At 37.3% G+C, this 143,240-nt stretch overlaps 6 protein-coding genes and 2 long non-coding RNA genes across 21 annotated transcripts in view; 7 read left to right on the plus strand and 1 right to left on the minus strand.

Annotated features, from left to right (window-relative positions):
* LOC116321422 (nuclear GTPase SLIP-GC-like) overlaps positions 1 to 14,092 on the plus strand; it is a 15,732-nt gene extending 1,640 nt beyond the window's left edge. Inside the window, exons 2-24 of the mRNA XM_039611675.1 lie at positions 149 to 245; positions 1,654 to 1,735; positions 1,907 to 2,019; positions 4,413 to 4,454; positions 4,560 to 4,601; positions 4,985 to 5,009; positions 5,181 to 5,267; positions 5,585 to 5,672; positions 6,359 to 6,575; positions 6,697 to 6,918; positions 7,999 to 8,205; positions 8,298 to 8,473; positions 9,710 to 9,803; positions 9,886 to 9,973; positions 10,091 to 10,212; positions 10,423 to 10,596; positions 10,683 to 10,837; positions 10,966 to 11,083; positions 11,222 to 11,330; positions 11,436 to 11,566; positions 11,778 to 11,859; positions 12,037 to 12,118; positions 12,423 to 14,092. Coding sequence (XP_039467609.1) covers positions 1,669 to 1,735; positions 1,907 to 2,019; positions 4,413 to 4,454; positions 4,560 to 4,601; positions 4,985 to 5,009; positions 5,181 to 5,267; positions 5,585 to 5,672; positions 6,359 to 6,575; positions 6,697 to 6,918; positions 7,999 to 8,205; positions 8,298 to 8,473; positions 9,710 to 9,803; positions 9,886 to 9,973; positions 10,091 to 10,212; positions 10,423 to 10,596; positions 10,683 to 10,837; positions 10,966 to 11,083; positions 11,222 to 11,330; positions 11,436 to 11,566; positions 11,778 to 11,859; positions 12,037 to 12,118; positions 12,423 to 12,492 — 2,511 coding nt within the window. The 5' untranslated portion in view covers positions 149 to 245; positions 1,654 to 1,668 and the 3' untranslated portion in view covers positions 12,493 to 14,092. The remainder of the gene's footprint in view (positions 1 to 148; positions 246 to 1,653; positions 1,736 to 1,906; positions 2,020 to 4,412; positions 4,455 to 4,559; positions 4,602 to 4,984; positions 5,010 to 5,180; positions 5,268 to 5,584; positions 5,673 to 6,358; positions 6,576 to 6,696; positions 6,919 to 7,998; positions 8,206 to 8,297; positions 8,474 to 9,709; positions 9,804 to 9,885; positions 9,974 to 10,090; positions 10,213 to 10,422; positions 10,597 to 10,682; positions 10,838 to 10,965; positions 11,084 to 11,221; positions 11,331 to 11,435; positions 11,567 to 11,777; positions 11,860 to 12,036; positions 12,119 to 12,422) is intronic.
* A 7,314-nt stretch (positions 14,093 to 21,406) lies between these two features.
* LOC116321423 (nuclear GTPase SLIP-GC-like) lies at positions 21,407 to 80,991 on the plus strand. Of its 2 annotated transcripts, none has more exons than XM_039611688.1 (21): positions 21,407 to 21,675; positions 21,805 to 21,886; positions 21,995 to 22,107; positions 23,078 to 23,102; positions 27,919 to 28,005; positions 28,238 to 28,325; positions 31,008 to 31,221; positions 31,342 to 31,563; positions 32,436 to 32,642; positions 32,735 to 32,910; positions 34,014 to 34,107; positions 34,196 to 34,283; positions 34,424 to 34,545; positions 35,426 to 35,599; positions 35,682 to 35,836; positions 35,945 to 36,062; positions 36,191 to 36,299; positions 36,395 to 36,525; positions 36,718 to 36,799; positions 36,984 to 37,065; positions 79,696 to 80,991. In XM_039611688.1, exons 2-21 carry the CDS (start codon positions 21,820 to 21,822, stop codon positions 79,763 to 79,765), a joined length of 2,424 nt encoding a protein of 807 aa, XP_039467622.1. In that variant the 5' UTR covers positions 21,407 to 21,675; positions 21,805 to 21,819; the 3' UTR covers positions 79,766 to 80,991. The 2 variants fall into 2 exon arrangements, with proteins under 2 accessions (XP_039467622.1, XP_039467621.1); XM_039611687.1 differs by lacking the exon at positions 79,696 to 80,991 and adding an exon at positions 37,182 to 38,809.
* LOC120440072 (nuclear GTPase SLIP-GC-like) lies at positions 46,442 to 56,767 on the plus strand. The gene is made up of 22 exons (XM_039611674.1): positions 46,442 to 46,713; positions 46,849 to 46,936; positions 47,094 to 47,206; positions 47,539 to 47,580; positions 47,693 to 47,731; positions 48,141 to 48,165; positions 48,323 to 48,409; positions 48,724 to 48,811; positions 50,376 to 50,592; positions 50,713 to 50,928; positions 52,088 to 52,294; positions 52,387 to 52,562; positions 53,802 to 53,895; positions 53,978 to 54,065; positions 54,183 to 54,304; positions 54,517 to 54,693; positions 54,785 to 54,933; positions 55,030 to 55,147; positions 55,257 to 55,365; positions 55,452 to 55,582; positions 55,874 to 55,961; positions 56,047 to 56,767. Exons 2-22 carry the CDS (start codon positions 46,870 to 46,872, stop codon positions 56,244 to 56,246), a joined length of 2,553 nt encoding a protein of 850 aa, XP_039467608.1. The 5' UTR covers positions 46,442 to 46,713; positions 46,849 to 46,869; the 3' UTR covers positions 56,247 to 56,767.
* Positions 66,856 to 78,342, plus strand: LOC116313199 (nuclear GTPase SLIP-GC-like). 3 transcript variants are annotated; one of them, XM_039611699.1, is made up of 17 exons: positions 66,856 to 67,830; positions 67,966 to 68,047; positions 68,156 to 68,268; positions 68,542 to 68,580; positions 69,909 to 69,933; positions 70,092 to 70,178; positions 70,493 to 70,580; positions 71,392 to 71,608; positions 71,729 to 71,947; positions 75,156 to 75,362; positions 75,455 to 75,630; positions 76,642 to 76,735; positions 76,818 to 76,905; positions 77,023 to 77,144; positions 77,388 to 77,561; positions 77,643 to 77,807; positions 78,224 to 78,342. In XM_039611699.1, the coding sequence occupies exons 2-17, from the start codon at positions 67,981 to 67,983 to the stop codon at positions 78,227 to 78,229; spliced, it is 1,887 nt and encodes a 628-aa protein (XP_039467633.1). In that variant the 5' UTR covers positions 66,856 to 67,830; positions 67,966 to 67,980; the 3' UTR covers positions 78,230 to 78,342. The 3 variants fall into 3 exon arrangements, with proteins under 3 accessions (XP_039467633.1, XP_039467632.1, XP_039467634.1); XM_039611698.1 differs by having other exon boundaries at positions 77,643 to 78,342; XM_039611700.1 differs by lacking the exons at positions 66,856 to 67,830; positions 67,966 to 68,047; positions 68,156 to 68,268; positions 68,542 to 68,580 and adding an exon at positions 69,627 to 69,753 and having other exon boundaries at positions 77,643 to 78,341.
* Positions 80,992 to 83,935: 2,944 nt separating the features above from the next.
* On the plus strand, positions 83,936 to 113,069 carry LOC116313182 (nuclear GTPase SLIP-GC-like). Of its 7 annotated transcripts, none has more exons than XM_039611691.1 (25): positions 83,936 to 84,214; positions 85,407 to 85,488; positions 85,649 to 85,761; positions 86,078 to 86,116; positions 86,874 to 86,915; positions 87,017 to 87,058; positions 87,481 to 87,505; positions 87,648 to 87,719; positions 87,871 to 87,876; positions 87,992 to 88,079; positions 88,283 to 88,499; positions 88,641 to 88,838; positions 90,142 to 90,348; positions 90,886 to 91,052; positions 97,498 to 97,555; positions 97,634 to 97,721; positions 97,851 to 97,972; positions 98,186 to 98,362; positions 98,463 to 98,611; positions 98,702 to 98,819; positions 98,929 to 99,037; positions 99,125 to 99,255; positions 99,785 to 99,872; positions 111,535 to 111,621; positions 112,444 to 113,069. In XM_039611691.1, exons 2-24 carry the CDS (start codon positions 85,422 to 85,424, stop codon positions 111,612 to 111,614), a joined length of 2,403 nt encoding a protein of 800 aa, XP_039467625.1. In that variant the 5' UTR covers positions 83,936 to 84,214; positions 85,407 to 85,421; the 3' UTR covers positions 111,615 to 111,621; positions 112,444 to 113,069. The 7 variants fall into 7 exon arrangements, with proteins under 7 accessions (XP_039467625.1, XP_039467626.1, XP_039467623.1 ...); XM_039611692.1 differs by having other exon boundaries at positions 111,535 to 111,579; XM_039611689.1 differs by lacking the exons at positions 111,535 to 111,621; positions 112,444 to 113,069 and adding exons at positions 99,955 to 100,041; positions 100,910 to 102,380.
* Positions 113,070 to 115,456: 2,387 nt separating this feature from the next.
* Positions 115,457 to 116,205, plus strand: LOC120440077. The gene is made up of 2 exons (XR_005612953.1): positions 115,457 to 115,706; positions 115,842 to 116,205. It is a non-coding gene; the product is annotated as an uncharacterized LOC120440077 (long non-coding RNA).
* An 11,837-nt stretch (positions 116,206 to 128,042) lies between these two features.
* LOC116313211 (nuclear GTPase SLIP-GC-like) lies at positions 128,043 to 141,454 on the minus strand. 5 transcript variants are annotated; one of them, XM_039611702.1, is made up of 19 exons: positions 140,939 to 141,454; positions 140,469 to 140,581; positions 140,222 to 140,275; positions 138,087 to 138,111; positions 137,204 to 137,314; positions 136,940 to 137,027; positions 136,260 to 136,299; positions 134,389 to 134,561; positions 133,856 to 133,910; positions 133,678 to 133,765; positions 133,451 to 133,572; positions 132,542 to 132,718; positions 132,299 to 132,453; positions 132,045 to 132,162; positions 131,805 to 131,913; positions 130,454 to 130,584; positions 130,194 to 130,275; positions 130,037 to 130,106; positions 128,043 to 129,894 (listed from the first exon to the last, which is right to left on the minus strand). In XM_039611702.1, the coding sequence occupies exons 1-19, from the start codon at positions 141,003 to 141,005 to the stop codon at positions 129,885 to 129,887; spliced, it is 1,788 nt and encodes a 595-aa protein (XP_039467636.1). In that variant the 5' UTR covers positions 141,006 to 141,454; the 3' UTR covers positions 128,043 to 129,884. The 5 variants fall into 5 exon arrangements, with proteins under 5 accessions (XP_039467636.1, XP_039467637.1, XP_039467640.1 ...); XM_039611703.1 differs by having other exon boundaries at positions 128,043 to 129,918; XM_039611706.1 differs by having other exon boundaries at positions 128,043 to 129,915; positions 130,024 to 130,106.
* Positions 134,494 to 134,887, plus strand: LOC120440079. Its single transcript, XR_005612955.1, has 2 exons — positions 134,494 to 134,578; positions 134,673 to 134,887. It is a non-coding gene; the product is annotated as an uncharacterized LOC120440079 (long non-coding RNA).
* Positions 141,455 to 143,240: the final 1,786 nt, after the last annotated feature.

Consider the following 143,240-nt stretch of genomic DNA (forward strand, 5'->3'; position numbering starts at 1 on the left):
TTCTCTGTTCTCAGTTCTGCTTTACCCTGCATCCACTTTATTCATGTTGGATTGAACTTTCTATCATATGTATAGATGCAGTTGCAATTGTGCAGTCTGAGCCACACAGTTCCAGTTTATTCTTAACCTGTTTTTAATCTGTTTTCAGACTTTTTGCTTTCTTCCCGCCTGTTTCTTGTTTGTGTCTCACTGCTTACTTCACATCTCCCTCAGAAGCCCATTTCCCTCAATACTTTCAACAAAAGGTGAGCAGTTTGAACTTTTAATCTGAATTTAATATCAGTGTCTCTGATTATACAGGGAGTGCAGAATTATTAGGCAAGTTGTATTTTTGAGGAATAATTTTATTATTGAACAACAACCATGTTCTCAATGAACCCAAAAAACTCATTAATATCAAAGCTGAATGTTTTTGGAAGTAGTTTTAGTTTGTTTTAGTTTTAGCTATTTTAGGGGATATCTGTGTGTGCAGGTGACTATTACTGTGCATAATTATTAGGCAACATAACAAAAACAAATATATACCCATTTCAATTATTTATTTTTACCAGTGAAACCAATATAACATCTCCACATTCACAAATATACATTTCTGACATTCAAAAACAAAACAAAAACAAATCAGCGACCAATATAGCCACCTTTCTTTGCAAGGACACTCAAAAGCCTGCCATCCATGGATTCTGTCAGTGTTTTGATCTGTTCACCATCAACATTGCGTGCAGCAGCAACCACAGCCTCCCAGACACTGTTCAGAGAGGTGTACTGTTTTCCCTCCTTGTAAATCTCACATTTGATGATGGACCACAGGTTCTCAATGGGGTTCAGATCAGGTGAACAAGGAGGCCATGTCATTAGTTTTTCTTCTTTTGTACCCTTTCTTGCCAGCCACGCTGTGGAGTACTTGGACGCGTGTGATGGAGCATTGTCCTGCATGAAAATCATGTTTTTCTTGAAGGATGCAGACTTCTTCCTGTACCACTGCTTGAAGAAGGTGTCTTCCAGAAACTGGCAGTAGGACCTTTCTTACCTTGGCCATGTCTCTGAGTATTGCACACCTTGTGCTTTTGGGCACTCCGGTGATGTTGCAGCTCTGAAATATGGCCAAACTGGTGGCAAGTGGCATGTTGGCAGCTGCACGCTTGACTTTTCTCAGTTCATGGGCAGTTATTTTGCGCCTTGGTTTTTCCACACGCTTCTTGCGACCCTGTTGACTATTTTGAATGAAACGCTTGATTGTTCGATGATCACGCTTCAGAAGCTTTGCAATTTTAAGACTGCTGCATCCCTCTGCAAGATATCTCACTATTTTTGACTTTTCTGAGCCTGTCAAGTCCTTCTTTTGACCCATTTTGCCAAAGGAAAGGAAGTTGCCTAATAATTATGCACACCTGATATAGGGTGTTGATGTCATTAGACCACACCCCTTCTCATTACAGAGATGCACATCACCTAATATGCTTAATTGGTAGTAGGCTTTCCAGCCTATACAGCTTGGAGTAAGACAACATGCATGAAGAGGATGATGTGGACAAAATACTCATTTGCCTAATAATTCTGCACTCCCTGTATATCCATTAAAGGAGAGGTTGATCACAAATGTCTAATCTGTAAGCAGTACTGTCTGGTTAAATATTACATTTTATCTTACAGTTTCACTTCTTGGTCATGGATGATTTCGTAAGAAACAAACTGGTTGAATGGGGGCTAAGTGAGTTGGTGGAGAAATTTAAAGGTAAAGTATTAACGTGAATCCGTGACGGGTCCAGATATTGATCCTGATGTGATCTGTTAACTGTAAAACAGCTCATAGATCTGTGCCGATTGCTTTTTCACTCATTCAACAAGAATTTCTGAAGCAAACTGAGAATAAACTTCATCTCTGCAACTTTATTTTTAATTACAGATGAACAAATCGATGCAGAAAGTCTGCGTGTCCTTGATGATCGAGAAATTGATAATTTGATCCCAAAAGCTGGACCAAGAGTGAAATTCAAGAACAACCTCAAGCTGTTAAAGGTAATTAAGTTTTTCAACAACATTTTTATTTGAGTGTACAGAGGTGAATTTTTGTTAGAATTATCAGAATATTAAAAATGTACTGGCAGTAATAATATGTAGTGTAATTTTTGTTAATTCTTTACTAAAACGGAAATGTTTTTGTTGTGCTAGGAAGAAATAAACACAAATCAAGAAACAGTCATTTCTTTTCAGCTAAGTTACAAACTGTTATGTTTCCTTGAGATTTAGTATCTACAGAACTAATACAATTTTTAATACATGTTTAAGTGCTCAGTATTGTATTCGGCTTAATACTTTTTATCTGCATTGTAAACAGGAGCATGAAGAAGCAGCTGGTTTGGTTCAGGTCAGGATTATACTGAATCTCAGACTAATGAGCCAACTGCCTGAGACAAAAGCTAGGTTCACACTGCAGGCGAAAGCGCATCAAATCCGTCTTTTTTGACCCTATGCGACCCATATCCGATCGTGGTATGACGGTTTGAACAGCACAAATCCGATATTTTCAAATCCGACCCAGGTCACTTTCGTATGTGGTACTGAATCTCATACATATCTGATGTTTTAGAAAGCAACTGCTGTTTGAATGGTCATGTTGCATTAAATCCGTCTTTTACGTCACTGACACAAGACAGACGCCAACTATCAGCGCCGGAGAAGACAGACGAGAAAGCATGGCGGCGGAAAATGGAGACGGAGCGAGTCAATGGACAGAAATGGAGGTTTTGGACTTGATTAGCATATGGGGAGACAACAATCCCAATCCCACCACTCCTGGTTCCGACTCTGTGTCCATATATACCTCTGCACGGAGGTAGCAGCCACTGCTCCAAACAAGGCCATTGTTAAAGCACGGGCTCTCTTTTTTCCTCAGTGTCCTTCTTTCTCTAATTAATCTGTCAAAATTCTGTCGGTTACGACTGTGCAGAAATTGATAGACTGCTGCAGCAACACCTACTAGCTCTGTTGCCGCCATTTTTACTTCCGTAAACAGAGCGCGTTGTGTGTGACGTCTTCTTTTGCGTATGCGGGCCGCTTTGAGGGCCATGAACCGTTCATGCTAGAGCGCGTTAGCTGTCACATTTTATTTGTAACGTGAACAACCAGACAAAAAAAAAATCGGATTTGATCAAAAAATTGGAATTGAGCATTAAGACCTGCAGTGTGAACGTAGCCGAAGTAAAACTCCATTCTGTTGCCTATAGGGCAGGGGTGGGCAACTCCAGACCTCAAGGACCAGTGTCCTGCAGGTTTTAGATATCACCCTGGGTCAACACACCTGATTCAAATGATTAGTTCATTACCAGGCCTCTGGAGAACTACAAGACATGTTGAAGAGGTAATTTAGCCGTTTGAATCAGCTGTGTTGGATCAAGGACACAACTAAAACCTGAAGGACACAACTAAAACCTGAAGGACACTGGCCCTCGAGGCCTGGAGTTCCCCACGCCTGCTGTAGGGTTACATACGGATTCAAAATTAATTTTAGTGACCTCCCATTAAGGTAACCAGGTGTCATTACTGCCGACGTAAATTACAGTTTTACTTAGCCAGCAGTTTTAAATTTCCCTCAGTGTTGCCTGTTCTGGTCGTCTTTCCTGGTGTCTCTAGGTTCACATGTCTCAGAAGAGAATCACCAATTACCAGAGTTTGATGCCTGGCAGGTGTTTCGAAAAGTGGGGTAAAACAGTTAGACACATGAACGGGTTGGTGGTGTGCCAGGGGCTTCTGTTTAATACTATGCTTGCTCATCATCACCCAGTCATCTTGTTTCCCCAACTGCTCGGGGCAATCTGCCAGAGGGAGCTAACGGGGCCTACGCTACCTTTGGCTGCACAGGCTAAAGGGGCCTGGCTAGCTATGGGATTTTTAAGGGTGCAAAGTAGAGTCTCCAATTCTGTGATCCTGGCCTCCAGAGCTGCAAATAGGGTACATTTATTGCAAGTATCATTATTGCTAAAGGAGGCCGAGGAGTAACTAAACACAAAAGTAACAAAACTAATCTGACACAATGAGCAAGAAAGTGCAGGAGGTACAGGTGAAGGGGCCATGCTGCTAGTGAGTTGGCTACAGGCCAAGCTAAGCTAGCGAATCCCTGATGGCACAGTGAGTGAATACTGTGACTATAATTAGTGAGTGAATACACAGAGTGCATGAAGATTACACTATGAAATAAGTGTAATCTATACGTTTTTAATTAAATTGGCTACGCAGATAAGCTACACAAAAATACCACTGTGTGTTGGAACAAGAAGTGATAGTCTACAGCAGAGAGTGAACACCAAGTGACCCACTGGTGTTCGACAGTGTCTCACTGGCAGTAATTATTTGTAGAGTATTTTTATTAATTCTTAACTTATACCTAATTTGAACTGTTTTTACTGTTGTAGGAAGAACAAAACTCAAATCAGGAAACAGTCAATTCTGTTCAAGTAAGTAAATGTGAAGGGAAAAGGTTTTAAATGTCCATATGACAAATACAATTTTAATACATGTTTAAGAGCGTAATATAAAACACTGCTTTGCACTTTTATCAGCAGTGTGAACAGGAGCATGAAGAAGCAGCTGATGTGGTTCAGGTAAGGGTTATACTGAATTTCAGACATTTGGGGCAACTGCCTGAGACAAAGTAAAGCTCCATTCTCTGGTCTACAGAGACTGACAACTCGCTACAGAAACCAGTAAATGACTGAATCTAAAAACTTAATTCATAGGGGGTTGGAGAATATACATTTTGCCCTAGCTAGGGGGTTCGCCAACCGTCTCTGTAGGTCTTCGTGACTGGGACTTAATAGAATTGTCTCACAGATGTTTACTAAGAAGAAGGTAATTTATAATATATTCTTCATCAGTCTGCTCGTTGAAAACATGGAGAACTGTGTTAATGTCCGTAAAATGTTGTTAAAGAGCAATGCCAATGCAAATAGTGATAATTTCCTGTTTAACTCATATTCATCCTCAGGTCTTGCCATCCACAAGTGATACAGGTGAGACACATGCATCGTATTTATTGCATCTCATATTAGTCTGTGTTTTAAAGGCACCAATAGTTTTTGCAATTTGCATAACTTTACTAAGAATAAATTACAAACCTGAGAGAAACCCGTTTTTTTTTTTTTTTTTTTTGTTCTTATTTTTTGTTGTTTTTATCCAATCAGGAAAGAGAAAATCAGACGTTCAAAGTAACCCCAGCAGGTTGCAGTCACCAGCTAAGCAACAGCGTCTGTCAATGCCAGGATTTGAAGGTATTTATGTTTCTTTCTAAACAGTGTCACAGTTTAAGCCACTATAGGGTTAAATTTTTGTGCAGCACAATTTGTCCAACATGCCAGTTTCATCTTTGATGCTAGAAATTACTTTTTCTTTGGGCTGTTGTCAAAATTTAACAGTCAGCATGATGCATGGTATATTAGGGTTGATTGGTAAGTGGTCACATTATGCTCCTCATATACTCTAATTCACACAGGTTTGTTTTTTTTTTTTTTAAACATGAGATTTTACATTTTCTGGTTATTCTAGTCTATAATTCCTTCTAAATAGTTCTTTACTTTTTTCTCCACAGAATCAATCATACTGTCTGATGTGAAAAACACCATGACATTTGTACATGCCAGACTAAATGACCAAGACAAACTCAGTGCTTTCTTGAAGTGAGTATTAATTTTCTTTTTTAAAATTTTTTTTATAATGTATGGGCCTGGTTCCACTCCTGATCGCGTGACAGTTTCACAAACAGATCACAGAGAGTTTGTTTTTAAAGAAAGCAAAAATGCAGAAAATGTCTGTAAAACATCCTCAGAAGCTGCTAGTTATGTGTAATTACCAGATGGTGGTGTGAGACACCAGTGCCACACATCATGCCATCGTGCTGTCTGTACATGAACCCTTTTGGTTCAATAGTCACCAATTTGTTTCTTGTGTCAGTCTGTTTGACGTGTTGGTTCTTTGTTTAGTTAGTTTTACATGATACTTTTGACTTATAGCCGCACAATTATAGATGATGGAATGATTCAGTAGTAAACTAAAACTTTCCAAGTTAAGACCAACAAAGACTGATATTTTTAGGAAGTTTTGGTGACTTAGCTACATTTTTTTCCTGTTCCCCGTATCTACCAACTCTTGAGGGAAACATTTTCACTTTAGCTGACACAAAAAGGAAGGTGTGGATCAAAACAACATACAGTAAACAATTAGTGGAGCAAGTGTATAAAACTGAAATAACTAGTAGTAATTACTATTAAAAATAATATAACTCTCTTTTAAACCTTTTGAAGCATACTTAAAAATGTTTTCATGACTGAATCATTTAACGCATATTTAAAATCTTGTTCAACAGGAAAAAGATCAGTGATTTGGAGACAGACAAGAGGGAGCTGGTTGGTGTCTTTGGTAAAACCGGGGCTGGAAAGAGCTCTTTGATAAATGCCATCATCAAAGAGAAGAATCTTTTACCCTCAGGAAGTGTCAATGCCTGCACCTCAGTCATGACCAAAGTGGAAGCTAACACACGTAGCTCAAAGTATGAGGCAGAAATTGAGTTCATCACAAAGGAGGTAAAATGAATTCCCAAAGTTTGATTTGTTCTTGAAGCAAAATCATGTGTTACACTGCAGTTCTTGGAGCTTAAAGCTGGGTACATGCCTCCAATAAATGGCTTGTCATCTATTTTTGTAGGAGTGGAAAGATGAGTTGTGGTCATTTCGTCAGTTTCTTGACAATAATGAAAATCAGGAAAAGGAAGGCGATGATGATTATCGTGATGCTGTCGAAAAGCTGTCAGCGCTGTACAGAGAAGAATGGAAAGAGAAGTCCTCTGAAAACCTCATGGAGAACAAATATTTTAAAGAAATTCCAGAATTTCTCCAATCCAGGCGAAAGATATTGAGATGTGAATCAGTAAGACAAACTCTCATATTACTACTATAAGAGACAGGGGGACACAGGGGATGCTGGGAAGGGCACACAGCTGAAACTAGGACAACCTGGACACAAAAAGGGAACTGACCAAATAAACAAAAGACTACGAATTGGAAACATAACTCACTTCTGAAAACAGAATGCAGCATAGATTCAAAAGTCCAAAAAACACTGAAAACTGATCCAGTGATCGAAACAAAACAGATCTTACTGAGATCCCACAATGACATGTAGACGATCACATATCCAGAAAAAAAAAATCTGTTCTTGTAATAACTGTGGTTAAAAAGACCCAAGACTGGTCCAGGTCCGTTATGTAGAGAATGATTGTCTGTCTGTCTGTCTGTAAGAACCTTTACCTCTTCACACAACAGTGATCAGTTCCCTGTTCTAACCTACTCTTACGCCTTTTAGATCGCTCTGTAGAAATTCACTGCTGAGCAAAGTCAACAAAGATTAAATCAAAGTGGCCACAAACTTTAGTAAATCAGTGTCTGACAGTCGGTTGCATCAGGAATGGCATAAAGTGGTGTAAAACCCTGACAGTCAAAACATGCCAAGTTATCCGCTGTAGGGACCCCTTGCAAATAAAGGAGCAGTGGTTTATTAATATCTCAAAGTGGTTGAAAACTGTGCATAATGCCCACATGAAATAGTTTCTGCTAATAGTAATACTAACTGTTGAGACCAAGAGTGTACTTCGTGTTATTTAAATAAAGAATAAAAACTTTTAAATAATTCTTAAAAATCGATTTTCATTTTGGTTTTGAATGATAATTAGAGACTTTCTCAAAACTATCAAATGGTTGATTGTTCTAAAAAGGGTTTCACATGACCTGAATCTCCCCTCAGTCTTTATCCAGTATAACACAAGGGGAAGCTTATACATGACAGAATCTGATCATTTAAATCTAAAATTGAAAACTAATTACTAAACTTTTAGTGATCCAATTTCTTTAAGTAGTTTTTTTTTATGTCACCGAGTTTTTAATGGTCTTTCTAAAGCACTTGCACTGTAGGATTAAAATTAAACTGCACTGCTTTTATTATTTATTGCAGGCTAATGAACTTTCTGCAAAATTTGTCAAGTACACAAGAAGTGATTCAAAACAAGAAGAAGGTAATGAAGGAAAAAAGTGGTTTTGGCCACTAGTGAAGTGTGTGACTGTCAGGGTGCCAAACAAGCCTCTTCTCCAGCATGTCACACTTGTGGACCTTCCTGGAAATGGAGACTGTAACAAGAGCAGAGATCAGATGTGGAAAGGGGTAATTCACATTTACTGTTCTTTGCTTATACTGTGTTGTCTGTAAACAGTCATCTTTCTATTAAGCACTGAGACATGTTATTCTCCTTTCAGATAGTTGGAGATTGTTCTACTGTGTGGATTGTGACTGACATTAATCGAGCAGCAGCAGAGAAAGAGGCCTGGGAGATCCTGGAAAGTGTCAGCAGTCTGATTGGAAATGGTGGCGAATGTAGGCAAATTCACTTTATCTGCACCAAGTCTGATCTTCTTGATGATTCAGATGATCTGTAAGTACATTTTGAATGCTGATCAACTACAGGGTGTTTCCATTTAAGATCAAAACACAGAGTTGAGCCTTTTTTCTAATTAATACAGAACATTTGGGTCAAAAAGAGTCTCAGAGGCAGATCTAGTTTTATAAAGTGTACTGAAAATAGTGGACTGAGTAATAAACAGAGAATTCCCTGGCTGGTGGGGGAGAGTGGGACAGGCAGTAGAATTTTTAAGTTCTAGAGGAACAGCAAGAGAGAAGAGGGTGAGCAATAACAGGAGAGGAGGAGGAGGAAGAGATGTAACTGGCATCATGGCAGCTTTTATATATTTATTCTTTTTCATAAATGTATGCGCTCATAATCTATGAGATTATTGGAAATCATGCATATCCTGATCCTTACAGTCAAGTAATTCAACAATTTTATGTAAAATTGCATAAAGCAAAAATACCATTACACTGTCCTTCAGCAACAAAGTTAAAGTAGTTGCTGTGACAAAAAGAAACACTTGTATGTAAGCATGGCAGTGTGTGTTGATGTCACGATCCAAATAAAACATGCTGGCCTTTCTCAGAGTGCTTTAAGAATAAATGGTACCAGTCTCCCATATTTGCGAGTTTGTTTTTTAAACAGTCAAAATAAATACATTAAACAAATAAGATTATATTATGATTATAAATGACTGGACCTGCAAGGCAGACTCGCACAACTGAAGCTCAATAGGTTTATTCATAATGAAACAAATATATACAATGAACTGGTGAATTAGTGGAGAGCACCACCCTAAGGTGATGGTCTGGGAGAGAGTACTCAATGACTGGCTGGAAGGAAACAAAATCAAATGTTTTGAGAAATTGGGAGTTGTTCTTACTCGGTTTAGAAACACGGCTGAGAGGGAGTCTGTAGTGAACAGGTAAGTATTTTGGTGTGAGGCTCTGAAAATCGAGGTTAGCAAGTAGGAGAATGAGAGGATATTAACAAGACCAGACATTTAAAAATAGAAAGCAACAAATTGGAATACCAGCACCATCAGGCAGAGAAACATTGCCACAGCCAGTCTTTAAATACAATCTATGTGTTAACAATGAGTTGCAGGTGTGCAACAGTCAGGGAAAGCTCTGCTTGGTCAGAAGAGAGATTCCCACATTTTCACCTAAAGGCCAAGAATAAAACAAAACCACCCAGCCTGCCCCAGATTAATGATGGTGATGGTGATGATGGTAACAGTACATATTTGCACATTTCTTGTAGTTCACGAGCTGATATCCATGATCGAATAGTAATAAGAAACCTGCAAGCCAAGGATGGAGTAAGGAAAGAATTCAACAAGCGAAGCAAGATTAAGGTGAGTTTTATAGACTGACAGAAAATAATACAGACTCTCCACAGTTGCAAGGATGCTTTAAAATAAAATCATTTTTCCACAGAAACACTTCACTGATGACAGTTTCAAAGTGTTCACAGTGAGCTCCAAAGAGTTCCTAAAAGGGAAGCATCTAAGTCCAGAAGAAACTGGTAGGTGAAGTCTTGATGCACATGTTGTTTTAGTTTGCTCTGACTGAAAGAAGAATCATTTAATTTGAATCAAAGTATGTAATGTCAAACTGTGGCACTGAAATTTCTTCTTAACAGAAATAACCAAACTTCAGGGATTTTTGCAAGAGCTCAATGACTGTCACTCAGAGACAGTAAACTATGTGAGTGGAGCTTATGGGATTCTGTCTTTGATTCAAGGAGCCAACTCTGGAGGAGTGGTAAGGTCAAGTAAAAGATATTCTTACATGTTGGGATTTCTCAAATGTCTTTGTGTTTCTTATTATGTTTTTTTTAATGTATTAATTTATAGGTTATTAAGTGATCAATTGATTCATGTATTTTTGCCGTTCTGTTTTACTTACAGTAGAGTGACTTAAAGCCAAGTGAAGTATTTTTTTTATGGTTTTATTCCTTCAAATATTTTTCAGGATGATAAAAAAGGTGAGGTGTGTGAAGAACTTGAGAGAAACATGATCCTTCAACTTGCAAATATCAACAAAAAAACGGAAGAGACCTATACGGCCTTTGAAAAATGTCTTGATGATGGTGTTGAGAAATCCAAAGGTTCATACGGAGAAAAACTCAAGAGCTTCTTGTATCATGTATGTATTTTAAATCTAGTTGTAACAAAACAACAGGTTTTACAGGAGGATGTATTTAAATAATTCTGTTTTCTTTTTTATTTTAGGGAAAGAAGGGTGGTGCTTTTCACGGGGTACTGAAGTGTGTCGTTGAGAATGGTGGCATCCACAAACCAAAGAACGGGACCCTAATAAACCTTAACATGAAGTTGGCTTCATGTCTGACTGACAGCATTGATGAAGAATTCAGAAAGACCTTCCCGTAAGAAAAGACAAGTTCTAAACAGTCACATAATATTATCCACGATATGTAATTTATAACATATCACATTTTTAAAATATAAACTTGCCAACTCTGACATTAATAACCACAATGTTTACATGTTTTAGAAATGACTCAGAATGTGGAGCATTCAACGGAGTCATCAAGACTTTTACACTTAACACTGATCCTCTGATTGAAAAGTACAAAAATGCTGAACTGCAGCTCAGATTTCTCAAGACAGAGGTAAGAGATGAAACTTTCCTATACATCAATTCAAACAGTAAAGTACAGTAAAAGGAAAAAATGAAAAATTAGCATTAGCTATATAGCTTGAAGTAGTTTAAAACAATATTCATCCGTATTTCATGTTTTGTCTCTAAGGAAAAAAAAATGAAGGCAAAACTGAACAGAATCATCCGGGAACAGAAGAAAAGAGTCTACAGCAGTCTGACAGAGACAATTGAGAACATTATGGAAGAAGGCTACAAGAGTAAGAAATAAGATCAGAGATTCACAACTTGGCACTAAAACACATATTTATATTTATCATTATTCAGTAAGAGAAATCTGATTGGAGCTTTCTGTCTTATTATAGAGGCTGCAGAATTTAGAGGAACAGGCATGCTGTACAACATGAGGGAGACTATTAAGAACCATGTGCACTCAAAGAAGGACATGTTTGAGCAGGCAAAAAATACCATGTTGGAGAAGTTGCACAGTTTAATGGTTTGTCATGTTTTATGAAGAAATATTATGACCGTATTTTGTTATAGCTCACCTGAAGCCTTTTTCTGTGTTTAACTGGAATAGAGTTATACAAAAATGTATGTTTCCATTTATGTTTTAAATCCAGTCTGAGAAACTTCTAAATGTAATTGTATTTGACTTTAACACAATATTTTGATCTGTGATAAGTGAATGCAATTTTTCAAATTAGAGAGACATCCTGGAGACTCTGGAGGAAACTATGAAGGAAGCCTTTGAACTTTCATTCAAGACTGATGGGAGCTCACTCCCAGGTAAACAGGATAGTTGGCTGTAATTACACTGGTTCCAAGTGCCTGATACTGCTTCCGTCCTTTTCTCTTTATCTTTGCAATCTTGCATCTGATAACTTAGTCTATGTAACTATTAATCTATTTTTTTAAATTAACTTATAAATTACTGATTCACAAAAATTCAAATTTGTTTTTCAGATGTTTCAACAGAGCTTGGTATGGTGAAGAAATGTTATGATGAACTTGCAGCCACTCCAGATGATGAAGTGTCCCTTACTGGGTAACTCCTAATATGTTATCAATGGTATTACATTAAATATTTAAAATTTTACAAAAAATAAATATTTTTTGCTCTTAACAATGTAACATTTATGTTAAGTAAATATGCTGATCAGCCCAGATGCTGCAATGAGTCCATTTTAGGGGAATCTGCAATTCAACACATTTAAACTAATTATAGCAATTAGTATTCTTTAGTGTGAGGAGTTTTACAAGCAATATTAAGATTTTAAAATGTAGAAATTATATTACGTCCATTGGTTATTGTTTATTATCAAACCTTTGCTCTTTTTTTAATGTTTCAGATTTGCTGACCAGGTAGAAACTGCAGAAACCTGGACACAAACAGGTCTTCCCAGAGGAAGTATTGTTTAAAACAAAAAACCATCTGATTTGGTCTCAATCCTTTTCAGTTGTTTTTGTTTGGCCTCTTTAAAAGTTTTTTGGTGACATTTGACTTTGTGAATGTTATTATAAGTGATTCTGGATTTTTATTTCTGTAAGACATCTGTCTCTTTAAATGTTTTAAATCTTGAGGCTAGCAGAGACGTTTGAGGAAAAGCTGAAAGAGATTTACATTACATCACTCTACATATATTTCAATCTACTTTAATGCTTTTATTTTATGAGTTTAGTTATGGTTCATTCAAATGACAATGACAATTATATAGCACATTTCAGTACATGTAAAATCGGTCTACTTAACACAGAAAGTAAAAACATGGCAACACTTTATAATACAGCCAATGACTAACGCGTAATTTCCTTGTAAATAAATGGAATATCAATGTATTTCATCTAAAATTGCAATTAAAATTGTAATTGTATGTACCTACAAATATTTAAAGGTAACAAGTCATCCAGACCATTGTTTTAAGATTTTTAGTATTATAATCTAATGTCTCCTACAATTGATCTTGTAAACGTTGATTGGTCAGTTAGGGTAAGTAGCTCCATCTCCATGCAGCTACAGGACTAGTTTTATCCCTCTACATTGTGTCCATCTTTTCCTCCAATAAATGTTTAATTTCAGTAGTTCTTTTCATTATGGAATTAACTGTCTGATTATGAGATTTAAAGTAGTTTTTCATCTCAACCTTTCACACACAAATATGTGTTTCTGACAGGTTTTCATACATTAGAGCCACAGCAGAGGGTGTTTCTCTTAAAAACAATATCTGAATTAGGATTTGATGGATTTGTGTATGAAAAACACAACTAGTCATCGATTTATTTGTAAAAGTTAAAGTTTGTCTTTTTTTCCAAGGACACATTCACACTTCTTGTCATGCGCTTTTAATTGTTGCTTTCTTGTTCCCTACAATCTTTCTGACCTGTCATCTATGTTTATTCTTCACAAAAAATATTATTTATATGAACATTGTTTTGGCAGTAGTATCAGTGGACTCTGTTGTGATATTTTGACAACACTGTGTGCTGTTGACAGAATTTGAGTTTGTCTAAGGTGCACCTCTGTCAAACCTAACAGCCGTTGTTGTTGTTGCAGGTCTTTCCAAGTATTCTGCCATTTGAGTCCCCACAAAAGAACTGAGTGTATTTTGTATAAAAATATATTATCACATTATTTCTAAAAGCTTGTCTTACAATGTTAATCCCCAATTTACCTTAGAAATCAATTATACTTTTGTTTGGGGGTTTTTTTAAAGCACAAATATCCTGAAATGCCATGTCCAGTCATTTTTGTTCAAGTTCAGTTTTTAATATAAGCTATAAAAATTAAAAACAATTGTATACCCTTACTCATAATATTATAGCCAGATGTTATTTTAATTCTATAAATACATTTTCAATGCTTAGTCTTTGAAATAAGTCCCTGAATTGGCTGTAACCCCCATTACTCTTACTCTTAGGGGCATTGTTTTTTTGTTGTTATTTTTGTTTGTTTTCTTTTCTCTTTTAATGGAAATCAACTTTTTTTTTTAAAGAACCAGAATAAATATCAGTCTTTCATCAACCTTTTCTTCCATTTTTCTGAATGATTCACAGATGTGTTAAAGCATAGCATGTTCACCCTCTTATGGTTACTTACAGTATAAACTGATACTGCCTCACATAAGTAATAATGGCTAATTTAAAATGGGTATGCCAGAAACTGTTCGTATTATCCTGGAAGTTCAACCCCAACCTGTTTTTTCTGGGACTGATTGTGGTCAAAAACACTGTGTTAATTCAGCTCCTTCTGTACTCTGAGAAATAAAAAGGCAGTCTTCCAAGGAAATTAATTTTAGCACTGTGAATTCTACGGACAGTTTATCTCTTGCCGTCTCTGTGCACGATACTTCTGATTTGGTGGAAAAGAGGGACTGTTTTCCTTATGTCTCTTCCTTGGCTGGAGATAAAAGAACTGTTTCCTCAGAGGTTTTAAAAGTTGTTTCTCCTGAGCTGGGCACTGTTAACATTTCCATGAATGCTCAGCCCAAGACTAGTATTTCTGGTGAATTTTCACCCAAAGAGACGGTTTCTGCTCCTTCCGAGCCTGGATTTGTAGTTACATAAACTGTTCATTCTGAGGGGTTTCCTTCCAGCGTTGCTAATGAAAAGACCTGTGTTCATGCTACCAAGTCAGCTCATTTTAAAAAAAGAATGTGTTTCTGCGCCCCCTGATTCCACTGGGTTGAAACATTTTTTTGACCCTCTTTAACAACATTCCAACATAACATTATCATTGATTGGGGAGAATAAAATTAATTATTATTTTTTATGTGGTTCAGCCACAATTCTACTAAAACCTCATCCAATAATAGGTAAGCCAACTTTTGGACCATCTAGTTGTCTGTATGTCTGCTGCAGTACATGCATCAGAAAGTGCCAAACAGAGCCCTGGTGGAGTGAAGAGCTGTAAAGAGAAGCAGAGTGCTCTGTTTATATTCTAAAAATGTTTTAAGCTTGTTTCAAAGATTCTGTACAGCAGCTTTAAATGTTTTCCAAAAGCACACATACACTTACCTTATCAGTGTTTCTCAAACTTTTTACAGTCTGTACCACCTGAGAAAATGTCAGGCTCTCCCAAGTACCACTATGAAAGCATGAAACTCATAAATCTTACAACACAAACGTCCGATCTGTTACTAAAATGAAAAGTCACATAGGTTAAAATAAAAGAAAACAAATCTGCAGAGCCATAGTAGTATCTGCAGGAAAGATCTTTTCATACATTGTATACACTGGACCACAGGCAAAGTTGCCTCCATTTTTATAATTTTTTTTAATTAATATTTTGTACATTTGTACATTTCAAGGACTCTTCTGTGACCCAGGCACAGAGAGACTTGATGAATTTAAGAATCTTATGATTTAATAAAGAAATTTGCAGACTTGCACAGAGATGGTAAAATTATGATGACTGATAATGGAGACGAAGACAACAGACAACGAGGACAGGGAGGAACAGGGGTTTAAAAGAACCAAGGAGACAGTCAGAGAGAACTTGAGACAACCTGAGACATTTAGGGATGCAGGGACCGACAGAGACAGGGAAGAAGCCTCATCGTGACGAGTAAAGTTTCTTAACTGGCTGAGCAGCTCTCTGGGTGCTCAGCACCCCTAAAGCTCTGATCCTAGAATCGCCCCTGGGACAGATGGTTTGAAAGAAGAGTAAAAGATGCCATTTATGTCCACTGTGAGCGACCATCTTTGAACAGAGGCGCTGGCTTACGACACCAACTCTCTGCCATCTATAATCCAGTTTTGAGATCCCTTCCCAGACGTCTTAACGCCCACTCACATCCTGGGCCATCTGACCTCAGGAAATCACATGACAGGGTGGGGCTAGGTTTCACAATGAGCTCACCCGAAACCTTGTGACCTACACCCATTTTCACACCTTGGATTAGGTAGAGGATCATTAGGGGGTCCATTGAGAGAGCCGTCTAAGTGGAGTGCTGCTTTTGAAAGCCAGACTGAAAAGGGACAAAAATCTGTAATCTGCATAGTGAGGACCTGAACTGATTTTTCCAGTAATTTACTTATAAATGGCAATTTTGAAATAGGCCAATAATTACTAGTAGAGCTAGGATCTAGATTCTGTTTTGTTTTTTTTGTTTTTTAAAAAGAGGAGTTACTTCAGCATGTTTAAAGGATAGAGCACAACCTTGCCTCAGTGTACTGTTAATGATGGATAACAATGTGGGACTAATGATGGTGAGAGTCCCAGACAGGACAGAGAGAGGCAATATATCTAAAGAGCACGATGAGAATTTCATTTTACCTATTACTGTAATTAAGTCGTTGAGTGTGACTGGAGAAAAAGAAGTAAATGACCCAGGAAACTCAGGGCATCTTCATAAGGGGAGGCACTTGAGGAGATTTTGGATCTCAGGTCCATCACCTTATTTACAAAGTGACTGAGGAAAGTATTACAGTAACACGGCATGCTGGGTTGGAGGAGAAACAATACTGTTGATGGTGTCAGATAGAATTCTTGGGTTATTTTTATGACGGTTTATAAGATTTTAGTGAAATAAGAGGATCTAGCCTCGTTCACTGAGTCATTATATAAGTGAAGAAGTTATTTGAAGTGTTCATGATGGATAACCAGACCCGTGGACTTCCAGAGACGCTCTGCTTTTCAACAGGAGCGTCAAAGACCACAATCTGTATTCTTTAACCAGGGTGTGCGGGAACTAACAGAGCAATGTCTAGTTTTGAAAAGAGCAACCTGATTAAGAATGGCAAGACAGTGTTCATGAAAAGAATCAGTAAGGAGGTCAGAAGAGGTTTTAAAATTAAAAAGAGAAGAAAACAGATAAATGATAGAGTCATCAATAAAGCACCTGCGCCTAATAAATCCTTGGGAAGGAGACTTTGAGTTGACAGATACATTAAAAAAGACTGACTTATGGTCTCTAAAAACAATGTCATTTAAGTTGTCATGTCATGTACTCTGCCTCTCGCCTGACAACTGTAAAAGGCTCCGCCAAACCCGAATTGGATAAGCAGAAGAAAATGGATGGATTGGGATTTTTAAGCATGAATTCCTCCCAGGGATATTAAGGTTTTAATTGTGAGGGTCTAAACCAGGGGTAGGTAACTCCAGGCCTTGAGTGCCAGTGTCTTGCAGGTTTTAGATGTGTCCTTGATTCAACACAGCTGATTCAAATGGCTAAATGACCTCCTCAAAGTATCTTGAAGTTCTCCAGAGGCCTGGTGATGAACTAATCGTTTGATTCAGGTGTGTTGACCCAGGGTGATATCTAAAACCTGCAGGACACCGGCACTCGAGGCCTGGAGTTGCCCACCCCTGGTCTAAACCAAAAGGCCAGCACTATGTCCAAAAATGTTTTGATGTCTTTTTTCCTACTTTTGTTGTATTTGTTCATCATTTGTACACCCTAGTTATACAGGAAAGTATACAGCAGTGGGACTACAATGTTACTGATTTTAATTTTAGTGCCTTAAACCACAGGAATACCATGATATTCAGACTCTTTTCAGTTTTAAGGATTCAATTAATGTTTTTCCTTCTATTGCAGATTTTTTCCCTTGTAGTAAATTTGAATATTATAATTTAATGCCTTTAGTCATGTTACTTTTATTTTCATGATGTATTTCTCAGTTTTATCTTGAGACTTCGATAGCACATGACTTATGTATACCATTTACTTACATTTCTAACATCAATATTAATTTACTGTAATACAGTGTTTTTTTGGTTGTCATATGAGTAATAAAGCAGCAAGAAAAAGTAAGTCTCAGCTTCTACTTCAGCTATTATATCATATTGTTTCTGTTGTTTCTATTCTGTATTGATTCTATGCAGTAAGATGGAAACATGATTTTTTTTTTCAAACCCTGTTCTTGTTTTTTTCTGACACTAAAAATAAGCTGCCTGCCAAAAAGTATTTCGCAGCACCACAGCAGTTTTTAACATACAACAAAATTATCTATGAATTGTAAAGACTGAACCACAATCTATTTATCACCTGGAAGTCGAATGATTGGTGATCCTGCTTCCTGTAAAAGCGTTCTTGTCTCAGTGGCCTTACAGGTCATCTACAATCCTCCAGTCACATCTGTTATCAGCAGCTCTCTTCTATAATCTGTTAACTTTTATGACCAAAGTAACCTTTTATAACCCTTTGTGTAATATTAAAACAATACAGGTTTTTACATTTCCTGTTTCACAAAGGGTTAAAAAAAAAAGCATGTCCAGAATTTGGACTTTTTGAATCCAGAATATTACATTAAAGGAATTTAGTAGAAGCAAAGCGAAAGATGAATCAAGTAATAATAATAATCACTTAATAAAATCACTTATCTGATTAATCTAATGTAGATTCCTAATACTGATCTTGGGAGGAATGAGACAAAGGAGGATGGGCTCATCCAGGCCTGAAGATGCATTTATTTCTGTTCCCTGTCAATATAATCCAATAGCAAAGTAACTCTATAGTGTTCTCCAATTACTTTGAAATCGTAATCCAACATTGTACAAGAAGAGAAAAAAGCCAAAAAATTATCATTTGTAAGTTCATAGTGTTCAGCAGCACCTAATCCTTTGGCATTTTTTTGCTGTAATTTCCAACTCTGAACTTCCAAGTCTGGATTTACTGATCATGCAGGAAACTAGGAAGAATGCTAAGTGACCCCTTAGGAGCATTGATAACCATTTGGCTATATGCATGACTTCTACTCCCCCGCCCTTCTTCCTCTAACCAAATGTGGTAAGAAGAAGAAGGGCAGAAGATGGGCATCCCATCCTTTGTTTCTTTTGCGTGTGAATATACCTTCCTTCATACACTTCATGTATAATCATATATATTCTATTAATTACAAATGAATCTTGTGCATTTATCAATCACAACATACTTAATATAACTTCTTTCTTAATCATACACAGTAAACTCAGAGATTCTCACATCTCTCAGACTTCCACAATCTGACGCACACAGAGAGACACAAGGATGAGCAGCGTAGTCAAAAACACTCCCGCAATCTGGGTGAAAAAGTCAGGTATGACAATAATTTCATTACTCAAACTACATTTTCTCTTTCATCATATTGATTAGATTTAAACTTGATTAACTATTAGCAAATAACATCTAAGTAAACTTAGTTTTAACCATGTGCATTGCGATTTCCATAAAAAGACTGGATGTTAAATCCTTTTATTCCACTTTTAGACAGAGATGAACCGAGGGATCTCATTCTCTTTGGCACTTTAAGTCTGGAATGAAAATCATTAGTTTAAGTTCTTTTATCACATTACAAACTGCAGATATTTTATGTGTCTCTACAAATGTATGTTTTTATATGCTGTCCCTTTTTGTGTTTTATATTTAAATACATTAACATTAAAACGAGCACAGCAGGAAGGAAAAGAAGGCATGTTTGTGTGAAGCACAATCATTTTATGTAGAAGTACAACAGTGGTTCCCAAAGTGGGGGGTGCAGAACCATTGCGGGGCACGCTATGAATTAAAAAAAGAATGCTTGGACATTGCTAGCATAATGAACAGGTTTTTTGACAGGGCTCTCACAGAAATGCAAAGCAGAAATTGAAGCATCACCAAATACGCTTCTAAACCAACTTCCTTTCAAGCCAAAGACTAGAAAATATGATTAAGCATATCTTGCCTTTGGCTTCACCTGCTTGGTACTTGGTAACGGTGGTACCAAGTAGGGGTGGGTTTCAATATTCGTTTTTCCAACCGATTTATTAAACCCGGGTTTTTCGATTTTTAAATATCAATGTATTTTGCCAGAAATGCCATGATTTCAGGTTAAAGCTAAGAAAACTATATCAACAACCACCAAACAACTAAATCAGCAAATGAGAGCAAGTAAACGGATTCCACACAAAGATGTAAACACAAAGCGTGGACGAAATGCATGAGAATCAGTGAGATGTCTTCGGCTTTCTCACTTGACGCCACGTACACGCCATCAGTGCTGAACGACGACATCTCACAGCTTATGATGCTGCAGGATTTGTCACTCTTCACCTCTTCCTTACAGATGCATCTGGAGATCAGCACACCTAAGGCTGATCTGTGTGTGTGTGTGTGTGGGGGGTGTAGTGGAAAGCTGCTCTTCAGTAGTTTTCCACTACTCTCCTTCTCTTTGCCCTGGAGGGTTGCCCTCCCACAGGCTTGTAACTGTGGCCTCCAGTCCTGGGGGTAGGGGTGAGCTGTTCTTCTGCCCTGCACCCCAGCCCCCTCCCACACTGCAATCTACAGTCTCTCTAACTCCAATGTATACCAAGCAAGCTATTATCCTCAAAGAGCATCAGGTAATGTTCATATGTTGATTAATGGTTTTCTTCAGTTTTTGATTCACTGCAGAATATTTTTAAGGAAAAGCCAGGCCAGGAAAATCTCCTTCATGTTTTTCTGTTTTATCCTCAGTTACTTTAACACAAAGGCATCTGCGGTGTATATTGCATATGCTTAAACCTTTGATGAAGTATCAGTACTGATAAATGATCAAAATTATAATATTTCTGACTGTCTGAGGAAAAATTGAATCGAATTGGAATCCAACCAATTCTAGAAATCAGTGATGATAACCAGCCCTAGTGCCAAGGTAGGTATCCCCCTGCGTCGGAAGCCCGCAGTGGGCTGTCCAAATCATGGACAAACAGTATCCCACAGTTGTTTATGTTTTTAAACCCATTTTGAAGAGAGGCATTTTTTTAAATGTATTGGCAGCATAATGTTAAATATTCTTACACAGTTAAAAAAAAAAAACTACACGTACAATAAATTAAACCATAAAGATTGTTTTTTTCCTGTTATTAAAAGAGTTAGTACTCTATTGTATTGCAGCCTGTAATTTGTTTCAGTTTACTTGTATTTGTTTTATTGTTTACAAAAGTTTTGAGGTGCGAAATACACTGCAATGGAGTTTGAAAACAAAACATGGTTGTGTGTTGTTGGATGATGTGTTTGTGTTTTGGGGGTTATAAAACAAGGTAATAGATACAAGATAATAGATAATATGCAACTTAACAGTTGCATTTTATCTACTGGGGGATGGGTGTGGGTGGGCTGATGACTGTAACAGAAAAGAGTGGCAATTTATATTTTTATTAGTATTTTTGAGGATTAGAGATGGTATTTATTATTAAGCTTTTTTTTTCTTTTTTTTTAAAAAAAACAACAAAAAACAAAAACGTGTTTATCACCCAACATCGTTTCATCATTGAAAAAAAGGGCTTCGAGAAAAGCAGGAAGAGGTGTTTGTGCAGCGCAGATGGGAGTGGCTGGAAGAGCCGTAACACGGAGGGTGTTACCGCTCTTCCAGCCACTCCCATCTGCGCTGCACAAACACCTCCTCTTCCTGCTTTTCTCAGTTCTCCATTCTGCTTTTCCCTGCACCCGCGTTACTCATGTTGGATTTACATTTCTATTTTATGTATAGATGCAGTTGCAATTGTGCAGTCTGAGCCACACAGTTCCAGTTTGTTTTTAACCGTATCTGTTTGTGGACTTTGCTTTTTGCTCGATTTTTATTTTTCCCGCCTGTTTCCTGTTTGTGTCTCGCTGCTTACTTCACATCTCCCTCAGCAGCCTTTTCCTGCATTACTTCTAACAAAAGGTGAGCAGTTTGAACTTTTAATCTGAATTTAATATCAGTGATTATATATGCATTAAAGGAGAAGTTGATCACAAATCTCTAATCTGTAAAGCAGTACTGTCTGGTTAAATATTGCACTTTATCTTACAGTTTCATTTCTTGGTCATGGATGATTTCGTAAGAACCAAACTGGTTGAATGGGGGCTAAGTGACTGGGTGGAGAAATTTAAAGGTAAAGTTTTAACGTGAATCCCTGATGGGTACAGATATTGATTCTGATGTGATCTGTGAAGTAAGTTAAGAATAATCTTTATCTCTTCAACTTTATTTTTAATTACAGATCAAGAAATTGATAAAGAAAATATTTTTGATCTTGATGATCGAGAAATTGAGAATTTGATTACAAAAGCTGGACCAAGAATGAGATTCAAGAAGAACCTCAAGCTGTTAAAGGTAATTAAGTTCTTTGACAATCATTGCTATTTTAGTGAACAGAGGTGACTTTATCTGGATATTTAAAAATGCACTGGCAGTAATAATCAGTGATGGGAAAAACGGCGTTAAAAGCAACTCTTTTACTTTTTTTTCTGTAACTGGTAATCTAAGTAATTACTATTTCTATCGTTTTGTCTTGATGGATCAATCATGCAGGTAAGTAAATCTCCAAAAGTTGATTCTGTTCATCTGGACGTAGCGTTTTGTGGGAGAAACGTTTCGTCACTCATCCAAGTGACTTCTTCAGTTTCAGTTGACTGCAGTACATTTGCATAATGACTGAAACCAGTCCAGTGAATGAACAATGGGCTGGGAGGTCACTTCCTTAATGTTAATTATGCAAATTCTCATGACCATTGATCAACAGCCACTGACCAAAACCCACTGATCAATGGCCATGAGTACCATTCACAGAGAGTTGGGGAATGGCTGCAAACACAGCATTTTAAGATGCCGAAAGGTGTACCCTTAGGCCCCCTCCTCGATTCGGGTCAGAACAGAATCACCAATTACCAGAGTTTGATTCCCAGCGAGTGTTTTGCCAAGTGGGCAAAAACAGTTAGACGCATGAACAGGTTGGTGGTGTACCGGAGGCTTCTGTTTAAGACTATGCTTCCTCCTCACCATCACCCAGTCATCTTGTTTCCCCGACTGTTCGGGACAATTTGCCAGAGGGAGCTAGCCTTTGGCTGGACAGGCTAAAGGGGCCTGGCTAGCTATAGGAGTTTTAAAGGTGCGAAGCCAAGTCTCCAATTCTGTGATAAGGTAATTTATAATGTATTCTTCATCAGTCTGCTAGTTGAAAACATAACTGCATGTAAGTTTGTTGATTGTAAAACTTGTATGCTAGTGTCCTTCAAATTTTGTTAAAGAACAATGCCAAAGCAAATAGTAAATAATTTCCTGTATAACTCATATTCATCCTCAGGTCATGCCATCCACAAGTGATACAGGTGAGACATGCATCATATTTATTGCATCTCATATTATTCTGTGTTTGCATAAAATATTGGTGCCTTTCAATCTACATAACTTGGTGTTCGCTCGCTCTGCGGTATAGTATCACTTCCTGTTCCTGCTCAAACACAGTGGTGTTTCTGAGTAGCTTTTCTGCTTAGCAATTTAATTTAAATCTTTTGATACATCCCTTTTTCATAGTATAATCTTAACGTGCTTCATCTGAATCACCCTTTCTGTGTGCTCACTGCCTAATTTATAGCCAAAGTATTCACTCACTGTCTCTGTACTGTTTCGCTAGCTTAGCTTAGCTCGTAGCCGACTCGTTAGCACCATGGCTACTTCACCTGTCCCTCCTGCACTTTCCTGCTCATTGTGTCAGATGTTTAGTTACTCCTCGGCCTCCTTTAGCAGTAATGATACCTGTAACAAATGTAGCATATTTGCAGCTCTGGAGGCCAGGATTACTGAATTGGAGACTCGGCCGCACCCTTCATTCACCCGTAGCTAGCCAGGCCCCTGTAGCTGGTGCAGCCGAAGATAGCGTGAGGCCCGCTAGCTGTTCCCGGCAGACCCCAAGCAGCTGGGGAAAGAGGGCGGCTGGGTGACGGTGAGGAGGAAGCATAGTCTTAAACTGAAGCCCCAGGTACACCACCAACCTGTTCATGTGTCTAACCGTTTTTCCCCACTTGGCGACACACCCGCCGGGGGTCAAACTCTGGTAATTGGCGATTCTGTTCTCAGACATGTGAAGCTAGAGACACCGGCAACCATAATCAATTGCCTTCCAGGGGCCAGAGCAGGCGACATTGAAGGAAATTTAAAACTGCTGGCTAAGGGTAAGCGTAAATACAGTAAGATCATAATTCACGTCGGCAGTAATGACACCGGTTACGCCAATCGGAGGTCACTAAAATCAATATTGAATCGGTGTGTAACTTTGCCAAAACAATGTCGGACTCTGTAGTTTTCTCTGGTCCCTCCCCAATCAGACCAGGAGTGACATGTTTAGCCGCATGTTCTCCTTAAATTGCTGGCTGTCTGAGTGGTGTCCCAGAAACGATGTGGGCTTCATAGATAATTGGCAAACCTTCTGGAGGAAACCTGGTCTTGTTAGGAGAGCGGCATCCATCCCACTTTGGATGGAGCAGCTCTCATTTCTAGAAATATGGACCAATTTATTAAACTCCCAAAATATGACTATCCAGAGTTGGGACCAGGAAGCAGAGTTGCAGTCTTACACGCCTCTCTGCAGCTTCTCTCCTCCTGCTACCCCCAAAAACCCATCTCCATTGAGACTGTGTCAGCTCCCAAAATGACAAAAACAAACCAAAAACCAGCAACAAACAACTTAAACATAGAAAATCACAAAGAAAGAACAATACAGAATCCACATCTGAACCAAAGAGTAAAACAATGAAATGTGGATTATTAAATATTAGGTCTCTCTCCTCCAAGTCTCTGTTAGTACATGACTTAATAATTGATCAACAAATCGATTTACTCTGCCTTACAGAAACCTGGTTGCAGCAGGATGATTATGTTAGTTTAAATGAATCAACACCCCGAGTCATTCTAACTACCAGAAACCTCGAAGCACAGGCCGAGGGGCGGTGTGGCAGCAATTTTTCACACCAGCCTATTAATTAACGAAAGACCAAGACAGACTTTTAATTCATTTGAAAGCCTGATGCTTAGCCTTGTCCACCCCAGCTGTAAAACTCAGAAACCAGTCTTACTTGTTATCATCTATCGTCCACCTGGGCCTTACACAGAGTTTCTCTCTGATTTCTCAGACTTTTATCTGATTTAGTGCTCAGCTCAGATAAAATAATTATTGTGGGTGATTTTAACATCCATGTAGATGCTAAAAATGACAGCCTCAACATCGCATTTAATCTGTTATTAGACTCAATTGGCTTCTCTCAAAATGTAAAAGAACCCACCCACCACTTTAATCACACTCTAGATCTTGTTTTAACATATGGCATAGAAACTGAACATTTAACAGTGTTTCCTGAAAACCCTCTGCTGTCTGATCATTTCCTGATAACATTTACATTTACAATAATTGATTACACAGCAATGGAGAGTAGACTTTATCAAAGTAGATGTCTTTCTGAAAGTGCTGTAACTAAGTTTAAGAATATAATCCACCCACTGTTATCATCTTCAATGCCCTGTACCAACATAGAGCAGAGCAGCTATCTGAACGCTACTCCAACAGAGGTTGATTATCTTGTTAATAATTTTACCTTCTCACTACGTGCGACTCTGGATACTGTAGCTCCTGTGAAAACTAAGGCCTCAAATCCAAAGTCCCTGACTCCGTGGTATAATTCTCAAACACGTAGCCTAAAGCAGATAACCCGTAAGCTGGAGAGGAAATGGCGTGTCACAAATTTAGAGGATCATCATTTAGCCTGGAGAAATAGTTTGCTGCTTTATAAGAAAGCCCTCCCATAAAGCCAGAACATCTTACTATTCGTCACTGATTGAAGAAAATAGGAACAACCCCAGGTTTCTCTTCAGCACTGTAGCCAGGCTGACAAAAGTCAGAGCTCTACTGAGCCAACAATCCCTTTAACGTTAACTAGTAATGACTTCATGAACTTCTTCACAAATAAAATTTTTATCATTAGAGAAAAATTACCAATAATCATCCCACAGATGTAATATCGTCTACAGCTACTTTTAGTACCATCAATGTCAAGTTAGACTCTTTTCTCCAATTGATCTTTCTGAGTTAACTTCAATAATTAATTCCTCCAAACCATCAACGTGTCTTTTAGACCCCATTCCTACAAAACTGCTCAAAGAAGTCCTGCCATTAATTAATTCTTTGATCTTAAGTATGATCAACCTATCTCTAATAATCGGCTATGTACCACAGGCCTTCAAGCTGGCTGTAGTTAAACCTTTACTCAAAAAGCCATCTCTAGACCCAGCTGTCTTAGCTAATTACAGGCCAATCTCCAACCTTCCTTTCATATATCAAAAATCCTTGAAAGAGTAGTTGTCAAACAGCTAACAGATCATCTGCAGAGGAATGGCTTATTTGAAGAGTTTCAGTCAGGTTTCAGAGCTCATCACAGCACAGAAACAGCTTTAGTGAAGGTTACAAATGATCTTCTTATGGCCTCTGACAGTGGACTCATCTCTGTGCTTGTCCTGCTAGACCTTAGTGCTGCGTTTGATACTGTTGATCATAATATCCTATTAGAGCGATTAGAACATGCTGTAGGTATTACAGGTACTGCGCTGCAGTGGTTTGTATCATATCTATCTAATAGACTCCAATTTGTTCAAGTAAATGGAGAGTCCTCTTCAGACACTAAGGTCAATTATGGTGTTCCACAGGGTTCAGTGCTAGGACCAATTCTATTTACATTATACATGCTTCCCCTAGGCAGCATCATTAGAAGACATAGCATAAATTTTCACTGCTATGCAGATGACACGCAGCTCTATCTGTCCATGAAGCCAGGTAACACACACCAATTAGTTAAACTGCAGGAATGTCTTAAAGACATAAAGACCTGGATGGCCGCTAACTTTCTGCTTCTTAATTCAGATAAAACTGAGGTTATTGTACTCGGCCCTGAAAATCTTAGAAATATGGTATCTAACCAGATTCTTACTCTGGATGGCATTACCTTGGCCTCCAGTAACACTGTGAGGAACCTTGGAGTCATTTTTGACCAGGACATGTCCTTTAACGCACATATTAAACAAATATGTAAGACTGCTTTCTTCCATTTGCGCAACATCTCTAAAATTAGAAATATCCTGTCTCAGAGTGATGCTGAAAAACTAGTTCATGCCTTCATTACTTCCAGGCTGGACTACTGTAATTCTTTATTATCAGGATGTCCTAAAACTCCCTGAAAAGTCTTCAGCTAATCCAAAATGCTGCAGAAAGAGTACTGACAGGGACTAGGAAGAGAGAACATATTTCTCCTGTTTTGGCTTCCCTTCATTGGCTTCCTGTTAAATCCAGAATTGAATTCAAAATCCTGCTCCTCACATACAAGGTCTTAAATAATCAGGCCCCATCTTATCTTAATGACCTTGTGGTACCATATCACCCTATTAGAGCACTTCGCTCTCGCTCTGCAGGCCTACTTGTTGTTCCTAGAGTATTTAAAAGTAGAATGGGAGGAGAGCCTTCAGTTTTCAGGCCCCTCTTCTGTGGAACCAGCTTCCAGTTTGGATTAGGAGACAGACACTATCTCTACTTTCAAGATTAGGCTTAAAACTTTCCTTTTGCTAAAGCATATAGTTAGGGCTGGACCAGGTGACCCTGAATCCTCCCTTAGTTATGCTGCAATAGACGTAGGCTGCCGGGGATTCCCATGATGCATTGAGTTTTTCCTTTCCAGCCACTCACTATGTGTTAATAGACCTCTCTGCATCGAATCATATCTGTTATTAATTTCTGTCTCTCTTCCACAGCATGTCTTTCATCCTGTTTTCCTTCTTCACCCCAACCGGTCGCAGCAGATGGCCGCTCCTCCCTGAGCCTGGTTCTGCCGGAGGTTTCTTCCTGTTAAAGGGAGTTTTCCTTCCCACTGTCGCCAAAGTGCTTGCTCATAGGGGTCATATGATATGATTGTTGGGGTTTTCTCTGTATTTATTATTGTGCGATCTATTGTACAATATAAAGCGCCTTGAGGCGACTTTTGTTGTGATTTGGCGCTATATAAATAAAATTGAATTGAATTGAATTGAATAACTTCACTAAGAATAAATTACAATGCTGATAGAAACACATTTTTTGTTCTTATTTTTTTGTTGTTTTTATCCAATCAGGAAAGAGAAAATCAGACCTTCAAAGTGATGCCAGCAGGTTGCAGTCACCAGCTAAGCGACAGCGTCTGTCTCTGCCAGGATTTGCAGGTATTTACGTCTCTTTCTAAACAATGTCACAGTTTAAGCCACCATAGGGTTAAATTTCTGTGCAGCACAATCTGTCCAACATGCCAGTTTCATCTTTGATGCTAGAAATTACTTTTTCTTTGGCCTGTTGTCAAAATTTAACAGTCACATGATGCATGGTATATTAGTATATTTTCTGTTTATTCTAGTCTTTAATTTGTTTTAAATAGTTTTTTCCTTTCTTTGTCCACAGAATCAATCATACTGTCTGATGTGAAAAGCATCATGACATTTGTCCATGAAAGACTAAATGACCAAGACAAACTCAGTGCTTTCTTGAAGTGAGTATTAAGTTTTTTCATAATTTGTAATGTATGGGCCTGGTTCCACTCCTGATCGTGTGACAGTTTCACAAACAGATCACAGAGAGATTGTTTTTAAAGAAAGCAAAAATGCACAAAATATCTGTAAAACATCCTCAAAAGCTGCTAGTTATGTGTAATTGAGTCACACAGAGAAGATGGTCCCTTTTCAAGAGTCTTGACACGCGCAAAAATAAGCAGTATATTCACATGATCACAACAATTAAAATGATTCACTCCAAACAAACTTTATGGATGTCACACTCGTTACACCAAGATACAGTCACAGGAATGAGTAACTACATCGATGAGGATTTAGAATCTATGAACCTAAATGCACTAATTGCACGTCTTTGGACTGTTGGAGAAAGCCAAAGTACCTGGAGAGAACCGATGCAAACATGGAAAGACAACACTCACTCCCAAAGCGTAACATGTTACACTATGTGACAAATCGTCGGTATATTACGCTTCTGGCCACCCAACACATCCCTATAATACGAAATCAGAAAAATGAGAAAACATGAGAACTGTTTGGAATGAATTTACACATGTACATTTGTTTGACTTAAACCACTTTGGAAAACACCATCTAACATCGATAAAGTCCTGGTTAACGTTAGGTTTAGGGCTGGAATACATGGCCGGGACGTGTATTACCGCGGAAGCGTCATTCTGCATGGATCCATAACCCGGCGCGTAGCATAAGAACCCGGAAGGTCACTTTTCGCGTTCCTCAGGAACGCCTCGGGACTTGACAAGCCGTCACTATCTTACACCTTGGGAGTGAGAACGGGCTGGTAGAGAACACGTAAACTCAAAACAAAAAGGCCCCTAGCTAGATGGTGGTGTGAGATAACAGTGCCACCCATCATGCCATTGTGCTGCCTGTACATGAACCTTTTTAAATAGAGTAGAATAGAATAAAATAGAATAGAATTCAACTTTATTGTCATTGCACATGTCACAAGTACAAGGCAACGAAATGCAGTTTGCATCCATCCAGAAAGTACTTTAGCCATAATATAAATTTATTACAAAATATGGATCTATTATGTGTATGTTACAATGTACACGGTATGAATGTATTTTATGAATATGCTATAACTTTAAGTATGTACAGGCTGTAGTGAGTGTACAAGCTATGTACAGGCTATGAACAGGATTTAAATATGGTTAAAAATATGAAAACTATACAGAAATATGAAATATGAACTATACTGATTGTAGATATACAATTGTGAGTATTAATAAACAGTTGTAGAACTATAATTATTGTATTGTACAGAATGATTGTCTATACAGCATTTACAGTAGTGCAGTTCAGATCAGTGAGATATGTGGGTAATTTCTACAGTGGTTATATAAAGTTGGTGATTCAGTCCATGTTATTATTGTGTGTATGAGGGTAGAGTTGGCCTTGTTTGTTTTGTCCATTGTGTGTGTGTGTGTGTGTGTGTGTGTAGGTGGTTGTAGGTGTGTGTATGTTCAGTCCATGAGTTTAATGTGGGTCAGATGTCAGGAGTCTGACAGCTGTAGGGAAGAAGCTGTTCCACTACCTGATGGTCTTAGTCCTGTGGCTCCTGTAGCGCCTCCCACAGGGCAGGAGGTGAAGAGTCCATGTGTTGGTTGACTGGGGTCTTCGATGATTTTCCCAGCCCTTTTCAGACACCTTCCTGTAGATGTCTTGTATGGCAGGAAGTGGTGCTCCAGCAATGCGCTGGGCAGTTTTCACGACCCTCTGCAACGCCTTCGGTCCGAGGCAGAGCAGCTCCCGTACCAGACTGTTAAACGGTTAGTCAGGATGCTCTCGATGGTGCAGCGGTAGAGGCTCACCAGGATGTCTGAGGACAAGTGGTTCTTCCTCAGAGTCCTCAGGAAGAAGAGGCGCTGGTGAGCCTTCTTGACCAACTTGGAGCAGTTGGTCGTCCAGATGAGATCCCCGGAGATGTGGACTCCAAGGAACTTGAAGCTGCTCACATAATCCACAGTCGTCCCTTTAATGTAGATGGGTGGATGTGGGTCAGCATTCCTCCTGTAATCCACGATGAGCTCCTTGATCTTCTCGGTGTTAAGCAGCAGGTTGTTGGTGTCGCACCACTCAGCCAGATGATAGTTTGGTTCCATATTCACCAATTAGTTTCTTGTGTCAGTCTATTTGGTGTGTTGGTTCTTTGTCTAAGGAGCTTCGAAAGACTACGGTCTTTCCAGGTCATCAGACTAATAACTGAGAACCTTCACAGACATGTGTTGGTTCTTTGTTTAGCTATTTTACATTATACTTTTGACTTAACAGCAGTACAACTATAGATCACAGAATGATTTATTAGTAAAATAAAACTATCCAAGTTAAGACCAACAAAGACTGATATTTTGAGGAGGTTTTGGTAACCTAACTACATTTTTTGCTTTTCCTGTTATCTACCAACTCTTGGGGGAAACATTTTCACTTTAACTGACACAAAAAGGAAGATGCGGATCAAAACAACATACAGTCAACAATTAGTGGTGTATGTGTATAAAAGTAAAATATTTAGTGATATTTCATTTGATGATCACTACCATGATTATAACTCTCTTTGAAACTCTCTTTTTTAAAGCATGCATAAAAAAGTTTTCATGACTGAATCAATTAACTATATTTAAAATCTCGTTCATCAGGAAAAAGATCAGTGATTTGGAGACAGACAAGAGGGAGCTGGTTGGTGTCTTTGGTAAAACCGGGGCTGGAAAGAGCTCTTTGATAAATGCCATCATTGAAGAGAAGAATCTTTTACCCTCAGGAAGCATCAATGCATGCACCTCAGTCATGATAAAACTGGAAGCCAACACACACAACAAGTATGAAGCAGAAATTGAGTTCATCACAAAGGAGGTAAAATGAATTCCCAAAGTTTGATTTGTACTTAAAGCTAAATCATGTGTTACACTGCAGTTCTTGGAGCTTAAAGCTGGGTACATGCCTCAATAAATGGCTTGTCATCTATTTTTGTAGGAGTGGAAAGATGAGTTGTGGTCATTTCGTCAGTTTCTTGACAATAATGAAAATCAGGAAAAGGAAGATGATGATGATTATCGTGATGCTGTTGAAAAGCTGTCAGCACTGTATGGAGAAGAATGGAAAGAAAAGTCTTCTGAAAACCTCATGGAGAACAAATATTTCAAAGAAATTCCAGAATTTCTCCAATCCAGGCGGAAGATTTTGACATGCGAATCAGTAAGACAAACTCCTATTACTACTATAACAGACAGGGGGACACAGGGGATGCTGGGAAGGGCACACAGGTGAAACTAGGACAACCTGGACACAAAAAGGGAACTGACCAAATAAACAAAAGACTAAGAACTAAAGACATATCTCACTTCTGAAAATAGCATGCAGCATAGATTCAAAAGTCCAAAAAACAAAACACTGAAAACAGATCCAGTGATCGAAACAAAACAGATCTTACTGAGTTTCCACAATGATCTTTAGATGATCACATATCCGAAAAAATAAATCTGTTCTTGTAATAACTGTGGTTAACAAGACCCAAGACTGGTCCAGGTCCGTTATGTAGAGAATGATTGTTTTTATTTTAAATAATCGCAGTAAGAACCTTTTCCCTTATTACACAACAGTGATCAGTTCCCTATTTTAACCTACTCTTACACTTTAAACTGCGCCGTAGAAATTCACTGCTGAGCAAATTCAGCAAAGACTGAATCAAAGTGGCCACAAAGTAAATCAGTGTCTGACAGTCAGGTAAAGTGGACAACTGTGCAAAATGCTGACATGAAGTAGTTTCTGCTAATAGTAATTCTGGCTGTTGAGAACAAGAGTGTTCATAGCGTGATTTTAAATAGAGAATAAAAATTAAATAAATCATAAAAATCTATTTTCATTTTGGATTTGATTGATGTTTTTCTTGATCCAGTATAACACAAGGGACAGCTTGTACATGACACAATCTGATCATTTAAATCTAAAACTGAACACTAATTACTCAACTTTTTTTTATGTCACTGACTTTTTAATGATTTCTATAAAGCACTTTCTGTGAGGACTGAAATTAAACTGCACTGCTTTACTTTTATTATTTATTGCAGGCTAATGAACTCTCTGCACAATTTGTCAAGTACACAAGAAGTGAGTCAAAACAAGGAAAAGGCAATGAAGGAAAAAAGTGGTTTTGGCCACTAGTGAAGTGTGTGACTGTCAGGGTGCCAAACAATCCTCTTCTCCAGCATGTCACACTTGTGGACCTTCCTGGAAATGGAGACTGTAACAAGAGCAGAGATCAGATGTGGAAAGGGGTAATTAAAATTTACTGTTCTTTGCTTATACTGCGTTGTCTGTAAACAGTCATCTTTCTATTAAGCACTGAGACATGTTATTCTCCTTTCAGATAGTTGGAGATTGTTCTACTGTGTGGATTGTGACTGAAATTAACCGAGCAGCAGCAGAGAAAGAGGCCTGGGAGATCCTGGAAAGTGTCAGTAGTCTGATTGGAAATGGTGGCGAATGTCAGCAAATTCACTTTATCTGCACCAAGTCTGATCTTGTTGATGATTCAGATGATCTGTAAGTACATTTTGAATGCTGATCAGCTACAGGGTGTTTCCATGTAAGATCAATCCAGGCTAGAATGAAACACAGAGTTGAGCCTTTGTTTTTTTTAATAATACAGAACATTTGGGTCAAAGGGAGTCTCAGATGCAGATACAATTTTATAAAGTTTTGTGAATATGGTGGACTGAGTAATAAAGAGAGACTGAGTGGAATAGTGGAGAGTGGCAAAGGTAGTAGATTTTATTTAGTTGCAGAGGGACTTTTCATCCACACGTAAATGGCGTTTTGGATCACTGAAAACTGAGATTTTTATAAACTCCTGCCAGTGTGGAGATTTTTGAAAACACAGTTTTTGCATTTACCCGTGGACGAGGAATACGGGGAGTTAGTCACGCAACATCAAACATGACGCCACGCTGTGCGCCACGTCATTGTTTACATTTGATGAATTTTCAAAATGGGAGACAGAAACAAAATACTATCTGCATTTTTTTACACGCTTACATATACAGATGCAGTTATTGTCCTTCTACTTAGAAAGACAGAGGTGTCAGAGTAAAATACACAGACACTGTCACAACCCAAGTCCCAACACCAATGCCCTTTTCATTTTTTTATTAATTTAATTTTTTAAAATTAAATATATGTATGCATGCATTTTGTCCCTTCTTAGTTGTGAGTCTACACCAGCCGTATTTCAGAGAGCTGTGACTCATGATTATGAATCACTAAGACAAATGTAAAATTCTCAGTTTCTTTCTTTATTGAATAAACTCTGGCCAAAAGAGCTAGTGAGATAAAATCCAAAATACAGTTTTTAGTTATTAACATTTGAAATAATGAAGGCACTTGAAAAGAAAAGAGGAAATAATTCTAGTAAGTTAGGATTTGGCATGTTCTTGACAGCGTTTGACTTTGTTTTTGCGTTTACATGTGAACAGAGATATTTTTTAAAAAGTGCACATGTCGATGCGATTTTTAAAAGATGAAAAAATACCTTTGTACGTGGGGACGTAGCCCAGGAGTAAATCAAAACCACCCAGCCTGCCCCAGATTAATGATGGTGATGATAATAGTGATGATGGTAACAGTACATATATGCACATTTCTTGTAGTTCATCAGCTGATATCCATGATCGAATAGTTAAAAGAAACAGTCAAGCCATTGATGGAGTAAGGGAAGAATTCAACAAGCGAACCAAGATTAAGGTGAGTTTTATAGACTGACAGAAAATCTAATGTAAAGACTCTCCATAGTTGCAAGGATGCTTTAAAATTAAATCACCTTTTTCCCCAGAAACACTTCACTGATGACAGTTTCAAAGTGTTCACAGTGAGCTCCAAAGAGTTCCTAAAAGGGAAGCATCTAAGTCCAGAAGAAACTGGTAGGTGAAGTCTCCGTTTTGCTAACAGAATATAAACAGCTGAAATGCACATGTTGTTTTAGTTTGCTCTGACTGAAAGAAGAATTGTTTAATTTGAATTTAAGTAATGTCAAACTGGAACTGAAATTTCTTCTCAACAGAAATGCCTCAACTTCAGGGATTTTTGCAAGAGCTCAATGACTGTCACTCAGAGACAGTAAACTATGTGAATGGAGCTCGTGGGATTCTGTCTTTGATTCACGGAGCCAACTCCAGAGGAGTGGTAAGGTCAACTAATGCTGGGCATGCACTGCGATTTTTTTTTTTTTCAGTCGTGTTATTCCGCTTCTGCTCAAACTGTACGATTGAATCGCAGGAGTGAGAAGTTCGTAGGTCACGGTGCAGGGGCTCACACTATACGGCCTGATGCTCTGATGTGCTCACACTGTGCGTCCATAATACAAAATCTGTCTCTCCCTCTCTGTCTTCTACTCACACAGACACACACACCACCCCCATCAACATTACTAAATTGCTAATGAAAAACACAGCTGCAAATGAGCAGCAATGTCCATCCAACTATTTTCACAGTTGTTGTGGTCGTGATAGTTGTGCCTCCATCGCTTATGTCCAGATCACAGGCTGCACTGCTGTGCTGCTGCTCCACCTTTTCACTTCTGAAAGATGGAGCTGTGTGCGCAGTGTGAGAGGCTGCGTTGACACCCTCACAACGAGCGACAGGATTTCAAGCAGGTTTGATTTTCTTACGATCAAACGATTGATGATCAAGAGCTGGTCGTGAGGTATCAATCGCTTCTCGTTACCCCGTGTATACTACACGATGCATGACACACGATTAGGGGAAAACTCGGACCAATCCCCAAAACGGTCGCACGACTGAAAAATCGTCTCAAAATGGAGTGTATGCCCAACTTAAAAGATACAAATTCTCTTACATGTTGGGATTTCCCAATTTTTTCGAGTATCTTGTTTTTTTAATCTATTAATTTATAATTTATTAATTGATTCATTTATTTTTGCTGTTCTATTTTACTTCTCAGGTTCTTATTACAGGACAGTGACTTTTAAAATCAATTGATTTCATAAATCTATACGAAACAACAAGTTGTTTTTATGATTTTATTCCTTCAAATATTTTTCAGGATGATAAAAAAGCCGAGGTGTGCGCGGAACTTGAGAGAAACACGAACCTCCAACTTCGTAATGTCAACAAAGAAATGGAAGACACCTATACGGCTTTTGAAAAATATCTTGATGATGGCGTTGAGAAATCCAAACGTTCATATGGAGAAAAACTCAAGAACTTCTTGTATCGTGTATGTATTTTAAATATAGTTACAACAAAACAACATATTTTACATGAATATGTGGTTAAATAATTATTCTTTTCTGTTTTAGGGAAAGAAGGGTGGTGCTTTTCACAAGGTACTGAAGTGTGTTGTTAAGAATGGTGGCATCTACAAACCAAAGAAAGGGACCTTAATTAACCTTAATATGAAGTTGGCTTCCTGTCTGATTGACAGCATTGATGATGAATTCAGAAAGACCTTCCCGTAAGAAAAAACATGTTCTAAGCAGTCACATAATATTATCCAAGATAATTTATAACATATAAACTTGCCAATTCTGCCATTAATAACCACAATGTTTACACGTTTTAGAAATGACTCAGAACGTGGAGCATTCAATGGAGTCATCGATACATTTTCACTTAACACTGATTCTCTGTTTGAAAAGTACAAAAATGCTGAACTGCAGCTCAGATTTCTCAAGACAGAGGTAAGAGATGAAACTTTACTGTCTGAAATAATGGACAGTAAATGGAAAACATGAAAAATTAACCTTAGTTTTATGGCTTGATATGATTTCAAGTGATGTTCATCCGTATTTCATGTTTGTTCTCTAAGGAAGAAAAAATTAAGGCAAAACTGAACAGAACGATGCGGAAACAGAAGAAAAGAGTCTACAGCAGTCTGATAGAGACAATTGAAGACATTATGGAAGAAGGCTACAAGAGTAAGAAATAAGATCAGAGATTCACAAAAACACATATTTATATTTATCATTATTCAGTAAGAGAAATCTAATTGGAGCTTTCTATCTTATTGTAGAGGCTGCAGAATTTAGTGGAAAAGACACGCTGTACAACATGAGGGAGACTATTACAGACCACGTGCACTCAAAGGAGGACATGTTTGAGAGGGCAAAAAATACCATGTTGGAGAAATTGCACAGTTTGATGGTTTGTCTTATTTTATGAAAAAATGTGATGAACATATGAAGGCTTTTTCTATATTTAACTGGAATAGACTTACACAAAAATATGTTTCCATTTATGTTTTTATGCAGTATCTGAGAACCTTCTAAATGTAATTGTATTTGACTTTAACACAATATTTTGATCTGTGATAAGTAATAGCAATTTTTAAAATAGGAAAAAATCCTGAAGACTCTGGAGGAAACTATGAAGGAATCCATTGAACGTTCATTCACGACTGATGGGGGCTTACTCCCAGGTAAACAGGACAGTTTGCTCTATTTACATTTGATAAAGCTTCCTTCCTTTTCTCTTAATCTTTTCAATCTTTCACCTGATAGCACAGTCTATTTACTTATTTGTCTCTCTATTTTTAAAATTAACTCACTATTACGTGAGTCACTCTTGGGGGGAAAGAATTCAAAAAATGTTTTGTTTTTCAGATGTTTCGACAGAGCTTGAGATGGTGAAGAAACATTATGATAAACTTGTAGGCACTCCAGATGATGAAACATCACTAACTGGGTAAATCCTTATACGTCATCATCAGTATTACATAGAATATTTTACATTTAAAAGAAATATATATATATTTTTTGGTCCTTATTGCTCATTGTTAAACCTTTTTTTGGATGTTTCAGATTTGCTGACCAGGTAGAAACAGCAGAAACCTGGACACAAACAGGTTTTCCCAGAGGAAGTGCTGTTTAAAGCAAAAAACCATCTGATTTGGTCGCAATCATTTTCAGTTGTTTTTGTTTGGTCCCTTTAAAAGTTGTTTGGTGACATTTGACTTTTTTGTAAATGTCATTATAAGTGATTGTGGACTTTTATTTCTGTAAGACATTTATCTTTTAATGTTTTAAATCTTGAGGCTGACAAAGAAGTTTGAGGAAAAACTGAAAGGGATTCACATCACATCACTCTACATATATTTCAAATCTATTTTAATTGTTTTATTTTATGAGTTTAGTTATGGTTCATTCAGATGACAATGCAATGATATAGCACATTTCAGTACATGTAAAATCAGTGTATTTACCATTTTTTATCTTGTGTGTTAACACTTTATAATACAGCCCACAACTAAGGTGTAATTAAATGGAACATCAATGTATTTTATCTAAAATTACAATTAAAATTGTAATTATATTTACCTACAAATATTTAAAGGTAACAAGTCATCCAGACCATTGTTCCAAGATTTTTAGTATTAATGACTCCTAAAATTGATCTTGTAAACGTTGATTGGTCAGTTAGGGTAAGTAGCTCCATCTCCATGCAGCTACAGGACTAGTTTTTCCCTCTACATTGTGTCCATCTTTTCCTCCAATAAATGTTTAATTTCAGTAGTTCTTTTCATTATGGAATTAACTGTCTGATTATGAGATTTAAAGTAGTTTTTCATCTCAACCTTTCACACTCAAATATGTGTTTTTGACAGGTTTTCATACATTAGAGCCACAGCAGAGGGTGTTTCTCTTAAAAACAATATCTGAATTAGGATTAGATGGATTTGTGTATAAAAAACACAACTAGTCATACATTTATTTGTAAAACTTAAAGTTTCTGGGGGGGTTTCCAAGGACACATTCACACTTCTTGTCATGCTCTTTTAATTGTTGCTTTCTTGTTTCCTACAATCTTTCTGACCTGTCATCTATGTTTATTCTTCACAAAAAATTTAATTATATGAACATTGTTTTGGCAGTAGTATCAACTGACTCTTTTTTTTGATGTTTTGCACTGTTGACAGAATTTAAGTTTGTCTAAGGTGCACCTCTGTCTCACCTAACAGCCATTGTTGTTGTTGCAGGTCTTTCCAAGTACTCTGTGTCATTTGAGTCCCCACAAAAGAACTGAGTGTATTTTGTATAAAAATACACTATCACATTATTTCTAAAAAGTTGTCTTACATTGTTAATGCCAATTTACCTTAGAAATCAATTATATGTTTCAGGAAATATTCTTTTTTTCTCTCCTTTTTTTAGCACAAGTATCCTAAAATGCCATCATTTTTGTGCATTTTTGTTCCTCTTCATTATAGCCTTACTCATAATATTATAGCGAGATGTCATTTTAATTCTAATTTTCTAATGCTTAAAGTCTTTGAAGTAAGTCCCTGAATTCTCTTTACCCCCATTACTCCAACGGAAATCCTTATGAATATTTCTGAATGTGAATTGTTTTTTGTTGTTGTTTGTTTTCTTTTGTTTTTTAAAGGAAATCTAAAAAATTAAAACCAGAATAAATATCAGTCTTTCATCAACCTTTTCTTCCATTTTTCTGAATGATTCACAGATGTGTTAAAGCATAGCATGTCCACCCTCTTATGGTTACTTGCAGTATAAACAGCATCGCATGAATCAGTGATTCTTAACCATGGGGCTGCGAGCCACACCTTAAGGGCCGCAAAATACTTTTGGTTTTTGTTCCCTGTCCATGACAATCTCAGTCTCAATACAGCTTCACACCGTTTGGTGGGAGTTGTTTAAACAGCCTCAAAAAGCAAGAAGAAGACAGTCTGCCCACTGTTTGCAGTTAGCAAAATATATGGAGAAGTTCTTAAAATGCAAAAAGGAAGATAAAGGTGACAACCCCCTCCCAAAAGTCAAAATGTTTGCACAAGTACATCTTTGACTTCCTGAAGCATGGGTTTGTGAACAGAGGAAATGAGGCGGACCCAAGAGCCCAATGTGTGGAGTAATGCTATACATTGAAGCACTGAATTGATTTGGCCTGCCGCTGTATATATGCGCCATGAGATCATCGGAGGGGCTGCTGCAAAGAACACTAAAACGACACTGCGAGCCACTGTATCATGGACATGGCCTTAGACATACAGCATCAGCTTCTGGAAAGACTAAAAATACTATTTTTTTTCTCTTTACAACTAAATCAGTCCCTTTTTTCTTGTCTCTTTTGCTGTAGTAAAATTGAATTATTAATTATTTTTGTGTTATTAAGCTTGACTCGAGCCTTTCAATTTCTACTTGCAGTTTGATTTGTTTCATGAATTGTTGACCTGTTTGGCATTTTGTTTTATTTCCAGGTTCACATACAAGTAATAAATAAATGTCTTTGTGATTATTACATTGCATCATGTCATCATCATGTTTATTTGGCAAGGATTTAGCTGTTAAAATGAGGTAGAATTGATTTAGTTATTAAATATAAATCAAACCAAAAGCAAAATCAATTTATTCAATACAGTGTTAATATCTGAATGGGCCCTGGGCCACTTTGTAGTGAAAACATCAGGCCCTGAGATAAAAACAAACAAAAAAATAAAACGTAAGAACCCCTGACGTAAGTGATAATGGCTAATTTAAGCAAAAAACGTCTTCCTCGTTTTCCACAGTAGCAAGGTGGGCATAGTAATGAGCAGGTAGATCATTGATGTGATATGCCCATTTTGTGTGTATTTTTAATTTATTCAAAGTATGAGAGGTGGTGGATTTGATCTAGAAAACCTGTTTAGTTTGAAATATTAGTGAGGGCTCACTTGACCGTAGTCTTACAACAGACTGCCCACGGCTGTTGCATTTGACAGAGTAATGCAGCTGCTTCACTTAGGCTACTAGCAGGTTGCTGAGTAGACATCTGTGTAGCGGTTTGAAATGTACCAGTTTTTCCTTGTCAGGAAATAACTTCCTGTTCATCTGAAATGGCTTGGTTTTCAGTGGAGTTGTGTGAGAGTGTTTCAGTAATAATGTTCTTCACAGCACCTCATAGCATTTTTGACCCATGACAGAGATGTATTAAAATAAAATGAAAAAAAAAAATGTAATTTCAAATCAAACTTAACTTGAACAATAAACTTATTGCCATACATTTTACATTTGGTAAGTGGTCAGTAAGAACGCAATACATTGCTCATTTTGTATATCAGTTTGTTCATTTTGCTCATTTGCTCATTTTGTTATAATGGTTCCTAATTCCTGCTAAACACTTCTTTACTTTCACTCTGACAGAAGCTAGAATACTCTCTGACGTGAAAGGCATAAGGAACAAAGTCAAGCACCATATAAACGACAAAGAACAGCTTGGTGCTTTTATAAAGTGAGTATATAAACATTTAAGTAAGACCTTTTACTTTAGGGATAATTAAGCGTTATTTATACAGAGGACCAAATCTCTTTTTGTAAGACCATTCTGGTCAAAGGAAATCATACACATAAGATAATAACATATATATGGATCAGAGTGGTCTCTGGGTATGACATACAATGAAAAAGAAAAAATTGTTTCGACACAAATACAGAAAAATTAAGGAAACGGTCACATCACCTCTGATAGCTTGACTTAAAAAGAACTAAGCTATTGAAAGAAATCTGTGAAAATACTGTTGCACAGTGTAGTTTGGTTTACAGAAAAAGAAGCAGGACAAGGATTAGCTGAAGTGATTTAAAGATTAATGACAGGAAAAAATTAATTTGTCTTACGACTGTGTTCAGCTGACTCAGTGAAAGCTAACTCTAGCTGTGATGAAGATGTATTTTTTCTGTCTGTGAATAAAAGTCATTCATGACTGATTCTGTATTTGTAACAACAGCCTAGTGTCCAAGCTCAGCATAAAGCCAGCAGCTGTATTATCACAGCACATCATCATCATCTATAAGCCATACCAGGACAGACTATCAGAAGCTCATTGACAAGATTACTTACAACATGAAAACACACATAAATTTTAAAAAAGAAATAAAAACAGCAGGTCTGTGCTCTATTTCTGTCAGTGAGCGTTTCTAATGTTCGTAAGACATGAACACAACACTGTCAGAAACCCACCCAGCTTATTTACCATTACAACATGACAGCGGCACACACGAATAAATGAAACCTGTTCATTCATTATTTAGCTCATCACTTCAGCACAGCTGACACAACTGTTTAACCAAACGATGGACGTTAACTGTCATGAATCCGATAAACCTTTCAAACACAGCTGCATATTCATTCTGTAGGTTTACTCTTATTTCAAATAACCTTTTTCTTACCTGTGATTAATGAACACAGAGCTCTGAGATCTGATTTCATCTCTGGAAGTGGAAAGTTTTAAAAGTGACTCAAAACAGCGCCGGAAAACCATAGTGGACAAAAATATATTACATCTGTAGCGATTTAGCACTACCATAAAGAATGAATGGGAAACTGTTTAGATCCGTTTATCTAAGGTTATGGGTTCAAGTACAATATGGGACATGTTTCTCATTTTCCACTTTCAGCATGTTTGACAAAAGCAGTGCACAAAGTGCCACTTTCAGTATCCCTGCACTTCCTAGAAAATCACAAAGCGTTGTCCTTTTATACTTTAGAGAAAGGAGCAAATTTATCAGATTATCATCAAGTCTTTTATTATGTCACAGAGGTGGAATGTGTTAAAAAACATTTTGAGTACTCCAAATACTGTACTGGTCTTTGGTCAATTTACTGATATCCGATCATGCATAAAGGAAAACACACAAGACCCAGAACTTCTTAGGGAATGTATGAATTTATTCACAAATGTTTATATACAGTAGGAACAGGGAGCAAGTAAATACTTACAAGTGAAATACATGGGGTTACTTTTTCAGTGACTACAGGGCAAAATCAATTAAACCCAGTCAGAATAAAACACTGTTAATTAATTTGCATTTGAACTTAATTTCTCCGTAAATCTGAACAATAACACAGGCATTTACATTTACACAAGAAAGATATGTGCAAGATATGTATATGTTTACTAGCAGCTGCTAAACAACTGCTAACAGTGGTGAAAACAGCAGCACTACCAACATAAACGTTCAGGACATGCTCAAAAACTTGCCTGAATATTGTCCACAGTCTTTGGACAGAAGTAACTTATTGACTCATATCAGACTGACAGCTGAAGTAAACAGGCTGAATTTGTTATTGCCGAGCACAGACAAAGTATTTGAATAATATCACCACTTATAATTTGTGTTATTTTACCCTTTTTACGTCCGAGTGACCTCAAACATGTTAAAATAAAGTGTTTCCAAAAATGATTTTCTACACAAACAGTAACAGAAACAACAGATATTAAGATTTTCTATTCTAGGGTGAGAAGCTTTCAAGACTTTTTAAAGCAAATTTTAAGTACTGAGACTTGTACTGTTTGCCTGAGCAGCTGAGTGTTAAAAATCTCTGTGCTTATTATTACTGGATGTTTCAGATTTGCTCCACACAGTAACAGCAGAAACCTGATGACCCACTCAACATCTCTGAGGGAACACTGACCAAAAGCATGAGGTCTCTGGATATCACCACAGACATTTTTGTCAAGTTGTGTTTACTGCTGTCTTTGAATATTGCGTTTCACTTTTAATGAATTTAATGAAATTAGATTTTTTAGTCCTCACTGCAAGAAAGTCCTGGGTTTGAATCCAGTTTGAGGCCTTTCTGTGTGGACTTTGCATGTTCTTCCTGTGTCTGTGTGGGTGCTCTCTGTGTACTCCAACTTCTTCCCACAGGCCAAAACATGCATGGGGGTTAGGTTAATGGGTGATCTTGAAGCCATGCGACACAGCTATTCTAGTTATTATAGTATATATTTTATTTCAGTTTAGTTTCAGTAAGTTCCAAGACTGTTCTTGTTTTAATTGATTTTTTATTGTTTAAAAATGTTTAGTTTTAGTTCAGTTTTATTACTTTTATATATATTTCTTTAATTTTTGTTGTATTTAGTGTCAACCAAATGTCAATGTCAACCAAACAGAAAGCCAGTACAGGTATTACAATAGAAACGTTTCACTTTTTTAAAACAGTTGACCCACTTGTCTTGTACATGTCCAGTGTCTCAAACACATCCATCAATACCATGTCAGGCACATTGTAATAACATTTTTACCAAACCAACAAATACTAAAACTAAAACTATTTCCTCCATAAACTGATCTGTATTTCAAATTAGTTCATTAATTCATATCTGTTGTTTGTTGTTTTTATTTATTTAACTAAAATATTCATATCTAGTTTTAGTTTTTAGTTTAGTTTTAGTTGAGTGGAATAACCTTAGGAACCTGTTCAGGGTGTACTCTGCCTCTCGCCTGACAACAGGGAAAGACTCCAGCAACCCTGGATTGGATAAGCAGAAGAAAATGGATGGATGGAAATTTTTAAGTATTAATTCCTCCCAGGGGTATTAAGGTTTTAATTGTGAGGGTCTAAACCAAATGGCCAGCACTTTGTCCAAAAATGTTTTGCTGTCCCCCCCCCCTTTTGTCATATTTAAACATTATTTGTAGACCCTAGTTATACAGAAAATTAGATACAGCGGTAGAACTACAATATTACAGATTTTAATTTTAGTGCTAGTGGGAGGAATGAGAGAAATGAAGATGGGCTCATCCAGACCTGAAGATACATTTATCTCTGTTCCCTGTCAATATAATCCAATAGGAAGGTTGTAACTCTATAGTGTTCTCCAAATACTTTGAAATCGTAATCCAACATTGCACGAGAAGAGAAAAAACGTCCGAAATTATAATTTGTAAATTCATTGTGTTTGGTAGCACCTAATCCCTTTAATTTCCAACTGTGAACTCCCAAGTCAGGATTTACTGATCATGCTGGAAACTAGAAAAAGAATCCTAAATGCTCCTACGTGATCTCTTTTATAGCCCATTTGCACATATGCAAATGGGCTATAATGAATTTATCCCCCCCCCCACCCAATCCTCCCTTAGTTATGCTGCTGGGGGATTCCTTCCCACTGTTGCCAAGGTGCTTGCTCACAGGGGGTCATATGATTGTTGGGTTTTTCTCTGTATGTATTATTGTAGGGTTTTACAATACAGGGAGTGCAGAATTATTAGGCAAGTTGTATTTTTGAGGAATAATTTTATTATTGAACAACAACCATGTTCTCGATGAACCCAAAAAACTCATTAATATCAAAGCTGAATGTTTTTGGAAGTAATTTTTAGTTTGTTTTTAGTTTTAGCTATTTTAGGGGATATCTGTGTGCAGGTGACCATTACTGTGCATAATTATTAGGCAACATAACAAAAAAAAACAAATATATACCCATTTCAATTATTTATTTTACCAGTGAAACCAATGTAACATCTCCACATTCACAAATATACATTTCTGACATTCAAAAACAAAACAAAAAACAAATCAGCGACCAATATAGCCACCTTTCTTTGCAAGGACACTCAAAAGCCTGCCATCCATGGATTCTGTCAGTGTTTTGATCTGTTCACCATCAACATTGCGTGCAGCAGCAACCACAGCCTCCCAGACACTGTTCAGAGAGGTGTACTGTTTTCCTCCTTGTAAATCTCACATTTGATGATGGACCACAGGTTCTCAATGGGGTTCAGATCAGGTGAACAAGGAGGCCATGTCATTAGTTTTTCTTCTTTTATACCCTTTCTTGCCAGCCACGCTGTGGAGTACTTGGACGCGTGTGATGGAGCATTGTCCTGCATGAAAATCATGTTTTTCTTGAAGGATGCAGACTTCTTCCTGTACCACTGCTTGAAGAAGGTGTCTTCCAGAAACTGGCAGTAGGACTGGGAGTTGAGCTTGACTCCATCCTCAACCCGAAAAGGCCCCACAAGCTCATCTTTGATGATACCAGCCCAAACCAGTACTCCACCTCCACCTTGCTGGCGTCTGAGTCAGACTGGAGCTCTCTGCCCTTTACCAATCCAGCCACGGGCCCATCCATCTGGCCCATCAAGACTCACTCTCATTTCATCAGTCCATAAAACCTTAGAAAAATCAGTCTTGAGATATTTCTTGGCCCAGTCTTGACGTTTCAGCTTGTGTGTCTTGTTCAGTGGTGGTCGTCTTTCAGCCTTTCTTACCTTGGCCGTGTCTCTGAGTATTGCACACCTTGTGCTTTTGGGCACTCCAGTGATGTTGCAGCTCTGAAATATGGCCAAACTGGTGGCAAGTGGCATCTTGGCAGCTGCACGCTTGACTTTTCTCAGTTCATGGGCAGTTATTTTGTGCCTTGGTTTTTCCACACACTTCTTGCGACCCTGTTGACTATTTTGAATGAAACGCTTGATTGTTCGATGATCACGCTTCAGAAGCTTTGCAATTTTAAGACTGCTGCATCCTTCTGCAAGATATCTCACTATTTTTGACTTTTCTGAGCCTGTCAAGTCCTTCTTTTGACCCATTTTGCCAAAGGAAAGGAAGTTGCCTAATAATTATGCACACCTGATATAGGGTGTTGATGTCATTAGACCACACCCCTTCTCATTACAGAGATGCACATCACCTAATATGCTTAATTGGTAGTAGGCTTTCGAGCCTATACAGCTTGGAGTAAGACAACATGCATGAAGAGGATGATGTGGACAAAATACTCATTTGCCTAATAATTCTGCACTCCCTGTATAACGAGCCTTGAGGCCACTGTTGTTGTGATTTGGTGCTATATAAATAAAATTGAAAATGGAATAGTAATAATTAAGAATTTTTAAAAAAGTGTTCATCATCCAACATTGTTTCACGCCTTTATTATTCGTACACGGCCAGCATGTTGCAGCATCTAATTTCAATCTAAGAACCTTAATGTAGTTTGGCAACTTTTCCTAATGTTAGTGGCTCCATAATATAGTTATTTTTCTGTTTGCCTAAGAAGTGAAATAACCCTGGTTTGATCCTGATTAGCAGTACAAATTACTAATATATGAAGGTGTCTGTTGTGATGAGCTCTTGTGAAAAAGGGGAACAGCTGAAAGTATATTTTTCTTCTTTTTTTAATGTTTTTTTTCCCAGTGTACTTTAAGTATAGATGAAACTGTGTTTTTAACCTATAGTATTTGTAAACTTTAATCCCTTTGATTTATTTAAAAACAAACAAACAAAAAACTCCACTTCCTCTGAGGCAGGGTGTTACCTGCCTGCCAGCCACTCCCATCTGCGCTGCACAAACACCTCCTCTTCCTGGTTTTCTCAGTTCACCGTTCTGCTTTCCCCTGCACCCGCTTTACTCATGTTGGATTTACCTTTCTATTATATGTATAGATGCAGTTGCACCTGTGCAGTCTGAGCCACACAGTTCCAGTTTGTTTTTAACCGAATCTGTTTGTGGACTTTGCTTTTTGCTCGATTTTTATTTTTCCCGCCTGTTTCCTGTTTGTGTCTCGCTGCTTACTTCGCATCTCCCTCAGCAGCCTTTTCCTGCATTACTTCTAACAAAAGGTGAGCAGTTTGAACTTTTAATCTGAATTTAATATCAGTGTCTCTGATTATATATGCATTAAAGAAGAAGCTGGTCACAAATGTCTAATCTGTAAAGCAGTACTGTCTGGTTAAATATTACATTTTATATTTCAGTTTCAGTTTCATTTCTTGGTCATGGATGATTTCGTAAGAACCAAACTGCTTGAATGGGGGCTAAGTGAGTGGGTGGAGAAATTTAAAGGTAAAGTATTAACGTGAATCCCTGATGGGTACAGATATTGATCCTGATGTGATCTGTTAACTGTAAAACAGCTCATAGATTTTTCACTCATCTAACAAGAATTTCTGAAGCAAGTTGAAAATAAACTTTATCTCTGCAACTTTATTTTTAATTACAGATGAACAAATCGATGCTGAAAGTCTGTGTGATCTTGATGATCGAGAAATTGATAATTTGATCACAAAAGCTGGACCAAGAGTGAAATTCAAGAAGAACCTCAAGCTGTTGAAGGTAATTAAGTTTTTTTTAAACAATTATTGCTATTTCAGTGTACAGCGGTGAATTTTTGTTAGAACTATCTGGATATTAAAAAAAGTTACTTGCAGTAATATTATATAATGTAATTTTTGTTAACTCTTTACTAAGATGGATTTACAATGTTTTTACTGTTGTAGGAAGAACAAAATAAGCTACACAAAAATACCACTGTGTGTTGGAACCTCAGAGAGTGAACACCAAGTGACCCACTGGTGTTTGACAATGTCTCACTGGCAGTAATTATTTGTGGAGTAGTTTTATTAATTTTTAACTAACATAGATTTGAATTGTTTTGATTGTGGCAGGAAAAACGAAACTCAAATCAGGAAACAGTCATTTCTTTTCAAGTAAGTTTAAAACTGTTTTTTCCTTCAGATTTAATGTCCATATGACAAATACAATTTTAATACATTTTTAAGAGCTCAATATTCTACACGGCTTTGTACTTTTTATCAACAGTGTGAACAGGAGCATGAAGAAGCAGCTGATGTGGTTCAGGTAAGGGTTATACTGAATTTCAGACATTTAGGCCAACTACCTGAGACAAAGTAAAGCTCCATTCTCTGGTCTACAGAGACTGACCACTCTCTACAGAAACCAGTAAATGACTGAATCTAAAAACTTAATTCATAGGGGGTTGGAGAATATACATTTTGCCCCAGCTAGGGGGTTTGCCAACCGTCTCTGTAGGTCTTCGTGACTGGGACTTAATAGAATTGTCTCATAGATGTTTACTAAGAAGAAGGTAATTTATAATATATTTTTCATCAGTCTGCTGGTTGAAAACATAACTGCATATAAGTTTGTTGATTGTAAAACTTGTATGTTAGTGTCCTTTAAATGTTGTTAAAGAGCAATGCCAATGCAAATAGTGATAATTTCCTGTATAACTCATATTCATCCTCAGGTCTTGCCATCCACAAGTGATACAGGTGAGACACATGCATCGTATTTATTGCATCTCATATTAGTCTGTGTTTTAAAGACACCAATAGTTTTTGCAATATACATAACTTTACTAAGAATAAATTACAATGCTGAGAGAAACACATTTTTAGTTCTTGTTTTTTGTTGTTTTTATCCAATCAGGAAAGAGAAAATCAGACCTTCAAAGTAACCCCAGCAGGTTGCAGTCACCAGCTAAGCGACAGCGTCTGTCAATGCCAGGATTTGAAGGTATTTATGTTTCTTTCTAAACAGTGTCACAGTTTAAGCCACTATAGGGTTAAATTTCTTCGAAGCACAATTTGACCAACATGTCAGTTTCATCTTTGATGCTAGAAATTACTTTTTCTTTGGCCTGTTGTCAAAATTTAACAGTCACATGATGCATGATATAGTAAGTTTGATTGGTAAGTGGTCACATTATGCTCCTCATATACTCTAATTCACACAGGTTTGCTTTTTTTTTTTTTAAACATGAGATTTTACATTTTCTGGTTATTCTTGTCTATAAATCATAAATAGTTCTTTCCTTTCTTTGTCCACAGAATCAATCATACTGTCTGATGTGAAAAGCATCATGACATTTGTACATGAAAGACTAAATGACCAAGACAAACTCAGTGCTTTCTTGAAGTGAGTATTAAGTTTTTTTCATATTCTCTGATGTATGGGCCTGGTTCCACTCCTGATCGTGTGACAGTTTCACAAACTGATCAAAGAGAGATTGTTTTTAAAGAAAGCAAAAATGCAGAAAATGGCTGTAAAACATCCTCAGAAGCTGCTAGTTATGTGTAATTTAAACACACACAGAAGATGGTTATGGGCTCAAATTGTGGTCATAAATATTTTGTACTTGACACATACAAATCCTGATTTACAAGTACAAAACTGATTTACACATACAAAATATTTATGACCACAATTTGAGCCCATAGATGGTCCCTTTTCAAGAGTCTTGACTCACACAAAAATAAGCAGTATATTTAAATCACGACAATTAAAATGATTCAGTCCATACACACTTTATGGATGTCACACTATTTCCACCAAGATACAGTCACAGGAATGAGTAACTACATCGATGAGGATTTAGAATCACCAATTAACCTAAACGCGCTAATTGCACGTCTTTGGACTGTTGGAGAAAGCCGGAATACCTGGAGAGAACCGAGGCAAACATGGATGAGAGAGAGATGAGAGATGAAATAGACTTTATTTGTCAGTTGCAAGTCTTTTGCCCACAACCGAGATGACAGACCTTGCCGACCGTACATACAATACAAACATCACATTGGGGAGACAGGTCAGGCCAGGTAGCGAGGAAAAAAACATCAAAATATGTAACACAAAAGGATAATACAGGAATGCACAGATATCAACACACCATAACACAATAAACACAGACAAGCAACATGCGAAAGTGTTCCAGTGTGTACATCTGATCTGGGACCGCTGCAATCTTCGACTGCGCCTCCAACTGACCCGATGTCCACATCAGAGGGAAGGTAAGCGTTGGAGGTGGCGTTTGGTAGGGAGGGTGATGCGTTAGTGAGTGCTTATCAGTATCAGTATATGTATGTGTCTGCGTGTCCATAGTTCAGCTGAGACAGTGTCCTTCGCCCTGCCAGGCTAAGTAAACAGTCTTCCAGCCAACCCAGGTGGCCTTGTATGGAATGGGAAGGAACAGACTCAACACAGTCGTTATCAGGGAGTTTTTGTTCAGCTCCAGCCTTGAGCCCACAACTGGCGCCGAAGGGGTAGCCGCATTGGAGATAACACGTAAACTCAAAACAAAAAGTCCCCCAGCCAGATGGTGGTGTGAGAGAACTATGCCAAACATCATGCCACCGTGCTGCCTGTACATGAACCCTTTTGGTTCAGTATTCATCAATTTGTTTCTTGTGTCAGATTGTATAATGTGTTGGTTCTTTGTCCAGTTATTATTAAGTTATACTGCCGACATACAGCAGTACAAATATAGATGATGAAATAATTTAGTAGTAAAATAAAACTACATACAATAAACAATTAGTGGAACAAGTGTATAAAACTGAAATATGGTAAATATGTAGTAATAATTCATTGAATAATCACTACCATGATTATAACGCTCTTTTAAACTCTCACTTTTAAAGCATGCTTAAAAATGTTTTCATGACTGAATCAATTAACCCATGTTTAAAATATTGTTCAACAGGAAAAAGATCAGTGATTTGGAGACAGACAAGAGGGAGCTGGTTGGTGTCTTTGGTAAAACTGGGGCTGGAAAGAGCTCTTTGATAAATGCCATCATCAAAGAGAAGAATCTTTTACCCTCAGGAAGTGTCAATGCCTGCACCTCAGTCATGATCAAAGTGGAGGCTAACAGAGGTAGCTTAAAGTATGAGGCAGAAATTGAGTTCATCACAAAGGAGGTAAAATGAGTTCTGAAAGTTTGATTTTTACTTAAACCTATAACACGTGTTACACTGCAGTTCTTGGAGCTTAAGATTGGGTACATACCTCAATAAATGGCATGTCATCTATTTTTGTAGGAGTGGAACGAAGAGTTGTGGTCATTTCGTCAGTTTCTTGACAATAATAAAAATCAGGACAAGGAAGACGATGATTATCACGATGCTGTTGAAAAGCTGTCAGCACTGTATGGAGAAGACTGGAAAAAGTCCTTTGAAAACCTCATGGATCGCAAATATTTCAAAGAAATTCCAGAATTTCTCCAATCCAAGCGGAAGATTTTGACATGTGAATCAGTAAGACAAAAACTCTGATATTACTACTATAACAGACAGCCATGATAGACTACACCCTAGGGATGCTGGGAAGGACACACAGGTGAAACTAGGACAACCTGGACACAAAAGGGAACTGACCAAATAATCAGATTATGCTGAGATCTCATAATGCCATTTAGATGATCACATATCCAGAAAAAAAAAATCTCTTGTAATAACTGTGGTTAACAGATCCCAAGACTGGTCCATTATGTAGAGCAGTGTTTTCCAACCACTCTAATTAAATGGGTTACCAACTGCTAGTAATACAGAAGAAGAAGAAGAAGAAATTACACAATAGTCATGCTGTGAGTGAGACGATGCAGCACGTAATAACAACAGATAAATATTTGAAAAGAAAAAGTAGTCAATCTGACCTGGGTCCTGGAGAAAATTCCGACCCAGATGAAAGCCCTAGCATGAGGAGTGGTAGAAAGAAAGCTAAAAAGGTATATTGGAGACAAACCGAGCCAATTCCGCTATACCCGGTGCGCAGAAAAATTATCAATATGGTTTTTGGACATTTTTGTTTGGTGGTGTGCCGTGTGATTTTTCTAATGTGAAAAATGTGCCGTGGCTCCAAAAGGTTGTGAAACACTGATGCAGAGCATGATTTATTCATTTTTTACATCGCAGTACGTCTTCACACAACAGTGATCAGTTCCTTGTTTTAACCTACTTACCCTTTTTAAATCCCTCTGTAGAAATTCACTGCTGAGCAAAGTCAACAAAGATTAAATGAAAGTGGCCACAAACTTTAGTAAATCAGTGTCTGACAGTCGGTTGCATCAGGAATGGCATAAAGTGGTGTAAAACCCTGACAGTCAAAACATGCCAAGTTATCCACTGTAGTGACCTCTTGCAAGTAGTTTCTGCTAATAGTAATACTGGCTGTTGAGAACAAGAGTGTACTTAGTGTGATTTAAATAGAGAATAAAAAAATAAAAATCTATTTTCATTTTCGTTTTGAATAATAATTAGGCACGTTCTTGAAAAAAATCAAATGGTTGATTGTTCTAAAAAGGATTTCACATGACCTGATTTTTTTATGTCACTGACTTTTTAATGGTTTTTGTAAAGCACTATCTGCAAGGACTGAAATTAGACTCCACTGTTTTACTTTTAATATTTATTGCAGGCTAATGAACTCTCTGCAAAATGTGTCAAGTACACAAGAAGTGAGTCAAAACAAGGAGAAGGTAATGAAGGAAAAACATGGTTTTGGCCACTAGTGAAGTGTGTGACTGTCAGGGTGCCAAACAATCCTTTTCTCCAGCATGTCACACTTGTGGACCTTCCTGGAAATGGTGACTGTAACAAGAGCAGAGATCAGATGTGGAAAGGGGTAATTCACATTTACTGTTCTTTGCTTATACTGTGTTGTCTGTAAACAGTCATCTTTCTATTAAGCACTGAGACATGTTATTCTCCTTTCAGATAGTTGGAGATTGTTCTACTGTGTGGATTGTGACTGAAATTAACCGAGCAGCATCAGAGAAAGCAGCCTGGGGGATCCTGGAAAGTGTCAGTAGTCTGATTGGAAATGGTGGCGAATGTCAGCAAATTCACTTTATCTGCACCAAGTCTGATCTTGTTGATGATTCAGATGATCTGTAAGTACATTTTAAATGCTGATCAACTACAGGGTGTTTTCATGTAAGATCAATCCAGGCTAGACAAAGAATGAAGCACAGAGTTGAGCCTTTGTTGTAATTAATACAGAACATTTGGGTCAAAAGGAGTCTCAGATGCAGATACAATTTTATAAAGTTTTGTGAGGTGGACTGAGTAATAAAGAGAGAGGGAGGGGAACAGCGGAGAGTGGGAAAGGCAGTGGAATTATTTTGTTCTGGAGGGACAGCAAGAGAGAAGAGGGTGAGCAATAACAGGAGAGCAGGAGGAGAAAGAGATGCAAATGACATCATGGCAGCTTTAATGTATGTTGCACATAATCTATGAGATTATAGGAAATCATGTATATCCTGGTCCTTACAGTCGAGTAATTCAACTATTTTACACTGTAAAGCAAAGGTGCAATTACAGCAACAAAGTTAAAGTAGTTGCTGTGACAAAAAAACATTTGTATGTAAGCATGTCAGCGTGTGGTGACGTCACGATCCAAATAAAACATGCTGGCCTTTCTCCGAGTGCTTCAAGTATAAATGGTACCAATCTCCCATATTTGCGAGTTCATTTGTTTTTTAAACAGTCAAAATAAACAAATAAAGTCATTAACCCTTTAAGACCTACCGTAGAACCAAGTCCGCCAGAGCTTATCTTTATATTTTTACATGCTGTAGTGCCATTTTTAGGAGCTTTTCAAGTTGCTATACATCAATACAACCGTTATAGCCCAAATTTTAATAATATGTATGCATTAAGTCCATACTAACTACATAAATTGCAAGAAAGTACAATAAAGTACAAAAAAATTGAAAATCGCTTTTGTTTTTTTTTCCATATATTTCTTGTTAGGGAAATTTAAGGGGTTTATCCCTCAAAACTGTAAATACAAGAAGTTGCACAAAATAGTTTTCAACAACAGGAAAATTTATTTTGAGTGTCTTCATAGTTTTATTTTTGAGACGCACCAATTTTTATATACAGCAGGAAAAACGAAAATAAATATTGTAATCCAAATTTGCAAAAAAACAGCATGTGCATCAAAATAAAAATAAACAATGAGTTGCAGGTGTGCAACAGTCAGGCAAAGCTCTGCTTGGTCAGAAGGGAGATTCCCACATTTTCACCTAAAGGCCAAGAATAAATCAAAATCACCCAGCCTGCCCCAGATTATTGATGGTGATGATAATAGTGATGATGGTAACAGTACATATGCACATTTCTTGTAGTTCATCAGCTGATATCCATGATCAGATAATTAAAAGAAACATTCAAGCCAATGATGGAGTAAGGAAAGAATTCAACAAGAGAAGCAAGATTAATGTGAGTTTTATAGGCTGACAGAAAATAATACAGACTCTCCACAGTTGCAAGGATGCTTTAAAATAAAATCATTTTTCCGCAGAAACACTTCACTGATGACAGTTTCAAAGTGTTCACAGTGAGCTCCAAAGAGTTCCTAAAAGGGAACCATCTAAGTCCAGAAGAAACTGGTAGGTGAAGTCTTGATGGACATGTTGTTTTAGTTTGCTCTGACTGAAAGAGGAATTATGTAATTTGAATTTAAGTATGTAATGTCAAACTGTGGCACTGAAATTTCTTCTTAACAGAAATAACCAAACTTCAGGGATTTTTGCAAGAGCTCAATGACTGTCACTCAGAGACGGTAAACTATGTGAGTGGAGCTTATGGGATTCTGTCTTTGATTGAAGGTGCCAGGCGCAGAAAAGAGGTGAGGTCAAGTTATCTATGTGGAACAATATTTTAATGACAAATTTAAAACTTCAAATGTTTCCATAACTCTGACACCTAACAAAATTTTAGTTATCAAGATTTCTTGACAGGCACTGAGTGACAACATTTCAAAATGATGAATAAAAATAAAAAGTTGTATTTATGTTATTACTGATTTAATAGAAAATAAATATACTGTTTTAATTTCAGGGTGCTGGAAAAGCAGATGATGTATGTAAAGTCCTTGAGAAAAACATGACAGAACAACTTGATCAAGTGAAAAAAGCAGTTGAAAAAGCGATCAAGGATTTTGAACAGTGTCTTACAGAAGGGGTTAAAAATTCCAAAACCTCTGAAGAAAAACTGAAATCGTTTTTGGACCGTGATGTATGTATCTGAATTATAATTAACACCAAAGCAACAGATTTTGCACTTTATACGAGCATGTGTTTAGAAATGTTTTCCTGATTTGTTTCAGAAACAGCCTAGTTTTTTCAAGACACTAGAGGCTGTGGTTAGAAAAGACGGCATGCACAAAACAAAAAAAGGGGAACACATAAATCTCAACACAGTATTAGCTTCATGCTTGACTGACAGCATTGATGAAAAATTCAGAAAGACCTTCCCGTAAGAATAAACAAATATTAAACTGTATCATATTAGACTATACTTAAAATGATTAAAACAAACTTGTCAATACTGCCATCATGAAACATTTTTCAGAAATGATGTTAAAGGCGGATCTTTCAATGGAGTCATCAGTAGATTTTCACTTGACCCCAATTCACTGATTCAAAAATACCAAGATGTCAAACTGCAGCTGATATTTCTCCAGACAGAGGTACAAGATGAAACAATCCAGTTTATCAGTCCATTATAGCAGAACTGACCTATTCACTCTTCAAATAGTAAGTTTGTTTATTAACTGATCCATGTTTGATGCTTTTAAGGAGGATAAAATTAAGGCAAAACTCAACAAAATAATCCTAAAAGAGAAGAAAATCATCTACAACAGTCTAACAGAGGCAATTGAGAAAAACATGAAAAAGTGCTATGAAGGTAAGAAGATGGTCAACTTGCCACTATAATAAATCACAATTGTACATTAAAAAAATGTTTTGACAACGTTCATTTTCTTCTTGTAGATGCACGAAAAATTTCAGGAAAAGATGCACTGAAAAAAATGAGGAAGACTATTGAGACACATGTATCCTTAAATAGGAACATTTATGAGGATGCAAAAAAGATCATGATGAAGAAGATGAATATATTGATGGTTTGTCAAATTATAACATATACTGAGACCAAGTTGTGTTTTTTCTATATTTGAGTGCTTTTGCTCAGTCTGAACTTTCTCTAAACATTAGTGAGGCTGCTGTTAACATTTGTATTTTTCAGCATTACAAAGATTTAGTCTGCAATGATGAGCTGAACTGAAGAGCTTAAAGTATAAACTGGCCACAAGAACTCTAAACAAACATCTTCTCATTAATTCAGATGTTTCAGTTGTTTTGAACCTCAATATTTGACTCTGTGAAAAGTAATAAAAGCTCTGATGTTTAATTAGACGATCATCTGCAAGGAACTGAAGGAAACCATGGACCACTCCATTAAACTCTCACTCAAGGCATCAGCTTTGAGTGAGAGTCTCCCAGGTAAAGAAAATATAGGCTATGAAAGTAAATCATGTATGTTGAACAATGCCAAACACATGTTTTTATTTATTTGTTTGTTTTTCAGATGTTTCAAAGCATCTTGAAACTGTGCAGCAACATTACAATGAAGGTAAGTGTAGTCAAGAGGGAGAAGTGACATCACAGTACCCAGGTAAATATTTAAATGTTATTTCATGTCACAGGATTATTATTATTATTAACCGTTTTCTACTAAATTACTTTAACAGTTTCTATGAATTGTCAAAGAAATGGGGTACAATCTGACGACAATCCTAAGCACCTAAATATACAGTAACTTTTAATTTTTTTAGTGTTTAATGTCAATTATTGTCACAAGGGCGGAACAGACCAGCTGAATTCAGAATGAAAGTCACAGGTGTTATTTACAATAACACCTGGTGAAACTTTATACATGTGGGGGTAGGGATTTTCAGAGGTCCAGGGAAGGAAGGGAAGCAGGTCCAAAACACACACTCCACTCCTTCGTCCTCTTCAGACACTCACACTCTGCTCCACTTCACTGTACTTTGCCAGACTTCTGGGAAATAGGTCAGGGAATTCCAGGGAATCGATTTCCAAGAAATCACAATCAGAACAGGCTACAGAATCACACAGCCAGGGCTTTGCTAACTGAGGTTACTCAACAATCCAGCGAAGAGTATGTCTGTGTAGGTTCTCAGTCATCCAGGTCATCATAGTCTAAGGAGCTTGGAAAGAAAAGCTACTGGATTTCTTTAAGTTGCTTGAAGACGTTTCACCTCTCATCTGAGAAGCTTCTTCAGTTCTAAGGTCAAATGGTGGAGAGTCCCAGATTTAAGCCCTGTGGGAGTGTCCCCCCAAGAGGGACAATGGACCCCCTATGGATCCTCTACCTAATCACACGAGCCAAGGTGTGAAGACGGGTGTAAGTCACAATCAGCCAAGGTTTCGGGTGAGCTCATTGTGAAACCTAGCCCCACCCTATCATGTGATTTCCTGAGGTTACAAGGCCCAGGATGTGAGTGGGCGTTGAAGCGAGATCGATCAACTGCAGACCAGACAACAAACGACGGAGGCACCAGACAAATGCAATCAAACGATGAGTTTATTAACACAGGAGAAGAAACATCAGCATATGTCTTCCTCTGACAAAAATACATTGAATGCTGGTTTTATAGCATAGAAAATTAACGCCCACACATACACGTCAACACAGGTCAAAAATACATTGTTTACAGACATGAGCACATCTCGTACATCTTAATAACTATAAACAGTCATATAACTTCTCTTTTCTATAACACCTGCCTTTTAAGGTAATAAACTTCAAGCTTCGGGATCGTTAAGAGCTAATAATTGACCCTCGTCACCAATCACTAAGTAGACTGAATTGCAGCAAGTCTCAAAAAGAAGCAGAAGACACTTGGGCCTTCGCTCAGGCCTGCTACTAGATTTAATGTGTATTGTAAGCATGCATGCAATTAACCTGCTATGTTCTCATCTTCCCTCAACATGTATCACCTGGACACTCTCACCAGTGAAGCTTAAAACCCTCTTGGATGGAACATCAACTCTAAACAAGCACAGTTATGCATTGTGTATAGAATGAACTCAACCTGTGAATAGAAAGGTCAATGTGATGACAAACATATTCAATGCAATATGAACCCTGTAAGAAATATTACTGATAAAATAATACTGTAAAACATGTTATTAAAGCATGTATCATAAGGCAGGTTATATGGTAACAATAAAAGAATCTCTGAATCCCAACAGCGTTAAGGCGTCTGGGAAGGGATCTCAAAACTGGATTATAGAGGGCAGACAGTTGGTGTCCCAGATGCCTTAACGCACACTCACAGAGGTGAAACGTCTTCAAGCAACTTAAAGAAGTCTAGACGCTTTTCTTTCCAAGCTCCTTAGACTCAAGCGAAGAATTCCACTGAACCACCATCTTAAATAGTGGCTTAGGCAATCAGGCAGATCAGAGAGATTTGTGGCAGGTGGGTGATTACACCAGGTGCATGGGCCAAGGGCAGGAGCCCAGCTGAGCTCCGCCCAGGCAGACAGAGGAGGAACAGGGGAGAAAGAGAGAGACAAACAAAAACCAACATGTAGCCTGCAAACTAGGGCTACGTCCACACTAATGTGTTTTTGTTTGAAAACGCATAGATTTCTCTCCGTTTTGGCCTCCTGTCCACACTGAGATGGCGTTTTCGCTGAAGGAAAACGATCTCGAAAACGCATACATTTGAAAACGGTGCTTTTGCGTTACAGTGTGGACAGCGAAAACGGAGACTTTTTGAAAATGATGATTGGTCATATGATGCAGTCATGTCACCAATTAAACTAAGATAGCGGAGGGCATTATACAGCAGTTGTCTTGTTTGCTGTCAATTTTGACAGCCCTATTAAAGATTAATATCAGTTTGTACATGCTTCAGATAGCTTTTCTTCAAATTCTTTAATTCTCACTCGCTTTTGTAATTTTGTACTTTTGTGTTACTCGCAGCAACAACTCCACCTCATTGTTAGTCCATTTAAAAAACTTGGTGCTTTTCCTCAACATTTTGCCGCGACGTTTCAACGAGACGGAAAGTAAATAAACGGCAGACAGAAATGAGGCAGGTTGAATCGTCTTGCGTTTCACGCATGAGCAGTACTGGAACGTAAGTGTTCTCGGCCATTTCAATGTGGATGCACAACTCCGTGAAAACGACTGAAAACGCTTGTGTGGACGCGGTGCGTTTTCAGACAAAAACGCCGTTTTCAAATCTATCCGGGCTAGTGTGGACGTAGCCTAGGTCACCCCAGGAGACACAGAGACCATGACAATTACAAGTTTGTCATAATTTAAGATCAGAAATCGCCATGCTAAACTACATATGGCCATTTAAGAGCCGTCCTTTTCTATTTTCATCATCTCAGCTAAAAAAGAAACAAAAAACAAAAAAAAAACAGCTGGTTCTTATCTCACATTGTGCCAGGTAATTTTATGCACCAGTGCCCTAAAAATCCAGACTTCTCTCTGATAAAACGTTTGATTCTTACATTGGATGAAAGTTTTAAAGTGTTAAAGTATGACACCACATACTTTATCTACTTTAAAAGAAGTTTACTTGCAGCTGCTAAACAACTGCTAACGGTGGTGAAAACAGCAGCACTTCCAACATAAACGTTCAGGACATGCTCAAAAACCTCCCTGAATATTGTCCACAGTCTTTGGACAGAAGTGATTTATCGACTCATAATCGGACTGACAGCTTAGGTAAACATGCTGAATTTGTTATTGCTGAGCACAGATGAAGTATTTGAATAATATCACCACTTATAATTTGCGCTATTTTACCCTTTTTACATCCGAATCACCTCAAACATGTTAAAATAAAGTGTTTCCAAAAATGATTTTCTACACAAACAGTAACAGAAACAACAGATATTAAGATTTTCTATTCTAGGGTGAGGAGCTTTCAAGACTTTTTTAAGCAAATTTTAAGTACTGAGACTTGTACTGTTTGCCTGAGCAGCTGAGTGTTAAAAATCTCTGTGCTTATTATTACTGGATGTTTCAGATTTGCTCCACACAGTAACAGCAGAAACCTGATGACACACTCAACATCTCTGAGGGAACACTGACCAAAAGCATGAGGTCTCTGGATATCACCACAGACATTTTTGTCAAGTTGTGTTGCCTGCTGTCTTTGAATGTTGTGTTTGACTTTTAATGAATTTAATGAAATTAGATTTTTTAGTCCTCACTGCAAGAAAGTCCTGGGTTTGAATCCAGTTTGAGGCCTTTCTGTGTGGACTTTGCATGTTCTTGCTGTGTCTGCGTGGGTGCCCTCCTGGTACTCCAACTTCTTCCCACAGGCCAAAAACATGCATGGGGGTTACAGTGGGTTAAAAAAAGTATTTAGTCAGCCACCAAGTTCTCCCACTTAAAGAGATGAGAGAGGCCTGTAAGTTTCAGCTATGAGACATAAAATGAGAAAAAGAATCCAGAAAATTACGTTGTCTGATTTTTATAGAATTTATTTGCAAATTATGGTGGAAAATAAGTATTTGGTTAATAACAAAAGTTCATCTCAATACTTCGTTTTGTACCCTTTGTTGGCAATGACAGAGGTCAAACGTTGTCTCTTAGTCTTCACAAGGTTTTCACACACTGTTGCTGGTATTTTGGCCCATTCCTCCATTCACATCTCCTCTAGAGCAGTGATGTTTTGGGGCTGTCGCTGGGCAACAAAGATTCAAAGATTTTCTATGGGGTTGCGATCTGGAGACTGGCTAGGCCATTCCAATGCTTCTTACGAAGTCACTCCTTTACCCAGGCAGTGTGTTTGGGATCATTGTCATGCTGAAAGACCCAGCCACGTTTCATCTTCAATGCCATTGCTGATGGAAGGAGGTTTTCACTCAAAATCTCACGATACTTAGAGACAACGTTTGACCTCTGTCATTGCCAAGAAAGGATACAAAACTAAAAAAAAAAAAAATACATGGCCCCATTCATTCTTTCCTTTACACGGATCAGTCGTCCTGGTCCCTTTGCAGAAAAACAGCCCCAAAGCATGATGTTTTCACGCCCTTGCTTCACAGTAGGTATGGTGTTCTTTGGATGCAACTCAGCATTCTATCTTCTCCAAACATGACAAGTAGAGTTTTTACCAAAAAGTTCTATTTTGGTTTCATCTGACCATATGACATTCTCCCAATCCTCTTCTGGATTGGGAGAATGTCATTCACTGGGCCCCCCCGTGTGGTTTTGGGATTTTTGCTCACTGTTCTTGTGATCATTTTGACCCCACGGGAGATTATCAGTGGTCTTGTATGTCTTCCATTTTCTAGTAATTTCTCCCACAGTTGATTTCATCACACCAAGTCTTCCCAGCCTGGTGCAGGTCTACAATTATGTTTCTGGTGTCCTTGGACAGCTCTTTTGTCTTGGCCATAGTAGAGTTTGGAGTGTGACTGTTTGAGGTTGTGGGCAGGTGTCTTTTATACAGGTAACGACTTCAAACAGGTGCATTAATTAATACAGGTAATGAATGGACAGAGGACCCTCTTACAGAAGTTGTTACAGGTCTGTGAGAACCAGAAATCTTGCTTGTTTGTAGGTGACCAAATACTTATTTTCCACCATAATTTGCAAATAAATTCTTTAAAAATCAGACAGCGTGATTTTCTGGATTTGTTTTTCTCATTTTGTCTTTCATAGTTGAGGTATACCTATGATGAAAATTACAGGCCTCTCTCATCTTTTTAAGTGGGAGAACTTGCACAGTTGGTTGCTGACTAAATACTTTTTTGCCTCACTGTAGGTTAATTGGTGATCTTGAATACGGAAGTGCATGTAAGTAAGAATGATTGTGTTTCACTGTTAGCTGTACGACAAAATTATTATAGTTTTGTATTTTGTAATTCATTTTTATTTTATTTCATTTTGACTTTTTGTTTTTATTTCTGTTTAGTTTCAGTAAGTTCCAAGACTGTTCTTGTTTCAATTATTTTTTATTGTTTGAAAATGTTTAGTTTTAGTTCAGTTTTATTAGTTTTATAATTTTTTTAATTATTGTTGTATTTAGTGCAAATGTCAGAGGCAAAATTGAGGAAAACCAGTGCAGGTATTACCATAGAAACATTTCACTTTTTGAAAACAGTTGACCCACTTGTCCAGTGTCTCAAACACGTCCATCAATGCCATGTCAGGCACATTGTAATAACATTTTTACCAAACTAACAAATACTAAAACTAAAACTATTTCCTCTATAAACTGATTTGTATTTCAAATTAGTTCATATAGTTGTTTCTGATGTTTGTTGTTTTTATTTTGTTTAACTAAAATATTCATATCTAGTCTTAGTTTTTAGTTTAGTTTTAGTTGAGTGGAATAACCTTAGGAACCTGTTCAGGGTGTACTCTGCCTCTCGCCTGACAACTGGGAAAGACTCCAGCAACTCTGAATTGGATAAGCAGAAGAAAATGGATGGATGGAGATTTTTAAGTATTAATTCCTCCCAGGGGTATTAAGGTTTTAATTGTGAGGGTCTAAACCAAATGGCCATATTATTTACTGTGTTACAATGGATTTTTTGGTTGTCATATGAGTAATAAAGCAGCAACAAAAAAATAAGTCTCAGCTTCTACTTTAACTATTATATCATATTGTTTTCAGTTGTTTCTATTCTGTATTGATTCTATGCTGTAAGATGGAAACATGTTTTTCAAACCCTGTTCTTGTTTTTCTGACCCTAAAAATAAGCTACCTGCCAAAAAGCATTTCGCAGCACCACAGCAGTTTGTAACATACAACAAAATTATCTATGAACTGTAAAGACTGAACCACAAACCATTTATCAGTCAGAAGTCGAATGATTGGTGATCCTGCTTCTTTTGAAGGCGTTCTTGTCTCAGTGGCCTTACAGGTCATCTACAATCCTCCAGTTACATCTGTTATCAGCAGCTCTCCCCTAATCTAATCTAATCTAATCTGGCTGATGCTTCCTGTCTCCATCCTCGCTGTCGCTCCATGAGCGCCTCCTTATCTCCCCGATCAGGTGGACTTCCTGTAACAGACTACCACGTACGCCTCGACTTTGCAGTTATAAACTCTTACCTAAATGAGTCTCTCTACTTTGTGTGTGCGTGCACGTGCGGGGGCGCGTGCATGCTGTGTACTGCGTACATGTCATGACCTCTCACTATTTGTCTGTCTGTACGTGCAGAGTTTGCATCTGCTTTCTGAACCTTAGTTGACCTCAACTTAAGCAACCAACCAGGCTCAGGCCATCCTGTGTGTAATGATCTTGACTTATATGTGAAATATATAAACAACTGTTTCAGTCTACCCCAACTACTTAAGGCTTAATCCGCAATAAATGCATAATAAACACCCTTGCACTTAACTTGCACTCACTCTGCTTTCGGTTTCACTTCTGCAAAAGTATGCTCTGCAGACGCGTTTCCTGTCTCATTTTGGCACAAAGTGTATTTTCCTGTCTCTGCCCTCTACACAGAGATCATAAAAGCATTAATAACATTTAAATTATAGATTCAACTCAACCATTTAAAATGGTTCTTCTTTGGACCTGTAATAAAGGCTAATATAATACCAATATATTTGAACATCTGAATGCATCTAGGAAAGCAACATCACTATTAACATGAAATGGTAATGATGATTATAAAAATAGCAGCAAATAATAGCAGTAAAATATTTCTATTCCTGACACTGGTAACTCACTGGGTTAAAGTTTAGTGGCCTGCAAAATAGGGCCCAAAGATCTGTTAACTTTTATGGCCAAAGTAACCTTTTATAACCTTTTGTGTGATATTAAAATAATAGAGGTTTTTACATTTACTGTTTCACAAAGGGTTAAAAGACCAATGTCCACAATTTAGACTTTTTGAATGCCGAATATTAAATTAAAGAAATTTAGCAGGAGGAAAGCAAAAGATCAATCAAGTAATATTAATAATCACTTAATAAAATCACTTGATTTTGTACTTATCTAATTAATCTGCTCTACTGTAGATTCCTAATACTGATCTTGGGAGGAATGAGAGAGAGAGGATGGGCTCATCCAGGCCTGAAGATGGATTTATTTCTGTTCCCTGTCAATATAATCCAATAGGAAGGTAGTAACTCTATAGTGTTCTTCAATTACTTTGAAATTATGATCCAACATTGTACGAGTAGAGAAAAAAGCCAAAAAATTATAATTTGTAAGTTCATAGTGTTCGGCAGCACCTAATCCTTTGGCAGTTTTTTTGCTGTCATTTCCAACTGTGAACTACCAAGTCTGGATTTACTGATAATGTTTTCTACCCATTGCTGGAAACTAGAAGAATCCTGAATGCTCCTAAGTGACCTCTTAGGAGCATTCTTGGCCATTTGGCTATGCTATATGCATAACTTCTGCCCTTCTTCCTCTTACCACATTTGGTAAGAGGAAGATGGGCATCCCATCCTGTTGTTTCTCTCACATGTGAATATATTCTATTAATTACACATGAATTTTTTGCATTTACCAATCACAACATACTTAATATAACTTCTTTCTTAATCATACACGGTAAACTATGAGGGGCCGTACAAGCCAAAATTCATTCTTTCACTCTCACACACATATATTCTTCTTTCACACATACATTCTTCTTTCACACACATATATTTTCACTCTCACATACATATATTTTCACTCTCACATACATATATTTTCACTCTCACACACATACATTTTCACTCTCACACGCATACATTCTTCTTTCACACACATATTTTCACTCTCACACACATATATTTTCACTCTCACATACATATATTTTCACTCTCACATACATATATTTTCACTCTCACATACATACATTTTCACTCTCACATACATATATTTTCACTCTCACATACATATATTTTCACTCTCACATACATACATTTTCATTTATGCATTCCTACATTTTGCTCTCATTTACATGCATTCAATATGCATTTAATCTCACAAATAATATATGTATGTAAGCAGAGAATGCATACATGTCAGAAGAAAATATATGTATGCAAGAGAATAATGTATGTGAATGAAAGAGTATAGTGGAAACGGAAGGAGTTCAATGGAAACGGAAGGCTGGGTGTCTGTACCGCTGTGATTGGCTGAGAAGCGCGCGGGTCACTTTCAAGTGTCTGACAGTATGGAGGGGGAGAAGAAACTCGAGTTCTTCAGCAAGCTATCGGGTTTTAAGAAATATTTTATCATCTCCTGAAACGGTCACATCGTTGTCCTCGTCACTTGATCGAGATGGGACGGGCTCACTTTTTTTTACGTGCGCTCAGAATAGTGGCACAAAAATAACGCCATAGTTACCCACCAGCTGACCGGTGGTCACTCGGGTTAAACATAATATATAAAGCTCAACTGACAAAAATCACCGACTACACCACCAGGTATTATAGGAAAACCATAAAGCCTTTGAACTAAAACAACGCTGTTGTGACAGTGATGTACACTGTCTTGTTGGTATATATGCATGATTTGTATCACCTTCATGTTTCCAAACCGATACCATGAGCAGCAGTTTTACAGCTCTGGCTCCAGCAAACATCAGCTGATACTAGAAATTAATTTTAAATAAATTCTAACAGCTTATCAAGCTTGAACGTGCTGCTGTTGTTTAGCGCGACATCCGCTGGTTTCCTCTTTCTGGCGCAACAAGAAAGACGATCAGCTGATCATTGATCGGTTTCATGATTGAAGTAGCAACAGGAGAGGGAGGGAGGGGGAGAGAATGAGGGGAGAAGAGGCAGCTGTGCAACGTAAAGACAGAATAACTCCAGCTTTGTCTTTTTCATTCTAGCTGAAGTACGGGACTAATCGCGTTGTTTTTCCTCTCAATACAGATGTATTGTAATTGGTCCAGCCCAGAGTTGATCATGACCAATTGGCTAATCCACCACCTTTCATTGTTTATATCATTACAAAAACAAACAAACATAAGAATGAAAAATCACCATCTGTTATATTGTGGTTTTGTGGCACAATATAACAGCGTACACAAAGAGTTGAGCGCGCACAGGCAGAAATGTTGAGAGCATGAGCGCAAATACAAAAACTGAGCAAGAGGGGCTGCTATTGTGTGTGTGTATGGATAATAGCAAACACTGAAATACATTTTTTGCACGCGGCAATGAATTTTGTTCGCTCAAATTCAGCTTTTCTTCGCTCAAAATAAATTTCTCCTCAAGATGCAACACTTGCACCTGCAAACTTTTTTTTACGTGCGCTCAAATTTTTTTTAGGTGCGCTCAGAATAGTGGGACAAAAATAAGGCCATAGGTAACAGGCATCTCCGAAAATGTTAGAGCACTTATGGAAATATGTGATGTCTTGATGAATCAAGCAGATATTTGAAGTTTACACAGCACCATTCTCGCATGAAAATATCTTAAAAGTTTATTTTGTGACCTATGGCGTTATTTTTGTGCCACAAAACCAGCCAATCACAGACTTGGATGCAAAAATATCTGATTGGCTGTTCTGGTCTCCAATCAGCTCGAAATGACGAAATGCAATATCTCAGAATCCATTTCATCCAAAACTCAAACGAGGCAGTGGCAGAGAAGCACAGAGTGGCGGAGTTTGAAATATTACTCTTTCTGGGTTACTGTGGCGTTATTTTTGTGCCACTATTCTGAGCGCACGTAAAAAAAAAAGTTGAGCCCGTCCCATCTCGATCAAGTGACGAGGACAACGATGTGACCGTTTCAGGAGATGATAAAATATTTCTTAAAACCCCGATAGCTTGCTGAAGAACTCGAGTTTTTCTCCCCTCCATACTGTCAGACACTTGAAAGTGACCCGCGTGCTTCTCAGCCAATCACAGCGGTACAGACACCCAGCCTTCCGTTTCCATTAAACTCCTTCCGTTTCCACTATACTCTTTCATTCACATACATATATTTTCTTCTGACATGTATGCATTCTCTGCTTACATACATATATTATTTAGAGATTAAATGCATATTGAATGCATGTAAATGAGAGCAAAATGTAGGAATGCATAAATGAAAATGTATGTATGTGAGAGTGAAAATGTATGTATGTGAGAGTGAAAATATATGTATGTGAGAGTGAAAATGTATGTATGTGAGAGTGAAAATATATGTATGTGAGAGTGAAAATATATGTATGTGAGAGTGAAAATATATGTGTGTGAGAGAAGAATGTATGTGTGTGAGAGTGAAAGAATGAAAATATATGTATGTGAGAGTGAAAATGTATGTATGTGAGAGTGAAAATATATGTATGTGAGAGTGAAAATATATGTATGTGAGAGTGAAAATATATGTATGTGAGAGTGAAAATATATGTGTGTGAGAGAAGAATGTATGTGTGTGAGAGTGAAAGAATGAATTTTGGCTTGTACGGCCCCTCATAGTAAACTGAGAGATTCTCACATCTCTCAGACTTCCACAATCTCACGCACACAGAGAGACACAAGGATGAGCAGCGTAGTGAAAAACACTCCCCCAATCTAGGTGAAAAAGTCAGGCATCAAAATAATTTCATTATTTTCTCTTTCATCATATTGATTAGATTTAAACTTGATAAACTACTAGCAAAATAACATCTAAATAAACTCAGTTTTATCACTCTGCATTGCGATTCCCATAAAAAGGCTGGATGTTAAGTCCTTTTATTTGTATTATTCCACAATACAACATTTGAGCATGTTAAATACGCCATTCTAAAAACACAAACACTGATTAAGCAACAACTTTCAGTCAAGATTTATAAATTCTTTTTGCTTCTAATTGTCAGTGAATCTACTAGCTATACACCATAATTCAGCAAGTCAAACTTAACAGTTGCATATTATTTGCTGTTCGAGGGTGGGCTGATGACTGTGACAGAAAATAGTGGCAATTTATATTTTTCTTAGTATTTATGAGGATTAAAGATGGTATTAATTAAGAATTTTTTTTAAAGTGTTCATCACCCAACATCATTTCACTCCCTTGTTTAAAAAAAACAAAAAAAAAAGACCCTTGCTCTGAGGAAGGTTGTTAACTGTCTGCCAGTCACTCCCATCTGCGCTGCACAAACACCTCCTCTTCCTGCCTTTCTCAGTTCTCCGTTCTGCTTTCCCCTGCACCCACTTTACTCATGTTGGATTTACCTTTCTATTATATGTATAGGTGCAGTTGCACCTGTGCAGTCTGAGCCACACAGTTCCAGTTTGTTTTTAACCGTATCTGTTTGTGGACTTTGCTTTTTGCTCGATTTCTTTTTTCCCGCCTGTTTCCTGTTTGTGTCTCACTGCTTACTTCGCATCTCCCTCAGCAGCCTTTTCCTGCATTACTTCTAACAAAAGGTGAGCAGTTTGAACTTTTAATCTGAATTTTATATCACTGTCTCTGATTATATATGCATTAAAGGAGAAGTCGATCACAAATGTCTAATCTGTAAAGCAGTACTGTCTGGTTAAATATTACATTTTATATTTCAGTTTCATTTCTTGGTCATGGATGATTTTGTAAGAACCAAACTGGTTGAATGGGGGCTAAGTGAGTGGGTGGAGAAATTTGAAGGTAAAGTATTAACGTGAATCCATGATGGGTACAGATATTGATCCTGATGTGATCTGTGAAGTAAGTTAAGAATAATCTTTATCTCTTCAACTTTATTTTTAATTACAGATCAAGAAATTGATAAAGAAAGTATTTTTGATCTTGATGATCGAGAAATTGAGAATTTGATCACAAAAGCTGGACCAAGAGTGAAATTCAAAAAGAAACTCAAGCTGTTAAAGGTAATTAAGTTTTTTGACAATCCTTGTTATTTTAGTGTACAGAGTTGAATTTTTGCTAGAATTATCTGGATATTAAAAAAATGTGCTGGCGGTAATAATATGTAGTGTAATTTTTGTTAACTCTTTACTAATATGGATTTACAATGTTTTGATTGTAGAGGAAGAATAAAACAGAAATCAAGAAACAGATTTAGTATCTATACAAGAAATACAATTTTTAATACATGTTTAAGTGCTCATTATTATATTTGGCTTTGCACCTTTTATCTGCAGTGTGAACAGGAGCATGAAGAAGCAGCTGATGTGGTTCAGGTAAGGATTATACTGAACTTCAGACATATGACCCAACTGCCTGAGACAAAGTAAAGCTCCATTCTTTTGCCTATAAGGTTACATACTGATTCAATATTAATTTTAGTTACCACCGATTGATGTAATGGAGTGTCATTACTGCCGACGTAAGTTAGTTTTACTTAGCCAGCAGTTTTAAATTTCCCTCAGTGTCGCCTGTCTGGTCGTCTTTGCTAGTGTCTCTAGATTCACATGTCTCAGAACAGAATCACCAATTACCAGAGTTTGATCCCCGGCGGGTGTGTCACCAAGTGGGGAAAAACAGTTAGACACATGAATGGGTTGGTGGTGTACCAGGGGCTTCTGTTTAAGACTATGCTTCCTCCTCATTGTCACCCAGCCATCTTATTTCCCCGGCTGCTCAGGACAATCTGCCAGAGGGAGCTAACCTTTGGCTGGACAGGCTACAGGGGCCTGGCTAGCTATGGGATTTTTAAGGGTGCTAAGCAGAGTTTCCAATTCTGTGATCCTGGCCTCCAGAGCTGCAAATAGGATACATTTAATGCAAGTATCATTATTGCTAAAGGAGACTGAGGAGTAACTAAACATCTGACACAATAAGTAGGAAAGTGCAGGAGGGACAGGTGAAGAGGCCATGCTCCTAGTGAGCTGGCTACAGCCAAGCTAAGCTAATGAATGACAATCATTGCTATGCTAGTGTACAGAGGTGAATTTTTGTTAGAATTATCTGCATATTTAAAAATACACTGGCAGTAATAATCAGTGATGGAAATAACAGCAGGTAGGCAGTACGGTGGCACGGTGGTTAGCACTGTTGCCGCACAGCAAGAAGGTCCTGAGTTCAATTCCACCATCAGGCCGGGGTCTTTCTGTGTGGAGTTTGCATGTTCTCCCCATGTTTGCGTGGGGTTCCTCCGGTACTCGGCTTCCTCCCACCGTCCAAAGACATGCAGCTTGTGGGGATAGGTTAATTGGATAATCGAAATTGTCACTAGGTGTGAATGGTTGTCTGTCCCTGTGTGTTGGCCCTGCGACAGACTGGCGACCTGTCCAGGGTGTACCCCGCCTCTTGCCCTATGACAGCTGGAATAGGCTCCAGCGCCCCCCGCGACCCTGAAAAGGATAAGCGGAAGCGAATGGATGGATGGAAATAACAGCGTTAAAAGTAACGCCGTAGGTTTTTTTCAGTAACTACTAATCTTAATTATATAACTGCATTTAAGTTTGTTGATTGTAAAACTTGAATGTTAGTGTCCTTTAAATGTTGTTAAACAACAATGCCAATGCAAATAGTGATAATTTCCTGTTTAACTCATATTCATCCTCAGGTCTTGCCATCCACAAGTGATACAGGTGAGACACATGCATCATATTTATTGTATCTCATATTAGTCTGTGTTTTAAAGGCACCAATAGCTTTTTGCAATCTACATAACTTTACTAAGAATAAATTACAACGCTGAGAGAAACACGTTTTTTGTTCTTATTTTTTGTTGTTTTTATCCAATCAGGAAAGAGAAAATCAGACCTTCAAAGTGATGCCAGCAGGTTGCAGTCACCAGCTAAGCGACAGCGTCTGTCTATGTCAGGATTTCCAGGTATTTACATCTCTTTCTAAACAGTGTCACAGTTTAAGCCACTATAGGGTTAAAGTTTTGTGCAGCACAATTTTTCCAACATGTGAGTTCCATCTTTGATGCTAGAAATTACTTTTTCTTTGGGCTATTGTCAAAATTTAACAGTCACATGATAAATGGTATACTAAGTTCAATTGCTAAGTTGTCACATTATGCTTCTGATATTTACTTCACACAGGTTTTTATTGTTTTTTAACATGAGTTTTTACATTTTCTGGTTATTCTAGTCTATAGTTCCTTCTAAATAGTTTATTTACTACTTTTTTTGTCCACAGAATCAATCATACTGTCTGATGTGAAAAGCATCATGACATTTGTACATGCCAGACTAAATGACGAAGACAAACTCAGTGCTTTCTTGAGGTAAGTATTAAGTTTTTTATATTGGTAAATGGCCTGTATTTGTATAGCGCTTTACTAGTCCCTAAGGACCCCAAAGCGCTTTACACACCCAGTCATCCATATATTCTCTAATGTATCAGCCTGGTTCCACACAGCAAAAATGCACAAAATGGACTGATGAGGATTTAGAATCACCAATTAACCTAAATCCACTAATTGCATGTCTTTGGACTGTTGGAAAAAGCCAGAGTACCTGGAGAGAACTGAGGCAAACATGGAGATAACACGTAAACTCAAAACAAAAAGTCCCCCAGCCAGATGGTGGTGTGAGACAACAGTGCCAAACATCAAACATTTTGCCGCCTGTTCATGAACCCTTTTGGTTCAATATTCACCAATTTGTTTCTGGTCTCCTTCTGTTTGGTGTGTTGGTTCATTGTTTAGTTATTTTTAAGTTATACTGCTGACTTACAGCCGTACAATTATAGATGATGGAATGATTCAGTAGTAAACTAAAACTTTCCAAGTTAAGACCAACAAAGACTGATATTTTTAGGAAGTTTTGGTGACTTAGCTACATTTTGTGTTCCCAGTATCTACCAACTCTTGGGGGAAACATTATCATTTTAGCTGACACAAAAAGGAAGGCGTGGATCAAAGCAACATACAGTAAACAATTAGTGGAACAAGTGTATAAAACTGAAATATCTGCTGATAATTCAGTGGATAATCACGACCATGATTATAGCTCTCTTTGAAATCTTTTAACGCATGCTTAAAAATGTTTTCATGACTGAATCAGTTAACCCATATTTAAAATCTTGTTCAACAGGAAAAAGATCAGTGATTTGGAGACAGACAAGAGGGAGCTGGTTGGTGTCTTTGGTAAAACCGGGGCTGGAAAGAGCTCTTTGATAAATGCCATCATCAAAGAGAAGAATCTTTTACCCTCAGGAAGTGTCAATGCATGCACCTCAGTCATGATCAAAGTGGAGGCTAACACACGTAGCTTAAAGTATGAGGCAGAAATCGAGTTCATCACAAAGGAGGTAAAATGAATTCTCAAAATTTGATTTTTACTTCAAGCAAAATCATGTGTTACAGTGCAGTTCTTGGGGCTTAAAGCTGGGTACATGCCTCAATAAATGGCATGTCATCTATTTTTGTAGGAGTGGAAAGATGAGCTGTGGTCATTTCGTCAGCTTCTTGACAATAATGAAAATCAAGAAAAGGAAGATAATGATGATTATCGTGATGCTGTTGAAAAGCTGTCAGCACTGTATGGACAAGAATGGAGAAGGTCTTTTGAAAATCCCATGGACAGCAAATATTTCAAAGAAATTCCAGAATTTCTCCAATCCAGGCGGAAGATTTTGACATGTGAATCAGTAAGACAAAAACTCTCATATTACTTTAGAGGAAGCATTCTTGCAAGGGTTGCACTGTGAGCATCAGCACTGAACAACTCTGCTGTGTAACAGACTGACTATCACAGAGCGCCATGATAGACTACACACTGGGGATGCTAGAAAGGGCACACAGGTGAAACTAGGACAACCTGTACACAAAAGGGAACTGACCAGATTATCAAAAGACTAAGAATTGGAAACATAATTCACTTCTGAAAACAGAATGCAGCATAGATTCAAAAGTCTAAAAAACACAAAACACTGAAAACAGATCCAGTAATCGCAACGAAACAGATCTTACTGAGATCCCCCAATGAATTTAGATGATCACATATCCATAAAAAAATCTGTTCTTGTAATAACTGTGGTTAACAAGACCCAAGACTGGTCCAGGTCCATTTTTTTAAATCGCAGTAAGAACCTTTACCTCTTCACACAACAGTTCCCTGTTTTAACCTACTCTTACCCTTTTTAAATCGCTCTGTAGAAATTCACTGCTGAGCAAAGTCAGCAAAGATTGAATCAAAGTGACCAAAAACTTTAGTAAATCAGTGTCTGACAGTCAGTTGCATAAGGAATGGCGTAAAGTGGTGTAAAACCCTGAAAATCAAAACATGCCAAGTAATCCGCTGTAGGGACCCCTTGTAAATAAGGGAGCAGCCTAAAGTGTCCCAAAGTGACAACTGTGCAAAATGACCAAAGGAAGTACTTTCTGTAAATACTAATACTAACTGCTGAGAACAAGAGCGTACTTAGTGTAACTTAAATCGAGAATAAAAACTTTTACATAAATCATAAATATCTATTTTCATTTTGGTTTAGAATAATAATTAGGCACTTTCTCCAAACTATCAAATGGTTGATTGTTCTAAAAAGGATTTCCCATGACCTGAATTCCCCCTCTCTGCCCCTCAGAGTGGGGGACTGTCTTGGTCCAATACAAAACAAGGGGAAGCTTGTACTAGAGATGGCACGATACCACTTTTTTAATGTCCAATACCGATATCATAAATTTGGATATCTACCGATATGAATCCGATATAGTGTACTTTATAATCAATGAAGCTGTTTTTTTTTTTATATCTTGCTGCATTTTGTATAAGTTCATACTCAAGTTTTAAAAAACAAAACACTAAAGCTATTCTGTTATACCTGTATGCAAAAAACACACTGCACCCAAAATATTTCATAGTTCAGCAACACTGATCAATCAAATAAACTTAAACCTACACCATCCTCCCTATTCTGGTATTCTAAAGAGTACTTAGCGGAAATATTAAACAACCTAATTAATAGGGTTGCCAAATTCCAGCAAAAAATAAATAAAAAAAATAAAGAACTACACCCACCCTCCACCTCATGGTGATTAATCGACATCATCAAATTTAATTTAATGCATGTGTAAAACAAATGCACAGAAACCAGTTATTTTTCTACAATAATTAAATAGATTCAACATACAACTTCAACAGAATTGCAGACTGCACAGATGGTACCTTCCCAAAGGAAAAGTACTATAGCTTACTAGGGTATATTAGACTTAATAGTTACTATATACAATAATGGACTTCTATATATTTTTTCATCAAATGAAAACTTTGGTTGCAAGATTCAGATAATTATTTATTAAAAGCTAGACATGAGAATATGAGAATGAGAATAAGAAAGAAAAGTATGTCTTTGTGCCCCCCTTTTTCCTGTTAATGCCCTACCTGGCCCCCTGGCAAAACTTTGCTAGACCCGCCCCTGCACAGTTACCAGCCGTCAGCTACGTAGAAAAGGATCCTGGTGTAGAAAGTAATATTAAATAAATTCTAACAACAGTTTATCAAGCTTAAACGTGCTGCTGTTGTTTATCCGCTGGTTTCCTCTTTGTTGCACAAAACGGACGATAAGCAAATAAGAGAGACGGTTTTCTGACAAACCATCCTACTTTGGCAAAACGTCCTACCGTAAGTAGTTTATGCACATTTCTGCTGTCACAGAGTAATTCCAGCACAAATTTAAGTAGATATGATAGTTTGCCACTTAACTTTGCCCATCAGAGTATGCTTGTAACTCATATTCATAAAGCCTGGACGGTTTGCCACTTCATTTTACCCGTTAAAGTATGCTTGTAGGTCACATTCACAAAGGTAGCATTGTTTGGCACTTCATTTTACCCGTCAGAGTATTTTTCTAGGTCCTATTAACAAAGGTAGGATGATTTGCCACTTAATTTTAGCCATTAAAGTATGCTTGTAGCCCATATTCACAAAGGTAGGATGGTTCGCCACTGAATTTTAGCTGTTAAAGTATGCTTCTAGCTCAGATTAACAAAGGTAGGATGATTTGCCACTAAATTTTAGCTGTTAAAGTATGCTGGTAGGTCACATTCACAAAGGTAGGATGGTTTGGCACTTAATTTTACCCGTCAGAGTGTTTTTCTAGCTAATATTCATAAAGGTAGGGCGGTTCGCCACTTAATTTTGTGTTGTGCGCATGCGCAGAAACAACGGGTAGGATGGTTTGTCGGGTAGGATGGATTCCTAGAACACAGGGAGTCGCGACAGAAAAGCCGATCAGCTGATCATTGATCAGTTTCATGTTTTAAAGTAGCAAAAGGAGAGGGAGGGGGAGAGAAGAGGCAGTCGCTCCATATATCGGTTGTTAAGCTTAACATGGGAATGCTTTACAAACATTCAGAGATGAACTTACACGCTTGCTTTACTTCTCTGAGATAGCTTTCTCGGAGATGAAATGCCGGTTTGGTAGCGAGGCTCCAAATGCTCAGCCAGACCGCTGACAGGTCTCGCACGCCACAGTCGCTCTATCACGTGACGCATACTGCTCCGACTTGCTAAGGTCATGAGCTGGGTTACGCCATGTCGCAAGTTTTGTGAGGTGCTTTTGTGATATTTAATGGATCGGATTACATTTTTTTTAATTCTCTCCGATATCCGATCCAGTAATTTATGTCAGTATCGGACCGATCCGATACATAATATCTGATCGGTCCATCCTTAGCTTGTACATGACACAATCTGTTCATTTAAATTTAAATTTGAAAACTAATTACTCAACTTTTAGTGATCCAATTTCTATAAGTAATTTTTTTATGTCACTGACTTTTTAATGGCTTTTGTAAAGCAGTTTCTGTGAGGACTGAAATTAAACTGCACCACTTTACTTTTATTATTTATTGCAGGCTAATGAACTCTCTGCAAAATGTATCAAGTACACAAGAAGTGATTCAAAACAAGAAGAAGGTAATGAAGGGAAAAAGTGGTTTTGGCCACTAGTGAAGTGTGTGACTGTCAAGGTGCCAAACAAGCCTCTTCTCCAGCATGTCACACTTGTGGACCTTCCTGGAAATGGTGACTGTAACAAGTGCAGAGATCAGATGTGGAAAGGGGTAATTCACATTTACTGCTCTTTGCTTATACTGTGTTGTCTGTAAACAGTCATCTTTCTATTAAGCACTGAGACATGTTTTTCTCCTTTCAGATAGTTGGAGATTGTTCTACTGTGTGGATTGTGACTGAAATTAATCGAGCAGCAGCAGAGAAAGAGGCCTGGGAGATCCTGGAAAGTGTCAGTAGTCTGATTGGAAATGGTGGCGAATGTCAGCAAATTCACTTTATCTGCACCAAGTCTGATCTTCTTGATGATTCAGATGATCTGTAAGTACATTTTGCATGCTGATCAACTACAGGGTGTTTCCATATAAGATCAATCCAGGCTAGAATGAAACACAGAGCTGAGCGTTTGTTGTAATTAATACAGAACATTTATTGAAGATGGTGGACTGAGTAATAAACAGAGAATTCCCTGGCCAGAGTGGAACAGGCAGTGGAATTTTTTAGTTCTAGAGGGACAGCAAGAGAGAAAAGGGTGAGCAATGAGGAGAGCAAGAGAATAAAGAGATATAAATGACATCATGGCAGCTTTAATGTATGTTGCACATAATCTATGAGATTATAGGAAATCATGCATATCCTGGTCCTTACAGTTGAGTAATTCAGCTATTTTACATTGTAAAGCAAAAGTGCCATTACACAGTCCTTCAGCAACAAAGTTAAAGTAGTTGCTGTGACAAAAAAAACACTTGTATATAAGCATGTCAGCGTGTGGTGACGTCACTATCCAAATAAACATGCTGGCCTTTCTCCGAGTGCTTTAAGTATAAATGGTACCAATCTCCCATATTTGGAAGTTGTTTTTTTTTTCAAACAGTCAAAATAAATACATTAAACAAATAACGTCATATCATCATAAATGACTGGACCTGCAAGGTGGACAACTGAAGCTTAATAGGTTTATTTACAATGAAAGAAACATATACTATGAACTGTGAATTAGTGGAGAGCACCACACTAAAGTGGTTGGCAAGTAGGAGTATGAGAGGATATTAACCAGACCAGACATTTAAAAATAGAAAGCAACAAATTGGAGGACCACCACCATCAGGCAAAGAAACATTGCCACAGCCAGTCTTTAAATACAGTCCTAGGTGTTGATAGTGAGTTGCAGGTGTGCAACAGTCAGGGAAAGCTCTGCTTGGTCAGAAAGGGAGATTCCCACATTTTCACCTAAAGGCCAAGAATAAAACAAAACCACCCAGCCTGCCCCAGATTATTGATGGTGATGATAATAGTGATGATGGTAACAGTACATATGCACATTTCTTGTAGTTCATCAGCTGATATCCATGATCAGATAATTAAAAGAAACATTCAAGCCAATGATGGAGTAAGGAAAGAATTCAACAAGCGAAGCAAGATTAAAGTGAGTTTTATAGGCTGACAGAAAATAATACAGACTCTCCACAGTTGTAAGGATGCTTTAAAATAAAATCATTTTTCTGCAGAAACACTTCACTGATGACAGTTTCAAAGTGTTCACAGTGAGCTCCAAAGAGTTCCTAAAAGGGAAGCATCTAAGTCCAGAAGAAACTGGTAGGTGAAGTCTCAGTGCACATGTTGTTTTAGTTTGCTCTGACTGAAAGAAGAATTATTTATTTTGAATTATAGTGTGTAATGTCAAACTGTGGCACTGAAATTTCTTCTTAACAGAAATACCCAAACTTCAGGGATTTTTGCAAGAGCTCAATGACTGTCACTCTGAGACAGTAAACTATGTGTATGGAGCTTATGGGATTCTGTCTTTGATTCAAGGAGCCAACTCCAGAGGAGTGGTAAGGTCAAGTAAAAGATACCGAACAACATACATGTTGGAATTTCTCAAATGTCTTCTTATTTCAGTTTTTGTTTATTTATTAATTTATAGGTTATTAATTGATCAATTGATTCATGTTTTTTGCTGTTCTATTTTACTTCTCAGGTCTTTATTACAGGAGAGTGACTTTTAAAACCAACTGAAATTCATAATGTATAAGAAACATTTTTTTTATGGTTTCATTTCTTTAAATATTTTTCAGAAAGTTAAAAAGGGCGAGGCGTATGCAGAACTTGAGAGAATCATGATCCTCCAACTTGATAATGTCAACAACGAAATGGAAGACACCTATACGGCTTTTAAAAAATGCCTTGATGATGGCGTTGAGAAATCCAAATGTACATTTGGAGAAAAACTCAAGATCTTCTTGTATCGTGTATGTATTTTAAATCTAGTTGTAACAAAACAACAGATTTGACATGAATATGTGTTTAAATAATTCTGTTTTGTGTTTTAGGGAAGGAACAGTGGTTTTTGCAGGGTACTGAAGTGTGTTGTTGAGAATGGTGGCGTCCACAAACCAAAGAACGGGACTCTAATAAACCTTAACATGAAGTTGGCTTCATGTCTGACTGACAGCATTGATGAAGAATTCAGAAAATTCAGAAAATTGTGTTTTCCCGTAAGAAAACACAATTTCTAAACAGTCACATAATATTATCCAATAATGATAGGGCTACTGTGCTACTGCTGTTCCGAGTGTAACTACCGCCGAGGGGCGGTACAGAGGGGCACAAACGCAAGGCTCTGTTTGCGCCCCTCCCGTCTGTGCTCAGTGCAAACACAAGGCTGACGTGCAGTGTGAAGCGAAAAAAAGTGAGAGAGAAGGCAAGAGAAAAAAAAAAAATCAAAAAAAAATCCACGCCTCCCAATAAGGAGCCGGGTCGCATTGTTCACTTCAAAGAGTCTGCTCTAAGAGCCATTTTGTTCGCGACCGACCCATCACTATTATCCACGATATGTAATTTATAACATATGATATTTATAAAAAATAAATCCAACTCTGCCATTAATAACCACAATGTTTACATGTTTTAGAAATGACTCAGAATGTGGAGCATTCAACGGAGTCATCAAGACTTTTTCACTTAACACCGATTCTCTGATTGAAAAGTACAAAAATGCTGAACTGCAGCTCAGATTTCTCAAGACAGAGGTAAGAGATGAAACTTTTATACTCATCAGTTCAGACAGTAAATTACAGTAAAAGGAAAAAAAAGAAAAGTTAGCATTAGTTATATAGCTTGAAGTAGTTTAAAACAATGTTCATTCGTATTTCATGTTTTGTCTCTAAGGAAGAAAAAATTAAGGCAAAACTGAACAGAATCATCAGGAAACGGAAGAAAAAAGTCTACAGCAGTCTGACAGAGACAATTGAGAACATTATGAAAGAAGGCTACAAGAGTAAGAAATAATATCAGAGATTCACAACTTGGCACTAAAACACATATTTATATTTATCATTATTCAGTAAGAGAAATCTGATTGGAGCTTTCTGTCTTATTATAGAGGCTGCAGAATTTAGAGGAGAAGGCATGCTGTACAACATGAGGGAGACTATTAAGAACCATGTGCACTCAAAGAAGGACATGTTTGAAGGGGCAAAAAATACCATGTTGGAGAAGTTGCACAGTTTAATGGTTTGTCATGTTTTATGAAGAAATATTATGACCATATTTTGTTATAGCTCACCTGAAGGCTTTTTCTGTGTTTAACTGGAATAGAGTTATACAAAAATGTATGTTTCCATTTATATTTTAAATCCAGTCTGAGAAACTTCTAAATGTAATTTTATTTGACTTTAACACAATATTTTGATCTGTGATAAGTGAATGCAATTTTTCAAATTAGAGAGACATCCTGGAGACTCTGGAGGAAACTATGAAGGAATCCTTTGAACTTTCATTCAAGACTGATGGGAGCTCACTCCCAGGTAAACAGGAAAGTTTGCTGTAATTACACTGGTTCCAAGTGCCTGATAATGCTTCCTTCCTTTTCTCGTTATCTTTGCAATCTTGCACCTGATAACTCAGTCTATGTAACTATTTTTTAATTAACTTATAAATTACTGAGTCACAACAATTCAAAAAATGTTTTCCTTTTCAGATGTTTCAACAGAGCTTGATATGGTGAAGAAACATTATCATCAACTTGCAGGTACTCCAGATGATGAAGTGTCCCTTACTGGTTAAATCCTAATATGTTATCAATGGTATTACATTAAATATATAAAATTTTACAAAAAAGTAAACAATTTTTTGTCCTTAACAATGTAACATTTATGTTAAGTAAACACGCTGATCAGCCCAGAGGCTGCAATGACTCCATTTTAGGGGAATCTGCAATTCAAAATGTAAACTAATAATAGCAATTAGTATTCTTTAGTGTAAGGAGTTTTACAAGCAATATTAATATTTAAAAAATGTAGAAATTATATTATTTCCATTTGTTATTGCTCATTGTCAAACCTTTGCTCATTTTTTTTTTTTTTTTTTTTGTGGATGTTTCAGATTTGCTGACCAGGTAGAAACTGCAGAAGCCTGGACACAAACAGGTCTTCCCAGAGGAAGTATTGTTTAAAACAAAAAAACCATCTGATTTGGTCTCAATCCTTTTTGGTTGTTTTTATTTGTTCTTTTTAAAAGTTGTTTGGTGACATTTGACTTTGATTTTGTGAATGTCATTATAAGTGATTGTGGACTTTTATTTCTGTAAGACATATTTATCTTTTAATGTTTTAAATCTTGAGGCTGACAGAGAAGTTTGAGGAAAAACTGTAAGAAATTTACATCACATCACTCTACATATATTTCAAATCTATTTTAATGCTTTTATTCATGAGTTTAGTTATGGCTCATTCAGATGACAATGACATTTATATAGCATATTTCAGTACATGTAAAATCAGTTTACTTAACACAGAAGATGAAAACATGGTAACACTTTATAATACGGCCCACATGTAAGGCGTAATTCCCCTGTAATTAAATGGAATATCAATGTATTTTATCTAGATTTACAATTAAAATTGTAATTGTATTTACCTACAAATATTTAAAGGTAGGGATCTCTAAAATGTTTAGTACTCAAATCTAATGAATCCTAAAATTTATCTTGTAAACATTGATTGGTCAGTTAGGGTAAGTAACTCCATCTCATGCAGCTACAGGACTAGTTTTATCCCTCTGCATTGTGTCTAACTTTTTCCTCAAATAAATGTTTAATTTTTCATCTCAACCTTTCACACACAAACACGTGTGTTTTTGACAGGTTTTCATACATTACAGCCACAGCAGAGGGTGTTTTTCTTGAAAACAATATCAAACAATAGATTACATGGATTTGTGTATGAAAAACACAAGTAGTCATAGATTTATTTGTAAAAGTTAAAGTTTCTGTTTTTTTTCAAGGATGCATTCACACTTCTTGTCATGCTCTTTAATTGTTGCTTTCTTGTTCCCTACAACCTATTACCTGTCATGTTTATTCTTCACAAAAAATATGATTATATAAACATTATTTTGGTAGTAGTATCAGTGGACTCTGTTGTGATATGTTGACAATGTGTGCAGCTGACAGAATTTGAGTTTGTCTAAGGTGCACCTCTGTCACACCTAACAGCCATTGTTGTTGTTGCAGGTCTGTCTAAGTATTCTATGCCATTTGAGTCCCCACAAAAGAACTGAGTATATTTTGTATAAAATATATTATCACATTATTTCTAAAAGCTTTTCTTACAATGTTAATCGCAATTTACCTTGGATCTTAATTAGACTTTGTTTTGTTCTTTTTTAGCACAAATATCCTAAAATGCCATCATTTTTGATTAAGTTTAGTTGTTAATATAATTTATAAAAATGAAAAACATTTGACCTTCTCCATTACAGTTGTACATCCTTACTCATAATATTATAGCCAGATGTTATTTGAATTCTATTAATACATTTTCAATACTTAAAGTCTTTGAAATAAGTCCCTGAATTGTCTGTAATCCCCATTATGGAAATCCTTATGAATAGTTATGAAAGGGCATTGTTTTGTTGTTGTTGTTATTTTTCTTTGTTTTCTTTTCTTTTGTTTTTGGACAGCTCTATCTCAGGGCTAACACAGAGAGGCAGACAATTATACTCACTCACATTCACACAATGGGCAACTTATAATTTCTAAGTCTAATATCAGTCTGCAATTGAGTCAAGTTGACAATTGGATGCAATCTGTGTTTGACAATCCAGGAACTGTGATAAATCATCAGATCACATATCTGCTGCTCGTTACGCAGAGAGGTGTAGTGTGGAAAACAGCGGACGTCACTCTGACTTGACTGAGCAGAAAACAACATTAGTTTATTGTCTAATCTTTCACACAAGCAGCAACTTCCAAAATGGCAACCCATCCATATATACAGTATATACTCTCAGACCACGCCGTCTCAATTCAAACTTGACCTATTGCATTATCCTTCCAGTGAGGGAAACGAAAAACACAGAAGATTAATTTTCACAAATAATCCTAACCTAACACAATTGTCAATAATGGAAGCAGATGTGTCATATATGCACATACACAATTTATAAATCATTTGACACTTCTCTAATTACATTTCTTCAAATGGTTGACCAACCAAACTCCTACTCTTTCCAGCTCACACCCTATAAAAGAGCTACATTTAAAGAGGGCTTCCTCTTTCCCAGCAAGACAAGATGGTTGCCACAGAGGATTGACTTAAACCAAACATTTTGCTTATATGTTGGTGCACAGACAGTAGCGGTTTTTAATATGGGCGACATGGGTGGTTGCCCAGGGCGGCATCACAGGCATCAGCAAAAAAAGTTGCTCGTACTCATGCTGCCCCAACATCATGCCAGCACATTTTGGGGATGGCATGGGCACCGATCGGTGTTCTTACGGCCATTTGCTGGGAGTAAGGGCGCCCTCCGTTTGCGAGGTGCGCCTGCTGCTTGCTGCACAGGGAGGAGAGGGCGGGGCGGCGGGGGATTCTTTGGCTGGCTGGAGCAGCATCTAATAACCAGCTCGCAAAATAAAACAAAATAAAAACAAACCAACAAACACGAAAACACCAGACATCATGACACAGACTTATAATTTGCACCGATGTTTTTTTGAAATTCTATGCGAAAAGTGAGCGCGAGAGCCCTCGGTGCGCCTGCTCGCTGCTGTGCTGAAGTCAAAGTAAACTTTATTGTCATCTCCGCTATATACAGTACAGTATATAGAGAGACGAGACGACAAGGCTCCAGTTACAGCAGTCCAAAAAAACAAACAATAACTATAAGAAGAGTAAGAAAATAAATATACACTTTAGGGGTAAAGGAAACAATAACAATTTAAAGTTTATAGTTTAAAGTTTGATAATTTAAAGTCTCACACACAACCTGTCGAAAGGGGAGGAGAGCCCTGCTGCTTCCAAATAGAGCACATTTCATTCATAATGTTGTAAATCCAAGCCCATTATGTATTCATGATTTGAATCATGGGTTGTGTGAAATCCCAGAAATAAACCCTAGACAAAGCGAATCTGTGAACTAAGGTGTAGGTCTGTTAGGTTATGTTCTGGTGGTCCTCGGGTTGGGGGATGGGTGTTCATACTGGAGTGCAAAATTAAAACCAATGGAAGATGGGCACGCGATCTCGTGACCGAAAGAACGAGATCGCGGGTACAAGCGGCAGAAATGAGCTTCCTCCGAAGGGTGGCTGGCCTCTCCCTTAGAGATAGGGTGAGAAGTTCGGCCATCCGGGAGGGGCTCAGAGTAGAGCCGCTGCTCCTCCACATCGAAAGGAGCCAGTTGAGGTGGTTCGGGCATCTGACAAGGATGCCCCTGGGCGCCTCTGGGTGAGGTGTTCGGGCATGTCCCACCGGGAGGAGGCCCAGGGCAGACCCAGGACGCGCTGGAGAGATTATATCTCTCGGCTGGCCTGGGAACGCCTTGGTGTTCCCCCGGATGAGCTGGAGGAGGTGGCTGGGGAGAGGGAGGTCTGGGCTTCTCTGCTTAGGCTGCTGCCCCCGCGACCCGACTTCGGATAAAGCGGATGAGGATGGATGGATGGAAGATGGACAAAAATAGTTCAAAGTCATCAGGTGCTCAGTTTAGAAAAAAGAGAAAAGAAGAGGAGGAGAAACGAGCAAAAGATACAGGTAATCAGATGTGTCATCGGGAGTGTTCGCCCAGGGTGCCAAACAGGCTAGGACCGCCACTGCTTGAGGCTGTTGTTTGCAATTTGGTGATCTTTAAATAACACTGAAATGAAATGCATAGTAATAATAAAGATTTTTTTTAAATGTCTTAATCACCCAACATTGTTTCACGCCTTTATTATCAGTACAATGTGGCAGCATATAATAAAACCTATGGTGATATTTTTAATCTAAGAACCTTAATGTAGTTTGGCAACTTAATAATGTTAGTGGCTCCATAATATAGTTATTTTTCTGTTTGCCTAAGAAGTGAAAGATGCCTGATTTGATTCTGGTTAGCAGCACAAATTCTTAACATATGAAGCTGTCTGTTGTGATGAGCTCTTGTGAAAAAGGGAACAGCTGAAAGAATTTTTTCTCCCTTTTTTAATGTTTTTTTCCAGTGTACTTTAAGTATAGATGAAACTGCGTTTTTAAACTATAATATTTGTAAACTTTAATCCCTTTGATTGATTTTAAACAAACAAACAAACAAAAAAACCTCACTTCCTCTGAGGCAGGTTACCCGTCTGCCACCCACTCCCATCTGCGCTGCACAAACTCCTCCTCTTCCCGCCTTTCTCGGTTCTCCGTTCAGCATTTCCCTGCACCCGCTTTATTCATGTTGGATTTACCTTTCTATTATATGTATATGTACATTTCTATTATATTGCAGTTGGAATAGTGCAGTCTGAGCCACACAGTTCCAGTTTGATTTTAACCGTATCCATTTGTGGGCTTTGCTTTTTGCTCGATTTTTATTTTTTCCGCCTGTTTCCTGTTTGTGTCTCACTGCTTTCTTCACCAGCCTTTTCCAGCATTACTTCTAACAAAAGGTGAGCAGTTTAAACTTCTAATCTGAATTTAATCTCAGCGTTTCTGATTATGAGAGTGCGACGATGGCGCACTTGGACAGTTCTTTTAAACTTGACCAACAAACAAAGTCTCCACTGTAATTAAATCTAGCTTTTACCAATTACGCCAAATTGCCAAGGCCAAGCCTTATATACCCAGTAAGGACCTCGAGAAACTTATCCATGCCTTTATTGCCTCTAGATTAGACTACTGTAACTCCCTCTATTTTGGCCGCCAATCTACCCTTCTCCGCAGACTTCAGCTTGTTCAAAATGCGGCGGCACGCCTCTTAACTGGAACTGGCAGGTTTGATTCTATCACCCCTATCCTCGCTGACCTCCATTGGCTTCCCATCAAATACCGTATTGATTTTAAATGACTATTGGTTACCTTTAAAATTATAAATAACATTGCTCCCAGCTATCTTGTTGAACTTCGCAGCGTGTACACTCCTAGTAGAGCACTGAGATCAATGGGCCAGTTGCTCTTAGTGCAACCTAGGGCACGGCTGAAGAACAGAGCTTACTAGAGTGTAAATAGGAAGAGGTTTTATCTTAAAATGGCATAGGAGGTTGGCTAAATGGCTAGTGCCACCAAGGCAAAGACTAGTGAGCTCCCTGGAAGCTTGCCTCAGGTATGCTTTTATCCACACCTGACTAGGTGTGGCCAATTAGCACCAGCTGAAAACATTGAGGGGATCGTGCTTTTGCCATAGTTGCACCCAAACTCTGAAATAACCTTCCTATTGCTATTCGTGAGTCTGAATCAGTTCAATATTTTAAATCGCGGTTGAAAACCTTTTTATTCAATTTAGCCTTCCCTAGTTAGTATTTGTATCCTGCAAATGTTCTTTTATGTAGTTTTAATGATTTTATTTTATTTTCTTGCTGAATAATCTCCTAGTCGAGTTGTGTTTGTATTTTCTTTTACATATTTTCACTGCGCTGCGGCTAATTAGTGCTCTCCACCTGTTGGTGTATTTATTCCCTGTTAATGTTTCCTTTCTTTAAATTATTGTATTACTGTAAAGCACTTTGGTGTACCGCTAGTTTTAAATGTGATATACAAATAAAGTTCTGTTGTATTCTGTATGCATTAAAGGATTAAAGTTGATCACAATGTCTAATCTGTAAAGCAGTACTGTCTGGTTAAATATTGCATTTTATATTTCAGTTTCATTTCTTGGTCATGGATGATTTCGTAAGAAACACACTGTTTAAATGGGGCCTAGCTGAGTGGGTGGAGAAATTTAAAGGTAAAGTATTGATCTGATTGACAGATATTGATTATGATTTGATCTGTTAACTGTAAAACAGCTCATAGAACTGTGCGGATTGCTTTTTCACTCTTTAGCGAGAATTTCTGAAGCAAGTTGAGAATAATCTTTATCTCTTCAATTTTACTTTTAATTACAGATGAAGAAATCAATGCGCAAAGTCTGTATTATCTAGATGATCGAGAAATTGATAATTTGATCACAAAAGCTGGGCCAAGAGTGATATTCAAGAATAACCTCAAGCGGTTAAAGGTAATTGATTTCTTTGACAATCATTGTTATTTTAGTGTACAGAGGTGAATTTTTTTTTAGAATTATCTTGATATTAAAAAGTACTGGCAGTAATAATATGTAGCATAATTTTTTTTAATTCTTCACTAATATGGATTTACAATGTATTGATGGTGCTAGAAAGAAATAAACACAAATCAAGAAATAGTCACTTCTTTTCAATTAAGTTACAAACTATTTTGTTTCCTTGAGATTTAGTATCTATATGAGAAATACAATTTTTAATACATGTTTAAGTGCTCAGTATTTTATTTGGCTTTGCACTTTTTATCTGTAGGGTAAACAGGAGCATGCAGAAGCAGCTGATGTGGTTCAGGTAAGGATTATACTGAACTTCAGACATATGACCCAACTGCCTGAGACAAAGTAAAGCTCCATTCTTTTGCCTATAAGGTTACATACCGATTGAATATTAATTTTAGTGACCTTCGATTGACATAACCGGATGTCATTATTGCCGACGTAAATTACAATTTTACTGAATTTATGTTTACCCTTAGCCAGCAGTTTTAAATTTCCTTCAGTGTTGCCTGTTCAGGCCGTCTTAACTGATGTCTCTAGCTGTACATGTCTCAGAACAGAATCACCAATTACCAGAGTTTGATCCCCTGCGGGTGTGTCGCCAAGTAGGGAAAAACAGTTAGACACATGAATGGGTTGGTGGTGTACCAGGGGCTTCCTCCTCATTGTCACCCAGTCATCTTGTTTCCCCGACTGCTCGGGACAATCTGCCAGAGGAAGCTAATGGGGCCTACACTACCTTCGGCTGTGCCGGCTAAAGGGGCCTGGCTAGCTACAGGATGTTTAAGGGTGTGAAGTCGAGTCTCCAATTCTGTGTTCCTGAGTGAATGGTTGAAGATTACACCTTGAAATACGTTATAAGTTTTTAATTAAATTGGCTACCCAGATAAGCTACACAAAACCACCACTGTGTGTTGGAACAAGGAGTCATACTCTAATGCAGAGAGCGAACACCAAGTGACCCACTGGTGACAGTGTTTCACTGGCAGTAATTATATTTAATTGTATTAATTCTTAACTAATGTAGGTTTTAATTGTTTTGATTGTGATAGGAAGAACAAAGCTCAAATCAGGGACCAACTGTTTTTTTTCAAGTAAGTTAAAAACATTTTTTTTTTCCCTTCAGATTTAATGTCCATATGACAAATACATGTTTAAGAGCTTAATATTAAACACTGCTTTGCACTTTTATCAGCAGTGTGAACAGGAGCATGAAGAAGCAGCTGATGTGGTTCAGGTAAGGGTTATACTGAACTTCAGACATTTGGGCCAACTGCCTGAGACAAAGTAAAGCTCCATTCTCTGGTCTATAGAGACTGACCACTCTCTACAGAAACCAATAAATTACTGAATCTAAAAACTTAATTCATAGGGGGTTGGGGAATATACATTTTGCCCTAGCTAGGGGGTTTGCCAACCGTCTCTATACCTCTTTGTGACTGGGACTTAATTATGCGAAAGAATTGTCTCATAGTATCACCAATGTTTACTAAGAAGAAGGTTATTATAATTTATTTTTCATCAGTCTGCTGGCTAATAAAAAAAATAACTGCATTTACGTTTGTTGATTGTAAAACCTGTATGTTAGTGTCCTTTAAATGTTGTTAACGAACAATGCCAATGCAAATAGTGATCTGTATAGCTGATATTCATCCTCAGGTTTTGCCATCCACAAGTTCCAAAGGTAAGATATATACTATCTATTACATCTGATATTCATCTTTCAAAGCAGAAATATTTTTATTTTGACTTAATGATTCCATTGAGCTCAAGTTTGGATATCGAGAGAGACCCAGCCAACAAACGGATATTTTTTTGTGGATTAGGAAAGCGAAAGTCGGATCTTCAGGCTGAGTCCCTCAAATGTTCCCCAGCAGCTAAAAGACGTTGTGACTCAGGTATTTTTATTTGTTTCTAAACAACATATTCAATGAAATTTTTCTTGTATAGCAAGAAAAAACTTTATCATCAGGTTGCTGGTATCTGAGGTATCATATTAAATTTTTCTTATTTCAAATCAAACATTGAACAATCAACTTGTGCCATAAGTACTTGGTAAGTGGTCCATAAAAACCTGATACATTACCCTTTTTGGATATCAGTCTATCACATTGTGTGTTATAATGGTTCATAATTCCTGCTAAACACTTCTTTACTTTCACTTTGACAGACACCAAAATATTGTCTGAAGTGAAAAGCATAATGAAACAAATCAAGGACGATATAAACGACAAAGAAGAACTTGGTGCTTTTATAAAGTGGGTATATAAACATTTAAGTAAGACCTTTTACTTAAGGTATAATGAAGCTTTATTTATATGAGATCCAGATCTCTTTTGTAAGACCATTCTGGTGAACGAAAATCATGCACACAAGGTGTTCACAAAGAGATGGCTTTCTAATTTTGCGATACATTTCATTGTTGAATAAATTAACTCACATTTAAACTCTTGTTCAATAGGAATAAAATCAGTGATTTAGAGATTGACAAGAGAGAGCTTGTTGGTGTCTTTGGAAGAAGTGGGGCTGGAAAGAGCTCGTTAATCAATGCCATCATTGATGAGAAGAATCTTTTGCCCACTGGAAGTATCAGCGCATGCACCTCAGTCATGATTAAAGTGGAGGCTAACACACGTAGCTTAAAGTATGAAGCGGAAATTGAGTTCATTAAAAAAGAGGTACAATCAAATTTATTTTTTACAGTATATGTATATATAAGTATGTATATAATACATAATTATAATAATTATAATTTCTAGTTAGTCTGCATGACATTTAAAAAAAAAACAAAGATTTTTTTTGTTTTTGTCTTGTTTTAGGAGTGGCATGATGAATTATGGTCACTGAAAACTTACAAGAAAGGTGATGATGACTATCGGGACATGGTTAAAAAGCTGTCAGCCCTGTATGGAGAAGAATGGAGAGACAAATCCCCTAAAAACCTTATAGAACCAAAGTATTTCAAAAATATTCCAGAATTTCTAGCGTCCAAGCGGAAATCTTTGAGTTGTGACACAGTAAGGTCTATTCTATTACTTAGAATGTTTCTTGTTTTACTGAGTGAAATTTGTTTGCAAAGTCTGAAATTGATATAATTTATAGACAGCCTACTCTATGCAAATTGGGCTTTAACTGTTATTAAGAAATGAAGAAAAAAAAAATAGAAGCAGAGTAGAATATAATGCATCTTTGATAAGTGCTACAGACCAAAATCACAAAACAAATCTGTTCTTGCCTTATCAAACCTCAGTGCTGCTTTTGACCGGTTTGAAAACTAGATGTGATCAAAGGACCAAAGGCACAAAAGTTTGGAAGGCACGTGAATGTTTATTTGCACTGTTTTCCAGCTGCTCAGCACACTGAGCTCCCTTGTCAGGTCCTGCCATCCTACTTAAATAGGGGAGACTGATTCTTATATAGATCTTTTTTACTTTATCTGAGCACTCAGAGAGTGGAAAAACAAAAACCTCATTGAAGAAAAGCATTTCAGACATATTCCAGAATTTTTAAACTCCATGAAGAAATCTTTGGAATGTGACACAGTGAGCTCAGAAACTCTAAATAAAGCATTCTTTGAGAAAGTATTTATGTTTTCAGTTTGCAAAGACTGACATAATTTACTGTGGGCCTACTCTATAGAAATTGGGCTAATTTAACTGCAAGTTTAGTGGATTTGTAACTGAGAACATTTTTATTTATCACACCTCCAAATCCATAAAATGACAACCAAACGTACCAGGGCAGGTTCTAATTCTTTTTTGTTTTTAGTTTTTTAACAGAATGAGTGATAGTCGCTGTGCAACTCAGCAAGTTCATCAAGGAATAGCTTTAAAAAAGGAGAAAAAAAACACAAATTTGAGTTGCACTGAAATGGATTTAGAGGATTTGAAACAAACAAAAAAATCATGTTATGGATAGATGGTATGAGAAAAGCTTTCATAAAGTTTTTCATCCTAAAGATGTCAGTAGTAGCTCCTGAGGTCAAGAGTGTACATATGGTTGTACGTACTTACATTAGCCTGTGCTGTATTTGGGGTTTTCTGCTCCTAATTTACTGATGTAATTGTAAGTTTTAGCAAGATTGTAAAGATAGATAGAACTTTATTAATTCCTTGGGTTGGTTCCTCCGGGAAATTCAGTTAGGTATAGGTACGCATTCAGGTATAGTATCACTAAAAGCTACAATACTCACTACACGTTATCATTGCTCTTCAGTCATATTTTACGTTGCACTACTTCTTTAATCCAATTTGTAAGACACGTTCAGTGATTGTACAGGTTACGTGTTTTGCATTATCATATTTATTTCATTTATTGCAGGCTCAAGAGCTATCTCAAAAACTTCGTATATACACAAAGGGTGGACCAAAGCAGGAAGATGGATATACAGCACCGCAGTGGTTTTGGCCACTAGTGAAAAGTGTGACTGTCAGGGTGCCACACAATGAGCTCCTCCAGCATGTCACACTTGTGGACCTTCCTGGAAATGGTGATCGTAACAAGAGCAGGAATGAAATGTGGAAACAGGTATCTTGATGCATTCTCAATCATCCAGGAAAGTAAATCTCCAAAAGTTGATTCTGTTCATCTGGACGTAGCGTTTTGTGGGAGAAACGTTTCGTCACTCATCCAAGTCACTTCTTCAGTCTCAGCTGACTGCAGGTTTCCCCAAATCTTATAAACAGTACATTTGCATCAGTGTTCTTTGATCAGTGGGTTTTGGTCAGTGATTGTTGATCAATGGTCATGGGAATTTGCATAATTATGATTAAGGAACTGACCTCATAGCCCATTGTTCCTTCAGTGGGCTGGTTTCAGTCATTATGCAAATGTACTGTTTATAAGATTTGGGGAAACCTGCAGTCAGCTGAGACTGAAGAAGTCACTTGGATGAGTGACGAAACGTTTCTTCCACAAAACGCTACGTCCAGATGAACAGAATCAACTTTTGGAGGTGGAAACAGGTAATTTATTCACATCCACTGCATCTTGTTTTGTCCTGTGTTGTCTGAACATTGTTTTGTGTAATTATTTAAAATTGACATTCTATGATTCTCCTTTCAGATTGTTGTAGATTGTTCTACTGTGTGGATTGTGGCTGAAATTACTCGAGCAGCATCAGAAGTTGAAGCCTGGGAGATCCTAAAAAGTGCACATGGCCTCATTGGAAATGGTGGTCAATGTCAGCAAATCCACTTTATCTGCACCAAGTCTGATCCTGCAGATGATCGGTAAGTGAATTACCAAACCACACAGTGCTGGATGTGTTGGCAAAAGTACTCAATAACTGATATCAAAAATCATATTAAAGACACATACTATTATCAAGACTTAGATAGTACCAGTTTACTAGAGAATGCATTTCTTGAAGAAAATTCAGTGTGAACGCTGACAGCTGAATGGTTTGAGTTGAATTTTTATAATTACTTAGTCTTGTACACCAGTGTGTACACTGAATACACCAACTCATTCACATGAGAGCAGAAGTTCACACAGAAGAAGTAGTTTCAGAGTTTGAAAGTAGCTGAGCAGAATAAGCTGATTAATGACAAAAGAAAATTTAGACTTTGAAACTTTTTCTGTGTGAACTTCAGCTTTCAGCAATTCTGCACTTTGACTTTCAGATGAATGATTCAGTGTATTTCAGCTCAATGGATATTTTTCCAACCAAAGATTCAGAAGTTATGACATTTCATCTCAAACAATTCAGCTATCAGCATTCACACTTGAGTTTTCTTTAGGAAATGTGTTCTGTAGTTATTCCTTTGTTGTTATTTCAAGGGCAGGGATTTTTAAAATATTTTGAAAAGACTTAAGGTGTTCCAATTGCATGTTAAAGAATAAATTGTTCCATGGATGTTAATGTCAGCGGCCATTTTGTTTATTTGTATTTTCATTGGATCGTTGTAAAGCAGCAGCCATTTTGCTTATTATTATTCTGTCTTTAGCCGCTAACTAGTCTCACACTGTTTGTCGCTTGTCCGTGAGCTGCGTGCTTCCATTCAGATTTTTAAAATTTTATACACTTTCTGCAATATTCCACTTTTCTGTTGATAGGGTCACATTGACTTTGAATCACTTTCCTTCTTTTAGGCCATATTTCTCCCACACCGTTTGACTTAGACACTACTGTTACACCAAATTGACCAGAACAACTGTGTCTGCAAAACTAAGATATTTATTTCACTTCATTTCTACAGTTTTTCTCTCTCTCAAATCCCTCCCCATTCATGTGTATTGGAGAGTTAGCATGAGGCTAGTGTGAGACACACAAATCCTCGGGTGAATTTTTTTTCTTTAACATGTAGATACATGCTCAATCATCCAAGTAAGTTAATCCCCAAAAGTTGATTCTGTTCAACTGGACATAGTGGGAGAAATGTTTCGTCGTGACGAAAGCTTACTGCAGGTTTCCCCAGCCTTATAAACAGTACCCGGAAATTCACTCCCTGTTTAATTTCACCAACCACTTTTGGAGCAAAGTTTTTACAGAACATTTTTTAACTCGCACTTGTGACCTTAAATTTAAGCTCTATACAAACAAAAATCCACACATGTGTAGAACAACTTCTTGGGATCCCCACAGTTTTTAAAGCACATCGATATCACGTTCACTTCCCAATTTATAAGCCATAAGGCAACAATTCACTCTATTACAGCATCCCTCATTTGAATATAATTTGTGTACTGGTTTGTCTGTGTCTCACCATAGTCTGGGCCCCACCTATGAGGTAATACTCACCACAAGGCTCATCTACAGTTTGTTAGCTTGTCATGTGTCTCACTGAGAGGTTTAGTGGGTAAACTGCTACTCTTTCTGTGGGGGGCCATTGCGTATTGGCTGTAATGCATTCAGTGTGAATGCAGCAACAGCCAATGAAATAAAAAACAGAACCGTCAGAGAACAGGTTCGAGGCCTGGTAGGGACAAAGCTTGTGTTACATTATCAAAGGATAAACACCAGTTTGTACTTAGATAATGTAGGTAACATTAATTTTTCACATTACTTTATGATTTTATTTGATTGTCTTGTTTATTTGTAAATTATATTATATAGTGTTACCACCCTTGGGGCTGTGTTTCTGCATTAATTACCTATACTTTCATGAAGTACATTTGAGATGATATCCTGCTCGCTAAACACTGTTCATAGTGTTGAACTCTGCTTGTTAACCCCTAACTATGGTTGAACTTAGCTTGAGTAGATTTTTGTGGTGTTACTGCTCGTGAGGTTAGCCTTAGTTAGCTTTAGGTTTTAGGTTTAGTTAATTTTGTGCTGGTTATATTATATTCCTTTCGACCTCCACGCATCTGATTCCATTGCACTGTTCAAATCATGACTAAAAACCCACTTATTCAATCTTGCCTTTCCCTCTAGTTAATATTTCTTTTATGATTTTATATGATGCACTTTTATGCTCATTTAAATTCTTGTTTGCTCTGTACCTGTTGCTTTCCTATGTATCAGTGACAGCTACCTGCTTGCATACTTAGTACTTGCTTTGGTCCTATTTCTATTATCCTCCTCCTATTCTCTATCTTACTTGTTAAGCACCTTGGCATACCCTTGGTTTTTAAGTGTGCTTTATAAAGTTTATTATTATTATTATTATTATTATTGTATGCCCAGTGGTCTGCAATACGCGGCCCTGCCGGTTTTCTGTTTGAATTTTGCAATAAAACCTTTATTTCACTCCCTGTCCCCTAGCAGAGGAGGTTGTAACAAAACCATGATAATCCTGTGTTGTTTATTAGGTGTATGCAAAGACAGTGTTTTGCACCAGGAAGCATCTCTGTATAGACAGTATAATTTAGAAGGGCAGTAAAGAAAGTCTGCATGCAAGTATGGGCAAGATGCTGACCCCTGATTTGCTTTTGATTGATTCATTGATAATATGTCAAGAGATATATTCTAAATGACACTTCTTCAGCTGAGGGTCAGAGAGTGGAGACACACACACGCTGCAGATTTTACTTGCAAGGGCGGTCACAGAGCGCTCACATGAGAGTGGGGGTCCTGTGATCAGCGCTCTGTTCTTGCACTTGTCTTTATTTATACACGAGAAAAGTAATACAATAATGAATACATTTGTTCAGTGGAATGTTGGTACGTGAGCATGTGCGTATGTGATTGTGTGTGTGTGGTGGAATGTGGGAAGCAGCTCTTTTTCCTGGTAAGAGGTCAGAACTGCTTGTTGAGCTTCTTACTATCGCTGTGGGAAGATTCAGATAAAAAGATCAGAACAAGTTTTATAAAGAACAATCAGTTCTAAGTAATAAAAAGGTCATCATGCAGTATTCTATCACATGTAAATTTATATCATTAAAAGCTTATACTGACTACTAAGTACAATTTTCCATTGACATAATACTTTATTCATCCCGAGGGAAATTGGGTTGCTGCCAGCCTTGCCAGCGCCATCTTACCCTTCCGACCATACATACATTACGTCACATGGGGAAGACAGGTCAGAGAGGTATAACAATGGAAGGGGTTAGGGCAGGGGTCTGCAACCTTTAACACCGAAAGAGCCATTTGGACCCGGTTTCCACGCAAAAGAAAACACTGGGAGCCGCAAATACTTTTTGACATCTAAAATGAAGATAACACTGTATATATATTTTTTACCTTTGTGCTTTGTGTAAACAACTAAAGTAAGTAAGTAAAGTTTATTTATTAAGCGCTTTTCACAGACAGGCAGTCACAAAGCGCTGTACACAAATATTAAAATAAACAATACAATCAATAGACATTATACACAATGTAAAAGATCAAATGTAAATAATGTAAAGAATATAAAATACGTAGATCAACAAAAGGCTTGTTTGAACAGAAAAGTTTTTAACTGCTTTTTAAAAGAATCCACAGAGAAACTACGGTGTGTTGCTTATGAAATCCATGAAGTGCTACAGAGAAAATTACGTTTTATTTATGCAATTAACACATTTTGAACTCATAAAGAAATATAACAAAAGGAAAGACACCCAGCTGAACTAAAATGATCCATGTAGCAAACAAAAACCATTGTGAGCCGCCACCCTCACAACAGTTTTTTTTTCCAATTAAAAATTGAAAAAAAAAAGCACTATGCCGCTAAAAAAAATAGATATTTGCAAAATTCTGCCTAAATATGTATTTTACCTGGTTAATGTGTGTGGCGGGGCGTGGTCTGCAGTGCTGCTGCATGGGAATCGGACGCACCTGAGCGGCACCCGCAATCACGCCTCACCGCCTTAGAGTCTGTGCTCTCTCTGCTGTTGTTGGTATATGTCGGGCTGTGAGCTGAAAAGCTACAGCCGGCTTTATGTGTACAGCAACCGTGTGTGAAAAGTGGTCAATAAAGAGATGCTGAAAAGCATGTCCATGTAAACATCGTCGGGTCTGCCGTGATATGTTTACAATGAGACTTCTGGTCCCGAACCTCGGCGCACAGCGTCTGCAAATCGGGGCTTTCATCTTTACGCAGGACTGTAAGCTGTCATCTGTGAGGCGTGAGCGGTGTTTGTTTTTAACATAGTTCACGGTGGAGAACAGCTGCCGACATAATGTGAATTCGAAGATCCATAATTGGCCTACCTGGGGTCGAAAGTCTCGATAAATGCACGGCGTTTCGGCGGGTATACCGGCTTCCGCAAGTGTGACGCTTATTGTGAGCGATGAAATAATAAAATATAATTGTATTTTTATATTTCAAAATCACAATAATCTTCCAATTTAGAACTACAAGTTAAAAAAGCACTAACATAAATAAAATACACTTCAGCTAAATACTTCTAATTTATTTTCCCAAACCACCCGGAGCCGCAGTATAAGGACAAAAGAGCCGCATGCCGACCCCTGGGTTAGGGGTTAGGGAGGAGAAAAAAGAACTCCCCCCAGACTGAGCTCCAACAGGGAGATCAGTTTGACACAGAAAAAAAAAACACCTCAGCACATACAGTAGCACATGAATCATCACATCTTACAACATAGAAGACATAAGCTTCCAAGGCGTTTGGAGGGGGTGGGGGGTGAATGTAGGTCTGTTTCAGTGTACATGTGTGTGTGTGTGTGTGTGTGTGTGTGTGTGTGTGTGTGTGTGTGTGTGTGTGTTCCGTGTTTAGCTGATCTTCTTCTCCAAGATCTTATCCATATTGCGTTCAATAAACACAGTCTGAGTACTCACAGCCCTGCCCATCGTCTATCATGTCAGCCAGCCTTGTGGGATTTTGAACAGCTGTAGCCGCTTCTTGTTCTTCAATAAGCCAGGTCCGAGCCAGCTCCAATCAGCCAGAATTCTGTTATCGTGGTTCCAAATTGATAGATGTCATTCAATGTCCTCCATCAAGAGTGTCGCCAGACACACGACGCAACCGACCATCTGATGTATTCATCTTAGTTTGAATGTTAGATATAAAACACTTGGATATAGAAAAAAGTGTTTGAATGAAATTTTTATTTAAAGACATGAAAACAGCAGGTCTGTGCTCTATTTCTGTCAGTGAGCGTTTCTAATGTTCGTAAGATATGAACACAACACTGTCAGAAACCCACCCAGCTTATTTACCATTACAACATGACAGCAACACACGAATAAATGAAACCTCCCGTTCATTCATCATTTAGCTCGTCACTTCAGCACAACTGACACAACTGTTTAACCAAATGATGGACGCCAGCTGTCATAAATCAGATAACCCTTCAAAACACAGCTGCATATTCGTTCTGTCGGTTTACTCTTATTTCAAATAACCTTTTTCTTACCTGTGGTTGATGATCACAGAGCTCTGAGATCTGATTTCTTCTCTGGAAGTGGAAAGTTTTAAAAGTGCCGTGACTCAGATTTGAAACAGCGCCGGAAAACCATAGTGGACAAAAGTATATTACATCTGTAGTGATTTAGCACTACCATACAAAACGAATGCGAAACAGTTTAGATCTGTTTATCTAAGGTTGTGGGTTCAAGTACAGCATGGGACATGTTTCTCATTTTCCACTTTCAGCATGTTTGACAAAAAGGTGCCACTTTTAATATATCCCGTGGTATACACATAGCTAAACACAACTTTCTAGAAAATCACAAAGCGTTGTCCTTTTATACTTCAGAACAGGGTCTCAAACTCCTGGCCCGGGGGCCACTTGCGGCCCATGTCACCCCCCCCCCCTCCTTGCAGCCTGTATATTGACGTGAAGAAATATATTGCAATTTGGCCCTTTAAGTTTGTTGTTGAATGCAATGTTAAAATAAGTTATTTAAAAATTATTTAATATGAAGGAATATAAGCAGAGAGTACAAACATTTTGAGGAATTGTGTTAGTTCAGTGATTCAGTTATTTGTAAATAAAACTATTTTCACTAGCAGTCAGAAATATTACTTTAACTACTGTGGTCTGCAGAATCTGTATAAGCATGTGGCCATTTACCATTGAATGAAACCATAAACAATAAAAAAAAGGGTCAGGAATAATAGAAAGCAAGATCCATCAGAAAATAAAAAGAAGGCAGAAAAGCGGGGCCTGAAGTGGTCAGTCCTTTAATTATGCTGATCTTATTGACACATCTTTTTGAAGTGGTAAAGGTATCTTGCACTCCACATGCAAATCCTTTGAAAGACAAACACTCAGCTATTTTCTTGATGTGTTGCTGTATGATTAAGCTATATGTTGAATCCAGTTTTCCTTTCTATCCATTTAAGAGTTCCAAAAAACAAGGAAGCCAAGGAAGAAGTGATGAACGAATTCCAGGAACTGAGTGTGAGTTTTAAAGATGTTCAAACAGTTTTCTGTAATGGCGAGGCAAAGCTTCATTAAAATTAAAACACATTATTTCAGGAGCAGTTCAGTGATAAAGGTTTCAAAGTGTTCACAGTGAGTGCTGATGAGTTCCTGAAAAGAAAACGTGTAAAAGAAGATGACAATGGTAGGTTGTAAGCATGTCAGAATATTTTGTGATTAAAAGAAAACAATCTTATTCAATGCATATCTTGTTTTATTTACCCTCTATGTAAACCAGGAAGAAGTTACTAGATTAAATTACTTTTATTTACAGAAATACCCAAACTTCAAGACTTCCTGCAAAATCTCAACGACTGCCACTCTGAGACAGTAAACTATGTGAATGGAGCTTATGGGATTCTGTCTTTGATTGAAGGTGCCAGGTGCAGCAAAGCGGTGAGATCAAGTTATCTATGTGGAACTATATATTAATGACAAATTTATAACTTCAAATGTTTCCATAACTCTGACACCTAACAAGATTTTAGTTATCAAGATTTCTTGACAGGAACTGACTGAAATACAACTCTCTATTTTCATTCATCATTTTGAAAATTTTTTATGTTATTACTGCTTTAATAGAAAATAAATATACTGTTTTAATTTCAGGGTGTTGGAAAAGCAGATGATGTATGTAAAGTTCTCGAGAAAAACATGAGAGAACAACTTGATCAAGTCAAAAGAGCAGTTGATGAAGCGATGAAGGATTTTGAACAATGTCTTACAGAAGGGGTTAAAAATTCCAAAACCTCTGAAGAAAAACTGAAATTTTTTTTGGACCGTGATGTATGTATCTGAATTATAATTATTATAATTAACATCATAGCAACAGATTTTGACCTTTATATGAGCATGTGTTTAGAAATGGTTTTCCAATTTGTTTCAGCAAGAGCCTAGTTTTTTCAAGACACTGGAGGCTGTGGTTTGGAAATACGGCATCCACCAAACAAAAAAAGGGGAACAAATTAATCTCAACACAGTATTAGCTTCATGCTTGACTGACAGCATTGATGAAGAATTCAGAAAGACCTTCCCGTGAGAATAAACAAATTTTAAACTGTACACTATACTTAAAATGATTAAAACAAACTTGTCAATACTGCCATCATGAAACATTTTTTTCAGAAATGATGTTAAAGGCGGATCTTTCAATGGAGTCATCAGTAGATTTTCACTTGACACAAAGTCACTGATTCAAAAATACCAAGATGTCAAACTGCAGCTGATATTTCTCCAGACAGAGGTACGACATGAAACAATCTAGTTTATCAGTCCATTATAGCAGAATTGACCTATTCACTCTTCAAATGCTAATTTGGTTTATTAACTCATCCATGTTTCATGTTTTTAAGGAGGATAAAATTAAGGCAAAACTCAACAAAATAATCCTAAAGGGGAAGAAAATCATCTACAACAGTCTAACAGAGACAATTGAGAAAAACATGAAAAAGTGTTATGAAGGTAAAAAGATTGTCAACTTGTCACTATATTAAATCACAATTGTACATTGTACAAAATGTTTTGACAACGTTTATTCTTTTCTTGTAGATGCACGAAAAATTTCTGGAACTGATGCACTGAAAAAAATGAGGAAGACTATTGAGACACATGTATCCTCAAATAGGAACATGTATGAGGACGCAAAAAAGACCATGATGAAGAAGATGAATATATTGATGGTTTGTCAAATTATAACATATAATGAGACCAAGTAGTGTTTTTTCTGTATTTGAGTGCTTTGGCTCAGTCTGAACATTCTCTAAACCAGGGCTAGGCAACTCCAGGCCTCAAGGGCCGGTTTCCTGCAGGTTTTAGATATCACTCTGGGTCAACACAGCTAAATCAAATGATTAGTTCGTTACCAGGCCTCTGGAGAACTTCAGGACATGTTGAGGAGGTAATGTAGCGATTTAAATCAGCTGTGTTGGATCAAGGACACATCCAAAACCTACATGACACCGGCCTTTGAAGCCTGGAAGTTGCCCACCCCTGCTCTCTAAACATTAGTGAGGCTGCTGTTAATATTTTTATTTTTCAGCATTACAAAGATTTAGTCTGCTACGATGGGTTGAACTGAAGAGTTTGAAGTATAAACTGGCCACAAGCACTCTAAACAAACATCTACCCATTAATTTAGATGTTTCAGGTGTTTCTAAACCTCAATATTTGACTTTGAAAAAAGTAATAAAAGCTCTGATGTTTAATTAGACGATCATCTGTAAGGAACTGGAGGAAACCATGGACCACTCCATTAAACACTCACTCAAGGCATCAGCTTTGAGTGAGAGTCTCCCAGGTAAAGAAAATATAGGCTATGAAAGTAAATCATGTATGTTGAACAATGCCAAAGCATGTTTTATTTATTTTTTGTTTTTCAGATGTTTCAGAGCATCTTGAAACTGTGCAGCAACATTACAGTGAAGTTAAGCGCAGTCAAGAGGGAGAAATGACATCACAGTAACCAGGTAAATATTTAAATGTTATTTCATGTCACAGAATTATTATTATTAAACGTTTTGTGCTAAATTACTTTAATACTTCCTGTGAATTCTCAAAGAGAGGGGTGAAATCTGATGACGATCCTAAGCACCTAAATATACATTAACTTTTGTCATAATTTAAAGATCCGAAATAGCCATTTTAAATTACATATGTCCATTTAAGCTGTCCACTTGTATTTTCATCATCTCAGCTAAAAAAAAAAAAAAACAGCTGGTTCTTATCTAACATTGTGCCAGGTAATGTTATGCACCGGTGCCCTAAAAATCCTCATTTCTCTCTGATAAAATGTTTGATTATATTCTTACATTGGATGAGAGTTTTTTCATTAAGTGTTAAAGTGTGACACCATAATGTTAGATTTACTTCAAAAGAAGTTTACTAGCAGCTGCTAAACAACTGCTAACAGTGGTGAAAACAGCAGCACTACCAACATAAACGTTCAGGACATGCTCAAAAACTTCCCTGAAAATTCTCCACAGTCTTTGGACAGAAGTGACTTATTGACTCATATCAGACTGACAGCTGAGGTAAACATGCTGAATTAATTATTGCTGAGCACAGACAAAGTATTTGAATAATATCACCACTTATAATTTGTGTTATTTTACCCTTTTTACATCCGAGTCACCTCAAACATGTTAAAATAAAGTGTTTCAAAAAATGATTTTCTACGCAAACAGTAACAGAAACAACAGATATTAAGATTTTCTATTCTAGGCTGAGGAGCTTTCAAGACATCTTAAAGCTAGCTGTAAGCACTGGCAATTTTACTGTTTGCCTGAGCAGCTGAGTGTTAAAAATCTCTGTGCTTATTATTACTGGATGTTTCAGATTTGCTCCACACAGTAACAGCAGAAACCTGATGACCCACTCAACATCTCTGAGGGAACACTGACCAAAAGCATGAGGTCTCTGGATATCACCACAGACATTTTTGTCAAGTTGTGTTGCCTGCTGTCTTTGAATGTTGTGTTTGACTTTTTATGAATTTGGTGAAATTAGATTTTTCAGTCTTCACTGAGAGAAGGTCCTGGGTTTGAATCCAGTTTGAGGCCTTTCTGTGTGGACTTTGCATGTTCTTCCTGTGTCTGTGTGGGTGCTCTCTGTGTACTCCAACTTCTTCACACAGGCCAAAAACATGCATGGGGCTTAGGTTAATGGGTGTTATTAGTTTTGTATTTTGTCATTCATTTTTATTTTTCATTTCTGTTTAGTTTCAAGACTTACAATTTCAATTTATTGTTTAATGTTTGAAAATGTTTAGTTTTAGTTGGTTTTTATTACTGTTACGTTCTGATTTTATCTACTGTTTTTTTCTTTTAATCAATTTTAAGTCATGCTTTTTTATTGTTTTTTAATGTCTCTGTAAAGCACTTTGAATCACCTTGTTGTTGAATTGTGCTATATAAATAAACTTGCCTTGCCTTACTGTTAATTTTTTTAAATTATTGTTGTATTTAGTGGAAATATCAGAAACAAAATTTAGGAAAACCAGTGGAAACAATAGAAATGTTTCACTTTTTGAAAACAGTTGACCCATTTGTCTTGTAGATGTCCAGTGTCTCAAACATGTCCATCAATACCATGTCAGGCACATTGTAATAACATTTTTACCAAACTAACAAATACTGAAACTAAGGCTATTTCCTCTATACACTGATTTGTATTTCAAATGAGGTCATTTAATCATTTCTGTTGTTTATTGTTTTTATTTTGTTTAACTAAAATATTCATATCTAGTCTTAGTTTGTACTTTAGTTTTAGTTGAGTGTAATAACCTTAGCAACCTGTTCAGGGTGTACTCTGCCTCTCGCTTGACAACTGGGAAAGACTCCAGCAACCCCGAATTGGATAAGCAGAAGAAAATGGATGGATGAAGATTTTTAAGCATGAATTCCTCCCAGGGTTTTTAAGGTTTTTAAGGGCAGCACTCTGTGCAAATATGTTTTGATGTCTATTTTCTTCATTTTGTTGTATTTGTTCATTATTTGTAAACCCTAGTTATAGAGAAAATTATACAGCGGTAGAACTACAATGTTACAGATTTTAATTTTAGTGCTTTAAACCACAGGAATACTGTGGTTTAAAGAGATTCTTTCCAGTTTTAAGGATTCAATTTAAGTAAATTTGAAAATTTATTTTCGTGATGTATTTGTCAGTTTTATTCTTAAACTTCTATAGCACATGTCTTATGTATACCATTTTACTTACATTTCTAACATAAATATTAATTTACTGTAATACAATGGTTTCTTTGGTTGTCATAAGTAATAAAGCAGCAGCAAAAATGTCTCACCTTCTACTTTAGTTATTATAGCTTATTGTTTTCTGTTGTTTCTATTCTGTATTGATTCTATAGTTGTAAGATGGAAACATGGTTTTTCAAACCCTGTTCTTGTGTTTTTTTTTTCTGACCCTACAACTAAGCTACCTGCCAAAAAGCACTTTGCAGTATCACAGTAGCTTGTAACAAAGAGCAAAATTATCTATGAACTGTAAAGACTGAACCACAAACCATTTATCAACCAGAAGTCAAATGATTGTGGATCCTGCTTCATCAAAAAGGGTTCTTTTCTAAGTGGCCTTACAGGTCAAATACAATCCTCCAGTCACATTTCTTATCAGCATCTCTTATCATGCAGGTAGGGCATTAACAGGGAGAGGGGGGCACAAAGAAATACTTTCTTATTCTCATTTAAAATGTCTAGCTTTTAATAAATAATTATCTGAGTCTTACAACAAACGATTGATAGATTGATACATATATACCATCAGAACAGTGTACATCACTGTCACAACAGTGTTTGTTTTCATTCAAAGGCTTTATGATTTTTCCTATAATGGTGGGCCGGTCTCTAGTCAAAATGCCCAGGACGATTTTTTGTCCCAGTCCAGCTCTGTATGCAGCTCATCTGCAGTCTGGTGTTGTCTACATCTTCCTATTCAGAAGGCAGAATTTCCGAGTTCTGAGTACAATCAAAAGCACCACGACTGCAGTTTTTGTGTTGGATGTAAAAAGCGCACATGACGCTGTGACGTAGGCTAGAATCATGGTGGCGTTCAATGACGGTCCAGGCGTGGGATTTCTCTCGTGGAAATATGCACATTATTTTTTTTCCTTTCTATTGGTAGGTGGCACAGTGCACTTGTGGCAAGTAAGCAAGCTAGAAGACTGGCACTCTCTCTGGGTATCCAGTTACGGAAGCAGCAGATTAATTTTGAGTAAAACCAAAGTTACTTTCCCTAGTAACTAGTTACTTTGAAAGTAACGAGTAACTTGAAGTAACTGAGTTACTTTTGATGGAAGTAACTAGTAATGTAACTAAGTTACTAATTTAAAGTAACTTACCCAACACTGCCCCCCACCCTTCCCCGAATCCAATGACTCCCATCCAATGTGGACAGCGGCTCAGCTTCGGATGCACGATCGCTGCGTCCCAGATGCAGCTGTGCACATTGGCCTATTCCCCGCCTGTTGCTTGTCTTGTTTGTCATGGTGTTAAGGTGGGAAAATATCCAGGCTTCTTTTGTGCTATGGAATTTTTGTTTTCTTCTCATACTGATTCCCTTTTGGGGACCAGTGTGAGCAGAGTTTTTTTTTTTTCTCTTCGACTGCCCTTTTGTGTTATACATTTCACTGTTTTTCCTTTATGCCACCTAGTCTGACCTGTCTCCTCAATGTGATGTTTGTGTATTGTATTTACGGTCAGCAAGGTCCAATTTTCAATACAGGCAACTGCAAGTGACAAAGATTCATTCATGATTCAGTAGTAAACTAAAACTATCCAAGTTATGACCAACAAAGACTGATATTTTTAGGAAGTTTTGGTGACTTAGCTACATTTTTTTTCCTGTTTCTGGTATTTACCCATTCTTGGGGGAAACATTTTCACTTTAACTGGCACAAAAAGGAAGGTGTGGATCAATTCAATTCAGTTCAATTTTATTTATATAGCGCCAAATCACAACAGCAGTCGCCTCAAGGCACTTTATATCATTATTTATTAGATCAAAACAACATACAGTAAACAATTAGTGGAACAAGTGTATAAAACTGAAATATATAGTGATAATTGATTGGATAATCACTACCATAATTATAACTCTCTTTTAAGCTCTCTTTTTAAAACATGCTTAAAAATTTTTTCATGGCTGAATCAATTAACTATATTTAAAATCTTGTTCAACAGGAAAAAGATCAGTGATTTGGAGATAGAAAAGAGGGAGCTGGTTGGTGTCTTTGGTAAAACTGGGGCTGGAAAGAGCTCTTTGATAAATGCCATCATCAAAGAGAAGAATCTTTTACCCTCAGGAAGCATCGATGCCTGCACCTCAGTCATGATCAAAGTGGAAGCTAACACACGTAGCTTAAAGTATGAGGCAGAAATTGAGTTCATCACAAAGGAGGTAAAATGAGTAATCAAAGGTTGATTTGTTCTTGAAGCTAAATCATGTGTTACACTGCAGTTCTTGGGGTTTAAGGCTGGGTACATACCTCAATAAATGGCATGTCATCTATTTTTGTAGGAGTGGAAAGAAGAGTTGTGGTCATTTCATCAGTTTCTTGACAATAATAAAAATCAGGACAAGGAAGACGATGTTTATCATGATGCTGTTGAAAAGCTGTCAGCACTGTATGGAGAAGACTGGAGAAAGTCCTTTGAAAACCTCATGGATCGCAAATATTTCAAAGAAATTCCAGAATTTCTCCAATCCAGGTGAAAGATTTTGACATGTGAATCAGTAAGACAAACTCATATTACTACTATAACAGACAGCCATGATAGTCTACACACTGGGGATGCTGTGAAATGCACACAGGTGAAACTAGGACAACCTGGACACAAAAGGGAACTGACCAAATTAACAAAAGAGTTTTGGAAACATAACTCACTTCTGAAAACAGAATGCAGCATAGATTCAAAAGTCTAGAAAACACAAAACACTGAAAACAGATCCAGTGATCCCAACGAAACAGATCTTACTGAGATCCTATAATCACATTTAGATGATCACATATCCCGAAAAAAAAATCTGTTCTTGTAATAACTGTGGTTAATAAGACCCAAGACTGGTCCAGGTCCATTATGTAGAGCAGTGTTTCCCAACCACTCTGAGAAATGATCAGGTGTGCTGTGGAACTACCTGCTCTAATTAAATGGGTTACCAACTGCTAGTAAAAATGAAGAAGTCATGCTGTGAGTGAGACGACGCAGCACGTAATAACAATAGATAAATATTTAAAAAAGAAAAAGTAGTAAATCTGACCTGGTTCCTGGAGAAAATTCTGACCCAGATGAAGCCCCTAGCATGAGTAGTGGTCAGAAGAAAGCTAAAAAGGTATACTGGAGACAAACCGAGCCAATTCCGCTATACCTGGTGCGCGGAAAAATTATCAATATGTTTTTTTTCTTTTTTTGTTTGGTGGTGTGCTGTGTGATTTTTCTAATATGAAATATGTGCCGTGGCTCCAAAAGGTTGGGAAACACTGATGTAGAGCACGATTTATTTATCTTTTTAAATCGCAGTAAGAACCTTTACCTCTTCACACAACAGTGATCAGGTCCCTGTTTTAACCTACTCTTACCCTTTTTAAATAGCTCTGTAGAAATTCACTGCTGAGCAAAGTCAGCAAAGATTGAATCAAAGTGGCCACAAACTTTAGTAAATGAGTGTCTGACAGTCAGTTGTGTCAGCAATAGGGATGGGTATCGTTTAGGTTTTATCCGATACCAGTACTAAACCGGTACTTTTGAAATGGTGCCAGTGCTTAAGTGGTGCTCAAACCGGTGCTTAAAGAATGGAGAACACAAAATTAGTCCAAAAACCTCTCATGTTCAGCTGTTTTTTTTTTGTAAAAAGATATCAATGTTAGCCTTTTCTGCAGATATAGGGGATTTATGGCATCACTCTTGGCTGGAAGCAGTGCTTAAACAATGGAAAAAACACAAACTTTGTCCAAAAACCTCTCATGTTTAGCTGTTTTCCACTTTTTCTTTGGTCATTTTAGCCTTGAAGCCGTGAAGGGAGTATCTGCCATCAAACAAGAAGACAAACAAGAAGACAGCCGACTGTGTTTGCTAGTTCACCTTACATGCATTAATGTAATAACGTGGTTAGCCTACTCAACGTAAATTACACACGAACAACATTAAGCTACTCACGCAGAGAAGAACGGCTGCTGCTGCCATCATCATCCGTCATCATTTCTGCTACGCTGACAGGGCTAGGGGCCAGGACTCTACTCTTCGAGTTTTTGGGGGATGTTGCTAACTCCGGGTCAGATAACAGGCACCCCACCCGCAGTAGATTTGCACAGTGTGAGGTCTCGCAGCAAGCTATCAAATACGGCGCATTTCTCTGCTTTTACAAAATGCTATACGTCGCCAGGTGTTTCATCAGATTCGAGGTGTTACCTCCTTTGACATAATGGCACCGGATACTGGTACCCATCCCTAGTCAGCAATGGCATAAAGTGATGTAAAACCCTGACAGTCAGAACATGGCAAGTTATCTGCTGTAGTTATCCCTTGTAAATAAGGGAGCAGTCTAAAGTGGCTTATTAATGTCCCAAAGTCGTGGACAACTGCAAAATACACAGATCAAGTAGTTTCTGCCAATAGTAATACTAACTGTTTGAGACCAAGAGTGTACTTAGTGTAATTTTAAATAGAGAATAAAAACTTTTAAATTAGGCACTTTCTTGAAACTATCAAATGGTTGATTGTTCTAAAAAGGATTTCACATGACCTGAATTTTTATGTCACTGACTTTTGATGTTTTTTGTAAAGCACTTGCACTGATGATTATAATTAAACTGCACTGCTTTTATTATTTATTGCAGGCTAATGAACTCTCTGCAAAATGTGTCAAGTACACAAGAAGTGAGTCAAAACAAGGAGAAGGTAATGAAGGAAAAAAGTGGTTTTGGCCACTAGTGAAGTGTGTGACTGTCAGGGTGCCAACCAATCCTTTTCTCCAGCATGTCACACTTGTGGACCTTCCTGGAAATGGTGACTGTAACAAGAGCAGAGATCAGATGTGGAAAGGGGTAATTCACATTTACTGCTCTTTGCTTATACTGTGTTGTCTGTAAACAGTCATCTTTCAATGAAGCACTGAGACGTGTTTTTCTCCTTTCAGATAGTTGGAGATTGTTCTACTGTGTGGATTGTGACTGAAATTAATCGAGCAGCATCAGAGAAAGCAGCCTGGGGGATCCTGGAAAGTGTCAGTAGTCTGATTGGAAATGGTGGCGAATGTAGGCAAATTCATTTTATCTGCACCAAGTCTGATCTTCTTGATGATTCAGATGATCTGTAAGTAATTTTTGAATGCTGATCAAGTACACGGTGTTTTCATGTAAGATCAATCCAGGCAAGAATGAAACACAGAGTTGAGCCAGTTTTTTTTGTAATACAGAACATTTGGGTCAAAGGGAGTCTCAGAGGCAGATACAATTTTATAAAGTTTTGTGAGGATGGTGGACTGAGTAAAAAACTGAGAGGGAGTGGAACAGCGGAGAGTGGGAAAGGCAGTGGAATTATTTTGTTCTAGAGGGACAGCAAGAGAGAAGAGGGTGAGCAATAACAGGAGAGCAGGAGAAAAAAGAGTCTGTAGTGAACAGGTAAGTATTTTGGTGTGAGGCTCTGAAAACTCAGGTTTGCAAGTAGGAGTATGAGAGGATATTAACCAGACCAGATATTTAAGACTAGAAAGCAACAAACTGGAGGACAACCACCATCAGGCAGAGAAACATTGCCACAGCCAGTGTTTAAATACAATCTACATGTTAACAATGAGTTGCAGGTTTGCAAAAGTCAGGCAAAGCTCTGCTTGGCCAGAAAGGGAGATTCCCATTCCCCATTCCATTTTCACCTAAAGGCCAAGAATAAAACAAAACCACCCAGCCTGCCCGAGATTAATGATGGTGATGATAATATTGATGATGGTAACAGTACATATTTGCACATTTCTTTTAGTTCATCAGCTGATATCCATGATCGAATAGTTAAAAGAAACATTCAAGCCAAGGATGGAGTAAGGAAGGAATTCAACAAGCGAAGCAAGATTAATGTGAGTTTTATAGGCTGAGAGAAAATAATACAGACTCTCCACAGTTGTAAGGATGCTTTAAAATTAAATCACATTTTCCCCCAGAAACACTTCACTGATGACAGTTTCAAAGTGTTCACAGTGAGCTCCAAAGAGTTCCTAAAAGGAAAGCATCTAAGTCCAGAAGAAACTGGTAGGTGAAGTCTCGATGCACACATTGTTTTAGTTTGCTCTGACTGAAAGAGGAATTATGTAATTTGAATTAAAGCGTGTAATGTCAAACTGTGGCACTGAAATTTCTTCTCAACAGAAATAACCAAACTTAAAGGATTGTTGCAAGATCTGAATGACTGTCACTCAGAGATAGTAAACTATGTGAGTGGAGCTTATGGGATTCTGTCTTTGATTGAAGGTGTCAGGCGCAGAAAAGAGGTGAGGTCAAGTTATCTATGAGGAACTATATTTTACTGACAAATTTAAAACGTCAAATGTTTCCATAACTCTGACACATAACAAAATTTTAGTCATCAAGATTTCTTGACAGGCACTGAGTGACAACATTTCAAAATCATGAATTTTTTTAAAAAGTGTTGTATCCATGTTATTACTGCTTTAATAAAAAAATAAATATACTGTTTTAATTTCAGGGTGTTGGAGAAGAAGATGATGTATGTAAAGTCCTTGAGAAAAACATGACAGAACAACTTGATCAAGTGAAAAAAGCAGTTGAAAAAGCGATCAAGGATTTTGAACAATGTCTTACAGAAGGGGTTAAAAATTCCAAAACCTCTGATGAAAAACTGAAATCATGTGTTTAGAAATGTTTTCCTGATTTGTTTCAGAAACAGCCTAGTTTTTTCAAGACACTAGAGGCTGTGGTTAGGAAAGACGGCATGCACAAAACAAAAAAAGGGGAACACATAAATCTCAACACAGTATTAGCTTCATGCTTGACTGACAGCATTGATGAAAAATTCAGAAAGACCTTCCCGTAAGAATAAACAAATATTAAACTGTACACTATACTTAAAATGATTAAAACAAACTTGTCAATACTGCCATCATGAAACATTTTTTTCAGAAATAATGTTAAAGGCGGATCTTTCAATGGAGTCATCAGTAGATTTTCACTTAACACAAATTCACTGATTCAAAAATACCAAGATGTCAAACTGCAGCTGATATTTCTCCAGACAGAGGTACAAGATGAAACAATCCAGTTTGTCAGTTCATTATAGCAGAACTGACCTATTCACTCTTCAAATACTAATTCTGTTTATTAACTCATCTATGTTTGTGTTAGGATGCCTGGGTCGTTGACCCAGGATTTTGGGGTTTATTATATTATTTATAATTTCTAGTCTTTGGGTTTTTGTTAGAGTTATGTCTTATGGTTTGTCTCTGTGTAATCCTTAGTTGCTGTCTCCCCTGTCCGCTATATCCCCGTATCCAGTCAGTGTCTGTGTCTGCCCTGGTCCCACGTCTCTGTTCCCTCTGTTGCAGTGCTTGCCTGTGAGTCTGTGTCTTTAAGTTCAGTCTGTGTTAGGTTTCCTGTTTTACTTTGGAGGTGCGTGTCTTATGTTAATGTGTCTGGCTTTGCTTCCTTGTCTCGTTAGTTCTGATTTCTCCCAGCTGTGCCCTCCTTCTGTGTCTCATTCCCCTCGTTACTTCCCAGTGTACTTAAACCGTGTTTCTTTGAGTCAGTGTCGCGTCGTCCCCCATGCTGTGTGGATCTCCCTGTGTTTCCCGTGAGTTTATGTTGTTTCCCAGTTTAGTTTAGTTTAGTTTAGTTTGCTTTGCTTTGTATGCTTGTTTCCCCGTGCCAGCAAATAAAGCTGAGTATTTTGAGTTCATCCCTTGAGTCTGAGTGTGCACTTTGGGTCCACCACTCCTCGTTGCCAGCCTGCCACACAGCCAACCTTAACAGTTTGATGCTTTTAAGGAGGATAAAATTAAGGCAAAACTCAACAAAATAATCCTAAAGGGGAAGAAAATCATCTACAACAGTCTAACAGAGACAATTGAGAAAAACATGAAAAAGTGCTATGAAGGTAAGAAGATGGTCAACTTGTCACTATAATAAATCACAATTGTACATAAAAAAATGTTTTGACAAAGTTTATTCTTTTCTTGTAGATGCACAAAAAATTTCAGGAAAAGATGGACTGAAAAAAATGAGGAAGACTATTGAGACACATGTATCCTTAAATAGGAACATGTATGAGGACGCAAAAAAGACCATGATGACGAAGATGAATATATTGATGGTTTGTCAAATTATAACATATAATGAGACCAAGTAGTGTTTTTCTATATTTGAGTGTCTCCAAAAGTTGATTCTGTTCATCTGGACATAGCGTTTTGTGGGAGAAACGTTTCGTCACAGCTGACTGCAGGTTTCCCCAAATCTTATAAACAGTACATTTGCATAATGACTGAAACCAGCCAACTGAAGGAACAATGGGCTGGGAGGTCCTCGTCAGGCCAGGACTCTGCAGTCTATTTACACCTACAGGCCACTGGACACTCTTTCAATGATGAGGATGTACACATACTGGACAGGGAAGAACGCTGGTTTGAGCGCGGAGTCAAGGAGGCCATTTATGTGAATAGGGAAAGACCATCTCTGAATCGAGGAGGGGGCATAAGGGTACATCTTTCACCATCTTACAATGCTGTGATTGCACCCATTCCCCAACTCTCTGTGAATGGTACTCATGGCCATTGATCAGTGGTCATGAGAATTTGCATAATTATGATTAAGGAACTGACCTCCCAGCCCATTGTTCCTTCAGGGGGCTGGTTTCAGTCATTATGCAAATGTAGGTTTATAAGATTTGGGGAAACCTGCAGTCAGCTGAGACTGAAGAAGTCACTTGGATGAGTGACAAAACGTTTCTCCCACAAAACGCTACATCCAGATGAACAGAATCAACTTTTGGAGATTTACTTTCCTGGATGATTGAGAATGCATCAAGACCTATAACTGAGTGCTTTTGCTTAGTCTGAACATTCTCTAAACATTAGTGAGGCTGCTGTTAATATTTTTATTTTTCAGCATTACAAAGATTTTGTCTGCAATGATGAGTTGAACTGAAGAGCTTAAAGCATAAACTGGCCACAAGAACTCTAAACAAACACCCACCCATTAATTTAGATGTTTCAGTTATTTTAAACCTCAATATTTGACTCTGTGAAAAGTAATAAAAGTTCTGATGTTTAATTAGATCGTCTGCAAGGAAATGAAGGAAACCATGGTCCACTCCATTAAACTCTCACTCAAGGCATCAGCTTTGAGTGAGAGTCTTCCAGGTAAAGAAAATATAGGCTATGAAAGTAAATCATGTATGTTGAACAATGCCAAATACATGTTTTTAATTATCTGTTTGTTTGCTTTTCAGATGTTTCAGAGCATCTTGAAACTGTGCAGCAACATTACAATGAAGGTAAGGGCAGTCAAGAGGGAGACATAACATCATAGTAAAAAGGTAAATATATAAATGTTATTTCATGTTACTTTAACAGTTCCTGTGAATTCTCAAAGGAAAAAGGGTAAAATCTGACAACAATCCTAAGCACCTAAATATACAGTAACTTTTAATTTTTTAGTGTTTAGTGTCAGTAATAAGTTTTTCATAATTTAAAGATCAGAAATGGCCATTTTAAATTAAATATGGCCGTTTGAGCTGTCCCTTTGTATTTTCATCAGCTAGAAAGAACCCAGCTGGTTCTTATCTAACATTGTACCAGGTAATGTTATGCAGTGTTAAAGTATGACACCACAATGTTAGAGCTACATTAAAAGAAGTTTACAAAAAGCTGCTAAACAACTGCTAACAGTGGTGACACCAGAAGCACTACCGACATAAAAGTTCAGAACATGCTCAAAAACTTCCCTGAATATTGTCCACAGTCTTTGGACAGAAGTGACTTATTGACTCATATCAGACTGACAGCTGAGGTAAACAGGCTGAATTTGTTATTGCAAAGCACAGAACAAGTATTTGAATAATATCACCACTTATAATTTGTGTTATTTTACCCTTTTTGTATCCGAGTCACCTCAAACATGTTAAAATAAAGTGTTTCCATAAATGATTTTCTACACAAACAGTAACAGAAACAACAGATATTAAGATTTTCTATTCTAAGGTGGGGAGGCTTCAAGACATTTTAAAGCAAATTTTAAGTACTGACACTTGTACTGTTTGCCTGAGCAGCTGGCAACCTTTGTTGTGATTTGGCGCTATATAAATTGAATTGAATTGAGTGCTAAAACTCTCTGTGCTTATTATTACTGGATGTTTCAGATTTGTTCCAAACAGTAACAGCAGAAACCTGATGACCCACTCAACATCTCTGAGGGAACACTGACCATGAGGTCTCTGGATATCACCACAGACATTTTTGTCAAGTTGTGTTGTCTGCTGTCTTTGAATGTTGTGTTTGACTTTTAATGAATTTAATGAAATTAGATTTTTTAGTGCATGTGGGTTAGGTTAAGTGGTGATTTTGAATATAGATGTGCATCTGAGCAATAATAGTGTTTCTCTGTTAGCCGTGCAACAAAGTTATTATAGTTTTGTATTTTGTTTTATTTTTATTTATTTGTATTAAGTTTTATTTTATTTATTTGTGACTTTTTGTTTTTATTTCAGTTTAGTTTTAGTAAGTTTCAAGATTGTTTTTGTTTCAATTTTTATTGTTTGAAAATATTTAGTTTTAGTTCAGTTTTATTACTTTTATACTTTTAAAAAAAAAATTATTGTTGTATTTAGTGCAAATGTCAGAGGCAAAACTGAGGAAAACCATTACAGGTGTTACAATAGAAACGTTTCACTTTTTTTTTAAAACAGTTGAACCACTTGTCTTGTAGATGTCCAGTGTCTCAAACACATCCATAAATACCATGTCAGGCACATTGTAATAACATTTTTACCAAACTAACAAATACTGAAACTAAGGCTATTTTCTCTAGAAACTGATTTGTATTTCAAATTAGTTCATTAATTCATTTCTGTTGTTTTTTGTTTTTATTTAACTAAAATATTCATATTTAGTTTTAGTTTTTACTTTAGTTTTATTTGAGTGGAATAACCTTAGCAACCTGTTCAGGGTGTACTCTGCCTCTCGCCTGACAACTGGGAAAGACTCCAGCAACCCTGGATTGGATAAGCAGAAGAAAATGAATGGATGGAGACTTTTAAGTATTAATTCCTCGCAGGGGTATTAAGGTTTTAATTGTGAGGGTCTAAACCAAATGGCCAGCACTCTGTCCAAAAATGTTTTCGTCTCCCCCCCTTGTCATATTTATTCATTATTTGTAGACCCTAGTTATACAGAAAATTAGATACAGCGGTAGAACTACAATATTACAGATTTTAATTTTAGTGCCTTAAACCACAGGAATACTGTGATATTCAGACTCTTTTCAGGTTTAAGGATTCAATTTATGTTTTTCTTTCAATAGCAGATTTTCTTTCCCTTGTAGTAAATTTGAATATTACAATTTAATGTCTTTGGTCATGATTCATTTATATTCATGATGCATTTGTCAGTTTTATTTTTGAGACCTTTATAGCACATGACTTATGTATACCATGTTCTTACATTTCTAACATAAATATTATTTACTGTAATACAATGGTTTAATTTGGTTGTCACATGAGTAATAAAGCAGCAGCAAAACAATAAGTCTCTGTTTCTGCTTTAGCTATTATATCATATTGTTTTCTGTTGTTTCTATTCTGTATTGATTCTATGCTGTAAGATGGAAACATGATTTTTCAAACCCTGATCTTGTTTTTTCTGACACTAAAAATAAGCTACCTGCCAAAATATTTTGCAGCACCACAGTAGTTTGTAACATACAACAAAATTAACTATGAATTGTAAAGACTGAACCACAAACCATTTATCAGCCAGAAGTCGAATGATTGTGGATCCTGCTTCCTCTGAAGGTGTTCTTGTCTGGGTGGCCTTATAGGTCATCTACAATCCTCCAGTTACATCTCTTATCAGCAGCTCTCTTCTATAATCTGTGTACCTGGTAACTAACTGGGTTAAAGTTTAGTGGCCTGGAAAATAGGGCCCAAGGATCTGTTAACTTTTATACCCAAAGTAACCTTTTATAACCCTTTGTGTGATATTAAAATATTACAGGCATCATCGACCTGGGTCTGAGCGACCCAGGGTCCATGAGCAGTTGGGGTCTCATTTTATATATTTTTCTGCACTGTGCTGCCTTTCCCATGTTCATGCTTGTGTGTGTATAGGGAGGTGTATCTGTGTGCGTGTGTAGCTGTGACAGGCACCTTCAGGCTTGGTGGGTGTGGCCCTGCCAGGTTGCTGGCCACACCTGAAGATCATCACACACACCTGGAGCTGATCAAGCCTCGTTGGGCAGCTACTTAACAGTGTGGCTGAGTGCTCCTTGATGCGGGATTGTTGTGTGAGACTCCATGTCAGTTTCCTAGAGTTACAAGTTCAGTGTGTATATGCCCGCCGTTATAAAGTGTCCTGACGGCTGCCTCTATTATTTTTCCCCCAGGAGGAGCGTGGAATGGTAGAGAGCAGCAAGCATGGAGAGTGCAGAGGCACGGGAGCGGAGAACACTAACACGGACATTTTGGGAGAAGACACTGCACGGGAGTCGACGAATGTATTGTTATGTAACATTCTCTTCACTGTAAATAAACACACTGCTTTCATCGCATCTTACCAAGTGTGGTAAGAGGAAGAAGGGGGGAAGATGGGCATCACATCCTGTTGTTTCTTTCGCATGTGAATACACTTTCCTTCATATACTTCATATATTCTATTAATTACACATGAATCTTCTGCATTTACCAATCACAACACACTTAATATAACTTCTTTCTTAATCATACACGATAAACTCAGAGATTCTCGCATCTCTCTGACTTCCACAGTCTCACGCACACAGAGAAACACAAGGATGAGCAGCGTAGTCAAAAACACTCCCGCAATCTGGGTGAAAAAGTCAGGTATGAAAATAATTTCATTACTCAAACTGCACTTTCTGTTTCATCATATTGATTAAATTTAAACTTGATTAACCATTAGCAAAATAACATCAAAGTAAACTCAGACAGACAGAAAATAGTGGCAATTTCTATTTTTATTAATACTTTTGAGGATTAAAGATGGTATTAATAATTTTTTTTTTTAAAGTGTTCATCACCCAACATTGTGTCACTCTGTTAAAAAGTAAAACAAAAAAGAAAAACAAAACACTTGCTCTGAGGCAGGTTGTTACCTGTCTGCCAGCCACTCCCTGCCACACCTCCTCTTCCTGCTTTTCTCAGTTCTCCGTTCTGCTTTTCCCTGCTCCCGCGTTACTCATGTTGGATTTACATTTCTGTTTTATGTATAGATGCAGTTGCACCTGTGCAGTCTGAGTCACACAGTTCCAGTTTGTTTTTAACCGTATCTGTTTGTGGACTTTGCTCTTTACTCGATTTCTTTCTTCCTGCGTGTTTCCTGTTTGTGTCTCACTGCTTCCCTCACATCTCCCTCAGCAGCCTTTTCCTGCATTACTTCTTAACAAAAGGTGAGCAGTTTGAACTTTTAATCTGAATTTAATATCAGTGTCTCTGATTATATATGCATTAAAGGAGAGGTCGATCACAAATGTCTAATCTGTAAAGCAGTACTGTCTGGTTAAATCTTGCATTTTATCTTACAGTTTCATTTCTTGGTCATGGATGATTTCGTAAGAAACAAACTGGTTGAATGGGGGCTAAGTGAGTGGGTGGAAAAATTTAAAGGTAAAGTATTAACGTGAATCCGTGATGGGTACAGATATTGATTCTGATGTGATCTGTTAACTGTAAAACAGATCATAGAACTGTGCTGATTGCTTTTTCACTCATTAACAAGAATTTCTGAAGCAAGTTGAGAATAAACTTTATCTCTGCAACTTTTTTTAATAAAAGATGAACAAATTGATGCGGAAAGTCTGTATGAGCTTGATGATCGAGAAATTGATAATTTGATCCCAAAAGCTGGACCAAGAGTGAAATTCAAGAAGAACCTCAAGCTGTTAAAGGTAATTAAGGTTAAAAGAAAATATTGCTATATACAGAGGTGAATTTTTGTTAGAATTATCTGTATATTTAAAAATGCACTGGCAGTAATAATCAGTGATGGGAACAACAGCGATAAAAGTAACGCTGTTACTTTTTTCAGTATCTAGTAATCTAACTAATTCCTATTTCTATCGTTACAACGCTGTTACTGTTACTAACAAGAAAATGTGGTGTGGACGCGTTACAGTTTTTCAACACACAGATGGTTTAAGCTGTCTTCAGCTAATTTAAAGTGGATATTATAAATTAGATAGATTTTTGTACCTGTTGTACCTCGTCAATCTCTAGCTGTGAGAGCAGTCCCTTCTTTCGAATTTTGGAACACTGAGCTACTAGTTGTTTCGCCGTCATTGTGGATGTTGGGTATCGAAGAATCCATAGGTCCCTCATCCTATTCATGTAACCCCTTCCGCTAGGGTTACTTGCGTAGTAGCATTCAAACAACGCCCTGTTTTCGTCTCTTGCCCACCGATGCCTTCTTGTTCCAGTAGCCCACTTCTCGTCAGGGTCCCCTAATTCATGTAACACCACTGACTTTTGCTGTGCCAAAGTGTTTGAACAATATAACATGAATTTAAATAAATTTAATTAGATGTATGTCCTATTTGTCAGGTGACAGAAGAACCAACACAAAGCTCAGAGAGTAATGGTGACACAAGATCACAGGTGAAATTGGATGATGACCTGGTGGTTCATGACTGTATTTGAAGCACATGTGTGACTGCATGTATTTGGAATGTCTCACTGTTATTTATCAGGTGACAGAGGCAGCTCTGCCATGTTGTAGCTCAGACAGAGGTGAAGAGGCGAGGTCACAGGTGACTGACTGATGATTTGGTGCTATAGATTAACTAGTATTTATTATCATAACAATTGTTAGGCTGCTGATGCAAATTGATTCATTAGTGTATATTTGACAAAAAATCTGAATTGACATGTCTCACTTTTTATATGGCATGAATCAATGTGTTATTTTATCAGGTGGCAATTTGTCCTAGTGCAGTCAGAGGGGAGGAGCCAGGGCCAAAGGTGAGGCACATCAAGCACATAATAATAATTTTGTGGTAATCTTAGATGAGTAGTTTTATGGACAAAAACCACCAGGTCATTCAGTGTTCCCTTAGTGCTAATGTATCAGAGATGTTGCTGTACTATAACTGAAGTAATGTTGTTAAGTCCTTAAAGTCATATTCTTTTATTGTCAATACTGTATTTGAAACTTTTTTTTGTATGATACCTGATTTATATGGAATATGGCTGAAGTAAACTAAAGTCTAAAATACTTAGTAATTTGTTTAATAGTAATTTAACATTATATAATTCACATATAAAACTATGAATTGTAATTTTAAATGGTTTAAAAGCATGTAGAATAGCATATGTAGGCAAGTATATTTCTCCCTTTTTCATCAAGAAGCAAAGACAAAAAGGAAAAAAAAAAGAAACAGGCCAGGGTTCGGTGGTTGAATCATCCGTCCCCACCAATGCCAAAAACCAAATCTACGCCCTTGGTTTGTGAACTAAAAATTAATCATGTGGGATACCGTTTGTCCGTGCTTTAGAAAGCCAGGTGTGTGCTCCCTTGGCATGGAATTTAAGCTATTATAAATGACTTGTTGACTTTAAATCTGTCAAAAATAAGTCAATCATATCTCTCATGAAGAACATCAAGTAATTTAGAGATCATTCCTATCACAAAGTAATTGCTACAATCAATTTTTGGCAAAGTAACTGATATATATCCTTTATTTAGCCTGTTAAAAAGTAATTGACAAATAAAACGTTTATTTCAAGAGAAAGCTAACCAAGAGCGCTGCAGAAATAACAACTATAACATCACAGTTCTATAAAGAAAAAGAACTGGATTGATGACAATATGGGTATAAATACGCATAAAGTCATAAAGATACTTAGAAAGGAGATCATTTGTTTATTTTATATACAACCCCTTCATAAACCCCGTTGACTAAATCTGTTTACTAATATAAGTAAAGACAGACGTAAAAAAGAAAAATGTCGAAAATCACTCTTTGGCAGACGCTCACCTCCCCTGCCAGCAATCTTGCTCCCATGTGGCAACCACAGAACCGGCACGATGGTCCTTTGTGGAGAGTTCCAGCCGGCCCAGATGGAGCGGATTTGATGTGTCACCAAACTGAGCTAAAAGGTTTTGTAGCACCAGGGTCTGCCACTCAGCCTGGGCCTGCAGGTCTTCCTGATGATGCCGGTGCTCTGCCGCTCGCTGCTGTTGCAAGGCCGCCATGTTGGCCATCATTTGAACCAGCATCTGAGCTAGCTGGAGGTTCTGCGGGTTTGACATGTCGTAGCGGCAAACTAGGCACCACTGTAACACTCTGTTACTGATCTCCGGTATGACGCACAAGGAGACAGTTCTGCATCACGTTTCAATAATTCTTTTTATTCAGTTCACAACTCGCTTCACATACTCGAACTCTCACTGGCTCACCTCTCTCACTCAGCAGCTACTAAAATAGGAAGAAAGGTAATCATCCTGACAGGCATCAGCCCTTTCTCCCACCCTCCCCTGCCACTGTCACCCTCCCCTGCTGCTCCACCCCTCACCTGCAGCTAAACCACAAACCTCACCCAGCCACAAACTGACACATTGTTAATGTAATTGGCGCACCATAATAATTCTAAAAAAAAATTCTGTAAGCATTAATGTAAGTGACATTTTTTAGAAGAAATGTTACAAATGTTATAGCATTCAGTTAATTAATTTATTTCTCTCTAGGCCCCCCACCCCTGCTTCCCTCCACCTGAAAATAAGTAAAGCATTAAGGCTTTTTAACTGGACAATTGCTTAACCATTCCTCTGAACCACCCTGACTCTCTTTTCCCACTTTTCCCCTCAACTCTTGAACCACAGTTTCCCCGTCAAGCTCAGCCACTCTAAGCTCCTGTTCCCAGCACTCTAGTCTGCAAACTCATAGTTCATGTTTATTTGCTCTAGCCTAATTCATAGAGTTAGCTCTTGTTTACCTTGTTCTTACCATGTCACTGTAAATAAAGTTTTCTGGTCACTATACTCTGAGCCTCCGTTTGAATCTGCTCTTGGGTCCACTTCTTGTTTCTGTCTGCTAAAGGCATGACAGGAGAAATGTTTCATCACTCATCTAAGTGACTTCTTCAGTCTCAGCTGAACACGTTACTGCCGATCTCTGGTGTTCACTCTGTGTTGTAGCGTCCTGATGACACCCAGTTTGTGCCCCAGTGGATGATGAGAGCCAAACCTTAAATACTGTTTATAAGGTTGGGGAAACCTGCAGTAAGCTGTGCAGAGGTCTCTGCACAGGAAAAAGAAGTAAGACAAGAAATTGAAACACATGTTTTACATTAATGCTGTTTAGATCCAGTGATCAGTGGTTTATTTAGTACTTCTTTAGCACTGGTAAATCTCCAGCACAGACTAGGAAGGTGCAGCAGAAGCCAAAAAGCCCCACTACCAACTGATGTGAAGCACAGCTGTGGAATTGTATTACTTTTTAATTAATTTTGTGTTTCCCTCAATGAAATTTCTCGATGACTGTCCTCAGAAGTATTTTTTTGTTTGTTTGTTTGTTTTTTTTAACATACATTCATTATTCTTTTCCTGGAGTCTTGAAGCAAAGCCAAGGACAAACTGTTTGTGCCCCAGGACAGTTTAAATGTCAGGGGCAAGTCTGTACCGGTACAGATTGTAAAACATCTATTATAACACACCCATTGCCTGAAGTCATTTTCTGGATAACCATTCTTTCTCAGCACATTGTCCACCAAGGTTTAAATATTTTTTATTATAATTAATTCTAATTCTAACATCATTTGTCACATATTAATAAAAGCAGCAGTCTTCAGACACAACCTGCGTTTGACGTATAAACAAAGATATTTGTTTACACACTGGCATGCTGTTACATTAATTGTAAGGGGCAAGTTTGTACTTGTCCAGTAATTATTGTACCTGTATAGTACCAGTAAACATTGTAGTCATTCTTTCTTAGCTCAGTGTCCGCAAAACTTTAAACATTTTTTGTCTTTAATAGATAATTAATTACAGTTCTAACATTATTTTAGTCACATATTCATAAATGTAGTTGTCTTCAGACGCACCCTGCCTTTAATGTATTTAAAGTCATCATAGCGTGTTTTTCTTTTTTTTTCAGAAACACTCCAGAGGAGAGGGTAAGGCACTCTGAGAAACTGAAGTAGCAGCAGCGTGACACAATATGCCCTGACCTGTTAACTGGAGTTTTTACTCTTTAAATGCAAACCTTTCACCACTAAGACTTTAGTCAGCGCTGCTGACCACACGATGGTCCTTGAATTAGCTTTGGAAATTCACATGAATGTATTCACGAGCAAAAACAGCATCACAGTGCTGTTGGTTTGACTGTTGCCACTTGCCGAAATATTTTGTGTCAACAGCTGTTTCTTAATGAAGGACAAAATAAGTAGCTGTAGTTAAATGTAAGTTAAAAGAAGCTAAATTGAGTACTTTGTCTTTGTTATCTGTCATGTTTTTGTCATGTGACTCAGGGCTTTTGTATAAATTAATATTATCTTATCCCTGTCCATGTGTTTTCTCTATTCGCTGTCTGCGTGGATATTAGCCAGGCCAGCTTCCGGGAGAATGGTTCTGGCCCCTATTTGTTTGCTTACAGGGCGATGACGCGAGGGGAGCCGCGGTGGAGCAATGGACTCCAGTGCAGAGTGCGCGCTGGGCTGGGACGTGATGAGCCCAGTGGAGGGAAGAGATGGGGATAGGAGGCTTCTCCTTTTCTGCCTGGGACGAGGCTGGTGTGGACCCTGCTCTGAAGGAGGAATTTCGGTCCTGCTTGTGAACACCTAACAAACATTTATCCTTTCTTGTGGGACAGTTACATTGTGGGACAGGGTGGGAGTTTAGTGAGCACAGAACATTGTGTTTTATATGTTTGTTTTTTTTTATATTGGGTTTGTTTATTCCTGGGGATTTTAGTACCTTGACAACATTTTATTGCTTGTTTTTAGAATTGTTTGTCATTCTTGCTCCCTGGTTTGGAAATAATCTGTTTCTGATCAGAACTACATCATCTTTGTGCCCTGGGTTTCTAACTGGCGCACTCCCCCCTTTGGATGAAAAGAACCAGCCTCTATACTAAGACATTCGCACCAGCATGTCTACATATTCACGAACAAAAACAGCATCACAGTGCTGTTGGTTTGACTGGTGCCACTCGCCAAAATAATTTGTGTCAACAACTGATTGTCAATGAAGGAAAAAATAAGTAGCTGTAGTTAAATGTAAGTCAAAAGAAGCTAAATTGAAAACACTTAAAAACAGTTGTGTGCCTAATTACTCTGGCTGTGTTATCTGTCATGTTTAAGCATGCATATATTTAATATCAACTGCTTATAGCTTTACATCCAGTTTTACACAGACAGTCAGATAATTTAGTTGTGGTGAAAATACAATATTTAAAGGTATATGATTTATTCATTGCATTTTTTCTTCAAGGGCTTTAATTACCTGATACATGCTTAAACATCAAGGTAAGTAAATCCCAAATGTACTGTTTGGGAAAACCTGCAGTCACTTGAGACTGAAGAAGTCACTTGGATGAGTGACAAAACGTTTGTCCCACTGAAAACACGACGCCTAGATGAACACAATCAACCTTTTGTTTTCTTCTTTTTCTATGCTGAATTTTCAGTTCTCTGTGTCATACCAAAGTGTTTTAGTATTTGGTTTAAATGCCTTATGAAAAGGAAAAAAGATACGGTCTCTGACATCTTCAGTATTCTGTTTATTTTTTCATAAACTATAAACTACATTCACTCCTACAGGAGAAAGCCAAGTGCCCCAAAGAGAGAGTGGCTCTTTCTGCTGCCACACATCGGTCTCTGGACAGGAAAAAGAAGTAAGACAAGAAATGGAAACACATGTTTTACATTAATGCTATTGACATCCAGTGATCAGTGGTGTATTTGGACTTCTTTAGGGTTGGTGAATCTCCAGCACAGACTAGGAAGATGCAGCAGAAGCCAAAAAGCCCCACTACCAACAGGTGTGAAACACGGCTGTGGGATGTTATTACTTTTTTGTTCATTTTGCGTTTCCTTTTATGCAATTTCTGGATTATATTCTCCAGAAGTTATTTACATACATTCAGTATTCCTTTCCTATAGTCTTGAAGCCAAGCCAAGGATATACGGTTTGTGCCCCAGGACAGCTTAACCGTCAGGGGCAAGACTGCACTGGTACATATTGTAAAGCACCTTTTATAACACAACCATTTCCTGAAGTCATTTTCTCATGCTCTCTTCATGCTCTTTACATTAATTCTTTCACATTAATGTGCTTCACACGACCACAGATGCACAGCAGGCATTCAGTATGGACTTTGTTTCAGAAATGACTCAAAAAATAAATTAATAAGACCAAGAGATAAAATAGGATGAAAAATAATATAAGACATTTTATAGATACAGGACAGAGAGAGAGACAAAAGCAAAAACAATATTTGGCCTGAAACTAGGTCAACCAAAGAGACACAGAGACTGACATGATTTAAATTATATGGAATTTAATTCATGATACCGTTAAACTAAGTCAACTTAAGCCATAAGTCTATTATTGAGCCAGTAAACAAGTTCAACATGGTTTCAAACAAGGATCCTACTTAGATATTTAATTCTGGCGTCTGATAAGGTAATAAAGCCACATATGAACAGTGGTCATGTTTATTTTTCAAAAATAGATAAAAATTATTTACTGTATTTACACATCTTGTTTGGAAATTATTTGAATTTACTCTGAATACCACCACAAATCCAGAGTGAATAAGCATGCCAACCAAATTTTTTTCAGTCATATTTAAAGTAATAAGAATTTAATTTTAATCATTTTTTACTTGGCAGAATACAAACATTCTTGAGCAAACCAATCTGTATTATATTCAACGGACTTGTCAAATTCCAACATTAAGCAGAATAAGTCTCATTTATTGTTCTCATCAGCCATTAGACAATATTATGAGGTGATATGAAGTTTTTATCTCTGTAATAGTAATCTGTATCAGGATACAATAAACCACATTTATCCACTCGCCCTGGATTTTTAGCATGAATGCACAAAATGTTTATATGTCACAATAATTTGCATTTCATTTTGAATAGAGGTAAACTGACATGTATGAAAATTACTTAGTGAATACAAAGTTGGGAAAGGTAAGCTTGTGCCTGTTTACTAATAATTGCATAATCTAGGTCTGTTTCCTACAGGCACATATGGTAATTAGTGATATAATCCTACATTGCACTGATTACATTATGTCCACACTGTCACACCAAAAGAACGCTTAAGGAACTGATCTCACACACATATGGATAAAATGACTCCAAACTGTTTAAAAAGCCAACCATCATGCATTTACACCTAACATCCTTCAAGAAGAAGGCTTTGAGCTGAGTTGTCCTTTCCACTTCCACAAAGATAGTCCTTGATGCACTGTCAGGAATCATCCTGCTGTCCTCTGCATCACATTATCTGCTTGCACTGACTCAGCTTTCACTGAAACATGAATGGTAACCAACTAACTCAGAGGCTGAGAGGCTGCCAGGGTGTTTTTGATGCCCCAAATCATTATTGTCTCTTATCATTAACAGAAATAAGAATATATATGTATATATATGTGTGTGTGTATATATACTCCCCCCCCTATTATTTCACACAGAGAGACCACTTATCCAGTGAAAGAACTAAAGCTATGAAGTATATCAGACAACACCATTTACTTCAAATTGCTTAAAATTTGGGATCTCAGTGTTCTATATATATATCTCAAGTATGTCAAAAAACAAAAGGGAATTGTTCTAAAAAATAACCATAACCTGAAAGATGTTTTTCATACAGGCCAGTAGAATGAGGGAGGGTCTAAGCTTGTTATTGTGTTATCACTGTTCTTGTGTAATTTACGAGGGGATGGAACATAAACCATGGGCCTTTTTCATTGTTTTGTTCATTTCTTTTTAAAATAATCTGAGCTTTTGTGTCTGCTCTCCTGGTTTGCCATTTATCCTTCAACTATGAACGGCTTTGAGTTAAAAGGGAAAAGGCTCTTTTCTTTTTAGTGCTTGTTTATTTCGAGTTATTGTCATGTTTGTGAAAATAAATTTTTCATTTGGAAAAATGTTAACATGTGGTCATTTTTCATATACAGGGAGTGCAGAATTATTAGGCAAGTTGTATTTTTGAGGAATAATTTTATTATTGAACAACAACCATGTTCTCAATGAACCCAAAAAACTCATTAATATCAAAGCTGAATGTATTTGGAAGTAATTTTTAGTTTGTTTTTAGTTTTAGCTATTTTAGGGGATATCTGTGTGTGCAGGTGACTATTACTGTGCATAATTATTAGGCAACTTAACAAAAACAAATATATACCCATTTCAATTATTTATTTTTACCAGTGAAACCAATATAACATCTCCACATTCACAAATATACATTTCTGACATTCAAAACAAAACAAAAACAAATCAGCGACCAATATAGCCACCTTTCTTTGCAAGGACACTCAAAAGGCTGCCATCCATGGATTCTGTCAGTGTTTTGATCTGTTCACCATCAACATTGCGTGCAGCAGCAACCACAGCCTCCCAGACACTGTTCAGAGAGGTGTACTGTTTTCCTCCTTGTAAATCTCACATTTGATGATGGACCACAGGTTCTCAATGGGGTTCAGATCAGGTGAACAAGGAGGCCATGTCATTAGTTTTTCTTCTTTTATACCCTTTCTTGCCAGCCACGCTGTGGAGTACTTGGACGCGTGTGATGGAGCATTGTCCTGCATGAAAATCATGTTTTTCTTGAAGGATGCAGACTTCTTCCTGTACCACTGCTTGGTACAAGGTGTCTTCCAGAAACTGGCAGTAGGACTGGGAGTTGAGCTTGACTCCATCCTCAACCCGAAAAGGCCCCAAAGCTCATCTTTGATGATACCAGCCCAAACCAGTACTCCACCTCCACCTTGCTGGCGTCTGAGTCGGACTGGAGCTCTCTGCCCTTTACCAATCCAGCCACGGGCCCATCCATCTGGCCCATCAAGACTCACTCTCATTTCATCAGTCCATAAAACCTTAGAAAAATCAGTCTTGAGATATTTCTTGGCCCAGTCTGGACGTTTCAGCTTGTGTGTCTTGTTCAGTGGTGGTCGTCTTTCAGCCTTTCTTACCTTGGCCATGTCTCTGAGTATTGCACACCTTGTGCTTTTGGGCAGTGATGTTGCAGCTCTGAAATATGGCCAAACTGGTGGCAAGTGGCATCTTGGCAGCTGCACGCTTGACTTTTCTCAGTTCATGGGCAGTTATTTTGTGCCTTGGTTTTTCCACACGCTTCTTGTGACCCTGTTGACTATTTTGAATGAAACGCTTGATTGTTCGATGATCACGCTTCAGAAGCTTTGCAATTTTAAGACTGCTGCATCCCTCTGCAAGATATCTCACTATTTTTGACGTTTCTGAGCCTGTCAAGTCCTTCTTTTGACCCATTTTGCCAAAGGAAAGGAAGTTGCCTAATAATTATGCACACCTGATATAGGGTGTTGATGTCATTAGACCACACCCCTTCTCATTACAGAGATGCACATCACCTAATATGCTTAATTGGTAGTAGGCTTTCGAGCCTATACAGCTTGGAGTAAGACAACATGCATGAAGAGGATGATGTGGACAAAATACTCATTTGCCTAATAATTCTGCACTCCCTGTATGTATTATAAAACACACAACTACATATTAGTTTGTTTGGTTTTTTTAAACTTAGACTACCAGTGAAATATAATAGCATTCATATTTAATTTTAAGTACAATTTTGATGAAGTTCAGTTTACAAAATTAAGTAATTTGAACAAAATTTTGGATTAAATGACCATCTATATTTCAGTTACATTGACCAAGCAAGTCAGTATTATTTACTCAATTTATTTGTGTGGTTTTCACTTAACCTTACATTTGTTTTTAACTCATGATTTCTGTTATATTTGCTCAATTTTTTCATGTTTGTGTAACTACTACAATTATTCATTTCAACTAAATTTTTTTAAGCTTTAGTTATTCAATTGATCAAGTATATTGAACCGTTTTGACTGGTTTCCAATCTACTCAATATTTTTAAGTGTAAAAGTTGCATCAAAAATGTTAAGTAAATGTCAGTTTTAGTTTTTAGAGTGCATCACCTCTTTTCCAAGTGTCCTGTTCCACCCACTGCACACACCCAAAGCAAACAACCTCACGCAAATAGAATACACCATATTTACTCAAAAGCAAAATGAAGCTTGAACCACTTGCTGAGCACAGGGCATCTGATTGCCTGATATTATACCAATGTTCTCTATCATTCAATATTCTCACTGTGATCCTCCTTTTCTTTAATTTTTTGCTCCTTGTTATAATTTCTGTTGGCAATTAGAGTGATATTGCGTGATGAAATTGTGCAAAACGTATCTTAGATATCATAGTTTTTAAAGAAAGATTTAAAAATCATTTGATTTCAAAATCATCTAAATTGCTTATAGGTGTGAATGGCTGTTTGTCTCTGCGTGTTAGCCCTGCGACAGACTGGTGACCTGTCCAGGGTGTACCCCGCCTCTCGCTCTGTGACAGCTGGGATAGGCTCCAGCACCCCCTGCGACCCTGAAAAGGATAAGCGGAAGCGAATGGATGTAGGGATGAAATAACTGTTGTCATGTCATCTTTGGAGATGCTTTACACAACAAGTAAACTGAAGTTTATTTTTGTTGATGATGTAGTTATCATCTGCATCCGATTGGTCTTCTGTCCTTGATAATTGGCCTCTTGCCCTATGGTAGCTGGGATAGGCTCCAGCACCCTGACAAGGAAAAGTGGCAGATGATGGACATAGTTATCATTAAGTGATCATGCCTGTGGTAATGACTGCTTCCCTGCTAGACAACAGAAGTAATGTTTTTAATAATTGTTAAACTTGTGATGAAGTGAAAACCCTACTTACTCTAAAGTGAGGCCATTCCTCTCTGAAAGGTTTACAAGATAAATCTTAAAGGTCAAAAGGGGATTAGTTTTTCTTAACTGGCTTGGTGCATTTCTCCAAATATTAATCGCTCCCTCAACAGTAACACATCATGTTTGACCACAAAAAGACTCCAACCCAATTTTCCAACTCAAATATGCAAAGTTTTCATGTCAAAGAATAAGAAATTGTCACAAATACGAGAGGCTAATCTGATACTGTGTAAAACATCATGAATAAAATATAATAAAGATAAAAAATATAAAAGATATACAGAAAATATCTTTAGTTTTATCCAATATCATATCAGAGTGTGATGTAAATCTTGCACTCTGGCTAAGATGTTCGTTAACCTATAATCTGCATAATGTAAACTGTAATTTTTGTGGTGTGTTTTAAACTACAGTAGTGTGAAAAAGTATTTGCCCCCTACCTGATTTCCTGTTTTTTCTTGTATGTTTGTCACACTTAAATGTTTCAAATCATCAAACAGGCGACATAGGTTTGGATTTTTTCCCTCTTAATAATAAACACCTTCATTAATAAACTCCATTTTGTTTACTTGTATTATTTTTGTCTAATTTTTTTATTTGTTTGCTGTTCTGAAAAACTGAAGTGTGACAAACACAAAAAATGAAAATCAGGAAGGGGAGCAAACTTGTCTCACCACTGTATGTTGGTCCTGCAATGTAATCTTTTGGTGGTTTTAGGGTAAAAAGATCGGGCTATAAAAAATATGTTTCCATCTTATGACTAAAATAAATATTTGCTTGCACTTAAGATTTATTGAACAGTATACAATATCAAATACATGCATTCTTTTAGAATCATTACAGATAAGGAAGCAAGAAAACTAAATGATATATTAGATGCATCACAATGTGCTGGAGTAAAAACACAGTTAAGGGACTACAACAGGAGTCAAAATAAACAATGTGACCACCAGTGAGCTTTAATAATTGATAAATTGTCAAACGAGCAAAATCCCAGGTACATGCCCTGCAAAGGCCAGGTTTGTTTGCTTATAGAGATATTGAAAGGGCTGTACACTTCAGCTTTACAGTCATTTAAAGAGCTGCCTGCTTTTGCTTTACAGTCATTCACAGAGCTGTATGCTTTTGTTTTACAGTCACTTAGAGGGCTGCATGCTTTTACCGTACAGCCGTTTAAGGAGCTGCACGCTTTTATCTTACAGCCCCAGAAAAGGCCCCAGGCCTTTCCTTTACAGCCCTCCAAAGAGCTGCATGCTTCTGTTGTACAGTCGTTTTTAAAGGGCTGCACACGCCCCGAAGCAGTCCAGTTAAACGCAGCTGCATGCTTATGCTGCACAGTTAAAGGCAGCTGCATACCAAGAAGTGTCCTATGCCCATACTTTAGCAGTCTCAAGCTGAATTAACCGTTTGTTGGACTAGTCACAGTTGGCCATAACACTATCAAAGGTGTCTTCCTGATCCTCATTGTTACATTTTCAAACAGTATTAATCAACATGTGTTCATACAACAAGTGGCACAAATCTTTCATTAATACAATGGTAGATATATTTAACCTAAATATATGGGTCATGTGATTTAAACATGCAAGGTAAATGCCTAACACAGTGACTCCACTATATAAACACTTCATTGTGAGTATGCATAGTATATATGAGTATATGTTATTAAACACAATTTATGAGAGTAACTGTGATTACATGTCTAGTGTATACAGGTATATATGCCATAATAAAATCCACAACACATTGTCGGGGGAGGAAACACGAGAGACTTAATGAAAACAAAAAAAACAAAGCAGGAATTCAGCAATGTGCACAGAAGTAAATAAAATGTAATACACTTAAAATAATAACAAAAAATAACACAAAAAACCCTCAACCTAAACCCAAACTGTAATATATTCATCGATAATTCCAAACCCAGAAAAAGCAAAATGGCATGGAGATGACAGAAGTAGCTGATAATTTTCTACAGCTTTACTTACACCTATTTCTCATTTGTCATGTACACACATGTTATAACTACAAAAAAAACCAAGTATTCGTATTTAGAAGTATGAAGTAAAAGTGTTAAATATCATTTCAGTGCTGGATAAGGCTTAATGTTTAACTGATAAGCATTACATTAAAATAAATGCTCCCATCCAAATGAACCAACAGTATACACATCAACTTAAAACATTAAATTATGATATTTAAAACATGCAACAAAATCAAAATGCTTTTGGAAACTGTAATCTCAGACTCTTACAATTAAAACCATAAATCTCAGGTTTAAATCGGGAAATGCATTACATGTCTTTACGCTCTGCTATAAGTGATTAAAAACTACTACAAATTTTTTAAAAAAAAAGAAAGAAATCAAAGCATGATTTAGACCCTTGTGATTAATACCTTATTATTAGCAGTTTTACCTAATATCTTAATTAATTAGCAGTTTTAATTAATATCTATAATATTCAAAATGCTCTGTGTAAAAAATTCATTAAAAGTCAAAAGTACACATCAACATATCATTAAAAGAGAGCAAAACAAATATTATTGTGACAATATGTAAGGACCTCCTGTCTCTATCAGTGTTTCCTCAGAGATTGTCTGTGGGTCATCAGGCCTCAGCTGTTTCTGTGAAGCAAATCAGATCAACTGCTGGATGGATCAGTTATATTGTGAATAAACACATTGTTCACAGTAATCAGAAAAATAGTTCATGATCAAAGCCCTTTAAACAATTTGTGAGATTTTAAGATTTACCCAGTGTGGTTACTTTTTTTCATCTTGACCGCCATGAAGTTCATCATAATGTTTCTTCACCACCTGAAGATGATCTGAAACATCTAGAAACAAAGTATTTGTATTTATTAAATATTTATTGTTAGTGTTTGTATTGAGAGGATTCGTAATACTTTATATATTCTGTTTACCTGGCAGTGAGCAGGCCTCAGTCTTGAGTGAGAAGTCAATGGATTCCTTCATGGTTTTCTCCAGTGTCCTCAGAACGGTTTCCTAATTTATTATCAAACCCTTTGTTAGTTTTTACAGAGGCAACTATTGAATCCAAGAATAACTGGACAAGAGATAAATTATTGATATGTGTTTCAAAGCTGCTTCGGCATTTTTGCGCATCTCATCAAAATCAAGAAAACACATTCATATAATTTGTTGATTTTAAATTGTAACAAACCTTCAAATCGCTCAACTGCTCCAACATGACATTTTTTGCCTCTTCAAACATGCACTTCTTTGAGTGCACGTGCCTTTCAATAGTGTGTCTCATCTTCTTCAGGGTGCCTCGTCCTTCAAATGCTGCTGCTTCTACAAGGAGACAAAAAAATATTTATGCACAGTTAAATGGAAATACAGTGGTCCCTCGCTATAACGCGGTTCACTTTTCGCAGCCTCGCTGTTTTGCAAATTTTTTTTGTGTGCAATTTTGCATGTTGTATTTTTTTTTTTTTTACAGCGCATTGTATTGTGCGTCCTGATTGATTGACAGTGGTCTACAGCGAATCTCATGCTGTGTCTTCTGTACAGTACAGAATGCACTCAGCTTGTCAAATGTACACAAATCTTTGATCGCTAACAGTGTAACTCTGAAGTGCTGCACTGTGTGTTTGTAAGTTTTCTCTCCAACAACAACAAAAAAACCCACACTGCAAAGCAGAAGATGAAGCATCACCAAACTTTCACCAAGGTTACTGTCATGGTCTGGGTGAGTGCCAGTGTTTTTCAACAGAGCCGGGTGTTCCACCTCTGGGAGGAGCCACCGTGTTCCTGCTCATTGCTCTGACCTGTGGGTAATTAAGCCATCAACATATAAGGCCAGCACTCTCAACTTCTCTTCGCCAGATTCTCACCGAACCACTGTTAGTGCAGACCACCCCCGTATTTTGTACACATCATAGCAAACTACCTTGACGTCATAGCAAACCATACCTGAACTTATTTCAGTGGCTTTGACCCTTCCCTGTGACCCAGCCATCCAGTCTGACTCTCCCTTTGGCCCAAACAACAGTTGACACTTCACTGATTGTTTATGTAGCTCAGGTCGCAGAAGTGCTCCTTCATTTTGGTTTTGTTCTTAGCGCAAGTTAAAATACACAGCTCAGTTTTCTAGCCTTGTTTCCTTACACTTGTTGTGTAAAAATAAACTTTGTCACTTAAACGCTCTCTGTGCTCCATCCATGTGCATCATGCATTTGAGTCCTTTTTCTCTTGAGTCAGCTTCGGCCGTGACAACCGTGAGCAAATGCTTTGGGACTTCATCTGCTCTGCACTACCCGACTCACTGGACCCCCTACAATTTGCATACCGCCACAACAGGTCCACTGCTGACGCCATAGCCCTGACACTACATACTGCCCCCTCGCACCTGGAGAAGAGAGCCACATATGTGAGAATGCTGTTTGTAGACTACAGCTCAGCATTCAATACCAGTATCCCCTCAAAGCTGGGTACAAGATTTTCTTGTAAAACAAAGGGGGGCCTAGCAAAAAAAATTTGGGAACCACTGCCTTAATTCATGTCTTTCTTACCTCTATAGCATTTTTTCATATTATCCTTGATTGTCTCTGTCAGACTGTTGTAGATCAGTTTCTTTTGTGTGAGGATGGTTTTGTTGAGCTTTGCCTTTATTTTATTTTCCTGAGAAACATGAAATATGGATTAACATTATTTAAAACAACATCAAGATAAAATACGTACTAGTTCAGGGTTTAAATGACTTTCTAATAATAGATAAGCTATCAGGGTCATTAATAGGGAAGTTCTTTTACCTCTGTCTGGAGAAATATCAATTGCAGTTCAACATCTTTGTACTTTTCAATCAATGAATCAGTGCTGAGTGAAAACGCATCGATGGCTCCATTGAAATGTCCACATTTTATGTTGTTTCTGAATGTGGCAAAGATGTGGTTAATAATGGCAGTATTAGCAAGTTTATAATATAATACAATTTTATAATATAGTGCGATTTGGATACATGTATTGTTGTACATATTGGTGCTGTTCAGAATTAGATTATTCTCACGGGAAGGTCTTTCTGAATTTTTCATCAATGCTTTCAGTCAAGTAAGACGCTAAAGTCATGTTGAGGTTTTTTGGTTTTCCTTTTTTTGGTTTCTGGACGCCATCATTCCTAACTGCAGACTTTAGTGTCCCGTGAAAAGCTCTGTCACTCATTTTCTAAAACAAAGCAGAATTTTTTTTAAGTTTTTTTAAACATGGTAACAAAGTAACCAGTTTTTGATCTAATTGTAATTAAAACACATACACTGGGATATAAGAAGGACTTCAGTTTTTTTTCACATAAATTTTGGGATTTTTCAACTCCCTTACTTAGGCGTTGTTCAAAAGCTTTTATAATTTTTCCAATTGCTTTTTTGACTTGATTAAGTTGGATGCTCAAGTTTCCCTCAAGGAGATCATACAGATCGTTTTTTTGTTCAACCTGAAAAAAAGAAAGATCATTATTTAGGGCAGTAAAACATAACATAATGGTTCTTTACTCATTTTTGAGGTGGTCTTGACAAACTCAGGTTTTTAACATGAATCTCATGCATAAGTTCAGTCAGATAGGTCTGTCATCATTCGACTGCCTCAGTCTATTCTTCAGCTCACTTCCATTTTCCCACACTATCGACCTCATTACTCTAGTCCAATGATATCTTTTTTTCTGCAAGCAAGTTTTTGCTTGCAGCAAAGCAGCTTCTGTTCTCTGTGCTTTTATCTCCTCTTCTGTCATTCTGCCTTTCAGACTCTCAATCATGCAACTCGCCTCCTCCCCATCGTCACCCTACCCTTCCTGCGGTCACTCAGAGCCCCATCCAAACTACCATCTTCACTTCCAAAGAATCTAGACTCTGGGGGTCCTGTCCTAACTCCCATCATTTCTGTGCTCTCATCGGTTCACTCGAGTCTAATTGGCAAATAACTATTTCTTCAAATTCTATATCTCAATAAATAGTATTCAGTTCTTCCAACTGATCAGCCCTTACTCAGTCACTAATAATAAATTACCACATATAGATTTATGATGTCCAATATTCCACATTTTCAGTGAATGTGAACATACTTTAATATATGTAAATACACTTTAGTTTGTGGCTATGAACATTTTTATTTTATGCATTTTTATTAACTTTAAAAAGATTATGAATGAGGCTTTATTGCCTGCTCTTACCACTTCTCCACTTCTGGCTCCTTGAATCAAAGACAGAATCCCATAAGCTCCAGACACATAGTTTAATGTCTCTGAATGAGCATCATTCAGATTTTTCAAAATTTCCTTAAGTTTTGGTATTTCTGTTAAAAAATTGAAAAGGACATGAATCTGAGCAATACATTTTCCGTTACACAAAAACATACCTTAAGTCGCTATATGTTCATTCATAAAGTGACTTCACCTACCATTGTGATCTGGATTTACATTCTCCCCTTTGAGGAACTCTGTGGAGCTCACTGTGAAGACTTTGAAACAATCCTCACTGAAGTGATTCTGAGAACATTTTTGGTAGTTAGTTTTTCTTTTTGGGGCAGAAGATAGAAGATATTTGTTTTAGATTTTGCTGTCAGATTATAAATTTACCTTAATTAATTTCCGCCTTTTGAATTCATTCATCACTGCACTCTTGATTTTCTTTCTTTTAGAAAGGAAAGAAAATTGGATGTAAAATTAATTTACTGTTAGTATTGTAATGGAAAATTTTGATTATTCTCATTTAAGCTGTAAGCATTTGATTATTCTCATTTAAGCTGTAAGCATTTGAGTGCATACTCAGTTGTGTTTTTTAAATATATTTTGTAAAGAATATTATACATCGCATATTGTGATATTAGGAGCAATATCTCATAGAATGTAATAATAATATATTAGACATTCCTTATAATGTCTAATAACGTTTTATTAGATGAAAATAAGCAATATTAGCATACCTCTAAAATCGCAAATGATAGTTCTAAAATTAATTTGTCATTTGTATCAAAGTGTGGCCTACTACAATGGGAAACCTTAGCTTCTGTTGTAATGGACATCCTCAGTCTTAAAATAACATGAGTGAAGTGTATGGTCACCATGTGCATCTTTCTTTGTAATTTGCATTTTTGGTATATTTGACTTACAGATCATCTGGTTTTTCATGATCTGACTTGGTGCAGATAAAATGAATTTGCTGACACTCGCCACCATGTCTCAGCAGGCTTCTGGCATTTTCCAGGATCTCCCAGGTTTCTTTTTCTGATGCTGCTTGATTCATTTCAGTCACAATCCACACAGTTGAACAACTGGCAACAAACTGGAAATGAAATAAAAGTATGTAAATTATAAATAACTAATGTTTTGATGAAAGATGACATGACTTCTGTAAATTACCCCTGTCCACATTCTATCTCTGCTTCTGTTACAGTCACCATTTGCAGGAAGGTACACAAGTGTGACGTGATCAAGAAAATCATTGTCTGGCACTTTGACAGTCACACACTTCACAAGCGGCCAGTACCACCTCTTTACTTCTTCGCTCTCATTTGAGTCACTTCTTGTATATTTCACAAATTTTTCAGACAACCCTTCAGCCTGCAAAGTAATAACAGGAGGAATTACATTAAAATGAAGACATTTTAATGTATGTGCTCATAACAAAGGTTTTATAAATTGCATGAAAAAGACAGTAAATGAAAATAAATGCTGTCTCAAAAATCTGAAATGAAAATCAGGAAAATAAATCCAAAGCAATCCAAAGTTTCTTTTTTTTTTAATAAAAAAACAAAAGCTTTTTTAGATTTTACTGTGGATCACACTAAGTGGATTGGTTATTATATGGTGCTTTCTTTTACTACATGTAAACATTTAAAGCACTTTTTACAACTTGCCTCATTACCCCAAACACTTTTTTTCTAGGTATGCTTTTTCTAGCTAACATTTACAAATATTCACACTCTGATGGATGCATTGAAGATCAACTGGGGGTTAAGTAGATATTTGGCATGCAGACTCGGGGGAGCCAGGGATTAAACCACCAACGCTCTGATTAATAGGCGACCTGCTCGACCTCCTGAGCTACACCCACTGAGGCAACAGTAATTGCATTAGCATGTGAATTAGTAGCATAGGCTAATGAATCTTTACTGTTTTATAATAAGCTGAGCCAGTCAGCAGACTTCAAGTCTAAAATACTGTGGTATGTGTTTTTTTTCTGCTTCACCAGAGCTTTTTTTCTGTCTGCACTTTCCAAGTAGGGAGGCATTAAATAGCATGGACATCATCTTTATACTGAAAAGGTGCAGCGTCATCGTAGCTTAACACTTCTTTAGTGACTTCCTACTGCTCTCTATGTGATGTTCACAAGCCACACATTGATCTTGTATCTCACCAAAACTGAGGTCTAATATATGCTTTAAACTGCAAGTATTCCTTTGTTCTACAGGAGAAGAACTTAATTTTATTTTGGTCTGTATTACTGCACACTTACTGAGTCACTTTTCAAAAGTTTCAAAAAATTTTTGTCTTGGATGTTCGAAACTCTGGAATATCTATGAAATATTTGTTGTCCATGAGGCTGTGAGTGGATCTTTCTTTCCACTCTTCTCCATACAGCGCTGATAACTTTCCATCAGGGTCAAGAAAATCATCATTACTACCACCACCACCACCATCATCATCATCATCATCATCGTCGTTGTTTTCAAGAACCTCTTTTAGTGACTTCAACTCGCTTTTCCAATCCTTAAAAAAATACAATGAAATTGCATCTTGATTTTTGCAGCTACATTGTAACACATTACTTTACTTCAAGAATCACCATGTTCATATTTCATTCTACCTCTTTTGTAATGAACTTAATGTGTGCCTCATACTTTGATCCACTGGTAGCCTCCACCTTTATCATTACTGAGGTACATGCAAAAACACTTCCAGAAGGCAACAGGCCCTCATTATTAATGATGGCATTGATTAAAGAGCTCTTTCCAGCCCCAGTTTTACCAAAGACACCAACCAGGTGCCTTTTTTCTGTCTCCAGATCCTTGATTTTATCCCTGTTGAAAGAGTTTAAATATGGATTAACTGATCCAGTCTCAGAAACAAACTGAAAATGTGGCAAAATCAGAAAGATTTGTTTTTGAAAATTTGTTTTAAAAAATTATTAGAATATTTATTGTTGTCTATTGTTTTATTTTAAAGTCTCTGAAGACTACATACATGCAAAACGTGAAATATTAATCAGTATTCAAAAGCTACTGATCACCTCTAAAAACTGAGATTATGGTTTCTGGTACAATTCACCTTAATACTGGAATGAACTGCATCACAGCTGCATGCTGAGCTCTGACAGAGTTTAAATCTTTAGTATCTCTATTATACCAAATTACAGCAAAATGTTCCTCCATTTCTTTGTTTCTTTTGTTTCTTTTTGGTACAACTTACTTTCTAGCTTTTTTGCCCCTTTCCTAATCTTTCTGAGACATGTTGACATCAAATACAATATGACCTTATTTTCTCTAAAAATGGTGTATTTTCTCATCTTAAGAATTTGATATGTTTTTGTCATCTATTGTCAATACAATTTCAGAGTAAAAGATTTCATGAATGTTTTTATTTTCATTTGACAGATGTCCCAGCTTTCTTGGAATTGGTTGGAACAACATCCAACAAAAATAGGAAATCTTTTTTACTCACTTTAGGAAAGCGCTGAGCTTGTCACGGCCATGTAGTCCTTCACTGACACGTCTCATTATGTCTTTGACATCAGACAGTATTTCTGTTTCTGTCAGAGTGAAAGTGAAGAACTAGTAAGTAGGAACCAGGAACCAGTGTAATACAAAATGTGGCCCACTGATATGCAAAGCAGGAAAACGTGAGGATTTTCACATGTTTATACTATGGCTATTATTTTTTTTAAAATGCCCATTAGTATTTTTCATTATATATTTATATATGTACCTGACTGTGATCCTGCTGCACAGTTGTATTGATGTTTAGGAGCTGGTTGCCATTGGCTGAACTCACCCTGAAGATGATCTGACTTTCTCTTTCTTTTTTGGATTTCTTTTTCTTTAGAAAGAAAAAAAAGAACAGTTTCTCTCAAGATTGAAACTTCTGATAACACAGGTCAACAAAATTTCTTTTTGTAGTCATCAGAAACCACAATACACTTTTCTAAACCAGTTTTTCATACTGATTTCAGATCTGCTTTCATTTTTTTTTCCAGTCACATCGACTTTTTAAATTATGACTAATTCAAAGTTTACTAAAACTAATAATTTTAACTAATTATAGTTTGCAATGGACTTGCATGCAGTTTTTATTCAATAATTTCATTGTGAAGTCAGATAGATGCACACTGTCGCATAGATAAATGATCAGGGTCAGTCAGCTACCACTGTTTCTTCAAAAAAAGATTTTCTTGTGTATACTGTGTCTGGATTGTCAGGCAATGGATCATCACAAGTAACAGGCCTTACTGCAGAAACCAGGCTTTTTGTGCTTATTTTCAGCTGAGAATCTTGTATTGGCACGACAAAAACAGCAATCATTGATGATCTTGCGGTTCCTGCCACATTATCGGGACTTCAAATGGTATTGCTACCCTTTGTAGATTTAGCCAGTCATGCAGTCCATTGGAACATTTAGTCCTGCTCGGCCAGTGGAGAGCCAAAGTACAATTTGTATATCTTCTTAAGGTCTGTGGTAATGGGGCGACATTATGCTTTCAAACTTATCTCTGATGATTTTGACCTGTGTAACGAAGTTTAAAAGCTGCAAAAATACTACTGAATAAACATATTAGATACAATAAAATGAGAATGACAGACATTTTTCTTACCCTTTTCACTTTTGGATGGCGAATCCTGAGGATGAATAGAAATATTTGACTTTCATGTTTGAAATTAAACTACTATAGTTGTACATATCTGCACAATTGAATTTATACAGGAAATTATAGCACCGGTATAGGGACACATTGCTCTTTAACAAACTTAAAAAAACAACAACAACAACAACAAAAACAACTTTCATGTGCACTTTTTACAGTGTGCAAACCATGTAAAAATAAGTATACGGACGTACATACTCCATTAGTACAACGATTAAAAAATGAAAAGCTTTCATATCCTTGCCTCTCAATAAACATGATCCCATGAGTCAATGTTTCTGCCTCATTCAGCACCAGTGACACAGACCTAGAGACCAGTTGATAACCAATGTTCCCTCTAATTTTTCACGTGTCTGAGCGAACACACAAACTCCCTGAGCGATCCCTTGGACCACTGTCAGCGACATCAGACGTGTGCACTGTGGTCACGCCAGCGTCGAATCCATCCAAGTTACATGGTTTATTAAAATAATAAAATTACAGCATTTACATTTCTGTTAGACTACGTTTAATTACTGCTTTAGCCCACTTATAATGAAAATTAAAAAAAAAAAAAAATCTTGTTCATGACCTGTGTAGTATGTTAACACTATTGGAAGTAAAAATAACTTGAACTCCAATTTGGAAAACACAACTTTCTTCTTCTTTTTTTTTTTTTTTAAATAAAGCTCTGACTTGTATTATGAGTCTGTGGTCTGTGAGAGAGTCCTGTAACTCTCTATCTGCAAAATACAGTATATAATGACCAATGTTGGGCAATTAATTATATAGTTGCTTCTTCAAAAAAGTTACTGAGTTTTGCAAACAACAAAGTTTTTTGGAGCTCTTTACCTAAAAATGCAGCCAAGGCGGTTTTTTAAACAAACATTTCAAACTATTTACAGAACAATCAGCTGTTCTGCATCAAATCTGATGCCACACAAATTATTTGTGCCACTCCAAAAAATAATTTCTGTCCACTATGAGATAAAGGAGAACAACAGCCTGATACCTGCAGGCCTGACAACAGGAGATGTATCACTCCTGTAACACCTGTAACATTCAGCAGTCGCCTCATTGTTCTGACACACACAACAAAACTATTGACTACACTACACACTAACTACACAAGATTTGCGCTAAAGGTTGCAAATGTCTCACATCTCAGAACACCGCCGTCATTCCTAAAACTTCCTCCCGTTTCTGAACAACTAAATGCCATGTTGTGATTGGTCGACATGGTACATTTTTCGACCAATGGGAAAGGGTGGGGTGTTTTGGTTTCGTCTCTGCTCACAGGCGGAGAGTGCTTTCGAGAGCGTTTTCCTTATAAGACGCTGTTTTTACCGTTTCTTCCCATAGTAAATATGAACAACGATAGTATTCAGGAAGAAAACCAAACATTGCATATTTTTTATCATAGCTATGGTTTTACATGGCCTATCAACACAATTTAAAAACTGTTATAAAGTCCACACCTTTTCCGTCAATTGTTCCGTCTGTCCTGCTCACATCTCCAATGGTTGTACACGTTGTCATTAATGTGGCTTCACTGCACATCAGCCACGCTGCTTTGCTAGCTAAAACACCGGTGTCGGCAGGTATTTACTTTAATTTCAATTCAGGTTAGAATTTTTTTTGTGTGTGCGCAACGCAGATTTTCTCTGCGCAGAGACCGTGCCAACAGTGCGCAATTGCGCACGTGCGCAGCTTAGAGGGAACATTGTTGGTAACCATCCCGTCCCTGGCAACCACCAGCTGCTAGGGTAAAATGTGTACTCAAACATCAGGCAACTACATCAGTTTAGTGTTCAGTGGAGGTTGTAAGGATTTTAGGTTGCCGACTAGTCTCTAGGGTTGTGTGACTGGAGCTTTACTTTGACTTAGGTCACCTTAGTGTATAGGCTATGTATGACAAATGAAGGCATGCTGGTTCATTATCTGAATTCCAATAATCCTTAGCTGATCCAAATCAGCTGTTTCTTTAGGCTCTTGTTTGCAGAGCAGGTAAAGCTAAGTGCAAATCAATGTGAAATGTTTACTTTAAAAATGTAAGTTACAGTACAGATGCTGAAAGAAGTGCCATGAAACTGTTTTTGACTTACTTGAACAGAAGTATTAACTGCTTCCTTTTGTGGTTGAGTTGCATTTTGCTCTTCCTAACATAATGAAAACATTGCAAATCCATCAGCAAAACATAAAAGAATTTTTGTGAATAATATTGCTATCATAGATACATTGAAAGTTAAAGTAGTTTGCACATAATAATTCTACAACAAATTCATCTGTAATCATTAACAAGAGTGAGATTTTTCCAGACAAAAGGAAAGAAATGTTGAAGGATTTAATTACCTTTAACAGCTTTAGTTTATTGTTGAATTTCACTCTAGGTCCAGCTTTTGTGATCAATTGATTAATTTCCTGATCATCGAGATGATATAGAGTGTCCTTATCAATTTCTTGAGCTGTAATAAAATTAAATAGCAGAAAAAATCATTATTTATAGAATTACTTGAGAAGTACTTTTTTTTTTAAAGGAGTTCTGCATTGATGTATGGAGTTGAACACATTTAATTGCCTTTTATTTTAAGTAACTATCACTTTCCAGTCTTAGGACATTTTCTTTTGCGTACACATTTTGTGTAGTTAATATGAAAACCGCAAGTGCTTTTCTACTCTAAGCATAGACAACATTCAAAACTGATCATGCTATAGTACAGAACACCATTTAAATGTGTATTAATAGGCCTTATTTTTCAGAGCTAAGAGAACACATAAATATCAGTATCTGTAGCCATCACTGATGCACAGTAATAATTTACCTTCAAATGCCTCAATCCAGTCACTTAGTTTCCATTCAGTCAGTTTGTTTCGCACAAAATCATCCATGACCAAGAATAGAAGCTGAAAGATAAATTGTTATTTCTGATCCTGTCAACGTGAACGAGCGGACTCAAGCGCAGAACTCTGAAAGGTTTCAGTTAAAGAGAGTTTATTTACAGTGACACCAGGCGCTATAAACAACGGGTGCTCCCGGGAATCCAGGGAAAAGTGAACACGTCCAAAACTCCTCTTCTCACTTGCCAGTCACTCACACGTCCTCTTTTGTACGATACACGACGTCCACATACGAATATCCTAACTCACGACAAAGTCAAGGTAAAACAGGCAGGGGTCCAGGAGGGTCTGTGCACAGGGAGGGAACGCAAATTAGAGATCCACAGAAACACGACTACGGAAAGCACGATAAACCAGAGAGAGAGCCAGTACTACTGACTTAAATGGTAAAACGATATGTGACAAGTAGCACAGAGCCGCCGCCCTGCGCAGCCGGTGAGTGGAGAGATAGCAGGTGCGTATGGCAAAGAGCGTGAACCAATGACTGTAGAAAATGTGGGCGACCTGACAGCTCCCCATAATGCTGGCTACATTGTAGATCATAAACCCCGTCTCCCCCTCAGATTTTTTTTTCTTGAGTTGCATTCTGCCATTTTAAGTAGTTCTTATCACATTAATTTGGGTTTAAGGGGTCGTTTTTCTCATAACTTTATTTTAATAATTAACTAGATCACAGGTGTCGAACTCCAGACATCCAGGGCCGGTGTCCTGCAGGTTTTAGTTGTTTTCTTGATGTTGTAAAGTCAAGTGAGCCGTCATTTGTGAGCCGCGGTCAAGCCAGCCGCTTCTTATCCGCCGCATAAATTTCCTTGCGCTTTTACACCAGTCTTTACGGTAGCGCCTTTTCGCTTTTTATCCCGATTGAAAGCCTAGACCCGCGCACACGTGCACGCGCGCGAACAGTCACAACAGTAAACTCGTATTCAGTGCAATACAGTTTTTACGCTACAATTATGTCAATTTTCAAAAATTCATTAAAAATCATCCTTAGTAGTTGATGTCCAACTTTCAACACATCCCTCCCCTGGGACACTGTACCTCTTTGCCAAGTTTCACCCAGATTTACTGTAAAAGTCCTCAGAAATTAAAGGAAACTTGTATTCAATGCAATACAGTCAATGCAATAGAATTATGTCAAATTCAAAAATTCATTACAAATCATCCTTAATAGTTGAGGTCCGACTTTCAACACATCCCTCCTCTGGGACACCTACTGTACCTGTGTGCCAAGTTTCATCCAGATCTACTGTAATATTACTCAGAAATTACAGGAAACTTGTATTCAATGCAATACAGTCAATACAATTATGTCAATTTTCAAAAATTTATTAAAAATCATCCTTAGTAGTTGAGGTCCAACTTTCAACGCATCTCTCCTCTGGGACACCTAGTGTACCTCTGTGCCAAGTTTCATCCAGATCTACTGCAAAATTCCTCAGAAATGAAAGGAAACTTGTATTCAATGCAATGCAGCTATAATAAACTATAATTGTGTCAATTTCAAAAATTCATTAAAAATCAGCCTGAATAGTTGAGGTTCAACTTTCAACACATTCTTCCTGTGGGACATCTACTGTACCTGTGTGCCAGGTTTCATCTCAATCCGCTGCATCAATAATTGTTTAATATTGATGGATCAAAAGTGTTGCTGAGAGAGTCATGACAGGGACTATAAAGAGACGGCATATTTCAGCCATATTTGCTTGTCTTCACTAACTCGCTTTGAAATCCAGATTTTAATTTTGGAATATTAGGCGTACTTGTGGTTCCTATAAAATTATAAGGTTGAACGGGAATCAGAGTCTTCATCTCTCAGGCCTCTCTTCTGTGGATGCAGCTCACAATATTAATTCAGAAGACAAACACCTGTCTCTGGTTTTGAGATTAGCATTAAAACCCTCAGTTTTGACAAATAATACAGTTAGAGTGGATCAGGTGACCCTGAATCTTCCCTTATTTGTGCTGCAATAAGCCTAGGCTCTTGCGGGCTTCCCATGATGTATGAATTTTTTCCTTCTTTTCTCGTTCTGTGTTTATACACCTCTCTGCATTTAATCATTAGTTAGGATGTATCTCTTGCTCTCTTGCACAGTGTATATGTTGTCCTGTCTCCTTTTCATCAACCTCAGCCAGTCACAGTAGATGGCTGTCTCTCCCTGAGCCTGTTTCTGCCAGATGTTTCTACACTGTAAAATGTAATTCTAGATGTTTGTTATTTCAACATAT

This window comes from Oreochromis aureus, linkage group 4, assembly GCF_013358895.1.
Source record: "Oreochromis aureus strain Israel breed Guangdong linkage group 4, ZZ_aureus, whole genome shotgun sequence".
NCBI classification, from domain to species: Eukaryota; Metazoa; Chordata; class Actinopteri; order Cichliformes; family Cichlidae; genus Oreochromis; species Oreochromis aureus.

Excerpts from the sequence above, each read along its gene's own strand:
- LOC116321423 (XM_039611688.1), top strand. The coding sequence starts at position 21,820 with ATGGATGATTTCGTAAGAACCAAACTGGTTGAATGGGGGCTAAGTGAC. Across the intron at positions 23,103-27,918 it reads GCCATCCACAAGTGATACAG|GAAAGAGAAAATCAGACCTT; the intron begins GTGAGACATGCA and ends TTATCCAATCAG. Across the intron at positions 36,300-36,394 it reads TATGGAAGAAGGCTACAAGA|AGGCTGCAGAATTTAGTGGA; the intron begins GTAAGAAATAAG and ends ATCTTATTGTAG.
- LOC120440072 (XM_039611674.1), top strand. The coding sequence starts at position 46,870 with ATGGATGATTTCGTAAGAACCAAACTGCTTGAATGGGGGCTAAGTGAG. Across the intron at positions 47,581-47,692 it reads AAACAGTCATTTCTTTTCAA|TGTGAACAGGAGCATGAAGA; the intron begins GTAAGTTTAAAA and ends TTTTATCAACAG. Across the intron at positions 55,148-55,256 it reads TGATATTTCTCCAGACAGAG|GAGGATAAAATTAAGGCAAA; the intron begins GTACAAGATGAA and ends GATGCTTTTAAG.
- LOC116313199 (XM_039611698.1), top strand. The coding sequence starts at position 67,981 with ATGGATGATTTTGTAAGAACCAAACTGGTTGAATGGGGGCTAAGTGAG. Across the intron at positions 71,609-71,728 it reads TCGAGTTCATCACAAAGGAG|GAGTGGAAAGATGAGCTGTG; the intron begins GTAAAATGAATT and ends CTATTTTTGTAG. Across the intron at positions 77,145-77,387 it reads GAGCCAACTCCAGAGGAGTG|AAAGTTAAAAAGGGCGAGGC; the intron begins GTAAGGTCAAGT and ends AATATTTTTCAG.
- LOC116313182 (XM_039611689.1), top strand. The coding sequence starts at position 85,422 with ATGGATGATTTCGTAAGAAACACACTGTTTAAATGGGGCCTAGCTGAG. Across the intron at positions 86,916-87,016 it reads GACCAACTGTTTTTTTTCAA|CAGTGTGAACAGGAGCATGA; the intron begins GTAAGTTAAAAA and ends CACTTTTATCAG. Across the intron at positions 98,612-98,701 it reads GAATTCAGAAAGACCTTCCC|AAATGATGTTAAAGGCGGAT; the intron begins GTGAGAATAAAC and ends CATTTTTTTCAG.
- LOC116313211 (XM_039611702.1), bottom strand. The coding sequence starts at position 141,005 with ATGGATGATTTTGTGCGAAACAAACTGACTGAATGGAAACTAAGTGAC. Across the intron at positions 140,582-140,938 it reads CTGGATTGAGGCATTTGAAG|CTCAAGAAATTGATAAGGAC; the intron begins GTAAATTATTAC and ends ATTTTATTACAG. Across the intron at positions 138,112-140,221 it reads CAGTTAATACTTCTGTTCAA|GATTCGCCATCCAAAAGTGA; the intron begins GTAAGTCAAAAA and ends ATTCATCCTCAG.